The following is a 139,378-nucleotide window of genomic DNA, read 5'->3' as shown; positions in this document are numbered from 1 at the left end:
TCACCTCCTCTGAGAAGACTTCCTTGACTGCTCCAAGACTAGATGAGTTCCTCCCACTCCCTAGCCCAAAGCAGCCTCTATTTTATTATAGCACTTGTCACAATTGTAATTAAACAATTATTTGTGTAATTAGTTGTTTAACATCTCATCTCCTCTTGCATGCTGTAGCTCTCTGAACTCAGTGCCTGTGAAGATCTTCTTTAAAAACTTTGTATTGAAATAGACATTCCGAAAACCGCACACATAGAAATATGCAGCTTGATAAATTTTCACAAATGGAACACACCATGTAACCAGTACCCAGACCATCATGACGCTAAACATTTTCTGTACCCAGGAGTCCCTGCATGTCTCATCCAGCTATGGCTGTCTTTTTTCACCCTTATATTCTTAGTACTCAGCAGAGAGCTTGGCATCATTAAGCTCTCAACATTTTTGAATGAATTAGTTGGTGATGCTTAATTCTCCTGCGAAGAATTAGACATGGAACCTGATCTCAGCTCTAGCTCCAGTTCATTGTGACCTTGAGGAGGCCCTTCTGCTTTCTGGGTCTCAGTTTGCTTGCTTATAAAATGGGTGGGTTGGGGGGATGGAAGGAGGTTGGATAATAATCCCTTTGGGACTTTTCCAGATATGGCATTTGAGGCAGAATTAACCCCTCAGTTTCTGACAATACATTGTCAGGGATGATTTTGGTTTCATGCTTGAAAATGAGGGCCTGGAAGGATTAGAAACTTGATCCAGATGGAGCATCAGGAGCCTGGGCCTAGGAGTCAGAAGAGCTAGGTCTGAATCCCAGCCTGGCCTCTGGGTGACCCTTGGCAATTCCTTCCCGTCCCTGGGTCTCCTTGGTTTCTTCACTTAAAATGAAGAGTCGGTTGGCCTCCAAAGCTTGACAAATGGTGATGCTGGCCCCAGGCCTCTGAGCACCAAGTTTCAGTTCCAGGAGCACAGGAAACTGGCTCCAGGCTCCTCCCTTGCCAGGCACCATGGGGGGAGAGGAAAGCACACAATGTGATAACCACCCTAGCGAAGGGAACGCGCAATCTGGCCGGGGGACCCAGTGTTCAGCCAGGAACCAAATGGAAAATGGGCTGATGGTCCAAGTGATTCTCTCTATGTGTGGGGCTGGAGGGGAGGAGTTGGAGTGTTCCCAGTAGGGGTAGGAGACCTGGGAGTGGCGGTAAGGGAAGACAGAGATGGCTTCTTGGGGGAGAAGCCTTTGGAAATTGGCAGGGCAGCCCAGGGTGCTTCCCAGAGATGGGAGGAGGCAGGAAGGAGGAAATTGGGTCCAGGTGACCACAGAGCAGCAACTTGGCCAGGGAGTGGGAGAGGCGGGAGCTTGGGCAGCCACCCCACAGCTGAGTCTCGAAGGGGAAGGCGGGGGCGGGGGCGGGGGGCTGTTGCCTCTGCCTCGGCCCTGGGAACGCACCATCTTCTCAGGCCGCAGGCTGCAAAGGAGAGCATGGCTGTGAGCTCAGGCTAGAGGGGTGTCTTTTGGAGCTATCCCCCAGGGCCCTGCCCAGCTATCCTAGAGCTGCATAAAAAGCAGAGTCCAGCTCCTTCCACAGGGCCCTCCCTTCAGCTTGGATCTCATTTCTGCCTCTTCCTGGCTTTACAACCAGGGGGCACTCAGAGCATCTTCCCTGAAGCCCGTTTCTCAGATAGATGACTGAGGCAGAGTGATTGGGAGCCAAGTTAAGGCACTGAGTTCTGCCTCTGCAAATGGTAATAGGCAGCAGAGCCTAGAGTTAAGAGCTTGATTGCCAGGGTTCAGCTCCCAGCTCTGCCGCTTGTGGGCTATGTGACCTGAGGCAAATCCCTTAACCCTTCCGTGCCTCTGATTCCTCATCTGTAAAGTGGAATGATCATATTACTTAAAGCATAGGGTTGTTGTGAGGATTAAATGAGGCAGTGGGTATAAAGCATTTAGATATAAATCACTGCCACCTCCAAGGCAGCAAAACGAACAGACTTTGGAGTCGCTCCTCTGGTCCAAGCCTCAGTTTTTTCATCTCTAAAATGGTGTTAATAATGCCTGCCTTTCAGGTCATATGTGAATATTAGTCAGGATGAGCCGACCCCTAAGAAGAGTACGCTGGAAGCCTCTCTCTCATATCCCCTCCCTGCCTCACCATCAGCCTGTTCAAACTCTGTTCATCGGTCCCCAGCAAACAGCTGCTCCGTGGCCAGCTCAAAGGCCTAGGAATCTACCCTGGCAGTGGGGTTTGGTCTAGGCTAGGGCCATTCAGGCTCTGGGACCTAGTTCAAGGGCTTCGGGGATCTGGGTACCCAGAGGTGGTCTTGAGGGGGTGGAGGTGGGCTTCAGGTGGGCATGGCCTCTTGACCTCTCTCTGACTCCTCATTCGGTGAGGGAAGGAGCCAGTAGAGGAGGCTGAAAGTAGACCCTCTGAAATGTGGGGGTTCCTACTTCCCTGGTTGCCTGGGCCTAAAGATCAAACTAATTAAGAAGAAATGACAAAGCCTGTAGTGGTCCCTTGGGAAATAGTAAGACTCGCTGCTATCCGTTATCTTCACAACAGCCCTGCAAAGCAGGCACTATTGAGCCCATTTTGAAGATGAAGAAACTGAGGCTCAGAGAGGTAAAGTCACCTGGGGGTCACAGAACTATATCTAGGGGCACAGCTGAGATTCAAAGCTGGATCCGTCTGATCCCAAAGGGGCTGCCAGCCAAAGGATAGGAATCCCAAGGTCACCAGCACCTTGGTGACCAGCTGGGGCTGGACCAGGGGCCAGATTTAGAATGGGCATGGTGTGGCCCCAGGATGATGACCAGATCCACTTAGGATAAAACTGTTTGATTTACCCTCAGAAACCTGTCTGTGAGCCCATTCACCACCCTCTAGTAGCATTCTTTTTTTCTTGGCCATGTTGGGTCTTAGTTGCAGCACGTGGGATCTTTTGTTGCCACACGGGGTACTCTTTAGTTGTGGCCAATCTCTAGATGTGGCACATCCCGCAGCATGTGGTATCTCAGTTCCCCGACTAGGGATCAAACCCAGGTCCACTGCATTGCAAGGTGGTTCTTAACCACTGGACCACCAGGAAAGAGCCAGTAGTAGCTGTCTTACTAAAGTTATTTATTCTGTCTACAGACATTTGCACACCTCTTCCATACATAGAGCCATATGCTCGGCCCTGGGGACCCTGGATGAATCAGACTTGGAGATTGCCGTCTAAGTCCTGCTAGTCTGCAAGGAAAGACAGAGGCATGGCTAGAAACCTTACTAGGGCAAGGTGGACTAAGGAGTAAGCACTGAACTGTGGCCCCCAGCTTCCTGGGTTTGAGCCTCAGCTCTCTCTCTCTTATTACCTTTAGAAATGGGGCAAGTCACCTAACTTTTCCAAGCCTCAGTTTCTTGTGTGTAAAATGGAGATGATAAGATATTTTCTTTTAAGATATCCATGAGGATGAAATAATATCATGAACATGAAATGCTTACATATATAAAGTCTAGCATATAGAAGGACTTCCCTGATGGCTCAGCTGGTAAAGAATCTGCCTGCGTGTGGGAGACCTGGGTTCGATCCCTAGGTTGGGAAGATCCCCTGGAGAAGGGAATGGCTCCCCACTCCAGTATTCTGACCTGGAGAATTTCATGGACTGTATAGTCCCTGGGGTCATAAAGAGTCGGACACCAGTGAGTGACTTTCACTTTAGCATATAGAAAAAAGCATCCTATGACTATTAGCTGTCTGTAATTAAGTGGAATGGGGGTGGAGAGGAGAAATCTGTTTTTGTTGGGCAACAGGAATCAGGAGAGGCTTCTTGGAGGTGGGGACATCTGAGTTGGGCTCTGAAGGATGACTTCACCTGGAGAAGTGGGGGAAGGCAAGCCAGGGATAAGGCCCCAGAGACCAGGAGGATATGACCTGTTTGGGTGTGGCTGGGCAGAGTCAGCTGGGAGGAGTGATTGGAAATGAGGCTGGAAAGGCGGTTTCAAGGGCCTCCAGTGCCTTGCTGCCCGAGTTTGGACTTTAAAGGGCCGGGGACAGAGCAGGCCTTTAAGAGCTGGGAAGGGACATGATTGTGCCTATTTTAGGAAGATGATTCTAACTGTAGTGTGGATGGAGCATGAACCGGAAGGGGAGAGACTGGATGTCGGGGAGCGAATCTGAGCGTGTGCCCCGGGGGTTAAAGTCCCCCAGGGGCTCCCCCAGCAGCCTGCAGATCAGGCCCTGACCTCTTCCTTCCTGACTGCCCCCAGGCCCCCTCCTCTGCGTGGAATGTCTTCCCCCCTCCCTTCGTGGGCTAATTCCTTGTCCTCCCTCCGGTCTCCGTCTAGCCATGCTTCCTCCTGGAAGCCCTCCTGGGCACACCCCAGCCAGGCCTAGATTAGGTCTTCCTCCTCCTCTTGGGGACTCGTGACTAAACTCTGGCTGAGCGACCACCTGCTCAGGGACCACCAGGCCCAGCACATAGGGGGCGCTCAACCCTGAGCAGAGGAAAGACGGAACCTGTGAGTGAAGGGACAAGCCCGTTAGGGGGCAGGTGTGAGAGTCAAGTGAAAATGATGGGACCTGCGGTGCAGTGAGGAGCGAGAGGCATTGACAAGACGCACGATTGATGAGAAGTGAGCACAGGGTGAAAAAGAAACGGTTGGCGATAACTCAGAGGTTTCTCCCTCTGATAGCCTGCTGCCTTTCACCAAGAGAGGAAACATGGGTGGGGTTAGAAGTAGGGGAGGAGGGGCGGGCCAGGGCGGAAGATGGGCCCCCAGTGCTGGCTGCTCCCCGGAATGCCCTCCCCACTGCTGGGTCCCCATTAATGTCTGTGACTTGGGCGAAACGTTGCCTCCTCAGAGAGGCCACTGTGAGCCCCTCTAGGGAGGGTGGCCCCCTGTAGATTACTCTCTACCAGCATACCCGCTCCATGCCCTTCCAGCCCTCCACACAGCTGTCATTGGGTATCTACTGATTTGTATTTTGTTTGTAGTGCGTTTTTCTCAATAGATGGGAAGTTCCTCTGTCACCTTGTTGCATGGACCACGTTGTACCTGGCAGGCTTCCTGAAACACAGTAGGTGCTCAAAACAAGATGTTTTTTTTGGTACGAATAAGTGAAGGAAAGAAGGAAGGCAGGCCTTGAATGTCATAATAAGGAATTTGACTCTTGGTCTCCAAGAAATGGGGAGCCGTGTAAAGTTCTTAAGGGAGGCAATGTCAGGATTGTGTTTTAGGAAGCTTGCCCTGGGGGCAGTGTGGAAGATGGACTGGGGAGGGAGGGGGGAGGAACTGAGACAAAGACAGTACCCAGGCCCAGGCTTGGAAGCCCCCATGCCTGTGGGGGCCCCGGAGACCCTCCCCGTCCTTCCCCACCCCCGGCCAGGCCTGTTGTCTCTGAGCCCAGCGGCAGGCGGGTGGTGGGAAGAGCAGGGCTGGCAAAGCTGACACTCACTAATCACGGCCCTCACCCCAGAGCCGCACTGACTGTCTGGTCTCCATGGAGACAAGGCAACCTCCGGCCACTTGTTAATGGCAGCTCAACAAGGCTGCAGCAACGGGGGACGGGCCTGACCAGTGTGCCCCAGCCCGGCACCACCTGTCCCAGACTGGTCTGCCGCAGCACACCCCAGGGACGCCCGAGTTGGGGGACAAGACTGGAGGTCTGGTGGCTGGGAGGCCCCCCCACCCACCCTCCACAGCCCCACCTCCCTTGGCACTGCCAAGCAGGGAGAGGGCAGAGGCAGCCTTCTGCCCTGGCTGCCTCCTCCGCCAAGCTGCTGGGAAGCTGAGCTCATGCAGGTCACCCAGGCAGGGCCAAAGGGCTGCAGGGGGATGGTGAAGGGAGTATGTGGGGGGAACTGGCCTACATCCCACACAGGAGAGGAACGGACAGGGCGCTTCGCCTGCCCTGACAAACCTCTGCTGTGCTAGCCCGAGGCAGGGACCCGATCGGGAGCCATCTGTCCAGAACCTCTTCTCTACTTTGCTGTCACTACATCTGAAATCTGAAATGCCACCATTAGCAATTCACTCCTTCGGGAGGCTATGTGGCATAGCGCGCACACACACACACACACACACACAAACAAAAACAACTCTGGCTTTGCAGTCAGGCAGGCCAGGATGTAAGGCCTGGCTCCATCTTGCCACCTCTGAGCACTGACTTCCCCATCTGTAAAATGGGATAGTAATTGCACCCCACACAGACTCACATTGAAAGGCGCACATGTCTCCGGGCTTACTCTGATGTAACCTGGAAGGCTGAGCACAATACCTGTGAACCCTCCAACTCCTAGAGGCCTTTCTTCACTCCCACAGCTGAGCTGGGTGTCTCCTCCCTGGCCCCCAGGACTCATACCACAGCATTCACCCCACTCAGGTAACCATGTGTCCCACCTTTGTCCTCCCCACAGATTGCCCTGTTGGGCAGAGTAAGCAGCAGGAGTTTGTCCAGTAAACAAAGGAGGCCGGGGGGGGGGGGTGGTGGGGGGGCTCCCTCCACCTTTTGTCCTCCTCCCTCCACAGGGGGTGCTCAGCCCCTGGAGCACTGCTTGAGGGTCTCCTTCCCCCTTCCTCCCCCGCCACTCTCCTTCATACCTTTGTTTGTCCATCTGTCTGTCCACCCAGCCATCCTGCAAAGATGTGGGAGGGGGCCCAGCTGTGACCCCAGCAAGCAGGTGAGGCAGAGGCCAGATTCCTCGGGCCAGATACCTGAGGCCCCCCCACAGCTGCTGGACCTTGCCACAGCTGCCGCCCCCAGCCACTTTTCTCCTCCGTCACTCCCCAGGCAACATTCCAGGCTGAGAGGGCCCTTGGAAATCATCTAGTCCAATGCACTGCAGCCAGATGAAGAAACCAAGGCCCAGAGAGGACCGGGGCTTGCCCAAGAGCCCAGAGAAGCTCTGTTTCTGAGCTGACAATGTACCAATTATGTGGGCCTGTTTGGGAGGTGACTTTTGGCTCTCTTGGCCCTGCTGACAGCTGTGTTCCCAGTGGCAGCTGGAATGCTGGTGGGAGGCCTGTCTGGCCTTTGCACCCTGACTCCCCAGGGCAGAACCAGGTGGCTTTGGGAGGTGGGGGTGGGGGGTGCTCAGGGCTCCGTTGGGAGGGTAAGACGATGGGTGGGAGGGTAAGACGATGGGTGGGAGGGCCTCAGAGGGGCAGCCAGGATACCAGGGAGGGTGTGGGATGTCTGGAAGATAAAGGAGGCAACATCGATTTTAGAGACTAAATCAGAAGTCTTGAGCTGCTGTCCCGGCCCTGCCATATTCAGGGTGCATCATTTGACCTCCCTGAACCTTAGTTTTCTTATCTGGAAAATGCTGCTACCTTTGTAGAATGAAAACGTACTGTCAACGGTGACAGCAGTACAGAGGGGAGGGATTTTTAACTGCTGGACTGAAAAGCTAAGTGTCTGAAAGGGGAGGGACTAGCCCGAGGCCACGGAGTGAAGCCACCTCTCCCTCCCCTGAGTTCTCTGCCCTGCATTGGATACAAGGTTTGGGAGCTGGAAGAAGCATCCAGAGCAGACTGTTCACTCACTGAAGGAGGAGGAAACGGGATCAGAGAGGGGGAGCAAGTTCTCCAAGGTCACCCAGTGAGTCTGGGGCCAATGTAGGCCCAGAGCCCAGGCTGGGCACGAAGTCCCCCTGCCCAGCTGCCTTGCCTACTCATCCAGCCCCCTTGGCTTTTGTCTCCCCCAGTGAGTGGGCGCAGAACGGGCCCAGCTTCCTTCCTGCCGCCCTGCCCGCCGTCTGCCACGTTGGCAGCCGCCCGCAGCCTTCTCGCCCCTGCTGCTGTTGCTGCTGCTACGGCATCAGCCGAGACCAGCCCGCCGAGAGAGTTTGCCCAGAACAGCCAGGGCTGCCGGAGCTGGGGCTCGGCTGGCTGACTCTGCCAGACAGGAAGGAGCGAGCCAGCCGGCAGAGGGAGGGAACAAGGGCTGAGCCAGCCCCCAACCTTCCCAGTCCTTCCCCACCCTCACCAGCCAAGAAAGGGAGGCCAGGCGACTGGGGCTGTGGGCCTGGGGCTGGTGTGTCTGTGTGTGAGGTTTAGCTGGGTCTCTCCGTGGCTGCGAGCATGCTTGTGTGTGCAAGCGGTGGGGGGCATGTTGAGGGTGATTGGTGTGAGTCTGTGTTTGCCTCAGTGTGTACAGGTGATGCTGTGTGTGGTGAGTTTGTGCTGGTTTGTGAGGCACGGGGTGGGGGGTACCACTGCGTTGTTTGTGTAAGCACCAGGGAAGACAACAAGACGACAACTGTCAGTGACAAGGAATTGGTGTGTGCATAAAAGGCTCAGCATGCGTGTCTGAGTCTGTGTACTCACCTCGTGTCTGGGTGCGTTGGCCCCCTGTGAATTTGTTATTGTGTCCAAGAGGATAACGATGATACTGAGTCTGAGCTCCTCTGTGTTTGCCCAGGGGACAGTGACTGTGTGTGCACACTGGAGGGATGCTTGCAGCTGGGATTTGAGGCAGGTCCCAGGAAGACACTGTGGAACAGAGAAGGCTGGCCCAAATGTCCAGGGCGTGGGCACGGAGTGTCTCTCTGTGCCCGGCAGGCTTTGTAAGCGTGGTTATCTCTGGTCACGCAGAGGATGACCGTGTGTGACTGTTGATTGCTGGGCTGTGTGTGCAGAGAAGAGGCGGCCCGGGTGTTGTGTTCCTGGGGTTGCATCTGCAGGGGCCGCAGCAGCCGTGGTGGTGTGGCGGCTGTGCGGTGCAGGGAGACAATACGCTACGGGTTTGCACTTGTTTCTGTGCTCGGCAAGGCCCTGTGTGTGACTGTGTTTATGCGTGTTTGTGAGCACCGCGTGCTGGAAACGGCGTGCTTCGGGGTCTGTGGTAAGCTGAGTGTAGGAAGGGGGGAGCACATGGCTGTGTTTGTACTTGTCTGTGAGCCCGGGGTCAGATGCGCTCCATGTGCTACCTCCTGTGTGCACAGGTGGCCGCTGTGTCCAACCGTGTCTTTGTGTGTTTCGGGTCGTCTGAATGTGCACAGGAGGAGGACATGGGGGGGATGGTTTGAGTGCATGCCTGTGCAGGCCCCTTTAACGTGGCAAGTCGAAGAAATGTCGGCCTTCTTGGCAGCAAATCTGGGCTTGGTTCCACTGGGGGTGTCTGCAGAGAGGGGCTCTTAGAAGGGACGTGCTTGAGCGAGAGAGACAGGAAGGGAAAGGGGGGCCAGCCCCAGCTCGGGGTTTCCAGGAGGGAAAGCCAGACATTGGAACTTGTCAACGCTACCTCCCTCCCCGCCCCCAGCTCTCCTCCTGGCGCCTGAAGGCTGCTGGCAGCTGGACAGACAGACAGACAGTGCACACATAGACTGGCTCACCGGCACAGAGCCCGAATGTGAGCCCCTAAATACACAAACCTGGAAAGCCTAAGGTCCAGAGAGGGTGAAACACATGGCTCAGGCTTAGAGGAGCACATGTGTTTATAGGTACTAGGGGGCAGGGGGTGCTGTTGGCTTCAGGTGCTTCAACCCAGGGGAGAGCCCAGCCTAGAAGGGGGAGGAGGCTGCAGGGGTGGGGCAGCCCCTGAGGAGGGGCCTCTTATTACTCTAATCGGACTCCCAAGGCTCCCGGGCCCCCTCCCTGTTATGTTATACAACTGCTGCAGAGTCTTTGAGAATTTTGGTTGCCTCAGAAATCACCAACTGCAGCTCTCTCTTTGTTAGAAGCAGAAGAGTGACCCAGGGAGGGGCAGCAACTGCTCCAGGGTAACACAGCAGAGTCAGAACTGAAACCCAGGGCTGCCGCTCTGCCTAGTATGTCTGCTGTGCGCAGGGGCGCACAGGGGCCAGTCCATCCTATCCTAGCCTTCCCGTGACCCACTGAGCTGTTTCTCCCTCCTAGTTCTTCAGGATACGATAATGACCTCTGGCTTTTGCTTTGGTTTTTTTGTCCCAAGTGATGTGTCTGTCTGCTAGTTAGTCCGTCTGTTTATCACAAGGGCGCCAATACCCTCTGGGGCAGCAGAACCTGGAAGAGAAAAGGAGAGTTTGGTTCTGGGCCAAGGGCTACTGGGATGGGGAGATGGAGAAAGAGAAAGAAAGGAACTCAAGAAGAGATGGAAGGGACTTCCCTAGTGGTCCACTGGCTAAGACTCTGTGCTTTCAATGCAGGGGTCCTGGGTTCGATCCCTGGTTAGGGAACTAGATCCCACATGCCCTAAGAGCTGGTGCAACCAAATAAATATCTTTTTGAAAAAAAGGAGGAAGAGAGGGAGGTGGGGAGGAGAGCAAAGTGGGGAGGGGCCTGGTGGCAGATCTGAGAAGCTTAAACTCTCCTGGCTCCACCTCCAGCCTGGGCACTAAGGGCAGACTCTGAGCTCCAAGGGAGTCTTGCCCCTTGCTGGGTTTCTCTAAAGCCTGGACTCAACCCCCCAAACCCTGGGGTCCGTAGGGTTGGAATTTGGGGGCAGAATTCCAGGCGCACGTGTGGTGTGCAGTGACTAGACTCACCTTAAGAGAAAACGGGGTGGGTGTGAACCTGGGTGTGTGGCCTCTTTGGAGCTTGGGAGTTAGGTGTGTATGCGACGTTGTGAGTGTGATAAGACACTGCATGTACACCTGTGAACACAGGCACACAGGCTTGGACTTCCTTGGGTAGGGGAAGGATTGTGGGAATGGGTACATGTGTGTGTGCTATAGGCAGGAAGAGGAATTTTATTTACCCTGAGGTTGTGTGCATGTGTGTGTGTGTGCATTCAAGTATATGGAGGAGGCTGTGTGACCTTGCATTTACATGCTGTTGTGGAGGCTGTATTCTGTGTACACTAAGTAAATTATATGGCTATGCACAGTGTGTGTGTGGCTGGCTTTGTGTGTGTGTATCGTGTTTGCGTATTTATATGTGAAGTGTATAATTGGAAATGAGTGCAGCTGTGTACATGTCCGTGATTGTTTAGAGGTACAAGATGGAGTGGTGTGTGTGTCTTGACTAAGGGTGGCGTGTGCAGTTGTGTATTTGTGGGACAATGACTGTGAGGGAGCTGTTCACATATGTGGTTGTACATTTTGGGGGATTGGGTTAAATGTGTGGTTCTTGAAACGGTACTTTGTCTATTTTTTATTTATGGTCAAACATTCCCCCACCAGAATGTAAACTCTGTGAGGCTGGAATTTTGGTCTGTTTTCTTCATGGTATCTTTTGTGTTTAGAATAGTGCCTAACACACAGTAGGCATTGAATCCTATTTCTCCACTAAATGATGAGCGAATGGGCGCATGCTGGGCTATGTGTGGGAAGTGTGTTGTATGTCTGAACTGTGTGTGCATGTGTCTGGGTGTGTGAACGGGTACATTTTGGTGTTGTCCAGGTGTGTGCAGTTTTAGGCTAAAGTGGCTTGTGAACCGAGTGTGTGTACAGGTGTGCATGTGTGTGTCTAGATCCACACATAACTTGTGTACCTGAAGCTGTGCCCCTTCGGTGAGTGTTGGGGGGATGTGTCTGTGTGCGTGCACAGTTGTGTGTGCATGTGCACGGGGGCGGGAAGACGCTGGCGGCTTCTCCCAGCCTTCAGCACTCACTCAGCTTCACCCCAGGTCGCCTGCTGCGAAATGTCAGTGGCAGAGAAGCTAAAAATATCCGCTCTCCTCCTCCTGCTCACTGCTTGGGCTGATGGGGCTGTGGGGCCCCAGCAGGCCCCTCGGGCCCTGGGGGGAGGAGGAACCGCTGGGCGAGGGGCGGGTGTGGGGTGAGATAAGGAGGCCCTCCTCAGCACACCCCCTCCTCCTTCCCTCTTGGGCTCCCAAACCAGGCCCCAGGCTCACCTCTGTCAGGAAGCCCTCCAGAACCTCCCGGGAGCTGCCACATGCTGGGCTGTGTGTGTCTGTGTCTGTAGTGTCCAGAGCTGCCTGGAAGGGAGATACGGGCTCCATCTGACCAGGGCTCCTGTGGGCAGGACCATGTCTCCTCTGTCAGTCCAGGCAGGGACTTGGGAGGGCAGAGCTGCCAACCGGGGGTTCTGGGGATGGGCTATATCTTTCCCCCTCAGCCTGGGTGGGGGGCTCCCGGGGAAGAAGCTGGTGGTGTTTCCTCCCTAGCGCTGAGGGTCAAGGGTACAGCCCAGGCTGTGTGGGTTCATCTGGAGCTGGTCCTGGAGCCACTAGGGCCCTCTGACCCCAAGGCACATCTGCTGCTACTCAGGGCTTGTGGGCAGGGAGGAGTCTCAGCTCAGCTCACACCCTAGGCCGGCATGTTTTGTGTGGGTGTGGGCGGGACATGTCAGGGCCCGTGGTTCTTCAGGGGACCTGTGTCCCATCACATGTTAGGCTCCTGGGTGTGTCTTCGCTTATGTCTGTGCTGTCAGCAACTGCCTGCCTTAAACCTTGTGGGCAAATCAATGAAAGTTTGGGGAGTTGGGTGTTCCCCCGTGTGAATGTTCCTCTGTATGTGAGGCTGGGTTTCTTTCATAATGCAGACCTGCACACCCTAGGCTGGAATGAACTGTGGTGGTGTGTTAGCTGCCGGTGTTACCACATGGAGAATTCGGCGCGGCGGTGTGTTGGAGTGTGTGTCTCTATCAGATGGTCAGTGCCTGTTTGTCTTCTGTACCAAGAGGTCCACGAGTGTGTCTGTATGTTGGGATGTCCGCCACCTGATGACTCTGTTTCCGTGTGTCTGTGTGTGTCTGCCTGGATGTCATTTTGTCTACGGGCACCTCTGTGCCAGTGTGTGTGCCTGATGTCAGCTTGATTTTGTGGGTCTGTTGTGGCCATGCGTTCCTGCAAATGCTGGAGTTGTCTGTGGGGGTTGAAATCTGTGCACAAACTGAGCACCCCTGTCCCTCAGTCCTTTTTCAGTCTTCCACCATTTCTGTGTTGAAGGCCTCGGGTTTTGTGCCATGTATATGTGTGCGTGTGTGTGTGTCTATCAGTTGTCCCCAGCCCCAGTGCCTCCAGCTCTGAGATCTGCCCTCCCATCCTCTCGCCCGTTGGACTTGAGGTGGGAGCTGAAGTAAAGAGGGCAGGCAGAAACCAGGCTTGGAGCCCACCACAGCCGGGAGCCGAGGCCAGGCTGCCACCAGGGCACTGCCTCAGCTTTCCTCCGAGCAAGCGGTAAGCCAGAGCCTCGGTTACATGTAAACACCAGCTGTGTCAAGACAGCGCAGCTTCTTCTAGGTCAACAGACAGCTGTGGGGTTGCTAGGCAACCGCCTGGCTCCCCCCCTCTATTAAGCCCCCACCTCCCACTGCCTCTACCTGCAAACCCTCTGCCGGCTCCCCCCACCCCGGGATACTGCCACGCCCCCTCCATGCCAATTAAAACAGCGGGGTTGAGAGGGTAGGGGGTCAAGGCTGAGTGAAAGGGGGGCTCTGGGACTGGGATTAAGGTGTGGGGAGGTGTAACCCTTCTGGTGCCGCTGTCCTCTGGCCCCCAGTCCTCAGCACACTCCTCCACTCTCCCCTCCTCCTCACCAGTCAGACAAGGGCAGGACTGGTAACTGATGCCCCCTGCCAGAACTGGAGAGATGCTGGAAGCAGATGGAAAGTGAGGGGTGCAGACCGTATTAGCGATTGGTCAACTCTCTTCCCCCTCCCCGTCAAGCCTGGGGAAGACTGGCTGGAGGACCCTCTGGCAACGAAAGGGTTAAATTCCCCCTTTATTTCCACCCTCTCCCAGGATAGCCACCCCCTCCTAGCTACCCCCCCACCCCCGTTTCCAAGACAGCACCTGCGCTCCCAGCTGCCAATGCCCGTTTGGTGCCCGTGCCCAGGCCAGGCAGCCCCCGCAGCGCCGCAGGCCCTCGCCCCGCGCCGCCTTTCACCTGGCCTGGGCCTCATCTGGGGGTCCCGCAGCGCCCCTCCTCCCATCCCCGGGCCTCCAGACCGCCCCAGGCCCCAGGCCGGCGGGGTGTATTGGCTCTCGGAGTAGGGTGCGCGGGCCTAGCCGCGGGGCCAGGGCGACTCTGGCTGAGCGGGAGGAAGGAGTGGGCGGAGGGAGCGGGCCGGGCAGGGGGCAGCGCCCGTGGCCGCCCCATTAGTATGCGGTCGCGCTCTGTGCTCCATGGCAACCGCTCCCCCCGCGCAGCGCCGGCCAGGCCGCCCCGGGCGCAGCGCGCACCTCTCCTCCCACAGGTGGCGGCGCGCGCGGACCGGGCACGCTCGCGCGGGCACGCACAGGCGGGGCGCCTGGGGGCGTCCGGGGGCGAGCCGTGGGCGCCAGGTGCGCTGGGCCGCCGGGTCCCCGCGCCTGCCGTCTGTGGGCGTGTCCCTAGGTGATCCAGAGTGAGCCCCGGGGTTGGGGGTGGGTAGTGTACCTGAGGATGATCTGCTTGTGCCTGGGTGTGTCCCTCAGCGCGCCTGTTGTGCCTCTGTATCTGGTTGTCCTTGAGGGTATTTGCCTGTCTGTGCTCATTTGCCTTCTTACTCCTGATTGTGGCTCTGAGTGTGACTGCCCCAGCGTAACTGTGTGCCTGTGCCTTTGTGTATCTGTGTTTCAGCGTGTGGTCGTGTCTGCCCTCTTTGTGCCTGTGCGCCTGTATGTTCCTTAAGGGGTGTGTGTGTGTGTGTGTGTGTGTGTGTCTGTGTGTATGCCCATGGCCCTGGGTTTTCCTCTGGAAGAATGCCATATGCCTGTGACTGTATATCCGGGTGTGCCTAGATGAGTATTTGTCATTGTGTACGTGTGATTTCTTTGCACGTGACCCTCGGTGTTTGGCATCCTTGTGTGTGGTGGGGCGCAGCTGTGTGTTGAATTGTGTACCTGTGTGTATGTCCTCCAGAACCTACTTCTCCATGTATGTTGTCGTGTGTTCCTGTAAGCGCCCTGAGTTTGTGTCCTGGAGTGTGGCTGTGTGTCCAGGAGCTCCTGGCTCTGTGCCCTTCTCAACTTCACTCCCTGCTGCCTGAATGAGCCGACACCTGCTCCCTGAGCACTGGGCCCCCTCCTCCCACCTGGCAAGGACAAGGAAGGACACGGAGACAGAGGCAGACATAGAGGCAGAGACAGAGAGACTTGGAAGAGGACACAGAGAGCCAAGCAGGCTGCAGAGGTGGTGACCCAGAGTCATGTGATCAGCCTCAGAGCCCAAAACCCAGAAGAGAGAAACAGAGATCCAAGATTCAGACATTAGAGAGACCCAGAGTCACACAGAGACCCAGAGCACCAAGTCCGGAACTGCTGAAACAGACCAGAGATCAAGGATGTGGCTCCCCAGCCTCCCTCCCTCTCTCCCTCCCTTCCTCCCACTCTCGAGTTTCCAGCCCCAGCTGTGCTTCCTCCACACACCCAAAGCAGAATTCTCCTGGCCCTGGGAGTTTGTGCCCTAGGACTGGAACCCAGCCTCCTCCTCGCAGCAGCTGGCTGTGTGTGTGTGCGTACATGTGTGCGTGTGCACATGCAGGCCAGTGCTCCAGTGTGCATGTGCTAACATCTGTGTGCTATTCTTGGCCGGTGCCTACAATTGCACTCAGCCCTCCCAGGGCCATGGGCATACACACTTGACATAAACACACACACACATTAAGGAACATACAGGCGCACAGGCACCAAGAGGGCAGATACAACCACATGCTGAAACACAGATACACAAAGGTACAGGCACACACACACCTCCCCCCTCACACACACACACACTGTTGTCCGCATTTTCACTGGCCCAGATCATGTACACCTTTATACACATGCCACACAGTCAGCCACACTCACTCACACCCGGAAACATGCCCTCAGTCCCCCTCTCTCTACACATCTGTACACAGGGCCAGGAGATCCTCCGTGCATACAGCAAGTGTCACCTTCTCAAGTTCCCCCAGGCTGCCATTCACCCTTCAGCAACCCCTGAGGGGTTCCCAACCCGTCACCCACAGGGAAAGACGTAAGGACAAATCTGTCAATTCCATCAGACCATACACACAAAGACAGGAACCCCATCTGTCTTGTTCACTGTTGTATCCCCGGGTGCCTGGGACGGTGCCTGGAATCTTGTAGATGCTTAAGAAACATTGGTTGAATGAATGTGTTCACATAGTGTCTCTAACAGTCACTGAGAGAACCCATGGTAATTTACAACCAGTCATTCAGTAAAAAACACTGACGGGTACCCTAGTGTACACACAAAGCCTTTTATGCACACCTAGGACAACATGTTAAATATAGGTGTGTGCACACAGGTGGCTCCTTATGTGCAAACATTCAGCACAACAGCTAGATTCAAGGTTCTCAACTTTGGCTGCACATTAGAACCACCTGGGGAGCTTTTAAAAATCCCCATGCCCAGGCCCCACCCAGGCCAACAGATAAAATCTCTCTGGGGTGAGAACCACTGATCTAGATGAATGGACTCGAAAATGTTGACGTAAGGATTATTACCAAGAATGGGGGTAGTGTGGGTTTTCACTTTGAACAGTATAGTGAGGCAGACTCCTGAAGGAGATTGCTTGGGTTTCAACCCTGGTATCCTCATTGAGATGTCTTTGTAAATGACCTCTCTGTACCTGAGTTTCCTGTCTGTAAAATGGGGATGATAATCACTACAATAAAGCCTCATGGGATTGTCATGGGGACAAAATGAGTTTATAGATCTAGTTTAGAACAGTAACTAGTACATAATGTTATGTAATTATTTCTTGATCTTACTTCTGTCATTTAAAATTTTAATCATAGAATGGATGAATTTGGGGATTAATTTTATAAGCAAGACTTTTTTTCCCTTTGTTAGGAAAAAGCAATGGTTCAGAGCCAGACTCTGGGTCAACCTACTTCTGCCACCTCCTGTGGGATCTTGGGACAGGTTACTTTGTTTCTCTGAACCTGTCTTCCCATCTGTAAATGAGCTGAGTATTTTTTTCTACCTCAAAGACTGTCCTGAGGAGTAAAAAACCTCAGGGAGGGGCTTAATAAACAGTGGCAAAATCCAAATACCTAGGAGCCAAGTTGCCTTAATGTATTGTGGGATCAGGTGTGGGACGGTGGCTGTGAAGGGCCAAACTTCTGAGCAGGGTCTCTGCTCCCCTTCCTTCAGAGGCCGGAGGGCCCAAGGGCCAAGAGAATCTTCCATCCCAAGGGCTGTGCCCTTGGCCCTGGCAGCTCCCCCTGAGTCTGCTGTCCAAATACACCTCCGGCCCCGCCCTCCTCAGCCCGGACTAAGCCACAGACCCTAGACTGGGACCCCTCCCCTTCCTGGGCTCCAGGAGCCTCCTTTTCACCTTTCAAGGAGCCCCTGTACTCCTCACCCAGCCTCCCGCCCATCCCGGAAACCACAAGGCCTTCTCTGGGTTCCATCCCTCTCTGGGCGCCCCTCTCTTTTCAGTGAAACCTCACCCTTTCTACAGAGCCCTCTTCGAGTTACAGAGCCCCCTTGCTGGGCTATAATTACCTCCCTCAACTCCCATTTCCTTCCTGGGTCAGCCCTCCCCACCCCCACCCCAATTCCTAGGCACACCACGGTTCTGTGTCCTTCTTCCTCTCTCCCTGAGCCCTAACAATGCCTTCCACAGAATCATCATGTTACCCCCTTCCCCCAGGGCACCCCCACCAACCCCCAGCCCTCAGCCCCTGTCACCGGGGCCCCACCCTCTACCCAGCCTGCCCCACCTGGACAGCCTCCCTAGGTCTCCTCTGCTTCCTCAGCAGCCGATGAACGTACTCATTTTCTCCCTGCAGGCGACTCTTGGGGCTGAAAACAAACATCGCAAGGCCTCCCCCGCTGGTCCCTTTGAGGCCACCCACCCCTTCCAACCAGCTTGCCCCCGCCCCCCGGCCCCCAGCCCTGGGGTGACTTCGTGAAAGCCTTCTTTCCTCCCCAAACAGACAAGTGTCTACTCCACCTGGATCTAGCCACATGTGGCTTCCATCCCCTGGCTCTCTCTCCTTTGGGAACTCCCTGGGTTCTTCTGCCTCGCACCCTGGTTTCGGCCTCCAGGAAACCCTCGCCAGGTCTCACCACCCCTGCCAGTCCCACCCCACTGCAGCCTGATGCCTGGGCCCTCACTGCAGGAGGGGGAGTCTTGGGACTGCAAAGGAGGGAGGCTTGGTGGGAGAAATGAACCTTTACATCCACCACAGAGACTGAGGTTTTAGGGGCTGTTACTTGCCCCTGTCTGAACCCTCCGGCGTCTTCTTTCAGATAGGGATGCCCAGAAGTTGGGGGGTTTATCTTCTCTCAGATGGAGGGCTCCTCTGACTATCCCAATGCCTGGGCCATGCTGCTTGGGTGGGGAGGAGGGCAGGTAGTACGGAGCTGTCCCTTGGGGGTCACCTTGAGCCTCAGCAGGGAGGGACACAAACATAAACTGGGGCTATGGGAAAAGCTGCCTGCTCAGGACCAGGCAGCCCAATGTGGGCATTATTTGGTCAAGGGCAGCCAAGAGCTCGTCAAGGTCAGGGGGTGGGACACAGCTCGCCTTGCCAGGTCCACCAGAAATAGGCTCAGGATTAGTTTTCTTTTTCCAAAGTTTACAGAAGCTGGGAGGAAATTCAAACCTGGCATTTGGGGTTCAGGGTGGAAAGACAGGGGAAGGCAGAAATATTGGGGTCACTGGCCTAGTCAAACCCTGCAGTTTGCATAGGCAGGTGAAGGTGTGTTGGGGCAAAAAAGTAGGGAAGAGGGGGTGCTGGAGACAAAGAAGACCCAGGCCCTGGGGTAAACAGGAGACACATAAACAGGATATTCCAGTCCTTGTGGGAAAAGGGGGTGAACCACAAGGGTTCTTGCCCTTAGGATGGACTGAGTATCTCAAAGACAAGTATCCTGAACCGGAATATAACTGGGGGGCCCAAAGGCTGGGGGGACACAGGACAAATGAAGGGGCTAGAGTCAGAGACCCAGGGCTGAGAATGGAGTGAGGGGGTCGAGAAGCACGGGGGGACCCAAGACCTGATTTATAACGGGGGTTCCTCAGGGAGAGGAAACCTAGGACTTGGTGGAGAAAAGGGGTCTCAAATCAGGGGAGACCCAGGACCTAAATCAAAATGAAGCTCTAAAAGGCAGACTCCCTGGCCCTGGGACAGAATGCATCAGGACCTAGGAAACTGTGGGGCTAAGACTGAGGAGCCCAGAGGCAGGGGAGACCCAAGGCCTGGTGTGCAAAGAGAGGGGCCCAGATGCAAGTGACACTGATCTCAGGCAGAAGGAAGAACTCTGAGGGAGGGAACGTGGCAGAGATATTTCAAGTTCTCCGGGCACCCGGTGGATGGTGATGACCCCCAGCTGTCACCCCTTCCATTCTATCCACCCTCATTCATCCCCTTTCACAAGACACGAGGTTGTTTTTTTGTGTTTTTTTTTTTGTTTTTTTTTTTTTGCTTTTTTTCATTTCTTTTTAATACAAACTTGGATCTTTGGGTGTGTCCTGCCAACAGAAAACAACAACAACAGAAGAGAAAACCCAAAAGAGTGAAAAATAAGAAAGAAAGAAAGAAAAAAAAAAAAAAAGCTCCCGCAAGAGGTTCTTCTCCCTCCCCCCCACCATGCGAATTTGCACACCACGGGACCACAGCAGGTTTACAGAATGCAATATACAATCCACGATTTATAATAAAACAGTATATACAATAAATAGGATATTGTTCATTTTTGTCAAACGACCTGTAGATAAATTTCTCAGTGCATACTTGCAGGGGCTCTGGACACCGTGAGGCCCCGCTCGCAACCTCTTGCACACTCGCGCGCGCTCTCTCTCTTTTTTTTGTCTTTTTCTAAAACTGTGTTTTGTTTTTTTAAGTTTTGTACATTTTTAAAAAGTATTTACAATTGCTGGTTTTGTGCAGAAAGGGCTCACCTTCGGCTTCTGCGTGGAGGAGATGGGCAGGGAGGGGCGGGAGCAGGGGGCAGGGCTGCAGGGGGTGTGGGGGGGGCGGCGGGAGGCAGAGGGGCAGGCAGAGGAGGACGATGTGGACACTGGGAGGGGTCTTGGCGTTGGTTTTCTGAAAGCTGCAAAGAAACACAAGAGAAGAGGCAGAAGTCAGTGGCAGGGACAGACCCTGAGCTCTAGGAACAGGGAGTCTAAGAGCAGGACCCCCCACCCAGTTCACCCAGAAGTGAACTGCCTTGTTCCTCCTCCCAGAAAATTACAAACGGCTCCGCTCATGAAACTCTGGCCTGCTTCTGGCCTGCTCTGAGCTCAATTTCCCCACTGGTAAAATAGGTGTGTCCCCAAGGCCCACGCCACTGAGGGATAAAGGATGGGCTGGATAAGAAGGTGGAGTTTCAGGCAGAGCAACCTGTTAAGAACTTGAGCTCCTGAGTCAGACACAGCTGAGCTCAAATGCTAGCACCTCCATTTCACAGGTCTATGACCTTGGGCAAGTCAGTGGATCTCTGCGGGCCTCAGTTTACTCATCTGTAAAAAGGGGATAACAGAACTATCCTGTGTATTTGCTGGGAAGATTCAGTGGTTTGAGGCAGATTACAGCTGGTCCATAAATGCATCATAAGTGATACTAATTAGCACGAGTCATTATCCTCTTGGGGCTTGGGCCAGCTAGGCTCTCCAAGTCTCAATTTCCTAATGTAACAGTAAGTTTAGTAATTCCTCCTACTGAGGCTGTTCTGAGGAATGACATAATGGGAAGACAAGGCCCTAGAACAGCACAGGTGTGAACTGCGGCTTTAATTTTTTCCAAATCCAACCTTCTCCCCATTCCCTACCATTGCCATTCTGTTCCTTACAGAGGTGAGGTGATGAGGAAGTCTGTCGGAATAAAGGAAAAAAGAAGACAACACAATAGCATCTGTGCCGTCCGCAGCCCCTGCCTTCCGGAAGCTCAGAAACTCCCCCGGTCCCTACAATCATCAGACACTAGAGATATGAAGTCACCTACTTCCCTAGATAGTCCTAATTATGTTTGCAGGGCTCTGGGGACCTGATTTCCTATCCAGACCCCCAGCTTTGCTGGGGTGAGCAGGAAGATGTCCAGTGGGAAAGAGGTGATATTCTCAAGACCTCTAGTTACTATCCTGGCTCTTTTGGGGCTCCATCTTCTCAGAGCCCTAAAATTCACATCTCCTATACTTGGTAAGTGACCATGCCACTGAAAATGGGCAGGCATGGGAGGTGCTAGAACCACCTTCTGAGACTCCTCAGGGAGCCATCCACCCTCTTCCCCCCAACCCCCCCAAAGAACCAGCGGCCACTGAAAGCCTTTCCTCTCTTGTCCTCTTTCTTGGCTTCCCTTTCCAATGGGGCCACATTTAAATTCTGCTCAGCCCCGACTGCTGTCTGCTGGGCAGTCAGCCCCGGGGAAGACTTTTGTCCTGAGGCTGGACTTGCCAGGACTCCCCTCAAGGGCCAGGGGAGCCAGGTGGACCCCTGAGAGGCGGAACAGAATCCCATCCTGGTGCAGCAGCCCAGGTGGCTTGCAGAGGCGTGAGTGGGAGGGCAGGAGCTGTATCTTTGTTAGGCTGTCAGGTCTCCTGCTGGTGGGAGGAGGATGGAAAATTAGCCGTAGGGGTAAGAGGTGTGCTTGTTAAGGTGACAGCTGTATCACAACTGGGGTGGTGGGGACCTGGGGTGCAGCTGGGGTGGGTGCCAGTTCTCCAGTTAGGGGAGTGATAAACAGGTGGGGGGGGCACAGGTTCTGTTGGAGGGCTGGGGGCATCTATCTGTAAGACAGCTTTACTGCAGTTGAAGAACAGCTGCCAAGCTAAGGAATGGCTGTTGGGGTGATATATATGGTGTATTGGGGTGACAAGTGAGGGGGAGATTCAGGACGAGCAGCTCCAAACCACTTAACAAGCAAACTGTACCGAACCCCAGCCTCCCCTGCTTCCCCTAAGGGCCCCAGGGCAGGCTGGGAGCCTCTGCACAAATCCCTGTCGCCCCCGCCCCCCTCCAGCCCTTAGCCACTGCCAGTGACCCTCTCCAAGCCAGGTCTCCATGGTGATCTCAGCCCAGCAGGCAGCTCCTGCCAGAACCATTCCCGTGGTGCCGGCGGCCAGGCAGCGGGGAGGCTTTCTCACCCTCTGCTAAGCCACCGCTGTCTCACCTTCCTCCTCCCGCCACCCTCCCCAGCTTTCATGACTTGGCCAGAATCTGGGGGATGGTGGGGGGTGGGGGATGGGGAGAGAATCAAAACCAGAGGCTCCTGAGCCAGGAAGACAGAGTGCTGTGGCCATGTAGAACCCTGACCTTACTAGGTGCAACTCGCCCCAGCCCAGAACCAATGCTGCTGGGCCAAGCAGCCCAGTGCTGGGCACTGGGGACAAAGCAGAGAGGAAGACGGATCTGGTTCCTGCTCAGGAGGGGCTCACAGAGCAGAGAAGGAAGCAAAGCAGACCCCCAAACCAGGGGATCACAAGGCAGGGAGATGGGGGTATGGCAAGAAAAGCCCTGTGGGGCTCAGGGAACACACTTTACCCAGCTTTGGTGGGAAAGACTGACTCTTCCAACTCACTGCTGAGCAGGGCGCCCAGCACACGCTGGGGTCAGTGGTATACAGGGACTGAATGACATAGCTGTGACCAGTCTACGTCCGATGGGGGAGTCAAGGTCCAGCTCAGGTCTTGCACACCTCCAGACGCCTCCTCAGACCACCCTGTTACCATAGCTACTGGGGCACTTGTCATTCCCTTCCGAGCTCCTCCTGGGCATCCCGGATGCCAGCACGTGGCTAGCGCCCCAGGACACCGGCCGTTGTTCACAAGACTTAACCTTTTAGTACCTCCATAATGAAGGGCTGCAGAGCTATATTCCACAGAGCCTAGTGCTCCAGCAGCTTTACCTGGTCTGTGGGGCCAGGTCTCTCAGTGGCCTCTGCCTGTCAGTGGGGGCTAGCACTGGGGACACCAAGGGAGAGCTGAGTTGAGCAGGAATTTAAAATGCTGAAGACCACGGATAAACCAGGTTGTCCAAAGAGAGCTGCTCTCCCTGGCAAAAGGAGCACAAGTTTGTGCATTCACTCAAGCAAACCAGCGGAGAGGTAGTCTAAAATATAGCCCCACCTTCAAGTCTCTACCCTCCAGAAAAGGGGGTCTCAACATCCAATAGGACAGTGGAACAGAAGGCAAAGAGTGCGTGAGAATTTGAGAGACCGATTTGCTGTGTGACCTAGGTCAAGTCCTTGCCCTCTCTGGGCTTCAGTTTCTATGCAAAATAAGGGGGTTGAACAGGGAATGGGGGAAGATCTTTAGACACTGAGATAATGTGCCAAAGACAAGGGGTCAGAGACAAACCACAGCTGCCCAAAGGTGATCCATCCCTTGAGGTTTTTCAGGCAGTCAGGCCTGCGAGTCCTTTAAATGTGGCAAGTAGACTGCTAACCTGAGACCCAGAACACACCTGGCAGATGGGGATACTCTCAGGTAGGCGGGACCCAGACAGACATCTATGAGGGATAAAGCTTCCAACTGGGGGTGGGTAGGCTGTGGCGTGGGTGGGTGTGGCTGTCCCTGCCCCAGAGTTTTTCAAAATCCACCCACCAGTGACCAGAGGCATTCCTTAAACTCCAGTTCTGCCAGTCATTCCCTCTTTAGGGACCCTCCCTTGCTTACCCCACTACTGGGCACACGGAGGGATGCCTGTGAGACCAAGCAGGGTTTACACCCATGGCTGCCCACCCAACCTGTGGGACCTTGTGTGTATCTCTCACCTCTCGGAGCCTCACACTCCTTATCTCCTTACTCCTGGGAGGAGGCTACACATGTCCCCCTAACACCCATCTCTCTCTTCCCAACGGGAGATGCCTGTGTCAGGACAGGTGCCACCCACAGGTAATGTGTTGGGCATGCAACTGAATGGAAGCTGAGAAGTGGCAAGAACATGGACCTGGGTGATCCCAATGGTCCTTTCTGGCTCTTCGTTTCTGTGATTTTCTGCCTGGGTGGCTGGCTGAGTCCCTCTTCCTCTCTATAAACTTGGAATGGGCTGCACTGGGAGAACTCCAGGAGCCATGAGAGTTGGAACTGGTTTCATTTCCACACCCCACCCTTGCTCCATCCTTGGGAGCGTATCTGGTAACGGCAGGGTTGAGAGAAACCAGCTCATGTCCGTTCCCCGATGCCTAACCCGTTCTCTCACAGTTCTCCCTGGTCTACATGCCCTTCTTTGACTCAAGGAGGGGGGAACCCTGACCCCTGAAATGTCCCAGGCACGATGAGACGCTGAGGGGACAGTGCACAGAAATGAGTAACCCGCCTAAAGGAGCTGATGGCGCAGTGAGGAAGTCATTCCCAGGAAGAGCTGTCACAGCTGCATAAAGGGCTGCAGATTAATTGCGCCTGGGAAGGATCCTGGAACGCTTCTTGGAGGCGGCAGTGTCTGAGTGAAAGATAGGACCTGACAGGTGGGAGATGGATGGTGGCTAGGAAAGGGCGGCCCAGGCCAGGGAACAGCCAACGCAAAGGCGCAGGCACGCTGGGGAGGGGCCTGGAAAGCTCTCTCCAGACCCCACAGCCTAGGGCTGGGAAGGGAGGCTGTGCGAGCAGGAAGTCGGGGCTGAAGAAGCGGCCTCGAATGCCTAGAACACCAGGATAGGAGGCTGAAGGGCTGAGGATGCAATCAGAAGGTGTTACGCAATGAAGCCACAAGAGCAGATATGTCTGAATCAATTCATCCAGTAAATATTCGGGAGTGGGGAGCTGTCCAGACACAGCATCCCACAAAGCTGAAGGATATCTGGCAGCCACAACAGGGGTATGGGCCCCGGGGGAGGGGAGTGGGAGGACAGATATTGGGGCAGAGACCTGCCAGGTGCTGGCTGGGCTGACCCAAGGTTATAGCTTCCGACGCCTTGAGTTTGTTCAAGACCCATTTTGCTTCCCCGCCCCCCACCGGAAGCTCTTCCTGCCAGTCCTGCCCCTGGTTCAAGAGGGTGGTCTCTGGTACTCTGGTGGGAGTGTCTCAGTCCCTCCCTTGGTGAGTGATGCCCACATGGATGCTTGTAATGAACACCCGCTTAAAGGCTGCAAACTCCATGAGGGCAGGACACTGCTCATCTTGTTCAGTGGCTCCTTTAGTACCACATGCAATGGCTGGCTCAGGCTAAGTGGTTCATTTGTGTGGGCTGAACCCAGAATTAACCTACTTTCTCCTGCCCTCCGGCACCAACGGAGGGCACCATGGTAGCCAAAGTTAGATGACAAAGTGACAAGGAAATCTTTTTTTCAGATGATCTGGACTGAGACAGAGAACTGGTGTGGGTAACTATGTGGAGAGTTTCCAGCCGACCTGGATCACGCAGCAGTCTGGGGCCTGTTGCCCATCAGGCTTTAGGTCCACTGGGGTGGTCCGCTGGGGTGGGACCTGTGACTCACCTTGACTCTGGACACCCCCCAGGGAAGACTCAGCCCCACTGTTAAGGCATGTAACCAGGTGGCATTTCCCAGTTTCCCAAACCCAAAGGCCCCAAACTTACACTAGAATACAAGCTCCTTCCAGGAAGGAAGCGGGGAAAGCAGGTGAAGGAGGGCTGGCTACAAGAGTCCTGAGCTTGGAAAAAAGGGTCAGAGGTGTGTGACTCATGCAGACTGCAAGGAGGTATGTTATTCACTCATCTACCAACCACTGATTACGTGCTTCCTGCGTGCCAGGGACTGGGCTAAGTGCTTCACGGGTAATCTCATTTAATTCTCACAAGAGAAGCAGTGAGGTGACATGATTCACCAGGTCACATGGCTAGGAAGGGATGGAATCGGGCTCTGCACAGAGGCCTGTCTGCACCCACAGGCCAGTTCCCAGCCACCACCCTCCAGCCTCCCTGGGTTCTTCCGGGTCCACAGAGATGCGGGGAGATGGGAAAGGAGGGGCCTGAGAGGGCACGCTCACGGAGAGATTACATTTCCAGGAAATAAGGGCTCAGAACAAGAAGGCCTGGCCTGAAAATGGCTGCAGGAGAGGCGAGAGACAGGCTGGGAGAGAGGAGAGCACCAGACAATAGGGAGAGGAGCCCGGGCAAGCCTGCCTGACCCGAGGTGTGGGCCTCTTGCTCAGGGCCAGAGGCAAGATCAGGTGACCTCTTGAGGTTTCAAGACAGGGAGAGACAAAGCCCAGAGCGGCCAGGGCCTGGCCCAGGTCTGGGCATGCCTGCTGACCCTGGCTGGCTGGTGGCCTTGGAAGCTGCTTCCTGCCCCAGCTGGTATAACCTTGGAGGACCTGTGACATTTCTCTTGGCCTCAGGTCCAGACCCAAGAGGGAATGGGGAGGAGAGGGGGACTCGAGATCCCTGAACACCTTGGAGGGGCCCTTCCCACCCTTGCAGACTGTCCCCAGAGTCTAGAAGGGGCTGATCTTCAGCTGTGAGGGCCCAAGGCGGAGCCAGTCTGTCTGGCTCTGCGTTCCATCTAAGGGACTAGAGAAGATGTTTGCCGGCCCGGGCGCCCCCCGCCCCCCTCCCCCTCTGTCAGCTCAGCTCCCAGACAGTCAGGGCCCACATTCCCTGCTCTGGTTCCTCCCAGCTTTCTTCTAACTCACATCGGGATGTGACCTGCCCCTGCCCGCAGTTTCCTCTGCCTGGAACCGCCCTTCCCCAGTCTCTTGCATGTCCACATCTTGCCTATCCTTCAAGGTTGAGCTCAGATGCAGCTTCTTTCACAGAACCTCAAAATCCATTTAAAATGTCAGACCCAGACAGAGCTGTGGGGATCATCCAACCACTCCGTCATCTTGTGGGTGGGGGAACAGAGGCGCAGGGGACCAGCAAGGCAGAGTATCCAGGATCCATGAGGGTGGGGTGCTGGGTTCAAATTCCGACTCTGATGTTTCCTACCCGTGGATTCCCTGGGCAACCTTTGGAGCTGCACCTGCATTCCTAGAGATTTGAATCGCTGATGGAAGAGGCAAGTACCCCGACCCCTCAGGCTGCTGTGAAGGGCCAGTGAGGCTGTGTTGTACAAATGGCCCAGCATGAATACATATCCCTTTTCTTACCAAAGGGACAGAGAGGTGACTTCGGGGCCGTGGCCCACCTTCCTGGCGCACAAGGTTTGCTTTTCCCTACCATCTCACGCCCAGACGCTTGAGGCTCTTTGTGGGCTTGGGTTAGCTTCCACGGGCCCTCGAGGACAGGGGCCGTGCCTGGCATCGGGACAGGCATCAGAGGGTAGGTGGGGGTGATGCTCAAGATGTGAGGTTGAGCTCAGTGACTGCTCCCGCACCCGGCCCTGGGTCAAAAGGGCTCGCTGCCTTGCTGGTGAATGAGTGTGTCACTGTCCTTGTTTAAGCCCTCTGTTGACAATGACACTCCCTGTTAACGAGCGCCACTCCCTCTGTTAACTCTTCTTCCTCACCGCTCTCCTTCCCTGCATCCCCAACACTTCCTCACTCCCCACAATGCTTTTCATCAGTCCTTGGCACTGGGAGCAGGGGCTGCCTGAGATGAGGGAGTATATGCCATCCTGGATGAAGAAGGGGGGACAGCCTTCCCGCCATCACGGTCCAAGCCAGCACATTGCTCACCTGAGCTACTGCAGCTGGTCTCCCTCCTTCAACACCTGCCTGCTCCGCCACCGCCCACGGTACCCCAGCTCAGAACCCTTCAATGGTTTCCCATTTGTCTTGGAACAAACTTCAAACTCCTTCCAATGGCTGCATGATCTGGCCCTGCCTCCTCACCCCGTCATTAGTGTTACTGTTTTCCCATCAGGTCGTCAAAGCTGAGCTGCTTTTGGCCTCCAGGCCGTTCCCTCTGCCCCGCTCCCTATCTAGCTGACGCCCCCTCATCTTTCAGACATCAGCCTCAGCACTTGGCCAGCTGGCTGCAGACCTTTACAGCCTCCTACCTTTTCTTCTCTTGCATGGTCCTTCCTATGGCCACAATTACCAAATGTTTTGTGTTCTTGTTTCCCGTCTTTCCCTCTAAACTGGAAGCCCCCTGAGGACCAGGGGCTCACCGTGGTGTTCACTGCTGTGTCCCCAGTGCCTGACAGGCAGTGGGTGTTGGACGGATGTCTCTGGAACGACTGAGTGCCTCGGTCTGAGGACTAGCACTGCCAACTCCCAGCCCTGAGTGGGGAGCGGGCCAGAATGTGGGGCTGGATGGCGTCCCAGTTCCTCCTGCGTTCAGGCCTCGCTGGGTGGTTCCATTATGTATCTCACTGAGCCATGACCTGCCCAAACACCCAGCCCCCACACTGGTTTATTTTCCCACCCAGAGCCCGCGAGGAAAGGTTTTCAGATTATTTCACATTTTCTGGATTATCCACGAGACATCTTCCCTCCAGTGAGAAGGATCAAAAGTTTGGCATTTTAAACCCTAAGCAGCTTCTCCCTGGCCTGCTTCAGATCTGTGGCTCTGCCGCTTGCAATGAGGTGCATGGGGAATGGAAGGCCATTTTAATCTTGGTTTGGCTTCATTACGAGGAAAAATATGCTGCCCCCAAGAAAGTCTGGTCCATTCTCTATGCCATGCAGAGTTTCAAGAACCCAAGAGAACACCAAAATCAATTTCCTTGAACAGATGGGGAAACAGAGGTTGGGGGGCATGGGGAGAAGGAGGGGCAAAACCTTGGTCAAGGGCACATAGCAAGTCGGCCAATTGAGGAATGGTCTTTCCCCAGGCCTCCTGGCTCCCACGTGCTGCCCTTTGCCATCTCCATGCACCAAGGGAGCCGAGGTCAGGCGGAGAGGGGGTAATAAGTTTCCACTGACATGACTTCAGGACCCTGAGTCACCTTGGCCTCGAATGGCCTTCCGCGAGCAGGGATGGGGCTTTCCAGAAGCCCTGTCATTCCTTCTCCAGGAAAAGACATTCCCAGGAGGTTGCAGCAGTCACAGAGGTGTGGGGTGGGTGAGAGGCTCAGACAGACCCCCAGCCCACTCCATCGCTATGCATGCACCATGTCCAGGTCAACGAAGGGCCACTAATGGCTACATTTCTGGAGCAGGCTGTTCATCAAGAAAATGATTCCTTCAACTCTGTCCCCTTAGACCATTTTGGGGGCATTTCCCCCTCTTTTATTTTCCTTTTTTTGAACAAAAAATCTTAAAGAATACTGAAGGAGGTGACAGTACCTGATAAAACAATATCGAAATACCTAACAATACTTAACTGAATTCTTAAGGAATGAATCTGGTTTCAGGAAAGGGCCTGGGATTTTTTAGGTAGGCGACATCCTACGTGGGGACAGACCCACTGGCTGGAGGTTCCCAGACAATGAAATCCCAATACCCCTGTGGAATAATAGCCTTTGGGGTACCCTGTGAGGCCAGAAAAGGACATCCTAGCCACACCCTCAGCCTGGCCTTTGTCAGACTGCATCTTGAATTAAATGAAGTTCCCAGGGAGACAAGGAAGCCGGCAGTATCAGTATCCTGGATGGGCCTGTGTGGGTAATTATCCAACCTGCTTCTTCCTTCATCTGTCTCATGCAGAGTGATGCAAACACCCTCCCTTACAAGAGGTCAAGTGATGAGTGCGTGCTGGGACTCAGGTGGTCCCTGCTCAGGACCGAGCATGGCTAAGGGGAACAGACACCTGATGAACCAAACCAGATGGCCCCACCCAGTCTACGGTCCTCCAGCCATTTAAAAAATGGGTCCCCGGAATGTCTAAGCCCCATGCTGGGTTCCCCACCCAAGCACTCACCTCCTCCCCAAGACTGTTGCCAACAACTAACGCCAGACTCCCTGAATCCCAACTCCCTGTTCGGTTGTCGGGTCCCCAGTCTTGCCCTCAAGTCCTTCTGGCTTGCGGCCATCCTTCTGTCCCCTGCCCAAGCTCTAATGTCTTCACGCCTCCCCAGCCCCAGCCCCCAGGCTTCTTCTGCCCACTGCACCCACATCCTCAGACTCACCCAGGAACAAAACCTCGAGGTCCAGTCGGCACTTCAGTTGGCACTACAGGGAGGTGACGGTGAATGTGTCCTCAGGGTGAGGTTCCGCCATAGGCCCCAGGAAGCCGCTCTTGGGGCCCCCACCCAGGCCGGGATGCGCCTGCGGCATAAAGCCTGGATACCTGTAGGCAGTATCCTGCAGGGGCAGCAGCGAGTCCCTCGGCACGGGGGACAGGGTCAAGTCACTAAGAAGTGGGCAGCCATAGCCAGCAGCGGCTGCAGCAGGGCCACGGGGTGGGCCGGGCGGCCGGGCCATCTCCAACGGCTCCTTGTCGGCCTTGGGTGTGGCCGGTGGGCTAGCCAGGTGTGGGGCACTGAGGCACGCGGCCTCCGTCCTGCCCAGGAAGTCAGCTAGCAGCCCCGAACCCACCTTGCCTTCGTAGGGTGGGCTGCGGGCAGCTGAGCCTGGTGGGTACCAATACGCAGTACCCTTGCAGCTGGGGGAGTCGTAGTGAGGCTGGCCCAGGGGCAGGTCCCGGCAGCTCAGGTGGGCCTGAGCTGCAGCCGCGTGGCCCAGGCTGGCCCCCTGGAGCCCATGCTTGAGGGGCTCACAGGCAGCCAGCTTTGTGGGCGGCGGCCGCAGCTCTTCCTTGAAGCCCAGGGTGGGTGAGCAGGTAGGCGAGTACGCCTTCTGCAGGCCTGCGTCAAACACCGTGGGCGGGTGGGCCAGCGGTGGGAAATGCTTGCCATCCAGCTCAGGGGCCCCCAGGCTAGGCGAGTCGCAGTGGAAGCCTTGGCCGAAGGTGCCATCGGACGGCGTGGATGGGTTCATGGAGTAGGGTCCCATGAAGTCACAGGGGTCTCGCTCACCCACGCTGAAGGCCCTCGATTGGGAGGGCAGCGGGGACATGCTGCTGTCCCCGCTGTAGTAGTCCAGGCCAAGGTCTGGGCTGTCCTGGAACAGGGGGTTGACGGGCTGCGGCTTGGGGATGAACTTGGCTTTGGCCGCCGCCCCACCCCGCTCCTTCTTGGCCGAGCAGGCGCCACCGCCCCGGCCACCCCGAGGCTGCCGGGGCCCAGTGCTCCGTTTGGACGGGTAGCCCGAGGCAGTGCCCGAGGCGGACGACGGGAAGCCCAGATGCGAGGCCTCGAAAAGGTCCACCTTCTTCCGCCGTCCACGGCCCGGCTTGGAGCTGCTCTGGAAGAGGACGCTCTGGTTCCAGTTGTAACCGGGGGCGGACGAGGCCTCGTTCCAGTCCATCATCAGTTTCTCCAGGCTGGACAGGCTCGACTGGCCCTCGCTGCTCGAGGCCTCGCTGTTGGCACGCCGGAAACCGCCGCCGACCGGCTGATTGAACTGGGTGCTGTCGGAGGAGGATTCGGAGAAAGTCTCGGACACGGCCGTCTGTTGCTTCACCTTCTGCGGGGTGTAGTTGGAGATGTCCAGGATCACGTTGGGCTCGCTGACGTGGCAGTCGAAGCCGGGATTGTAGAGCTGACTGAAGGCCTCCGAGGCCCAGTCCAGGCCTCCGTAGCCCTGCCGGAAAGGCCACTGAGAAGCCCCCGCAAACTGCCGACAGTTCTCAGGCGAGGGCTGGAAGGACGAGGACGACGAGGAGGCGGCAGAGGTGGCAGAGGCCGTGGTGCCCTTGGGCACCATGTAGCCACCGGGCGAGACTGTGCTGGCCCGGCTGTCACAGCGCAGAGGTGTGGGGGCTGAACCAGAGAAGGGGGCCCCCTCGGAGCTGTTGAAGAAGGAGGCCTTGCTTGGTGGCAGGCAGGGGCCACCGGTGGGCGGTGGGGCGTAGCCGGCGCTGTGGGCGCTGCTGGGTGAGGCAGGTAGGCTGTTGCCGCTGCCGTAGGCAAAGCTGCAGTCCTTGCTGTTAGCGCAGTCCTGGCCCGTGAAGGGCTTAGCCGGGGCAAATACGCTTTGTCCGGCCCCATAGCCGCCGTACTGTGGGGGGTAGGTGTTGGTGGGCGGGTGGGTGGTAGGTGAGCGGGCCACAGCGGAAGGCGGGGGCGCCAGCTTGGGGAAGGTCTCTGCAGCCCGGCATTCTGAAGTAGCCGGGGTGAGCCCATAGCTCGCTGCCCGGCTGGGTGGGAAAGTCTGGCGAGCGGGCAGCACCGGCTGGAAGGAGGGCTCAGCCCCAGCCCCGCTGCTGCCCACGGCCACTGGGCTGGCCTTGGCTCCCCGGCTGGGGAAGGTGGCCAGGCCCCGCTGGGCAGGCAGGGCGCTGGTGGGGGGCCCTGCGTAGGTGCCTGATGCCTTCCGGGACTCGGGCCGAGAGGCCGAGAGGGCAAAGTCCAAGAGGTCGGAGGAGTCGTCGGAATCAAGCAGGGAGCGGAAATAGCCGGTGAAGAGGTTTTGGCGCTCCTGGCTGAGCTCGGCCTGGCCCGCGGGCGCGGCCGCGCTGTAGTAGCTGCCACGGCCTGAAGCCCCGCTCTCTAGCCCAGTGGAGGCAAAGGCCCGGGCCTCGGTCCCCTGGAACCCACAGTTTCGGCCAGTCTGCCCACCTGGGTGCCCGTGGTGAGGGGCCCAGCCGCCACCCTTGTCCCCGGCCCACTCAGTGCCCGCCTCCCCAAAGCCAGGGCCGCTGGGCACCTGCTCCGGGAACAGAGTCCCGTTCTTCCGGGACCGCCTCTTGCGTTTGGGCTTCCCAGTCACGGCGTCCACCTCCCCCCGGCCTCGCTTGCGCGGGTGCCCCAGCTCAGTGAGGCCGGGGCCCCCGACCCCCGCGGCTGCCACAGCCACCACCTTCTTCTTCTTGCCGATGCCCTCAAAGAAGTCACTGAAGGAGCACCGAGCGGCCTTGGCTGCATGGCCCCCTCCCCGGCCACCGAAGCCGCCCGCTTTGCCACCTCGCCGGCGAAAGCCCTGCACGCGATGCAGGAAGTGGGAGATGCTCTGGGTGTCGGGCGCCTGGTGCACGGACTCGGGTTCGCTGGGCGTCCAGCAGCGGGGTGGGGAGCACCGCCCAGCACACTGGCTCTGGCGGTTCAGGAAGGCGAGCTTGGCGAGGACGTCTGAGTACTCGGCCTTGCTGTCGTTGGCGTCCGCTGCGTAGGACGGCTGGGGGGACGCCAGCTTCTGCTTCCGCCGCCGGCGCTTCTTCACCTCTGGCATAGCCATGCTGGCTGTTGCCACGGTGGCCGCCTCGGCCGCCACCACCACCGGCTCCTTGGGCTTGCCGGGGCCCAGCAGTAGGTTCTTGGGAGGGCGGCCGCGCTTCCGCTTGAGAATGATGGGCATCTCGCCCGGTGGGAAGACCACCACCACGTTGCGGCCGTTGTTCTTCATCTTCAGCAGCGGGGTGGGCTCCGCGGACACGCGCAGGCCCAGCTCCTTGCCCTCCACGCTCAGGCTGCTGCTCAGAGACGACACCTTGTATGTGGTCTTGTTCCGCCGTCCCAGGGACACGGGGATCTTGGCCATCTTCACCACCATGCGCCGGACACCCCGGCACTTGCCTTTGCGGGGAGGGACCACCGGGGTCTGGGAGGCTTCGGGCTCCAGCTCCGGGACGGGGACTGGCCCAGGCAGGGCAGGAGGCAGTGGCGGTGGGGGTGGCTCCGCCAGGGCGGCAACCAGCCCGGTGGGCATAGGCAGGGGCAGCAGGCGGCCCTCGGGGCCGGCGTCTGCCTTGCGTCCCCGTCCGGCTTTCCGTCGGCGACACAGGATCTTTGGCCTATCAGTGCGCCGCAAGGCGTATTTGGGGTGACCCTCAGGCCCTGGAGGGCCATGGGGTGAGCATAAGTCCAGGCGCAAGGGCTCGGCCAGTGGGCAGGGTCCCAGGGGCTGCTGGGGCTCCAGGCGGCGGCCGGGGACGTCAAGCAACTTGGGTAGGGGGTCAAGTGCCTGGGGGTCAAGCAGCTGCGACTCCAGGGAGTCGGGCAGGGTGTCCAGAGCCTGTAGCGCCAGGCTTGGCAACCCCAGAGGATCAGCCAGGGGCTGCAGAGGCGGCAGCTCCAAAGCTTCCCCGAGCGGCTCTAGAGCCTGTGGGTCCAAGAAGCGGGGTTGGGGGTCCAAGAGCTGAGGCTCGGGCTCAGGCGACGGTGGCTCGAGGGCCTGGGCCTCCAGCAGCTGGGCCTCGGGGCAAGTGAGGGAGGCCAGCTCACTAAGGATGTCGGCGTCAGCGAGTTCTGAGTAATCGGGCCCGTCGGGCTCAGGCTCCGGTGGCAGACCGGTGGCCGCGGCCGTGGCTCCGGGACTGTGGCCTTGGCCGGGCTGGGGGCTGTCCCGAGGCTCAGGCTCAGGCTCGTACAGAGGGTGGCTGGGCCTCTCGGACTTGGCGTGGGGGGTGGCCCGCTCCTCCGGGCTGCGGATGCTGTTGGCCAGGCTGGGCGAGGAGAAGAAGCTGTACTGCAGGTCCCCGGGGGGCGGGGCGGGGGGGCGGCTGAGCCGGAGTCCACCACAGTCCAGGTGCACGCCGCTGTGCTGCAGGTCCTGGGAGAGCCGGGTCAGGTCCTTCATGATGTCGATCAGCTGGACCACTGGACGCAGGGTCGCCCGCCCGTTGTCCCAGCGCCTTCGGGAGCTGCTGCTGCTGTCTCCCGCAGGTGTGGGGCAGCGGGCCTGGGAGACAGGACGGGCCGCCCTTGGGGGCAGCGGGTCGTCCCCCTTGGCAAGGACTGGTGGGCGCCGGGTGCTGGGGTCCCGGCGTGGGGGTGGGCGCGGGTTCTCGGAGAAGGTGTGGGCGAAGGCCTTGTCGGGTGGGCTGGCAGGGGGCCGGGCGGGAAGCAAGGGCCGGGGGGTGGGGGGGCCGCCGGGGTAGTACTTGGGCTCCCGGAGGTAGTCAGGAGAGCTGCACACGGCACTGGAAGTCACCACCAGGCCCTGGGGCTTCACACGCATCCTGACCTTGTCCTCCGAGGGCCGCCGGGCGGGGCCGGGACTGACATGAGGGTGCGAGAAGCCGGGACCAGGACCTGCTGGGCGGAACAGGCAGCAGGTCCCTCCTTGAACACCCAAGCCCCCCTCAGTTTCCCATATCCCCTGTGGCCCCCTGCACCCCTCTCCTGAGTCCCCTCCCAAAGCCCAATACCTCTGGTGGCCCTCAGCATTTCCTAAGTCACCACGAGCACCGTGTACCCCCATGGGCCCCAGTTCCACTTCCTAATAGTGCACCCACTTTTGTCTAGACCCGGGCTAAGGACTGGGGGAGAATAATTCACCTGCTTTTGAGAGGGACGCTCATGAATGGGGTGGAGCAACCACTCCAGATCAAATTTAAGGAGGGGGCCGGGCCCGTCTGAGGGCCTGGAGGTCCTGTCAAGGACACGGCCTCTTCCTTCTTGCCCCACCCCTGAGGCGAACCCTGGTCACTCACCCTCGGCTCTGCCGCCTGGGCTGTCACACTGGAGATGTCTGTGGGTAACAAGACAGACAAGAGGCCATCTCAGTGGTCTGGGAGCCATAGCCCAACCGCTGCCCACCTGCCCACGGGGCCCCGTCTCCACCCCCACCCCAAGCCCAGCTCCCCAGGAACTCTGGCTGACCTGGAAGAGAGAGGGCCCCCGTGCCTGGGGGCTCTGCCAGTCGCTGGCTGTCAGCTGGGGGTGTTGTGAAGCAACTTTGGCCTGAGCCCAGGCCTCGGGGCGTGGACAGCGCCTGGAAAGGACCATCGCAGCTCAGGTTTAGTGAGCACCTACTGGGCGCCAGGCACTGGGCTGGAAGCTGTCCAGGCATCGTCTCATTTAATTCTTCATATCAATCCTGTGAGGTAGGGGCTATTAATAACCCCATTTTGCGGATGAGGAAACGGAGGCTCAGAGATGAAGTAACATATTCATTCATTCATATACTCAGTATTTGTGAAGTGTCTACTGTGCACGAACACTGGGTAGACAAACACTGATGAGACAATCATAAGTGACGTAACTATTAGTGGAGTAAGAGCAGCAGAGAAAAACTGAAGAGCGCCTGAGGTCTGAGGTCCAACAATCATAAGAGGAGTCAACAACAACAAAAGTTCATGCCCTGGGTGCATTACACGGATCATCTTATCTAACCCCCCCTGCAAACCTGAAATCAATACGATCATCACCCCCACTTTTACAGTCGAGGAAGCCATCCATTGGAAGGTGGTAAGCACCATGAAGGCAAGGATTTCCACCCTGCTGTCAAGTGTATCCCCCACCACGGCCCATAAATGTGCTTCAGAAAATATCTACTGAACAAATAAATGAATGAGGCACACAAAACAATCAGCCTTTCTCCATAAGGCTCTCTCTCATTCTTCTCCAGACCCCAAAGTGGGACCCAGGTAGGATGTGGAAGGAGGGAGGGAGATTAAGAATGTGAAAAGGGACATTCTCTGCTCCCCTGCCACCTCTAGCCTCGGCTTGGCCCTGCCACGTACTTTCAAAGCCCCCTTTATTTCACCTTCACAGTAGTTATCAGGACTGCAGTCAATTACTTGTGTGACTGGCTGTTCAGTGTGTCTTCTCCCGGAGTGTGGGCTCTCAGGGGCAAGGACCAAGTCTCTCTTGTCTACTGTTGTATCCCCTGGCCCCAGGGCCTGGGCTATGGATGCTACGTAAACATTTACTGAGCAACTCCCTGAGCTGGACAGGCTGAGTTGGGATTTAGATCCAGGCAGGTCTGACTCCCAAAGGAGCCAGGGGACTCAGGGCCCTGGCTGACCCCCAGGAGCTGGTTTGGGGGAGCAGGAAGCTGAATAGGCCTTGATCACTGGGAGGATCACTTTGTACTCCACAGGAAGACAGCAGAGCTGACTTGGGGACAGGGAGGTGTGGGCGGGGCCACTTGTCCACTCCCCTCTGGTGGGCAACAACAAGCCACCTACAAAGCACCTCCACCTATATGACCCACTGCATCTTCAGTGAACTGGGAGACGTGGATTATTACCTCCATGTTACAGAGGAAGCAGGTTCAGAGCAGTTGTATAACTTGTCTGAAGTCACATAGCTGCTAAGTGGCAAGATTTCTAATTCTGCCAAGTCCAAAGCCTCCTTCCACTCCCAGCTCTTGCAATGCTTCTCCGGACACTCCTGAAAGTGCTTCTTCTAGAGCTGCGGTCTAAATTAAGGCTGGGAGGAACCTTAAAATCACCTAACCCTTGGGCTTCTAAACCCTGGGCCTGGGGAGCTGTGTAACCTTCCAGATATCCAGACCCTAGTCCAGGGAGTCTGACTCATAAACCTGAAGGGACATCTGGGAATCTGGTGTTGTTTTTTTTTTTGGAGGCACTGTGCAGCCTGTGGGATCTTGGCTCCCCAACTAGGGATCGAACCTGTGCCCTGTGTGGTGGAAGCACCGAGTCTTAACCACTGGACCACCCTAGAGAAGGGGGAGGCTGGGTAGTACTCCAGTATTCTGGCCTGGAGAATTCCATGGACTACATCCATAGGGCTGCAAAGAGTCAGACACGACTGAGTAACTTTCACTTCACTTCACTTCACCAGGGAAGGCCCTGGGAATCTGCATTTTTAATCAGCTCCCCCCAGTGGGTACACTGTTCCAGTGTCACCTCATGCCCCTCCCATTTTTCAGACAAGGAAACTAAGACCGGAAGAGGGAAACAGACTTTGCCCAAGACCACAAGATAGCATGGGGAGGGGTGGCCCCCAGTGTGTTGCTCATCCAAGCAGAACACCCCCATGTCTCTTAAGGTCCCAGGCCGCAGCTGCTCCTCACTGTCCCATTTACTAGATCGCTTCGGGTTCTGTTCTCTCTCATGCCCGCCTGCAGACTGTGGTCAGGCCCCTTCTAGGCCAGGCCCTCTCTGCTTGAAGAATCTCACAGCCGCTCTTGAGGGAAGAACCGTGAGTAAGACACTCACGAAGGAGGGAAGGGGCTCAGACTCTGGAATCTCCAGGTCCTATTTCCAACAGCATGGCTGACCCGTGGATCCCGCTGCCCTCTTGGAGATGCCAACCACAAGCCACCGCCCCTCTCTCGCTGAGGGTGGGGCTCACCAACCCTCCCTACTCTGGAGACCTCCCACTGGGGGCCTGAGGGTGTGACCTTGGCAGAAGAGACAAACCGCCTCTCCAGCGGCTGCTTCTGTTCCACCCACCCGTGAAGACCTCTGGGCGCGCAGTCCTGCCAGACCTCCTGACTGTCCGCGGCCTCCAGGATCTGAGGGAAGCAACTGGCTCCCCTCCCCACCACACCCAGGCAGACGTTTTCTTGGACCCCCTCCCAAGGGTACCACCTATCCCCAAGTCTGTGAACAAAGTGGCAAAGGGTCCTCTGTCCGTCGTCTGTCTGCTTCTGGGTCAGTGTGTCTCGAGCCTGCCTGTGGGGACACCCGCCGGCTGGGAGGGGGGCTGGGGGCCCCAACCTGCTGCGCACAGTGCCGGGAAGGGCCAGCCCACATCCTTGAGTCCCCAGCCCCACCCTCCCCCGCTGCGGCTCTGACCACCCCACCCCTTCCCCAGCCAGCCTCCCCCTCCCCCACCCGCAGCCTCCCCAGGGGAGCCAGGCTGCCAGCCCCAGCTCTCACTTCCGGCCTCATGACCCTCTCTCCAGCCTCCTCCCCACCCCCACCCCGCACCCCGCACACACCATTTCCCTCCCAGCCCGGACTGAAGGCCCAGAGATGTCCTCAAATGGAAAACTCAGCCTCAAAGGGGGCTATCACTGCAGCGCTGAAACCTCCCCTCAATCACCTCCCTTGGGAGGGACCTTTATTTCCCAGGATCTGCCCCCGCTCAGGAACTATGCATCACCCTCCCCTCTCAATTTCCTTCTCTTCAGCCCCCTCCCACCCACCCCTGAAGATCTCCTTCCAACCTGACTCTGGACCAGAATTGTTACCAAAAAAATAACGATTATGAAAATAAGAACGGGCAGCTATCACTTATTTGGCATGTAAATGGAGGCTCAGAGAGGTTAAGAAAAGCCCTTAAGGACAAACAGCCATGACAGGGAAGAGTGTCTGCACTTGAGTTTGCTGAGCTCCTCTGAACCAAACTTCTCCACTGTCCAGAAAGTCAGCCCTCCCCTGCGGCTTCCTTGAACTGTCCTGGTCCCAACAACCAGTTCTAATTTTTGACTTCTGAATCTACTCCCTCCTCTCAGTTTCTTCACCCCTCCCACCTAGGTCATTCAATGCACTACCCTCCCTCGCCACTAGGTGTCCCCTTAGAGCCACTGATGCCCCCAAGGGGAGCAAGCCCCGCCCCGCCCCCTGGAATCATCAGGGCCACCCCCCCAATAGCACAGCACACCCCACCCCACCCTGCCCCCAGCCACACAGAGCTCCTTTGTGCAGCCCTTGCCCACCCCCTTCCTGCCCGGAGCAGGGCACCTGGCAAGCAGGTCTACCCTAGACCCGCCCCCTGCCAGCCCCCTGCCCTGGGTGCCAGGTGTGTGGGCACCACCGCCAGCTCTGGCTGAACCCGAGGGTCACCCTGCCGGGCGGCCCTCCCTTCCTCTCTCCGAGGTCACCCAGGGACTGTGCTTCCCGCCTGCTCCGCCCCCATCCCCTCCTGCCCTTGGCCCTTCCAGACTCCTGTCCTTGTCTTTCCTTCTGTCTCCCGGAGGACACCCCTCCTCCAGCCCCACCAGGCCCTCCCCACAGCCTCACCACCGCCCACCTCCTTCCCCTGAGAGCTCCTTGTTCCGCCCCCCCACCCCTCCCCACCCAGGTCTGAAAAACTCCTCCTCCTGGAAAGTTGCTGCTGGAAAGGAAGTGACTTCAGCAGTTTGGCCACAAGGCTGGGCACTGCTGAGCCCAGCTCAGCTGAAGCCTTGCCCAGCCCACCTCCAAAGCACAAATGGAGCCACGTGCACACACATCCCCCAGTGTGTGCAGCCACTGAACACACGCTTCCCTGGTGACACACGGAAGAACCTCTGTGTACATGATCCACCCCACCCAGTGTGTACTCGTGTTATCACCCGGGTGTATTCAGAGTCTTGTCTGCACACCTCTCCAGTGTACACTAGCACCCTGCCCAGGAACACCACCCAGCATGGCACACACAACACTCTAGCCTCCCCACACCTGCACAGGACACACCCTGAGTCCTGCACACTCACTCCCATGTACCATGTATGCAGCCTGTGAATGTCTCCCAGCCCAGTCCACCTAGACTTTTATGTACAGCAACCTGCACACCTCAGGACAGAGTCCTACACACGCCTACTTGCACACAAGCTGGAGTACTTGCACACTAGATGCCCTGTACATTTACAATTGGGTACACCCAGCTCTGACATCCCCACCCTGACAATCCCGGGAGACTCCACCCCTCCAGACCTCAGGCCCCAGGAATGCTCTTTTGGAAGCTGGGTGGGGTCCCCAGGCAGGCTGGGCTCTAGGGAGCTTCCTGGAGCCTGAGGCTTCATGTGTCAGTTCGGGGAGTTGCCTCTGCAGGGCAGGGCCGCTCCACCTGGCCTCTGCTGCTCTCTAGCCTGCCTGGGTGGGCTCATCTGGGCCCAGGCTAGGGAGATGGTTCCTGCCCCCGCCCCTGCCCCATCTCATCCCAGGAGGGCAGCCCAGCGTACCTCAACTCCCCAGGTCCTCTCAGCTTCCACAGACTCTAGGAGAGAGGGGTCCTGGGGGGTCATCATCACACAGCAGGCATTCTGGTTTCTACCTCTGCCCTGGGTTCTGGTCACTGGGACAACCCCTTTCACTGCCCAGTTCTCTCAGGTCATCCAGGTGCAGGTCCCCCGACTAGGAGGCAGGACTTGGGGGAACTGGCTGTATATCCATGGACCTTGCCTTTCTGGATAATGGGGAGTCTGAGTAAGTGTGGTTACAGTATTTTGATACTAAAGGGCCTCTTTTTGGCCTAAGCTGGGAGGGGAGGGATCCCTGATAGGATTGAGAAGGAAGTACCCCTGATCCCCACTTCCTGGGGTGGCCAGCAGACCCAGCTTCTCTGTACACTGTTACCTGAGCAAGCTGTGCAGATAGGCCCAGCTCAGCAGCCAAGGCCTGTCTTCGCCAGTGATTCCAGGGTGGTCTCTTCGGCAGCCTGAGAATCGCCCCGAACCCGGGGCCCTCTGCACACACTTAGCTGGGCAGGCTCTGGTGTCCAGGCCAATGGGTAGACAGGTAGGCAAGCTCCCATCTGTGAAAACAAAAACAGCAGCCCAGACATAAGCATGGATACAGGATGAACCAGACAGAGGGACCAGGGGGCCATCCTAGGTGAGTCTAGACGTACACAGAAATTGGCTCCAACCTCATTTCACTGGGGACTACGAACTATGTCTTGAATCCCCAGGCAGTATCTCTGCATGGGCAGATATGTATGCATGAACAAGAACACATACACTATGGTGAAAAGAACCTGGTCTTGGGAGTCACAATGGTCCTTGGCTCAACTTTCATCACCTGTGGGATCTCAGGCAAGTCAGTTAACCTCTCTGGCTCTCAGTTTCCTAATCTATAAAATAGGGAGAGTTTATGAACGGGGAGAAGTGCTCTAGGGAAACTATAAATGCTAAGAGCACTTACAATGCAGGTGTAAGAGTTACTGTTCAAAGTGATGGTGACTGCAGATCTTCACGAGGGGTGTATATGCAGCTGGCATTTACCCTTCTCCATCCAAGACTGGTTCTCTCTCTTATTTTCTTTAATAACTAGGGCCCTCCTCACCCCCTCTGCTTCCTGCCCATTTGTATACCTCCCTGAGGTTTGTACTTGAGCCCCGAGGGGTCTGGGAACCAGGCCTCATGGACTGCTTATAGGTTTTGGTTGCCTGGGAATGTGTGTGTGTACATGCGTGTTCAAGAGATCCTGTACATCTGTGAGCATTCAGCTGTCTGGGCAAACACACCTGTGTGTGGCTTCCTGGGTCTACTTAGCCTTCTGTATGTTTCTCTGTGTATTTTTGTATGTCTATGCAAGTATATGTGTGTTTAAGAGTGCCCATGTATAGGACTGTCTGTGTGCGTGTGTGAGAGCTGCTATTTACTAGAGTTGGTGTCTTCATGTGTGTATCTGGGTCTGTTCAGTTCTCTGTGTGTGTCCAGCTGAGCCTATGTTCGCACACCTATGGGGACACACAGGTATATGTGCCTAATGTGTGACCAGTGTACCCAGCTGTGATTGAGGCATGTGTGCCCGTGTGTACACACTCTGCATCTGGCCGTGTCAGGAGCTGAACTGACTTCTGCCCATCTCTGGATGTGTGTGCATTGGGGTGGGGAGGGGAGTGGACCCTCTACTGTCCCCACAGGTTTCCAATCTCGAGGCCAGTGACTGGGGGCACTGGTGTCACTGGATCAGTGCCGTCTCCCTCCTTCCCTCTGCCCTTCTCTGGGTTTTCAGGCTCGTGGTGCGACTGGTCACAGTGTCCCTGTGGCTCTGTTTCACCGCGGGTCAGTGTGTGCTCGACTGTGACCCTGCGCGTGCGTGGTGTAAGACCTCATCACTGTGCACCTGTGGATGTCAGTGGGCCCTTGTGCCATGTCATCGTATGTCTGTGTCAGTGTCAACATGTGAGTCTGTGTGCCATGGTGTGCCTGTCAGCACAGTGGTGCTTCAGTGCTCGTGTGATACCTTTATGTAACTTGTCAGTGCGTGTGTGCGCGTGTGTATGTGAGACTCTTTGTGATAGTGTGTGTCTGTGTCACTGTGTTTGTATGCCTGCTTCCCTCCTCCCTCCCTATCTCCTGCTCTCATGCTCTCTCTCTCTCTGTAGGAGCCAGACAACTCCCCAAGCCTGGATTAGGGACAATTTATCCACAGGCAGAGAAGGAGAATTTCAACCTGCCAGAGCCTCCCTCCTCTGATCCATCCCCCCTCCCCCCATGGTTGGGTGGGCACAGAAATGCAGCCCGGCAGCTCCCAAGCCCTCGGGGAGCCCCCACCTCTGCGGTTCCCCAGAGGCCCAGACGGGTGGAAAAGATGGAAATCTGGGTGGCCCCAGAGCCCTCCAGTGGGGGTGGCTTGGCGGCCCCCCATCCAGGCCCCTGGAGCTCAGCTCATCTTGGCCCTGTTCTCCTACATATGGTGCTGGTGGTTGGGGGGGAGTCTGCATGAGGTCTGCCTGGCCCTGGGGGCTGGGGCGACCTGAGGAGTGAAGCTGCTCCCAGCCCCTCCCCAACCTGATATTCCCCAACTGATAACGGCCAGCTCGCCCGCCCCTTTAGATGGAAATGACTGGGGAACTTGTGACTGTGCCCACATGGGCTGGAAGGCAGGGGACAGTGTGGTGGGGGGAATGCGGCAAGGGGCGGGGTGGGAGCAGGGGCTGAGCTGGGACTAAGGCTCCCTTCACGGTGCTCCAGGCGCAAGGCAGCATCACATGTTTCCCATTAGCTGCTCTGGCCTCCTTGTTCAGGGGGTGTTGGCTGGGGGAGATTTGTTCTGGTTGCAGACACCAGCCGAGACCACACAAGAGAGAGAGAGGAAAAGACAGAGAGAGAGAGAGAGGGAGAGGAAAAGACACAGGGAGAGAAAGACTCAACAGAGTCGCACAGGGAGAGAGACAGGAGAAGCAGAGACAAGGACACACAAACCCCAAAGCAGAGACAGGACTGGGTGATGCTGGGCGAGGCTTAGAGTGGGGGACAGGGCCAGCAACTGCTAAGGAGACCAGGGTGGAGAGAGTCTGGTCAGGGGCTGAGGAGCGTGTCAGCGAGGAGGCGCAGGGTACTAGTCAGGCCTGGAAGGACCGAGGGGGAGAGGGTGGGGTGGGGGGCGCTGGGGCTGCAAGCCTGATGGAGGGGAGACTCAGGGGGAACCTGATGCAGGGTCAGGGAGGGCAGAGGCGATGGGTGGGCAGGGGGAGTGGCCGCCCTGGAGCAGCCGGGCGGGGGCGGCCAGCGAGCCCTGGAGCCTCCCGCCTCCTGACCCTGGAGCCTGGGAGAGATAACAGGCCCGAATAGTGCTGACTTGCGGTTCAGAAATCCAATATCCTCCGCGGCGCACTAATCGACTACCTGAGCTCCTGGCCCGCGCCGAGCTGCCCCGATTAATCCTGCGGCTCCACAGCCTTAATTAGTTTAACAGTTTCAGGGGCAGGAGAGGCGAGGCACAGGGTCCCCCAGACTCGTGGGGACACAAGCCCCTCCATGCCAGCCCTGCCTGGTGCCCTGCCTACCAGGTCGCACCTGCCCCAGCCCACATCATCTGAAAAACAGCAAATTTCTTCCTCCCAGGGAACAGTCCCAAGGGCCGGCACCTGGGTCACAAGTTAGGTCTTGGGGAGCCCAGACCCTCCTGCCCTGCACCCCTGCCCCGATCCCATCTTGTCCCTGTGCCCATGGTCTGCGTGCTGGCTCTGGCCTGCTTCTTGAGGCCCTGCCAACTGACAGCCCCACGCCACTGGGCAACATGTCGTCTCCTTAGGGTCGAGAGACAAGCTCCCAAGTTCCTGAGAGACCCCCACCAGCACGAGATAATCACACGTCACTCCCTACACTGGCATGAGATGGGCACATGGTGACATCGCACACACACACCCAACAGTCAGAGAGACAGGCGGATGAGTGGGTGACTACCCTCCTAACAGGATGGGCTAAGCACAGAACCTGTCACTTCTTCCAAAGCCTGAGATGGGCACACCTGGTAACTCCAGACAGTCTGAGACAGAAACACAGTCGTCACACTCCAGAGGGTGGGACCGACATACAACTAGGACCCCAACAGGGTGCAAAATGCAGAGACCCTCTCTCTCACTCACACACACACACCTCACTTTCCAGGTGTGACAAAGGTACAGCCCCCTCCCCAACACATCGAGTATAGGCCAGGGACACAACCTTCCCCGTGAGTCCTCCCCGTCCAGATTGCCGGGTGGGTAAAGGACATGTCACCCCGGGCTGCTCTGGACAGGTGACAGCCCACCGGCCCCTCCCCCATCACTGCCAGCCTGGTGGTGCCTCCTCTGCCTGCAGAGGCGTCACAGCTCACAGGGCATGAATGTCACCCCAGCACTGCCAGCGCCGGGCACAGCCACACGTTGCCCCAGTGACAAACACCGCTGGCCCCAGGAGGTGGAGGCGCACAGGGCTCTGGGCGTGACCTTGGTCCCTGGACACCAGGAGGGGCGGCGCCATGGCCTCTCTCCTGGGTAATCCGGGGCCAGGAAGATGAGTACCGGGAAGAAGGCAGGCCGCCTGGGCACGGACAACCTGAAAATGCCACCTTCCCAAGCAGCGCTCCCCCCCCCCCCATTTCTAACAGAACGTAGTTGCTTTGGGGGGAACAGAATGCAGAGGCCAACGAGGTTGTCCTGACCCTAAGGCCTGAGGAGCAGGTCCTAACAGGACTTCTCGGAGGCTGTGGAGTCAGGTGGGGTAGGGGTGGCTGTCACCACACCCTCGGGGGCCCAGGATGGACAGGGTGGGATGATCGCTTCAGACACCCACTGCGGCCAGAGGAGCCCCACTTTCTTACCAAGGCCCCCTCTCCAATTCAGGCCACAGAGCCTGACAAGGAGGCCAAAGTCCAGGGGCATGACTCACCCAGGGAACAGGCCCAGCCTGCTGGCCAGAAAGTGAGGAGGACAAGAGCCAAGAGGCCTGGGTTCAAGTCTGAGCTCCTCCCAGGGCAAGCGGAGTGACCTTGGAGCAGAGGCTCAGTCTCTTTGGCTCTGGGGAGGGGGAAGAGGCAGCAACCCGGGAGGTGCTGAGGAGGAAGGACATGGCGGCTCATCCCCCTGGCCCACTGCTTGCTTCCTCACCAGGAACCTCGGCTTTCTGGAGCTCAGTTGCCTCAACTGGAGAGCAGAGAGGTTTCCCTGACCAGGGGTCGAACGCACGCCCCCTGCGTTAGAAGTGCAGTCTTAGCCACCAGGGAAGTCCTGAAATGGGAGCTTCTTATTGAAGAGGGGAAGATAAGACTAGGAAAGGGCAGGAGGCTTGCCCAAACCACAGGGCAAGTTAGTATCAGCTGAATCCAGCCTCTGCCTCCAGGCTTCCCGCCTGAAGCTGTTTCTGTAGGACTGCTTGGAGGGAGAGTGAGAGTGTGTGTGTGTGTGTGTGTGTGTGTTAGTGTGTGTGTCAGGGTACTGTTGCTTACAGAGCTGCCCTCCTGTCCAATGAAGATCAAGAAAATGGACAGGAATTTGTCATATAGCTTGACCTTTACCCTAAAACCCACATGGTCCACCTTCAGACTTCAGACCAGAAGGCTAGCTCTAAGGGAGGGAGGCAGCCTGCACCCCAGCCCCCATGAGTGGCGCCAGCACCTGGTGCTTGCAAGGACTGGGAGGGTCTTGGGATGTCAGCATCCAGGGCCCTGTTGTTGTACAGGAGCCCAGAGAGGGACAGGCCTAGACTGAGGTCACACAGCACGACAGCAGCAGTGTCCAGTGTCCTGGCCAGGGACAGCCTCAGAGCAGAGTTCTCTAGCCCCTGGGGTGGCTGGAGCTGGGGGCCCTGAGGGACTGAGCAAAACGTGGCGACAGATGGCCTGCCGAGGCAGCGGCGATCTGGGCGGCTGGCAGGCATGCTCGCTCCCGCGCAGGGAAGCGGCTAATTTTAGCTGAGGCCTCGATGCCAGCTTTGTTCCCCCCACCCACCCGCCGAGGGGGCCCGGCATGCCTTGCGTGCAACCCGCCTCCCCCAGGCACCCCTACTCCCCCGCCTGGCCCCTTGGTGAGTAGTGCCCAGACCCAGGGGTCCTAGAACTGTCTGTCCGCCCAGGTCTCATCACACCCAGAGGCAAGGGCTAGGCCCTGGAGGCCTGGCACCGCCATCCCAGGGTCTGTTTCCCATGACTCCAAGCTCATTCCAAAGAGGGGGTGTGAGGAGGAGGGCCTGACAGCAAGGGCTGCCAGTCGTGGGTCGGAGGGGAGAGGGGGTATTGTCCTCCACCAGACACTTAAGGAGACAGGGCCCTTATTCCACCCCAGCCCTGAGCCAAACCAATTCTGTGCTGAAGTCCCCCTCCAGCACAGAAGTATTGGTGAGCAAGGGCGGCGGAAGTCACTCCACCCTTTCCCTGTTCTTTATAACCCTGATTTTGCTCCAGGAACTCAAAGCACTTTAGAGGAGTCAGAGATAGAGCAAGGGGAGTATACCCTCTGTACCAGAGGGGAAACTGAGGCACAGTCTGAGGCAGCCATCGTTGTATGAGGGGGAGAAACATATCCCAGGAATCAGGGAAGGAGGCCTAAACATGCTTTTCGTGGAGTTCCTAGAGCCAGGGGGCTTCTTGGGCCAGTTCAGCCCCTAACAACTACCGTCTGCCCTTACCTAGGCTGGGTGAAGGTAAACTAGATGATGGAGCCCGTCCTCTGAAGGGAAGAGAGGCCTGGTAATCTTGGTTCCTTGTGCCCCATGCCCTGCTGATTCTTTGCCCTTAGAACCTCCCCATCTCATCTCAGGTTCAACTACATGTGCCCAATGAACACCAGGATTATCTTGAAAGAGGACTCCTTTGGGGTGACTCTGGAGAGACCCCTACCATCCCAGGAGCCATAAGGGGAATGACCCCTCATGACTAGGAAACAGAGAAAGAAGACTGGAAAGAAATCTATGAATTCAGAAGGAGAGAGTCGGAAGAGAGACAAAGGAGAAACCAAGGCAGAGAATCGGATTCAGGAAGAGAGAGGCGGAAACAGGAAGCATGCTGGGGGGCAAGAGAAACAGGGCAGAATGAGGTTAAGAAGACAGAGATGGGGAGAGAAAAAGACAGAGAAAAGCTCGAGGAAGGAAAAGAGCCAGAAAGAGACAGGAAGTCTTCCCTTCAGGGAGAGAAGGATAGATGAGGAAGAAAAAGACAAAGAGACAAAGAGACAGAGAGACAAGCAGAACGAGGCAGAGACAAAGACAGAGAGAGAGAGCAAGACACCTGCAGAGGGGAAGGAGATGGAGAAGGGGCTGCCACAGACGGGGCAAGGCACAGGGGACTGAAGACACCACAGGGAGCTGGAGACAGAGGGACTAACTGACACACCCAAAGACCACCGGAGACAGAGGGAGCGGGGGAGAGGCACTCAGAGACTGGGAAGGGAGGAAGGGGGAGACACAAAGTGATAAAGTGTGTGTGTGGGGTGGGGTGGGGGCAGCAGGAGTAGACAGAGGCAAGGAAGGAGGGGGTGTGAAGAGGAGGAGGGGGAGATGTCGTCGCCAGAGCTGGGGGGGACAGCGGACAGAAATGGAATGTGAGTCTGGGCATGAGGCTCACAGATGCGTCGGCTCCGGTTTCAGCTGGGGCAGTTGGTTGCTGGGGTGGGGGGAATGGTGGGGGGGGGGAGGAGGAGAGCTCACAAGGGGGGGCCTGTTGCCATGGCTGCGGGCACTGCAGGGGCACAGTCTGCTGGCACTTGGAGGTCTGGGCATGGTAGGGGGCTGACTGGGGGGAAAAACAGGGGGAGGGTGATGAAGAAGGCTGGCCCCTGCCCTGGGGGCTCTACCAGGAAGAAAGTTTCCAGACAGAGGATGGGAGATGTTGGGAACGGAGGAAAGCTCTGGGCTCTGCTCCACTCCATGGGGGGCACACCATGCTCTGGGTTGCCTGTGGGCATCCCTGGTTTCCCACCTGTGCCTCGGGCTGGCCCTTGGGGATCCTCTTTCTTGTCCCCTCCAGTCTAGCTGAAGATCCCACATGCTGCCGCTGCTGCTTCTGCTTGCAGGGGAGCAGCAAGATTGTGAATTCAGGATCTGTAATCCTAACGCAGAGCCCAGGCCTACCGGGCTCCAGTTGCCAAGGCGACGGAGGGTCAGAGGGCAGCGCGGGGCGCCCGCTCCTCCAAGTCAGAATCCCAATTGTTAAAGCCCAAGAATAAACAGCTGAAGCGGCCGTGGGGGGGCCGGGAGGGGGGCTGAGGTCTGCATCGGCTCAGTGTGGTGTTGTCAAGCGAGATGTCACTAATTGTCTGAAGGAACGGGCTGAGGCAGCTCTTAACTGCTTCTGTACCACCGGAGACACCTTGGCTGCCTGGCCCCATCCCCCGGGCCTCCCAGCATTCCACCAGGCCAGCCTGGTGGTGGGGGGGCGGGGGGAGGGAGTGCTGGCCCAGCACAAACCCTGCCTCCCTTGCACTGAATCCCTACATACCTTGGCTCCCAACCCTCCTCGTGGCTCAACTTGGAACCTCCCACCTGCAAACTAAATGCCTTATGTCCCCAGAACCAGTACCCCCAATTACTGGAACCATACTACTCCTTACAGCCCAGAGGTAACACTTTGGCCTACAAAAGCCCTCCCAGCTCCTCCATCACTGCTTCTTCCTCATCCTCTCAAGAGCAAGAGATTCTGGTTCAAGGTGCGTGAATTGCAGAGGAAAACAGATTTCGGGTTCCTCTGATCTTTGGTGGGGGGGTGGGGGGAGAAGCCCTCCTACGGGGAGAGAGGAGGATTATGCCATTCTTCTTTGCAATTCCCTACTCTTAGTCACACACCAGAACTAAAGGCCTGAATGGAGCCTGTATACCTCATTTCTAGCTTTGATTCTTCTACCTATTTGCTGTGGGACTTCTGCCAGGATACTTTCCCTCCATGAGCCTGTCTCTTCATTTATTATCCATCCTAAACATTCAGTAGTGCCTATTCTGAGCCATGCCATGTCTGGAACCACTTCCCAGAGGAACTTCCAATCCAGTGGGTGCGAAAGGCTCATAATACAAGGTGGAAAGCAATCAGAGATCTATCAGGTAAGATATTTCATGAAAGACCCGTAAAGGCCTGGTACACAGTAAATGGTTCAGTGGACAGCTGCTGGTGTTAGTAGCAGTCAGTACTGGTATGACTGAGGGTCGCTAAAAGGGTGTAGGTAATAAGAAAAAAGATTGGTGGGGGGTGGGGGAGAGGTCGGTTCTGGAAGGCTTCCTGCAGAAAGTGGTACCTGGTAGGATTTGGACAGGTGGGCAAGAAAGTTGAGTGCTCCAGGAAGAAAGGAGGTCTTGTGAGGTTCTTCAGAGAGAGCAGCTCGGTTCGCTCTCAGGGTCGTGTGCTCAGCCCCGCCCAAGGCAGGAAGGGCGAGGCCTTTCAATGGTCTCCCCGCCCCGTGGGCCGGCCCTGCCGCCTCCTCCACCCACGGCGCCTCCAGATCTCAGAGCGCGGAGCCGGGAAGGGGCGGGCCGCCCGTGGGCATGGCTCCCAGAGATTGGTAGCACCTGGGTGACGTCACGCAGGCGGGGCCAGGACTCCAGGCACGCCCCCTGCCCCAGACCACTCCCCGCCCCCCCGCCCCCTCCAGCTCCAGGCCCGAAGCATGGGTCCCCCGGGAGGGGGCGCTCAGGCAGCCTCTCAGCCCCCTTAGGTGGCGGGCGCGGCTGGGGCGCTGTCCCGTGGGCTGAGAGCCGGGCGCAGAAACAGGGGATCCCCCAGAGAGGGCCCAACCCGCCCCGGGGTTGGGCTTGTACAAAAGGCAACTTGTTCTTTCTTGGGATGCCTGCGCCTTCTCCAACATACCTACAGCCACACTCCGGGGACAGGCTACACCCACACATGGCTGCACAAACCCGCCGGGGTAGGCAGCAGAGGGGGCTGTCGCCAGCCTCAGAGGTCGGTTGTTAAGAAGAACCTTGCCCCAACCACCCCTTGCTACAGACTAAACATCATTTACCTCACCCCATCCAACCCCAAGTGACCTGGATACTCCCACAGCCTCACGCAGAGCCCTTGGGGACACTGATTGGGGACACTAACCCCGTCACAGTCTCGTAACTCTCCTCTTCCTCAGACCAGCTGTAGCTCACCAACTCCTGTGGAGCCTTGGGACACAATGAAGCCCATTAAGGGTTACTTTTTACTGAGCACTTGCTCTCTCCCAACCCTCACGATTGCCCTTTATGATGATCAGTCCCATTTTGTAGTTGGGGAAACTGAGGCTTAGGTTAAAAAGTTTGTCTGAGACAGAGATAAGGATTTGAACCCAGATCAGGCTTGACTTCAGAGTCCATGTTCTTCTGTGTATTATCTCTGTAACGACCCCATCACACACAGCAAAGCCATTTCAGAGTCAGGGTAATTCACCACCCCAAATGCATCGCAATGTCACTGTCTAGCAGCTGGCAGCTTCTCTCACTAATCAGTGTGTGTGTGTTGAGGGTGGGTAGTCTCCTAACTTTAAGCTTCCTCAATCCTCAGTGTTGGCCATCAGAGTCATAAATGGAACACAGAATGGGAGCAGGGCCACACCACGCTACCTCTAACCTTTCCAGCAAGCTCACCTCCACCTCCCCTGACCTTAGAATGACAAAGCACTGCCATACTGGCTGGGGCTCCAGGCCTGGAGCTCTCCCTGACCCCTTGGGCCAGGACCCTCCCCTACCCCTCATTGCCTGCTGAGAACAAGTCGAAACAAACTCTTCCTGGGGATGTCAAAGCACCTTTCCTAGGGGAGGCAGCTCTGTGATCCCCTGAGCAGGGCTAGGGAGAAGGATCGGGTTACTCCTTCCCCAGCTGTGCCTGGACTCCTTGGGGCTGACCTTTCACCTCATCCAGGCCAGGACCCAAAGGGGACTGGAGTCCAGCCCTCACCTCCTGTTAACCCTCTGCATTCTTCATCTTAAAATTCCAGAGCCCCCATGGGGTGGGGGTGGGGGGGGTCCTCAGGAAGTCCAGCAGGGCATGCCAACCTTTCTCCACCCTCCCATCCTGGGGTCTGGTTTCCCAGAGAGCTTTACAGAATGCTCCTCCCTGCCCCCTGCCCAAGCTGCCCTGCCCTGGCGGGATCAGATACCTCCGCCCAAGCAGCTGAAAATGACCTGGGCTATTTTCGCTCTGGGATCACGTTGCAAACTCCCCCTGGAGCTGGCAGCTTCCCACAGTCCCTCCAGACCACTGCCCCTCACTTCCTCATCCCTCACCCAGAACCACTGACCAACAGGACAGGAGGGCTGTTAGAGACCACTGGCCTAAGCCCCTCAGATAGGGAGACTGAGCCCATGGAGAGTCAGGCACAAGGTTGGGCAGAGAACCAGGCTGTCTGTGTCCCCGCCCAGGTCTCTTTCTACTGTCAAGCACAGCCTGCTCTGTACCCTAGATCTTAGAGCCTCCGACCCAGCCAAAAATCCAGCCGACCTCCTCCAAGCACCAGAAAGTCACAGTGGAGACTACCCACAAATCTCTGCGCCATCCTGCATGTGGGAAACTGCTTCCGCAACACACTTTTCTTTGTTTAGAGTTGGGACTGCATCTGTACCTGTGTCACAGTGATAGGGACCACGGGAATGTTCTGGGGGTGCAAACTAGGAGGAAAGACAGGGAGACAGTTCCAGAGGGACAGGAGGCTGATACAGGCTTCCAGAGGTTTACACTGCATAATCCTTCGAAGTTCCCAGCAGCCCCGTGCCCCACCTTCTCGGTACCCCAACTCCCCAAATTCTACACACCCAGCCCCCTCCAGGTCCCTACCTCTCCACCTCAAGCCTCATCCTCCTGGGCAGGAATGTGACTGGTCAGGTCTGAGTTGACCACATGAGTGGCTATAAGGCGACAGACCCCCCCTCCTCCTTTCCTCCCATCTCCCCAGCCTGGAGGGGAGCTTACATACCAAGGTGGGGGGAAGAACTGCTTTAACCCTTTGCAGCCAGGCTTTCAGGGTGAAAAAGAAGGGTCCTCCTCTATTTCCAGCGGTCCCTCCCCTACAAGTGCTGCCAGCCTGGGCAGTGTAGGCAGAACCTACTTCACCCAGGAGGTGGAATGGGGGTATTTGCCCTGCTAGTCCCTGTTAAGGAAACTTATCCTTTGCTACCCCAAGTGTTTAGTCTCATCTCCCATGACATTTAGAAAAACAGTCATGAACTGGAGGTGAGGGAAGAGAAGGAAAGGAGGTATCATGAACCCCAACCTCAGGAGCTCCTAGTCTGATGGGAGAAATACAACCTCGCCCTGGGGAGTCTGAGGGGGGAGACCAGGCACAGAGGCTGGGACAAAGAGCTGAGAGCAGAGAAGAGCACGGAGCTGCGCAGATGTGGGAGGAAGCCAGGGCAGGAGCAGAACAAGCCAGGTGGGGTCAGATCGGGCAGGCTTCCCGGAGGCCCCTCGGCCCACACCCCTCCCCCTAGGCTCTGGAATCTCGGGGGTCAGGGCTGAGGGACAACCCCGCCCCCTGCTCCCCTCGGGCTCAGGAATTCCACCAGCCAAGGGGGGGGTGGGGGCTGCTTCGGCCTGAGTCCAAGTTGGCTCTCACTGGACCGGGAACTACAGCTCCTCCTTGGCCCCCCACCCCCACCCAAGCCCCTGGGCTGGCCCCCGGCCCCCTCCCTCCCCCTCCCTGGCTGGCACGGTGTGTGCCAGGCACTGGCAGAAAACAAACCCGCCGGGGTGGGTTTGCAGGGAGCGGGGTAACCTTGACACAGTTGCGGCAGTCGCTAATGGCAGACACACACTCCGCCTGTTCTGGGGGGACTGTTGCCGTTGCTAGGAAACCAGCAGCCGCGTGAATGGAAATGGGTCAGTAAACCTGGGGAGAGATAGTGTGACACTCGAACCACTGCAGCTGCTCCAGCCCACACTGAAATCCCTCCTCTTCAATATTTATCACTCCCGCCTGGGCCCTCAGCTCCTGCCAGGCCCTGCACCAGCCTGGACCTCAGCATCCACCCCGTGCCCCCCACCCCACCCCCGCCAAGGCTCCACAGAGGAGGGGGAGAAAAGAGATGGTGGGGGCTGCTTATCCACTCCTTGGGGGTCCCCCCCCAGGAGGGATGGAACTGGCTCTGAAGGAGATTGAACAGGAAACAGAGTCTAATCCCCTGGCGGGGAAGGGGTTAAAAGGTCAATTCACGCCTGTTCCTGATTTAGGCACCGTGGTAAAATTACTGCGAGTGTGAGCGGGTTGTGACTGCCTGCTAGCCTACCTGCGGAGGGACTGATGAAGACAGACCACTCTCCCAGTGTGTAAGAGATGGAGGAGGAAGAGGCACCTAAAGCATGGCCAGGATGCTCCCACAGCCCGAGAACACCCTCCTAAACAGCCTGGCAATGTCCCCAAGATGGCTCAAGGCTTCCTAGCAGCCAGAACCGACGCCCCTCGTACAATCTGATAGCACCCCAAATGGACAAAAGCTGCCTAACGGCCTTATAATGCCATCCTGTACAGACACTCTGCGAAAACAGCCAGACTCTTGCTGATGAGTAAACCTTGACAACACCCTTACACAGATACCCCCACATCAGAATGTGACAACAGCAATTCCGAACAGTGCGGTTCAGCACAGCACCTATAAACAAGCTGACAATCCTGGGCACAGGCAAAACTGTGTCAGACTGTTGAATATTCCAACACTTCCCCGTGAGGCTGGAGCCTCCCCAACAGCCTGCCCTAACCTAAAGCCTGACTCTGTGGTTCATCTGGTTTATTTTCCTCCCTCCCATTGTCAGCCTCCTTGTCTTGCACACACCAGTAAACTGGCCCTGTGACCACTCTTCTGGACCGCCCCACAAGCTAACTGCCTCATGCACCGCGCCCCCCATTCCCTGGAGGCTGACTGGTCACTGACACACACATTCCCTTCCCCTAGAAGCAAGGAGTCTCACAGCCCCGCCTGACACCAGCTCTTGTTCTTAGGCACAGGCCTCTCTATTGACAGGGAATCAGCAGCACCACTTGGGTGATATGCCCCCCTCCACCCACCACAATCTCAGCCAGTATCCTTGGAGGGTGTGTCTTGGGGAGGGAGGCACTCCAGCTTTCTGGGGGGGTGGCCGGGTGGAATATACCTCAACAAGAATCTCCCAGCTGACTCGGTTCTGTGTGCTCCTATCTCCTAGGATACATCAGTCAACACAGGCTCCGAGCCTGTCAGAGCTGGAAGGTGCCTTAGGGAGTCACTAATCCAGCCTCCTCCCCTATGCAGGAGGAAACCGAGGCCCAGAGAGGGGAAGCAGCCTGCCCAAAGCCACACAGCCGTTCTTTTCTAGTCTCTGAGAGTCCTCTGTGATAATTGGGGTTGGGGGTAGAGGACACTCAGCCCAGAGTGAGATGGAACAGGATTAGCTGGGAGAGGGAGGGTCTGTAGTCCTGGAGAGCTTATGAGAACTGCCCTGCGGTGTTCTTCAGATACATGGGCCCCCGGCAGCCTCAAATCTGGGGTCCACATGGATTTGCTCGAATTTGTACTTGGTCAAAATGATCTGGTAAACATTCACCCCCAACCCACTTTCTATTCCAGGGCTCCAGAGAGCTCCCTCCCCAAATCAAAGGTTTTCACAGAGGCTGCTCTGTTCCCTATACCTCGCCTAGAATGTCTAGGGAATCCCTGCCTTTTTATTATTATTACTACTTTTTGGCAGTGGCACATGAGAGCTTAGTTCCCAGACCAGGATCGAACTTTCGCGCCCTGCAGTGGAAGGGCAAAGTCCAGAGCACTGGACCACCAGGGAAGTCCCTGCCTTTTGTTATTTAAATAGATCTCTGCCAGGGAGCCTTTGGGATGCTGCGAAAGAGATTTTCTGCAAGGTAATTTTTATTTCAACTCCACTTTGCAGAAAAGCAAAATGAGGTTCACAGAGGTGGTGTAGTTTGCTCAAGTTCACACAGACAACAAATGGAGCCTTGAGTTCCTTCCAGTACACAGGGAAGGCCCATCCAACAGGAAACAGGGAGAACTGGGGGGAGGAGGGGTAGGAGAGGGAAGGGTGGGAGTTGACACAGGCCCAGGCCCAACATCCTGGGCTGAGGGGGAGCCAACAAGCATTTGAATTTGAATCTGGGTATCTGGGTTCCACCCCCACCCACTCTAGCTGAGGTGGAGTGAAAGGTCAGCAAGAAGATGAGAGGGAGAGGAAAGCAGAATTCCATCAGCTTCCCAGCCAGCCTGGACCATACCCCAGGGAGCTGGGCCAGGGGCTGCCCCAACTTCTCAGGCCCAGAGCTCTCTGCCAGCCCCCGCCCCCACCCCCATCCCAACAGTAGAAGGAGAAGACCCCACCCCTTCCCTGGACCTCAGTTTCTCCATCCGTACTAGGAGCTAGCCTCTGGTGGTTTTGTCGCTAAGCCGTGTCCGATTCTTGCAATACCATGGACTACAGCCCGCCAGACTCCTCTTTCCATGGGATTTTCCAGGCAAGAATCCTGGAGTGGGTTGCCATTTCCTTCTCCAGGGGATCTTCCCCACCCAGGGATTGAACCCGAGTCTCCTGCATTACAGGCAGATTCTTTACCAATTGAGCTACCAGGGAATTCCCAGGTTAAAAAAAAAGAAAGCCTAGCAGGAAGGATTTCTAAAGGCCCTTCCAGCTTTAACAATGTGGTGACCATCCTGATTCTCAGTCTCCAGAGCAAATGTGTAAGTCTCTCCCCCAGACTGGAGCTGAGAATAACGGTAAGTGTGTGTTCAGTGAATAAATGAACACTCAATAGAACCAAGCTCCTTCCATCTTTCCCAGCCCAACTGAGAGGCACTACTTACCTTGCAAGGCCAAATTTCTCAGGGTTTTTGGAGAAGAGATTCAAACACTTTTGAAGGCTCTGAGTGGGGCTGGCTGTCTCATACACAGGTGCCCTTTATTTCCTGTCCTGACTGTATGCAGACCCTATGGGAATGGCTTTAAATATTGTGCAACTTTAGGCCCCACCACAAGGCCGTGGACTACCTTCTAATTCGTTTTTGTTTTGTTTATCTTTGTTGTGGCCTGCCTTCTACCATCCATTTCAAATGAGCAAAGGGACTAAGGAGTGAGGGGGCTTGCTCAAGGTCACTCAGCCAGGGAGCGGCAGAGAAGATATCAGAACTGTACCTTCGATCCCCTTGGCTTCTTTCACGCAGTGAGGGTTTGCTGGGTTGGGGCAGGACATGAAGTTGAACAGGGACCACTGGCAAGGGCGGGGGCGGGGTCCAACCCAGGAGGGGGAGGTGCCTGCTGAGTTGCCAAACGGTTCCTCGGCTTGCAGAGCACCAAACGGTACTGGAACTAGCGAAGTGGTGGGAAAGCATCCCTTCCCCTCCCCCACAAAGGGCAAGGTAGACCTCTTTCCCTCCCGCCAAACCAGCGTGCCAAGAGTGAGCCCTAAGGGGTCACTTACCTACTCCCCTGGATCTCAGGGCTCCTTGTAAAAGGAAGCCCTCCCGGGAGCCCTTTTCTGGACTCCCAGACCTGCAAGGTGCAGAGCCGGCCCCCCAAAGAAAGCTGCCGCAGCCGTCGAGAAAACTATCCAGGATTTTCCTGGCACTTCCGACCCCCACAGGGTCCGCAATTGCGAGGAATGGGGGTGGGGGTTTTTGTGAGCTGGCTGCCTCACCTCCCTCCTAGAAGCCCTCGGGGGGCCATGAGCTTGAGCAGGAGGCTCTGGTCTGCAGCCCCAGCGGTTCTCGGCCGAACGGTCCGCGGCTTTTCCCGCTGCCGCCTCTCCGGCTACCTGGCAGGCCTGCGCGGCCCCCAAGCCTTGCCACCCCCCGCCCCCCCATCCCTCCCAGATGAGGCCTGAGCTACTGACTCCTGGAGGAGGTGACGGGCCGAGAGGGAAACCAGGCGGCTGGGGGAGGGGCGCCGCCTGCACCTGGTCCCTCTAGGCCGCCCCGGCCGGGAGGGGGCGGGACTGGACCCCAGCCAGACCCCCCGAAAAAGCAGGGCGGGACACGGAGGCGGTGTGTGCAGCCCGTCTCGCCTGGTGCGCCGTGCGGAGGCGGGGCGGGAGATCTCTTACCCTCCCCACCCCACCCGCTATTACCCTCGCCGCGGGGGCGCCCCCTAGGGTCGGGCTGCAAGGCGCCCCTTCCCGAGCCGCGCGCTCAGCCCGCTCCCCCGGCCGGCCGCGCTCTCCAGCTGCAGGAAATTCCAGAAGCTCTCCATCATCCCGGCGCAGCGCGCAGCCCGGGCTGCCAAGGCTCCCCGAAGGAGAGCCACATGCCGGCCGGCCGCGCGGCCCGCCCTCGGCTCCCCCCGCCACACCCGCCCCACGCCGCCTCCAACCCGGCCGGGCAGCCACGTCGGGCCGGGCGGGGGGCCCGGCCGGCCGCCCCTTCCCGCGCCCCGGGCCCAGCGGAATGCGTGGCAGCCCCGGCCGGGGGCTATTTTCAGCGGGAAGGGGAGCGGCCCGGCCTCGGTGTTTTTTGGCTTTTTCCTGGCCCCCGGCCCGCCAGCCCGGGCCCTCGGCTGCCCGCGCAGTGGAGAGGGGGGTCACGTGGCGGGGGGAGGCTGGTGGAAAGGGAGGGCCGCCGCGATCCGGCTTGGGGCTCGGGCCCCGGCCCAGGCCCGGGAGGCGCCCGGCGGCGGTGCGGACCTGCGCTTCTCGGCCGAGGCAGAGCGGCGGGATTATTTATAGCGCGCCTGGCTCCGGCTGCGGCTCCACGGCGCCCGCTACCTGCACGCCCCTCCTCCGGTGAACACGGGCGGCCAGGGCACTCCCTCCCCAGCGACGGACTCAGGCCTTACTGGATGGCGCGGCTACGCACCAGTGGCCAATCACTGGCCTCGATTTCCTTACCTGCAAATTGGGGATGAGCCTTACCTGGCTTTACAAGAGGGGTTACGGAAATAAAGGTTTTGCTCGCCGTATGCCTCTCCTTGGCCAAAACGCCTTCTCTTTTGGGAGCCTCAGTTTTCTCGTTCATAAAATGAGGGAGTCCGAAAGAACTCTTAACAGAGGAAGAATCCCTTATATTTGAGTAACGCATTTTCACTACAACCTACTTGAGCTCATGGACTACCCAGGGGCAAGAACCAATACTGGGCACTTGCCCTGTATAATTTGCATGCAGTAAACTCATTTAATTAAAAAGTTCCCATAAAGGAGGTAATGTTCCTTTTTTGCTGATGAGGAAACTGAGGCTCTAAGTTAAGTGACCCGCCAAAAGTCACACAGTGGCAGGGGCCAGAATCAGAGTAACCAGTACTCCAGAGTCTGAGTAACCACTGAACTAGAATGCCCTGAGACAAGCAGGACAAACACTGTCCCCTTTTCATCGAAGGGTAAACTGAGGCTCAAAGCGATCTGCCCCAAGTTGCCTTTGCCCAGTTAGTGGCAGAGCTGAGCATCTAACACAGATTTCCAACTCCTAGTCTAATGCCCTGTGCAGCACTCTGAAGCTGTTCAACACTCTGAAGCTGTTCAGTTCCTGCCCTAGGGTAGCGAGTGGGGCCCTATGATGGGATCTAGAAATGGGCACAGAACTGTGTCCAGGGCCCTGAGGGATCACGCTCTGCTCCCAAGGGTCAGGCCCAGACTCCTAGGCCCCCAGGATTTACTAATCCACCAAATTCTAGACTTAGTTCAGCCTTCCCATGAGGGTGAAGACACGTGAGGGTGAGGAGAGATGACATGCAGGGGTAACAGCCTGGGAGAGGGCCTGGAGTTGCTTCCTGTCCCCCTCCACTACCCCTTAGCAAGGAAGCACAAAGGTTGGCAGGCCCCCTACTCCGCCCCGGAAACCTGGCAGTTTATTTCTGTCTCTGGGCCCCCTGTTTCCACAGAGTCAGTCCAGGAAGGCTGGCAGCAGCTGGCTTGGAGGGGTGGAGCTCTTGCTCCCTCAAGGGTCCAGCTGCTACCCTGCCCCACCCCCACCTGCCAGACCAGACAGGACTAGAGGTGACGCTGGGAGGAGGGAGGGAGAGCTGGAGGCCAGTTGGTCAGGACTCCAAGGGAGGGACACCACCAGCACCACCACCTCCTCCTCCCAATCCAGAGCCTAGATGCTGTCCCAGGATAAGCTAGTCTATACCCAGTTCAGGTCTGCTAAGAATATAACCTGTGACCAGCTCTATTTACTCCAGGTCATTCTGGCTCATCACTCCTTTGGACCCTGGTCCCAAAGAAAAGCCTGCTTCCAAACTGCCCGACGCTGGAAGAATATGCACCCAATGTGGTATAAACTAACTACTGGGCACTGGGAATGTGGCTAGTTGGAACTGGGATGTGCTGTAAGTATAAAATATACACTAGCTTTTGAAGTCTAAATATGAAAAAAAGAATATAAAATAGCACAATGATTTTTTACAATGGTTTTATGTTGAAATGATTACATTTTTGATATATTGGGTTATATAAGATATATGATTAACATTAATTCACTTCTTTCTTTTTACCTTATTTAATGTGGCTACTAGAAAATGCAGATTCATATGTGTCCCCTATTACATTTTTATTGGACAGGTCCTGTCCTAGATCATATGGTGTTCTGGCTTTGGACCAAGACTTTGCTTGCTCTAGATCAATATCTGTGTGGCTTTAGCTCATACACTTCCCCATGTTCAGACCACAGCCTTATGTGTGGGCCTAAATCTTACCACCCCACACCAGCCCTTCCCAGGTTTCTGTGAATCTGGCTCAGCCAGAGATTATGCCTTAGTCTGCTTGAAAGCACGGTCTAGTACATTTCTTGATCACCAGTTCTCAATATGTAGATCCAGCAAGAGAGTGGCTCTAGATCACCCAGTCTTGCTGCTTAGATTACTGTCTAGTCATGTTTGAGATCTAGCCATCTACAGGAAGAATAAGGTTCTAGACCAGGGGTTGGCAACTATGGCCCAAGGGCCAAATCTAGCTTGCTGTTTGTTTTTAGGATTCAAATTTGATTGGTTCAGAGCCATGCTCATTCATTTTATGCACTATGAATGCTTTCAAGGTACAGTGGCAGAACTGAGTAGTCATGACAGAGACCCAGTGGTCTATAAAGCCCAAAACTTTTACTATCAAACTATTTACAGAAAGTTTCCAATCCCTATTCGAGATGACCAGCAAGTCCCACCCACCATAAATCTAGATTCCAGCCTGAGATGATGGCCTGGTCTAATCCAGAAAACCTCCCCCTAGATGGTACTGCTGATCTGGTTCTAAACCAGAACCTAACACGCACCCATGCTGTTTGGGTTCCAGATTCCACTCTGATCTCAGGAGATGGGCCTCAGTACTCTTTTCTGGGTTGGAAAGGGTGTTCCCACTTACGAACTTTCCTAGAGAGATCAAGGCTCATTGGCCCTTGTCAATGGCCTTGGGAAGGGGGAGGGAGGGTAGATTCCAGAGACAGCACTGGAGGCTGAGTCAAGAGTCAGGGGTAAGCTCTTCCTGCCAAGGGGGCAGGACATAATCAAGCCAAGAAAACAGAATAGCCCCTCCCCTTCCCAACAGGCTCCAGAGCAGGTCACTTAGCTGAGGGTCATGTGGGACAGCTACCAACACCCTGGAAGCTAGACAAGGCACCTCCAAATGGAATCTTCCCCTACAGCCACCTGTGCCCATCATCTCAGGACTCCATGGTTTTACTCTTGCGCTACTTCTCCATGGCTTTCTTTGAAAATCCCCCCGCATCTACTCTCCTCTTGCCATTTCTCCTTACTCCATCCAAAAATCCTAGCCTTTAACCTAAGGAGCTAAGATTTCAAGCTCTAGAGCTGACACAGCCAAGCTTCAATTCCAGCTCTGACTTTGGGCAAGTCACTCCACCTCTCTAGGCCTCCTCAGCTTCCTCATCTGTTAACAATAAAATAATGGTACCTGCCTCATAGGGTTGTTGAGCAGACTTAACAGGATTATGATGTATATAGCACTTTGCCCAGCACCTGGCCCATAATAAACATGTAATGCTAGGGACTTCCCTGGCAGTCCAGTGGTTAGGATTTCATGCTTCCACTGCAGGGAGCCTGGGTTCGATTCCTGGTCAGGAAACTAAGATCTCACATGCCGTGGCATGCCCTCCCCCAAAAAGCATGTAATGCTAGTTGCTATTTTTTCTATTATTGATGATCTAGCTTGTTTCCATGAATGGTCTTTGACAAGTTTGTAAACCTCAAGCAAATTTTAACCAAAATGTGCTTTAGTATTTTTTCTGAAGAGGTCCATCATCTTCTCAAAATGGATTCTTAGCCCACAGGGTTAAAAAAAAGGAGGGAGGAGGGTGGGCGGCTTTAGTTCAATCAAAATAAGGAAAACAGGTACAGAGGGAAAAGGACTAGCCTTGGGTCCCTCAGAAAATGAGAGGCAAGGAGTACCCTGGTGGACTCGGTGTTTTCACTGCTAAGGGTCTGGGTTTGATCCCTGGTAGGGAAACTAAGATCCCTCAAGCAGCACACGGCAAGTCCAAGAAAAAAAAGTAAATGTGAGGCAGACCCAAGGCTAGCACCTAGAAGCAGGGTCTCCCAGGCCCCACTCTGTCTATTAGTCCAAGTGGTCTTTCTGGTCTGATTTCCTCATCACTTCTTGCCCAGTCAGCTATGGCAGTCCCCCAGAGGGGTCCTCACTTCCAAACACCTCCCCTGAATCTGCTCCACCTAGTGCTAGATTCTTCTTCCTCAAATCTCATTCTCATGACACCCGTGTCCCTGCTCCAAAAACTTTTAAGAGCTCCCCACCGCTGAGGACAACATCAAGGCCGAGGTCTCCATCCTGCTATTCAAGAGCTGGATGGCCAGCTCCGGCCCTGCAACCTCCTCACTGTTCTCTCTGGTCTGGTCAGCCCTCCCCCCTCCCCCATATTCTCCATACCACCCCCACACTCACTCAGTTCTGGACAGCTTCTGCCCCTCTGTTCAATCATGCAGTGTCTCAGGGCCAGCCTGCTGCTGCCCCCGCTCTGCCCTCAGGGTTGCCCCTGGGTCCGGCCACTTCGAACTCACTCTGATCAGGCCATGCCGAGGTATGCTGACCACAGCTCTGGCCCTGGAAGGAGGCCCCTGCTCCTCCTCCCCAGCTCCGCCCCACCCTGAGATGCTGACCCACCTTGGCCCCTGTCTATATCCACCCCCCGTCCCCCCCCACCCCAATTAACCTCTCCTCTAGACTTTTAGGAACAACACTCTTCTTGTCACAGGGAGTCATTAGGAGTCAGGCGCTGCAGCCTGTCCTCAGAGTCATGATTCCAAGGTCAGATTCTTTTCTTTGAGCCTCAACATTCTCATCTATAAAATGGGAACTGCAATACCTATACCTCGAGTGATTCTAATGAAGGATAAATGCCTCATAAACTGCAAGGCACTTTTTTCTGCTACAACCTGTTCTGCAAATAATGTTATAATATAGCCATACAATAATTCTACACAATAGCCTCCATTTATAAGTTTACTTCAAACTGCAACCACCCCGTAACCCTGGCAGTCCCCAAGCCCTTTCCATGTTTTGTTTTTCTCCTTGGCACGTATCGCCATCCAGCAAGCCATGTATTTCACTGGTTTTCGCGTCATTACCCTCTGAATATAAGCTCTTTGAGGCCAGCAATTTTTATCTACTTTGTTTTCTGCTGTGTGCCTAAGGGTGCACTTGGTAGCTGAGGAATAAATGAATGAATCAAGCACTTTCTACGTGCCCAGCACTGCACGAAGCCCCCCTCACAGATGGTCTTGTCTTAGGAGAGAGGTACCTCATTTTGAGAAGGAGACATCAAGCGACTTGCTTTGACCACACGGTAGGAAGTAGCCTGACTAGAATGTCCAGGACCTGCCCTCTTGATCACTGTGCTCTATTTCCTGTCCAGATGGGAGGTTATTTCTATTTCTACATTAGCTAGGCCTCTTGAATCTGTCACCCTCCCTATCTCCCTGGGGCTGTCACTCTCCCTGTGCCCGTGAGGCCTCCAGCCCTCCCAATCCTCTTTCTGACCTCCCTCAGCCATCTCCTGCAACTTCTCAGCCCTATGCCATGCTGCGTGCTGACCTCAGGGCCTTTGCTGATGTTGTGCGCTCTGCCAGGAAGGCACTGGCTTGCCATCTCTTTCAACTCGGCCTGTTTCTTAAGACCCACCTCTTCTGAGAAGCCTGGCAGCTAATCTTCCCTCACTCTCTTCCCTCAGTTGTTTACTGCTGGGAAAACCCACCGGAGAGGCAGATGCTGACTTGGTCCATTCCTCACTATCTGCCCAACCTGGAGGCTCTGCCCACGTCTGTCCCTTCCCTGGCCAGGTCTCTCCCTCCTTCCTCTCCTGGATCACGGCCCCCACCCCATGCCATCTCTCAATCAAGTTTAAAGCTTTGTAAATCAAGAGCCTGGCCTTTGAGTCTCTCAAACCCCAGCTCCACCTCCACTAGCTGTGTTTCTTTGAGCAGGTCACTGCGCGTCTCTGGACCTGTTTGCTACCTGCAAAAGGGGGATGACATGATCCCCTGTCTCATGAGCTGACCTGCCCAGCACATAGTAAGCACTCATCACCTATCAACTTGTGATCAGGATGTCGTGCCTCCTCATTTAGGCAAAGACCCTGAAAACCCTCAGCCTCCTTTTTCTCCTCCCTGAACAGTCCCCCGCCCTCTGAAAATGACTGATGAAGATAATAAGATCGCTAACGTGTATTGACTGTTTATTATTTGCAGTGAATAGAGATATGTCTGGCACCCAGCAGGTGCTCAATATTGCTTATTATTTGTTTATTTATTTATCTGGCCGCACCGGGTCTTAGTTGCGGCACACCGGATCTTCGATCTTTGTTGCGGCATGTGCGATCTCTAGCTGCAGCATGTGCGATCTAGTTCGCTGATAAGGTATCAAACCCAGGGCCCCCGCATTGGGAGTGAGGAGTCTTAGCCACTGGACCACCAGAGAAGTCCCCTCAATATTGCTTATTGAATAAATGAGTTAACTAGTTTAATCCTCAGAATACCCTTTGGCGGGGGGGGGGGGGGGGGGGGGGAGGGGGCACTATTATTATACCCATTTTACAGACAAGGAAATCGAGGCCCAGAGAGGGTAAGTGACTCGTCATGGTTGGGATTTACACCTAAGCAGTCTGACTCCAGAGCCGAGACCCTCACTGGCCTCCTCATCTTCACTATTCCCATCCTGATCTGCTCCAAGGCCAGCCCCAAGGGCAGGTCCCTTTCTTTCTCTGGGTGTTGAGCCTTCACATCTAGATGGGTGCTCACTGGGCTCCAGATTCAGAGCTCAAACCCTTCATATTTCGTCTCATTTGAGCCTCACAAAATGCTATGGAGTCAGTGCCATCATCATTTCCCCATGACAGGTGAGGAGACTGAGAGCGGAGGTCAAATAACTAAGGCCACACAGGATTCCAAGCCCAAACTCTTTCAATTGCATCGGATTTTATGCTGTTTCTCTCCCACTTTCTTACACAACTGTTGCTAACTGGTCACACATGCCTGCCTTGTTTTTCCAGTTAGTCAGACAGCAAGCTCTCTGAGGGCTCAGTTTGAGGCCAACACTTTCGTCAATGTCTCCGTGTCCCCCACCCCCTTCCATGGCCAGCACTGTGGCTGCAGGCCCACGCTCTACAGAGGCTTCCTAACTGCTGACCTGCGCCTCCCAGCCAGGCCCACTTGGACACTCTGCCAGCTTCCCCCACAAAGCAGCTGTTGATTTGTGGGCTCTTTCTGCCCTATGAGATTTGGGCTTGGTGAGTAAGGGGCTAGATCTCCCTTCAACTGAGACTAGAGGCTCCCCGAAGATGCCACATCTCCTAGGAATTCAAGGCTCCCATGTAGAGCATCAAGGGGAGTGGGATGGTTAGGGTGGCTCAAAACAAGGACTAATGGATCCCAGTGTTGCAAGTTCCAAGGCTGCTCCACCAGGTACTGGCTGTGTGACCTTGGACAAGTTACTTAACCTTTCTGAGCCTTACTTTTCTGATACGTGAAATAAAGATAATAATAATGCAGCTACCATGATGACTACATGAATATCTATTTATAAAGTTAGAAGAGTATCTGGGACACAGTAAGTGCAATGTGTTTGTTAAATAAGTAAAAGCAGACTTCCATCTAGCCACGGAAGGGTCACCCTGGTAAAGTACAGTGCAAGTGACAAAGCAAGCCCCAGTTCCAAACAGATAACCGAAGACACTGAGGGAAATGGAAACAGGTGGCAGAGACTTCACGCCTCGGGAAGCCCCTTGTGGCAGGGACCCACTCTCCTCCTCTCCCCACACCCTCAAGAGCCAGAGGACCCCATTTCCTGGCCTCTTCAGTCTTCGGGACCTAATCCTCCTACCCTAAGCCCCAAGCCACTTCCCCTCCCTTCCCTCTACCTATTAACTCTTTCTATACAGCCAGATTGATTATAGACAGAGTCCAGGCCCTGCTTTCCTTTGTTGCTGTGTGACCTTGGACAAGTTACCTAGCCTCTCTGAATCTCACTTCCTCCTCTCTATAGGGGATAATCCTCCCCTGGAAGTCTGTCCTAGAGATTAACTAATAACTGACATCACACCCATGGATGTGTTCACAGGTATCTGAACATGTGAGTGTCTCACAGGCCGGATCACACAGGATGGGCAAGCTGTTTGGCACCAAGGTGGTGAAGGGAGCTGCCATTTAAAACCGACCCACATTTTATACAGGTTTCCCCAACGGCCCGTAAGCACCACTTAGGTTGCAAGCCAAGTGCCCTGTCCTTTAGTCCACTACCTATGACATAAAAATACAGTTCTTGGGGGACAGGCAGGGGCTTCATGTTGGCCTCTCTTCATGAAGTTACGGCATCTGAGGCCCTGAGGCAGGCCTGAGGGGAGAGGAGGAAGAAGTAGGAGAGGCTACCAGTGAGGGGGAAGACGAGAGCCCCGCTTTGGATAACTGGGGAGAACGGAGAAGACCCCTGGAGTGAGGGACAGAGGGGCAGAGGGGCAGGCCCCCAAGGCTGTCCAGTGCCCCCACTGCCAACTTGGCAGCTGCCTGGCCCGGCCTTCCACCCTTCCGAAAAGGAAGAGGAGCCAGCGGCAGGCAGCAAGTTACGATAGACCATTACCCGCCGTTAATTAATTAAAATAAACAGCAAATTAAATACAGCAAAATTAAAATAGCACAGGAAATTAATTCTCTGCCAGCCCCACCTCACAGGTGAGATGCTTAAAGAGCCCCTTGCAGCCAGGATTCCGGGCGGCTGGGGGGTCACCAGGACTTGTCTTAGATCACAATTCCAGGCAACACCAAGTAACCATGAACCCAGCCACCCGGGGGCGTTCACTGGCTCCGCCACCCTGAGATTGGCCCCCTGGCTCCTGAATCTCAGGGGACTCTAAGCCCTGGGCCACATTCCTGAACCCAAGCTCTGCTCCTCTGTCAGTGGGCAAGAAGGGTTCTGATGCCCTCTGGGCCAGGGACTGAGCACTATGCCCTCCTGGGCACATGGCCCACATCTGCCGCCATACGGGTCAGGGCAGGAGGGAAGAGGGACCTTGGCCTTCTCTTCCGGGCTCCCTCTGGGGCTGGAGTTGGGTCCTGGTGGAGACCTCTCCCTTCTGTGCGGGGCTCCTGGCCCCTCATTTGGAGTGCCCAGAACCTCCTCCGGGGAACCCCTCGTTTTGCTCCTTTCTTTGGCAGAGAATGCTCAGGAAGGAAGCACTGCTGAGGCCCAGAATCCCATGTCTAGCAAAGCTGGCTGGACCAATCCCAGGACATGATACTGGAACTCCCTCCTAAACAAGACTAAACACTTCATCACACAGATGGGGAAACCGAGGTCAAAGAGGGCAAGGCATCTGTTCTCCGTCACCCATGGCTTCCTAGCAGAGCCTGGAGCTGAGTCTCTAATGGACACATTCCATGTCACCTCCAAAACATGGCATTTCTAGAGTGCAGCTCAGTCCTGTGCTGACCTCCCTCTTAGCCTGGCCACCACCGTCTTGCCTCCATAATCCCATCCCACGACCCCCCTTTCCTGTGTCCCACACAACAGCCGGATTAGACTCCTTGCCCTTGGGCTGTTGTTCACATGGCTCCTCCTCACTGAAGCTCCTTCTTACACCTCTGCCTGCCTAAGTTCAACCCAGCCTCTTTAGGGTCCGGCTCAGTGCCAGCTCCTCTGGGAGCCCCCAGAGCCCTCCTTCTTCTTTAACCTTCCAAGGTGCTCCACCCCTGCCCCACTCCCCACTCTCTGCTGTCCACGTGAGCTGTGGCTGTGGCGTGTGAGCTTCTTGAAGCCGCAGACCACCTCGCCTCTGGGCCCCAGCACTTGGCACGTACTCAGCACTCAGTAGGTGCGCAGTCTCCTCTTCATCTGATGCTCTGCCATGTCCTATTGCTAACTATTGTTTATTGAGCATCTACTACAAGCCCAGCCCCTGTCCTGTCCCATCCTCCCATGATGGACCCAGGGCACAGAGGTTGTGTGACTTCCCCGAGGTCACAGCTCTGAAGCTGGACCCCTACCACTGGGCCTTGCTCCCAGATGAGTCTCCTTTCCTTCCCACTCACCTCTTCTAGGTCAGACCACCGTCATCTCCGCACCCTGTCCTGTCACTGAAGACTTCCCATGACTCCGTGGGGCCACTGGACAAAACCCAAACCCTTGAGCATGGCCTCTGAGCTCTGTGACATCTGGCTTCTGCCCTCTTGGCAGCGGTTCCTCCAGTCTCTGAACATCACCTTGGTTTCCAGCCTACCATACCCTGATTCACTGGTAGGTCTGGCATATGCTGTTCCCTCTGCCTAGAACACCCACCGCCTGCTTCTCCTCCTGTGAATCCCTACTCATGTCTCAACATCGAAGATCAAGGGTTACCTTAACAATCGAGTCAGACGAGACAAGCAGCCAACAAACTGGCCACAAAACCGAGAGCTCAACGAGGGAAGGACCTCTGTCACCACAGTGTGCGTGTGTGTGCTCACGCTGCTCAGTCGTGTCTGACTCTTTGCGACCCTATGGACTGCAGCCCGCCAGGCTCCTCAATCCATGGATTCTCCAGGCAAGAATACTGGAGTGGGTTGCCACGCCCTCCTCCAAGGGGATCTTCCCGACCCAGGGATCGAACCCGCATCTCCTGCACTGCCAGCAGATTCTTGATCGCTGAGCCACCAGGGAAGCCCGTCTCCACAGTAGTCCCAAAGCTTAACCCATGATCAGCGCTGAATCAACATATGCTGAATGAAGTAAATGGACACTCCGTGTATTATTGTTGACTAAACAGAGAAATGACGGAAGAGCACAAGGCCCCAGGATGCGGGTCTGGAGGTGGAAGGGAAGAGCCTGAGGCCAGGGAGGACGTGATGGAGAACAGTGACAAACACTTCGGGGGCTGCTCTGCAGCGGAGCCACCCTCTTGGCAGAGGGAGTGTTTGTGAGAGACAGAGGAAGGCAAGTGATGGTGTGAGGGAGGCTCTGAAAGTGTGTGTGTGTGTGCACGCATGCATGTGAGAAAGTGGTGGGGATGTATGCGGGGGAGTGTGTGTGTGCGCGCTGCATTTGTGAAACAGCCTGTGAGCAGCGGCGAGGAAGGTTGTGCAGGGGCGCACGGACGCGGCTCATGGGTCTGGGAAGGAGAGCCTGTGCGTTATCCTTGTGCACAGGGGTCTGTGTGAGGGCTGGGGGTGTGGGCCATGAAGCTGTGGTGCTGGGGGTTGTGCATGCCTGTGGGGGCGGGGGGCAGTGACTGGGGAAGACAACCGGGGGGGGGGGGACACTTGAGGGGGTGTGAGTGAAAAACTGTCAGCGTGTGGGCGTGGAGGGCGTCGTGAGCGTGTGCAGAGGAGACGGTGTGCCCGAGAGCGTGCACAATGAGGTAAGGGACGTCAGGCTCTGCTGAGGGTGTGGCTGCCACGGCCTCGGCCACGGGCCCGGCGCCAGAGGTGGGGGCTGGCCCTGGGCCCAGGGTGGGCGGCGGGGGTAGGGGGGGGGCTCTGACTGAGCAGAAGATTCCTCAGAGTTCTCCCCCGAGCCACAGGCGCCAGCTGACCACGTCCCCAGGCAGGCAGGTTGAGCAGGAGGCCCAGCTGTGTGTGTGCCTCACATGTGTCCACAGCGAAACCTCTGGGCATGTATTTGTCTTTGTCTGTGTCCGGGTGTGCACGCCTGTGCTTGTGCGCGCGCTGCCGGCTGTGTGTCGCTGCCTGTCTTTGTCTCTGTCTGTATCTGGGCCTTTGTCTCAGTGTGTGTGGCTGTTGGTCTAGGCCTGCCCACAGGACTGTCTCTGGGGCGGTGTGTGCGTCTAGGTGTATCTGTGTCCGTGGAGCGCTGTGTGTCCTTGAGCTGTGCATGTCTCAGGAGGGCTGCCAGCATGCCCTGGCCCGCCTGTTTGCGCATCTGATGGGTGGCCTTGGTGTGAGTGAGAGAACTGTTGTGCTTTTGAGGCTGTGGGTCTAGACCGCGGGGTACCCCAGTGTGAGTGTGTGCTTGTGTTTCTGTTTGTGAGACTCTTGCCACGCGTGGTAGTGTGGAAATGCTCCTGTGTGCCTGTGGGATGTGTGTTTGTGAGACCAAGGATCTGTGTGTGTGCCTCTGTGTGTGGATGCGTGTGTTGGATGTGAGGGTGTGAGGGGTTTGTCACAGACTGGTGAGCAAGTTAATCTCAGACTCCGTGACACGTGGAATAAAATCACGCTCCCATAATGGGATCATTCGTCTTCCTGTCCAAGGAGAGAACCAACTCTTCGCCCTCCGCCCTGGGGGAGCCCGTGGGGCCAGGGCCAGGCTTAGGCCCCCGTCCAGACCCCCTTGTGGCCTCAGCACCCCACCCCCACCTCTCCTCTGCCACGCCAGGCCCATTCTGCCTCCAGAGTGCCCTGGTGCCCACTGCGGGCTGGGCTAGGCTCCAGGACATGTGATGGAGCCTTAGAGGCCTGTCCTGGGCCCCCCCAGCCCCACCCACTACTTAGGAGGGCCCTGCCCCAGATGGGAGGGGGGGGTGCAGGAAGGAATCTCTGGGCCCCTCCTCCTCCCGGAGGGGAGGGATGAGCTGCAGGCCTGGCCGGGATTTTCCATCTCTCAGCAACAAGATTCCTGGTGAGCAGGCTGCGGGGCTTGGCAGGGCGCCTGCTGGAGACCCGCCCTCACCCGCCAGGACGCCTGGGTCCCTAGGGCCAGGCAGCAGCGGGTTCCCTGGGGAGCTTGGAGGGCCCCAGAACTCGAGGCTACAGCTGTCCAGACCTATGGGAAAGCCAGACCCTTCCGGGCTCCAACCCCAACCATCAACAACGGCTCCCCGGCCCCCCAGGCACAGCGCCACCCTTCTCCTGGCGTCTCCCCAGCTGCAGCCTTTGCTTCAGAGGGCCCTTGCGGACCAGCCACCCAGCACCATCCACTCCCTGCCTGAGCCTCTGCACACGCCCAGCCTCGGTTCAAGACCTCACCTCTGGGGTCTGAGGGCTCCAAAGGCCAGGGCTGTGCTGCTGACCTCACTGGGGCTCCTGACAGGGCTATGTGTCCCGCAGCTGTGACGTCCCGCTTGATCTTAGCATTCCTTCCTGGCTGAGCAGTCAAGCACCAGGCAAGGATTTCAAACCCAAGGCTGGGGAAACTGAGGCAGTGGAGCCTTCTGCCCTGCCCGTCATCATGAAGCAGAGGCCACATCCAGGAGTCTAAGACACACAAGTTCTTAATTCTGCCCAACAACAGTGGTGGCAACTCATTCTTCCCCATAGGGAGTGTATTTGCATGATGGGGGAGGCATCTGTTGGAGGGAGAAGGGAATGAATGAGCCAGGTGGACTCCCTCAACCCCCAGCCTTGGACGAGCAGCCGGAGAGCAGGTTTGGTAAGAGATTAAGGTCGAGGAGAAGAGAACCGAGAAGCTCCAAGATTTATGAGCCTAATTCTTCTCCCTTAAATTCCCCTCCAAGCCCCCCAGCCCTAGCCTGGTCCCTCCAGGGTCATGCTGTGGCCCCAGGCCAATGTCAAGGCCCTAACCCATCCATCAGCTGTTGCCAGGGAGTTTCCACCCCAACGGGTCCCAAAAGGAGGGGGCTCAACTGACACGCAGGGCCCAGATTGATGGGGATGGGGCAAGGCCCTAAAGAAGCAGCCGACAGCCCCCTGCACCCTCCCAGGAGGTAAGGGCTCACAATTTCCAGGGAAGAAGCTAGGCTGGAGGGTGGGGCCCAGGAGGAGGTGACCTCCCAGCCCTGGCACCACACCCAGCCCCACCCTTCCAACAAGCCAAGAGACCTGGGATCCAGGGGGGGCCCTATAGTTCCCAGGATGTGTGGCCTTGGGCAGTTGCTGGTCCTCTCCAGACCTCAGCCTCCCCACCACATGACGCAGGAAGTGGTTCGGATCCCAGGTGTCTCCCCTTTAGCTCCGCTCCTCAGTGCTAAGACTTGACCTCTCTCCAGTCCAGGGCTGTCACCGAGAATCTGGGCCAGATGGGGTGAGGCCTCGTGGTTACCTGGAGGAGTCCCTGAAGGCACCCAACTCAGAGCTGAAGAGCCTGGTGATTCCCCCCACTCAACCATGCATCTGTTTTCCAGAAGAGTGAAACTGAGGCCCTGAGAGAGGCTTGGGGTCTGTACCAAGACCTGAGCTTTACTGGTGGGATGGTTAAGAGCATGTGCTCCGGGGTCAGAAAGACCTAGATTAAAATGCCAGCTGCAACAGACACTTGCTGTGTGAAGTCCCTTGCCTTCTCAGCCTCAGATTCCTCATCTGTAAAATGGGCAATAGTGCCCCCTCCTATGGGCTGTTGCGTTGAAATGAGAAAAAATGCACATAATGGGCTCGGCCAGTGTAGCAAATGCTTCGACAATGGTAGCTATCCTGACTGTGGGTAGTATTAACACAAAGCCAAGTGGCCAGGGGGGAAGACAAGGAGGGGTCCTGACCTGGCTCATCCTCCGGCCCAGGAGGGCCAGCCAAATTCCTCGAAGCCCCCCAGCCGTCTCCCCTATTCGTTAAAGGCCTCTCATTAGTGAGCCCGGGCACCTGCCCCTCCACACGTAATAAGCCTCATTAGTATCTTAGCCCCAAGCTCTGAGCCCAGAGTCTGCATGTGCACACGCATGCGGGTGGGGGGCTACAACAGGCCACCAGCCAGGAGGCAGCATCCCCGCCAACCACACCCCCTGCCTGTCATCAGCAGGGCCCGTCACCACCCAGCTTGTCACCTGCCTGCCTCGCACCCGCACCACCTGTCACCCACCCAGCTCGTCACCCACCCAGCCCATCACCTGCACCACCTGTCACCCGCCCTGCCTGTCACCGGAGCTGCCTGACAGGCATCTGGGTTGGGGGACAGGAGCTGGGGAGGAGAAGACCACAGGGGTGTGGAGCTGGGGGCCCCAGAGACCCTGTAGGACCCCCACTTCAGCTCGGCATCCTGCAGCATTGCCATGGCAACCTCTCAGCCGCAACCACTTTCCCAAACATCCCCCACCCCACACCCCCCCCACCAGGCCCTGCTCTTAGCTGAGCTGAGACTGAGAAGAGTCTTGAGTGACAGCAGAACAGGGCAGGAAGGAGGCGCTCATCAGCTGGCTGGCCTTGGCCATCCTGCCCTCCCTGGACTCGGTTACTCCATCTGCAAAATGGAGGGGCTGGGGACAGGGGAGGTTCCTGTATGGCCAGTCACTCCTTCCCAGCCTGGATGTGCTGAGCCAGTGGCCAGTCAACCTGTGAAGCCTCAGGGGGAGGTGGGCGGCGTACAAGAGGACAAGGGATTCTAGGTTCTTCCACACACCTTTGCCCCTGGTGCAGTCCAGAGAAGCTGGACCTCTGGCCCAAGCTCACACAGCCAAAGAAGAGGAGCAAGCTGCGAGGGAGAGGACCGCCAGCTGGAGCCGATGCCCCCAGGGGGTGACTCAAGGTGACTGGGGGGTGCTGAGTTGGCCCCCACCTCCAAGCTGCTTTATTTATAAAACCCAGCGCTCCAGGCCCAGCAACAGCTGCAGTGCTGCCCCTCCAGGGGGCACAGGCCGCAGCGGAAGGGAAAGGTGGTGCCTCCCCCAGGAGAGGGGCGCCCTGGGGTCCCAAGCTCCCTCCACCACTGGCCGGGGCAGGGGCTGAGGTGGGAAGGGGGCATCCGCCCCGTTCTTTCCTTCCCTGCCCCCCTCCTCTCCTCCAGGCAGGCGGCAATAGGATTACTTCTGCATGACTGCCTACTCCACAGGGTTCCTGAGACCCTCCTGCCTGCAGCAATCTTTAAAATTCCTCCAGCCCAGCCTCGCTCCCTTTCTCCCCACGGTAAAGGCTCCAGCTCCTACCGCAGTGTGCCTGCGGCCGCCACCACCAAGCCTGCTGGAGGCCCAGGTCCTTGGACCCATCCTCGGGGTGTAGCCTGGTGTCCCCTAGAAGCCTCTGAGACCCAGGCCCTGGCCCATCTCCTCTGGCCCCTGGTGCCCCTCCAGCCCCAAAGGGCGAGGCTCAAGCTGGGGTCGGGCCTGCCAGTGGCGCCAAGGCGGCTGGGGCACATATGCACAAACACACCTGGGGGGTTTTGACGTGCCTGCTCTCGTCCTCTGCTGCCAAAAACCCCGATGTCCCCACCTCTGTTCTAACTGCCCCCTCCCTACCTCACCAATTCCTTGCTACCCCTGGGGTGGGCAGACAGCTGGGCCAGGCCAGTGCCTGTGTCTCCCCAGGGCTTAAGAGGCAGGCAGGAGATCGATCCACTGAATTTTTTAAGGCTCTAATGGAGCCTGCATCCCAAGACTTGGGGCCTGGGACGCGGGCGATGTCTCAGGGACCCCTCCCTCGGCACTGCAGTTGCTTCCTCTTTCAGGTCTACTGGGTCAGCGCACCTTGCTAGGAGCCTTCCCCCAGCAAGAGAAGAGGCACGAGGGGCCCCTGGGGAAGAGGTGGGGTTGGGGGGCTGTGAGCAATACCCAGAACCCCCCCACCCCAATCTCCTCAGCCCTAATGCAGGCAGAAGCAGCTCAGCCTCTAAATCACTTCCCTCACGCTGCCCTCTGAGGCGGATTCTGTGCATCTGTAATTAGGGGGTGGAACAGATGGTGGAGATTCCGTTTAAAATCATGCATCTAGTAAAGTAACCTTCACTGTCGGATCTGACTCCCAGGGAGACCAAGCCCCAAGCCCGGATCTGGTAGTGGGGGGGCGGTGTTTGGGGAGGGGGTATCAGGTCAAGCCAGCACTTCCCCATCTTTTTCCCTGAAGTCCCAGGCCTGATGTCCCCCTTCAGGTGAGCCAAGGAGGAGGGGGATTTGGCAAGCACCTGACAAAGTGCAGGCTGGGGGTAAATCCCCCTGCCCAGCACCACGCCCCCACCCCACCCCCACCACCATACATGCCAGAGTCAGGGCAGGGCTGGGTACTCAGAGTTCTTGGCTGAGAGACCAGGATGACCAGGTGCCAAGAGCCCCCAAAGAGGCCTCAAAACCCCAAAGCCCAGGCCAGGGTGCCCAGAGCACAGGGTCTTGGGTGGGGCAGCTTTGAACCAGATGTACAGCCTCACTGTCCAGGAATGAAAGGCCTGGGGCAATGAGGCGGGGTGGAGATGCCTCCCCAGGCAGAGGAGGCACTAGGAAGTGGGGGAGGACTGGGCAGCAGAGAAGACAGCACAGAAGAGTGGGCCAGTGTGTGTGTGTGTGTGTGTGCACGCGCGCGCGTGCGCGAGCAAGGCTGAGGCTATCCAGAGGGGGTTTGGGGGGGGGGGCGGGTTGGGAAGAACAAGGGAAGCTGTGCTGGAATGTGCGCCAGTGGGAGTAAGGGCTGCAGGCTGAGGTGGGGGTGCAGGGGGTACAGGGCAGAGCTACTCTGAGGGGTGAATGGGTGCAGGGTTGTGATGGAGCTGGGGCTATGCGTGTGTGTGTACAAGTGCGGGACTGGTCTTTGGAGGGGGCTGGAGGCTGTCCCTGGGCCCTTGGACGGCAGAGCAAGGTGCTGAAGCTGGAGCTTGTTGGGGATGTACAGAGGACCGCTTGTTTGAGATGTTGTGGGATCTGGGGTGTGTGTATGTGTGTGTGTGTTGCACATGCATGCCTGGGAAGGTATGAGAAGCTGGGGGGACACTGCCTGTTTAAAGATACAGTAGAACTGAAGTCATATTTGTGTGTCTGGGGTGAATGGCGTGGCCACAGGAGGCGTTGCCATTTGAGTGGTTGTTGCGGCAGCCTGCGTGAGGCAGTGTGCGTGTCTGTGTCTGTGAGGGGTGGGAGCTGTGAGTTTGGAAAGGTGTAGGGAGCCGTACTGGGGTGTCTACGGACATGCTGGGCTCCAGCTGGGGGAAACATCGGGGCTGTAGGGAGAGTCCATGGGCATCTTGTTAGGTGTTGGGGCTCTGAGAGTCTGGGTGTGTGGGAGGTATTAGAGCTGGAGTAGGGTCCTGGGTGTACCTGGGGAGATGTTGGGGTTAGAGAGGGGAGTTGATGCGTTTGAGGATGTGGTAGAAGCCGTGTGTGTGTTGGGGTGTTTGGGGATATATTGGGGGTCATAAAAATCTGGGTTTTCAGTACTAGAGCTGTGACTATGTGTGTGTGGGGGTAGGCGTGTGGTGGTGGTGTGTTGGGGCTGAGTGCACGGAGCAGCAGATATGAGGAAGGTGTTGGAATGTGGAGAGGTTGTATGTCTGTGGAGAAGATGGGGCTGTGTGTTTGGGGGTGTTGCCACCGTGAGTGGGGAAGTAGCTGTATACTCAGGAGGCGTGAGGGGGCTGCAGTTGGGTCCCCCCGGCTGCCCCAACAGGTGGGGGGCTGCAGGGTGAGGTGGGGTACCCCTCTGAGGAGGTGAAGGCCAGAGTCCTGGCCTTTGCTCAGGGACCCACCTGGGGGCTGCCTGCTGCTGGAACCCCTCTGCTGGGGTGGGGGGGTGCCTGCCCGCCCTCAGACCCCTGTGTGGGGGTGTCGAGACCGGCTGTCCATCTGTCTCAGCCTGTGCCCGGCCAGGCCGGAGGAGCAGAGTCGCCTCCTCGCTCCCCAGGGTTGGGGGGGTGGCAGCAGATCCCAGCCCACCCATCTGCCTTCAGACGGTCGAGGCAGGAGCCTCCACAGAGCTGCCTGGAGGGCATCACTGTGTTTGAAGAGACAGGCTGGGGGCTGGGGGCTCTGCAGAGAAAACAGCTCTCACGGAGGTTCCTCTGAAAACCACGGACACCAGGAGGGAGGGCAGGGGAGGGTCTGTCTGTCTTTGGGTGCCTGTGTGGGTCAGCGCCCGACTGTGCGCCTTGGAGCCCCTTCTTCGCATGTGTTCATGGCGGCGGCCTTGCCTTGGAAAACAGCCCTCCCTCCAAGCCAGGCTCCATACTCACAGGCTCACACAGGCAGCTACCCCTCACACATGCACCCTGCCTACACTCCCGCACACATGGCCCCCACACCTCCACATCTGCAGAACAGTGCACCCTGGCACACGTGTACCTGCGCCCCAGGGTCCCAGTCCTTACACACGCGTGCCCATCACACCCCACCCCACGCTGCAAAGCCAGGTACGACCACACACACCTGTCACATATACATGCCTACACACATACATACCTGACAAGTAGCGATCACACCCACACCCACACGCCACACACCTCGGATCTCCCTGTCACACCCATAGCCCATCTCACATGCATTCAGTCTCTCACACACACCGTAACAGACACTCGCCATCCCTTACACCTGCATGTATGTACCCAGGTTTATACATGTGCACACATGCATGCACACACACTCTCACCAACTCTCAGCTCTTTCACACCAGCCAGCTGATCAGTGTTCAGGACAGGCCTTGTCACTTCCCAGGAGGGCTCCCACCAGCTCAGAGGGCCTCCACTCCACCCAGCCAAGTCAGAGTCGGGGGTAAACCCCCTCCCCTGCCCCCACAACACCATGGCTCCCTGGGAACCCTGATCTTCCCCTCCAGAAAGGGTCCTCTCTCTGCTGTGGGGTGACTGCTGCTGTTGTTTGAGTGTGACTGTATATGGGGATAGGAACAGGTCCTGAGAACCCACGATGAGTCCTGGGTGTCACTGCCCACGTGGGTAAAAAGCCCAGGGACAAGTTCACTGGGTTCTGTCTGTGAGATTCAAGAGGAGTGCGAGAGCCACAAAACATGTGTTTTTGAGTGTGTGTGATGCCAGGCCTGTGTGGACAGGTATGAGTACGGGGTGGGGGGTGCACTTGTATGAAAAGACACACACCCAGTGAGTGGGGAGGATTCTGGAATATTTCCTGAGACAAGAGGTATGTACATCTGTGAATAGGGGTCAGGGCCAGGAGAGGTGCCCTCTGAGACTCCCTGCCCTGACAAAGAGATCAACAGGGAGGGTCTCTGGGATCTGGCAAGTGTGTGTGTGTGTGTGTGTGTGTGCGCGCGCGTGTGTGTTTCTTTCTCTCTTCCTCTCTCTCCCTTCCTGACCTCTTTAGCAGCTGGAAACTGAGCTGGGGGTGGAAGGAATGGAGACTTGGCTGGCCTGGGGGTTTGGGGAGGGAAGCAGGAGAAAACACCTTCCAGATTCTCATCAAATCCTTGTTTGTGGTTTGCAGCCTCCAGCCTCTCTTTCTCTCCATCTGGGTTTCCCCTTCTCTCTTTATCTCTTCCTGCCTCTCACTCTCTCCCCGTATCTCTCCTTCTCCCCCCGTATCTCTCCTTCTCCCATCTCAGTCACCTTGTCTCCTTCCTTGGATCTCCCTGTCTCCAAGTCTCTTGTCTGTTTCTCTCTCCCCAGACCCTTCCATGTTTCTGACTCCTCTCTCCGCCAGCACCTCTGTCTGTCCGTCTCTCCCTGTCCTGGTCCATCTGTCTGTCTCTCTCCGCCTGCCTGTGCGTGGGTGTCTGTGTCCATCTGCTCCACCACCCATCTGTCTGGTTGTCTGTGCGAGTCCTTCGGAGGGTACCCGCTCGCTCACCAAGGCACCCTCCCCCAGGTCAGCAAAGGCCTCTCCTGGCTCAGAGGGTGGGGAGTGGGGTACAGAGCTGCAGCTTCTGGAAGCTTCAGTAGCAGCTGGGCTGAGCTGGGAGTTCGGGGCCAGCCAGCTGCAGAAGCGGTCCCTCCCCTGGGCTCCCAAGCCAAGGACCCCAGAGCAGAGAGGAGAGAAAGCAGGGCCTCTTGCAGCTGAGTCTGTGTGTGTGTATGTGTGTGTGTGTGTGTGTGTGTGTGTAAAGAGGAGGCAGGGGGCCTCACTTTGCCCTCATTTCACCATTTCCCCCCCAAAGCCAGGCCCTGGAGGAGAGGAAGCTTCTATGCCCACCTTCCTCATCCCCTCACCCATGCAAGAGACACTGGGGGATCCAGGAGGGAAGGGTTGGAGGATGCCAGGCCTTGGGTAAAGGAGGGGCTGGAGCTGCAGCTTCCTGTCAGCTGTGTGGAAGGGGGGCTCCTCCCCGCCTCGCCTCCCTTCCAGGCAGTCCCTGGGGACCCCTCCAGTTCTGGTCCTAGCTCCAGACACGACACGAGGGGCTGCACATGCAGTTCTCATCAGCTCCACAGGGGCCATTCCCACCTCCCTGCTGCCCTACAGCCTCTGACCCACAAGGATATGGCAGGCAAAGTTGGGGATGGGTGGGTGGAAATCACTCGAATGTCTCCCCCCTTCCCCAAATGGAGGTTGGTTCTGGACATGTAGAGATCATTGCCCTGTCGAGGCACTGGCCATCCTGAGAGACCCCAGGCAGTCCACCTACCACAGCCAGCCCAGCACCTCATACCCACATATACACACACGGCCCCCCCACCAGCACTTACAGCCCAACGCCCCCACTCTGTGGCCCAGCGACTCAAGTGGGCTTAATAGGAACCTGACCCCAGAGACCTGCCTCTACCCTGACTGGCAGCGGCCTCCAACAGGGTCTCCCGGCAGGAAGCCAGCAGCTGCAGGAGGTAGCCCTCAGACCCCTCTCAGGAGGCTCTGTTCCCCCTACTCCTCTGAGAAGAGCTGCTGTCCTGATCTCACGTTAGATGGGGAAACCGAGGAAGGGAAGGGGACGACACAGTCAGGAGCTTCTGAGACCCTGGGGTGGGGTCACAGATGACAAGAGGGACCTGCAGGGGCAGGACCTGGCTCCTTCCTGACCCGCCGTGGGCAGAGTCCATGTTGGCTGCACCCTCCACAGGGCGCAGAGCCCTGTGCAGCCCTGCCGCTGGGCTGGGGCCAGAGGCTGGCTCCCTCCCTCCAGAGCTCTCCTTGCCCCTGGCTGGGCCCCCTCCCTCTCTGCGCTTCGGAGCAGCCCTCCCTGCCCTCTCCCTCCCAGCTCTGGCTCTCTCATCCTCAGCTCTTGGAAGCCTGACTCACTGTTTCCCTCCTCTCTCCCCTCCCTCTCTCTCTCTCTCTCTCTCTCTCTCTCCCCTGGCAGGCAGCGGCGCCTCCCCCTCCCCTGGGGGGGCTCTGGCCACAAGGGTGCCCGCCTGCTCCTCTCCCCAGGCTCTGGCCCCCACCCCCGCGCACCCAGGAGGCCCCCCTGCAGCTGTTCCAACTCTAACTACAGAGAGGTGGAGGGAAAGAGCCTAGGTCCCAGATCTGGCTCTGCTGCCTGTGACCCCTGGCAAGCAGGGGCTGGGGGGTGCTCTCTAGACTGGGTTTCCTCCCGTCAAACAAGGAAGGGGGGATGTAGTTGCATGGCACCCTGGTGCCTCTAATGCTCCTGATGTTCCCTGCTTTTAAAATCCCAATGCCTCCTGGTGCAGAGCGCCCACAATCTGTGGGGCGCTGTACCTGCCTCCGGCCCCGCCCCCAGGTCCAAAGAAGAGCCAGGCTCCATCCACAGACATCTGGGCAAAGCAGTGGGGAGACCCTGCCCTGTGGGGCAGCAGCCTCAGTCTAGTGACCCTTGGAATCCCCCGGTCTCCCCGTTCTCCCTCCTCCTGTGGGAGTCCTCCCTTCTCCCCCTCCCACCTGTCTGTCCTCCTCCCTCTTCCCTGAGACATTTGCTTGTCTCGCCTCCAAACACAATCCTAGCAGCATTTGATCTTGGGCGAGAGGCTCTCAAGTGCCCGCTCATTTCGGGCTTTGAGGTGGGGAGTGGCACACACCTAGGCCTTCTAGGTCCCCTGGACGTGTCTCCTGGGGTTTGATCCTGGCTCTTCCTGACTGTTTTCTCTGCTCCCCCTCTCCCTGCTCCCCCTGTCACCATCTTTCCCTCTCTCCACCTCGCGTGTGACTGTCTGGGTCTCTTTCCTCCCCACCTCCCCCTACCCCAGCTCTCTCCCTGGGGGGCCCATCTGCTGACATTAACAACAATGTTGCCCTTGCTTCCCCCCCTCTTTCAGTTCCCAGCTCCACCCCCTCCCCGGCTCTGTCCCAAGAGACCCAGGGGACCCAGCAACTGAGCTGGGCTCCATCCCATAATAGTGAGTCTGCTTGACCTCACGAATCAGACCAGAAGCGCCTGGGCATCTGGTACAAAGGCGGCAGGGCACCCTGTGGTCTTGGGTGGCTGGCATGAGACACAGAGCTCTGTATTCCACAAACCAAAAAAAAAAAAAAAGTTGACCTGGGGTGGGGCAGAGCCGAGAAGAGGGGAAGTGGAGGGGATCAGGTTTGCCTGGAGGAAGCCCCTGTCCAATGAGGAACAGAAGCGACAGGAGGCAGTGGCTCCAGCCAGTGCTCCAGGCTGACCTGAAAACCAGCAATGTCCCTTGGGGGCTCTGCCGGTCCACAGCAGCAACCCCCCCCCCTTAAAAAAAGGGTCTTCTGCCAGAGACTGTCTACCCCTCAAGTCTCCAGCACAGGCACACCAAGCAGGTAAAGATCCCATTTCTTAATCTCCTTTAGAGTCCAAATCCATCCTCGCTACAGCACACCTCCACTTAGCTCAGCAGGGGGTTCCAGAAGCCTCCCAGCCAAAATCTAACCAGGTGGAATTGTGGAGGGGGGGAACAAATCCCTCAGCTCCCAAGCCGCCTCACCAAAGGCTCCATCGAAGGCTGGGGAGCAAGGAAAAAGAGTCTTGGAAACCACACACCTCCAAACTGAGAAGCACTGCTGTCCATCACGGCACCTGGGGGTGCAGGGGCTCCAGGCCCCCACGACCCTGTTTCAGACCCCCCAGCCCAGCAAACATAATAAACAGCAAGCTCTTTTTCTTTATGACACCAAATTCCTCCAAGCCCAACAGCTCCTTCCATCACTACCTCAGCCATAGATCACGTTAAAAACTCACAGAGGGCAACTTAAACACATCACATTTGTTTCTCTCTATATTATTTCAAAAGTAACGGCATTAAAAATGGATTTTACTACAGAAAATAAATATCAGCACGTGGGCCAGGAGCCCAGAAGGGGGGTGAGAGCCCACCAGGAGAACGTCCCCTGAGGGCTTGGGCACAGCTTAGGTGCTGACCAAGGAGGTGGCTGAGAGGACAGACTAGGGGGAGTGGGGTGGGGGGGGGATGCCTGGGGAGGGGGCAATGCCTCCCCACCTGGATACCTACCCCAATGCCAGACAGAGAGGGACAAGAATCACCAGTTTGAACTGGTGCCCACTGGCCCCCCCAAAGCTCATGCCCTCACTGATCTCTGCAACCTCTGGAGGGTGGGAGCTTTGGGGCAAGAAGTTCACTCGTCTCTGGGGGTTATTCCAACTATTGACACAGCAGAAGAGAAAAAAAAAAATGAATTCAACTTACTATCCAGTTTGATTTTCCATTACTATAAAAATAAATATACATCTGTTCAAAGGAGAGAGATGGCAAGCTGCAGGCACATGCCACCTGGGGGGGTCCCCCACAGCTCACCACCACAATCCAGCCTGCCCCCAACAGGCAGGGGGTGGGGTGGGGGTGGGGGGGGTGGACTGACTGGTAATCTTTCACTTACAGCCCCAGCTCACACAGCTACACACACCGGGCCACACGGAACAGGAACAAGCCAACAATAGAAACACCCCAAATGCTCCTGGCAGGACTCTGCCCAGGCCCGGGTACATGCACCCGCCCCGCCGGCGGCGGCGGCGGCGGCAGCAGCAGCAGCAGCAGCGGACAAAATGTGGCCACCCTGACCCAGAGGCAAAGCTTGTCCTCACACCCTGAGCTCTGCCCAGGGAGCTGGGGCCAAGTCCCGCCTGACACCAACTGGTCCGGCGGGAAACGCCTGCCCAGCCAGACAGGCATAGGCCCCCCAAGGGTCCCTCCTTGTGCTCAGGGACCAGGCTGGTGCAGGCTGGCCCTGCCTCCCAGGGTGACGCCTGGGCCCAAATTCAGCTGGCCCTGCCAGTCAGGCACTTGGTGCAGAACCCAGGGCACTAGGCTCAGCCCCTCCCAGCCCAGCCCCCGGGGCCCCCAAGCTAGCAGGGAGGGGGGACTCCCCGCCCCTCCACATCTGGCCCCGGCCCCCAGGGTCTGCGGTGGAGAATTCCCGCCCCCGCTGCTCTCCGTCTCCCTCCTCCCGCTCGGTGCCCGCTGCCCGCCTCGGGGACAGCCCCAGCGCCCGCCTCGGGCCAGCAAGGCCCACATCCTCCCTCCCTCGGCCGGCCCCTGCGCCTGGCAGTAGGCTGGGGGGTCAGGCTGCCGGGGAACCCCTCCGGCTCCCATCAGTCTTCATCCCCAGCCCCCAAACTCTCTGGGTTGCCGTCCCTTTTCCTGTAGAACAGGAAACAAGGTTATTTCCTAGACTCGGAGCCATCCCCCTGCCCCTCTGGCTCTGCCCGGGGACCAAGACCCAGCAGGGGAATGCGCCCGGAGCCAGAAAGCGGAGGGATTCAGCGATTCACCCCCAGCGACTGGCCCAGGGGGCTGACAGCTGTCACTCAGCACCCCAACCCCTGGGGAAGAGGGGGCCCCCGATTCAATCAGAGCCTCAGAGGAAACGCATTGATGGGCGATTATTTATTTATTTATGCAAAAGTGAGCCGACTTTGTTCGCCAGGTAACCGGGCACGCGGCCCAACCCCTCCGGCCCCGGCCGCCCCCAAATCCCTCCTCCGCCCCACACCCCCTCCGGGTCATTAGGTCCCCGCCCCTCAACTCCCAGAGCACAAGCGGAACCTTGGGATTTGGGGGCTGGAGGGGAGGGGCTCCTCCCCTCCGCAGTCTCCCCCTTTCCCAGCGCCGTTCCTAAAATCCAGCCTTGTTCTCCGCTCCCACGGTCCCCCCCCTTCACCCACCCCCCCACATTCTCAGCAAGCTGGAGAGCAAATTGCAGTTTTAAATCCAAAGACGGAGGGAGGGGGAAGGAGGAGGGGGCGCGCGGCAGCGCTGGGCGCGCACCTCGCCCCCGAGCCGGGGGAGCCGCGGGGCGGCCAGGAAACCCGAGAACCCCCCCCCCCCGCCCCCCCTTCTCGTCCACCTCCCCCTCCCCCTTCCCGGCGCTGCCTGCCAGGCTTCGAGCCGAGCCCAGCCGAGCCGCGGGCCCCGGTGGAAACAAAGACCGATCGCACCGCGGGCACCGCAGCCACGGGGTCCGGCGGACCGGACCGGGGCGCGCGGAGGGGGCGCGGGGCCCCCCCGGTGCGCTGCACAAAAGAGCCCGGCCGGCCGGTCCCCAGCGGGGGTCTAGGGCTGGGGAGGAGGCGCCACTCACCGGAGTGCTGGGCTGCCGGCTCCGTGGGTCCGAGCCAGGCGAGGGGCTTCGGGGGGCGTCTGTCTTCCGGCGGCGGCAGCGACGCGGGCGCCCGGCAGCTGGGGAGAGGAGTCGTGGAGGAGCCCTGAGCCGCCCGCCGTTGCTGACAGCATGGCTCGCGCCTCGGCTCACATTCTCCGCCGCTAACTCCGCTGGACCCGGCCCCCCAGCTCCCGCGGCGCCCCCCACCTCGATCACTCCTTCGCTCTCTCTGCGCCCCCCTTGCTCCCCCCCCACCACCACCACCGCGCACACACTCTCACAGCCCTGGACACCCCCGCCCCCACCCCCCCAATTGCAAACCTGGGAGGGAACGCGCCCCGCGTAGTCCTCCTCCTGCTCCTCCTCCTCCGCCCTCCTCCCTCCCGCTCTCTTCTGGCTGTCTGTCTGTCCCTCTGACTGTCTCAATCTCTCGCTCCCTCTGCCTTTCTCTGCTCTCAGAGCTGGGTGGGAAAAGGAAATGAGGACAGAAAGCAGACGCTGGCTTTGGGTGGTGGTAGCTGGATTCCCTCTCTCCCTCCCTCCCCCTCCTCCCCTCCCTCCTCCTGCCTTCTGCTCTCTCCGCGGCGAGCGGGGCTGAGCGCAGCCTGGCGGGTGGCTCGCGTTGCCCGCCCGCCCGCCTGTCTGTCTGTCTGGTCTGCCTCGCTCGCTCCCTCCCCTCGCCGTCTCTCGCCCTCGCCCTGCCTGCCTGCCTGCCTGCCTGCCTCTCTCCGTCTCCGCCGCCGCCGCCGCTGCCTCTGCGAGCTCGCCTTACCTTCGCCGCTCACCATCCGGAACCCCAGGGGGGAGCGCGCGCGCGGCTCGCCGGGACTTGTAGTCCCCGCCTCGGCCGCTCCGCGCGCGGGGCGGGCGGGGCGGCGCCGGCGGCTCCGACGGCGCGGCCGGGAGCCCGCGGGGGGCACCCAGCGCCCGACCCCCGAGGGCGAGCGTCCTTTTTTACAAAGGGGGATTGCATTCTTCCCTAAGGATCACCAACGTTCCCCACGTTCCTCGTCCTCCCGAGGGGGGTCTCTGGCCGGAGCGGAGGTTGCGGGTGGGAGTGAAGGGGCGGGGTCTGAGAATGTAAAGAGTAGAATGGGGGAATCGAGGGACTAGCTAAAAGGGCCTGAGACTTTCTGGGGGCGTCCCAATTAAATGTGAGAGGAAGCGGGAAGAGGAGACGGCCGGCTCCCTGAATCTGGAGGCGTTCTCCCTTCATTAGGTTTCCTATTGAGTAAAGCGCAAGGGTTGATGGAGAGAGGGCTGCTCCAGAAAACTCAAAGCCCGCCCGCACCTCCTCCTCCTCACTCAGGAACCCCAGTCTCAAATTCTGAGCTCTGGGTTTAGCCACCCCCACCAAAGACTAGTTTTTCTAGAAGTCCGAGGAAGACAAGAGCATGAAGTCCTGGATTCTCCACAGATCTCTCTCTCTCTCTCTCTCTCTCACAGACACACAAACACACACACACACACACAACCTTGCCTTCCTGAATTCGACTGAGCTTCCTGGTGTCAGGAAGCAGCATTCAGATTCAACAGTTCAGAGCTCCTGCTGGGCCCAGGGGGCTGGACTCAGCACTTTCACCTACCTCCTCTGCAGGTCACATCTGTTATCCAGCCCCTAGCTCTGGCCCCCTGCCTGGCCTATCCCCACAGATGGGAATGTGCACTGCCAGGGCCTGGTTACCAAGGAGAGGTCTCTGGACAGTGCAAGAAGGAGAACTGCTGCTGCTGCCACTTACTGAACACCGCAGGGCTCTTGAGTCCTGCGCTGGACCAGGGTCTGTTCGATTCCAAAGCTCACTGCTTAACCTCTGGATCAAGCAGGGAGCTGCGACTTCCCAACTCTCCATTTGACCTTCTCTCCCAGCGTCTGTGTGTCCTCCCTTGGCACTTAAATTCGACAAATGTTAACTGAGGTGTGCAGGGCTCACAGGGGACACGGAGATGAATAATGCATGGTGGCTGTCCTGTCCCTGGCATCTACCAGCACCGGCCCCACTGGTCCTGTGCTAGTCCCACTTCATCTGTGTGTCTGGCATTCCTTTGTCCAATGTCTGCTGGCTTTTTCTGTCTTGCCCTGTGTCTGAAGTCCCTTCAGCAGTGCCTTTGTCCTTGGCCCACCTGTTTCGGACTCTTCCTTTGGCCCTGCGGGGTGATACGAGGTGATGGCCAGCGTGTGACAAAAGGCAGGTGTTTTGCCAACGGCAGCTCCCTGTCACCACCTGCAAGCCCCTCCTCTAAGACAAAAAAAGGGGGGGATCTGGGGGACACTGTTGGCCCTTTGCAGGGACTGGGGGCACCACGGCCATGGGAGAGGTCTAGGGCTCTAAATAGTTCCATCTATTGATCTGGCATCATGGGGCTGCTGACCAGCCGCAGAAGCCCCCATTTGGGAGCAGCTTCTCCTTATAGGCAAGCCCTGGGTTCAAAGATTTATCAGTTGAATGGAGACCATTGTAGGATCAGATACTAACGAAAGCAATGGTTAAAGTTGTTAGGGGCCCTTTGCAGCTCCCAAGCCTGACCTAAAGTTATCACAAATAGATGAGGCTTTGGCATCCTGCCCCAGCTGGTCCCCCACCAGTGAGACTTTAGCATTGGGGAGGCTAGGAGAGGCCCAGGTTCCCTTTTCTTTTACACCTTCACAACATCCTTACCTATTAGGCTCTGCCCCAGGACATGAAGACCCCACCTAGGCTGAATCAAGTTTGAGGCAGGAACTGAGGGGCAATACAGGATGGCTTCTGGGAGATAGGGAGCCCCAGGTGGAGTGGGATGAAGAGGAGTTTGGGAAAGACACAGGAGGGGAGAGATTAGGTGATGAGGTACAGGGGCCAAGATTAGTAGGGCCCATGGCTCTATAAGTGAGAGGGGAATAGAAGTTAGGTAGGGTTGTCCATCCACACCCCTCCCACCCCAGGCTGCTTAAGCCGCCTCCTTCCCAGGGAGGTTGGGTGCTCTTAGCCCCCAAGGTGTTGGGCATTGCTGGAAACCAAGCACTACCGGGTTTCCCAGTCATTTGGGAACTGGTCTTTCTCTTGGAGTCTCTTTAAATTGTATTGTGGAGGGGGGAGGGGGGAGTCCTCCCCAAACTCAAGCAAAGTCTTCCTGTGGGTGGCTGCTGCCACCTAGTGTCCAATTGCTATATCTGTTTACCAGCCTAGTCTGGAGGGGTCTCCTTTCAGCTCAGTGGTGTCTGACTCTATGCAACCCCAAGGACTGCAGCAGGCCAGGCTTCCCTGTCCATCACACCAGGCTTCCCTGTCCATCACCAACTCCCAGAGTTTACTCAAACTCATGTCTACTGAGTCGGTGATGCCATCCAACCGTCTCATCCTCTGTCGTCCCCTTCTCCTGCCTTCAATCTTTCCCAACATCAGGGTCTTTTCAAATGAGTCAGTTCTTTGCATCAGGTGGCCAAAGTATTGGAGTTTCAGCTTCAGCGTCAGTCCTTTCAATGAATATTCAGGACTGATTTCCTTTAGGATGGACTGGGGGCTACCTGGTCTTTAAAAACAGCATCTGGAGTAGCCACAGGCTGGGCAGGGTAGCTGTAAACTCCCAGAGAAAGCAGACTTGAAGGAGAGGAAGAACCTAAATCATCCCTTTCTAGGTTCAGCTCACTGCAACCACTTTTGTCTCGATGTAAGCAGAAGGTGGTATGTAGCTAGACCTAGGAAATAGAAGTGAGAGTCCAGAGGGACTAAAAGTTGTGGGGCCTAAGGGTTTGGAGGGTATGTGGAATAGGAAGCAGGCAGACCTGGTTCTTTTTATTTTTCAGCTGTGCTGAGCAGTTTGCTGGATCTTGGTTCCCTTCCCAAAAAATTGAACCTGGACCCCCTGCCGTGGAAACGTGGAGTCCTAACCACTGGACAGCCAGGGAATTCTCCAGACCTGGTTCTGATTCGGCTTTTGCTTGAGTGTCCTTAACTCTCTGAGTCTCCATTTCCACATGTGTAAAACTGAGAGTAACCCCTTCTCTGTATTACAGGCAAGGCTGTTGAGAAGATTTACTGAACACATGGATATGAAAGCAGTTTGAAAAACTGGCACAGGCGTGCTGAGGGATTATTGAGCCATATAATAATAATAATAACAGTAACTGAGGTCACAGCAGCCTGGAGCCACATCCCTGGAGCTCCTGGAAAGGGCAGAGTGAAGTGAGCCTTGGGTAGGAATGGGCACCGCCCTCCCTGACTACAGAAGTTCTGGGGCTGGCCTCATTCTTGGAGCTATCCCCAGGAAAGGTCTGGATTGTTTCAGAGGAATTCAACCTAGTCCCCAGAAGGAGAAACTGAGGCCCAAAGAGGTGGTGGGCCTGTCCTGAACCACTGAGCTACAGATCCAGGAACAAGAGGCCCGTTGGACTGCAGCCATTGAGGCCTTGGTTTTCCCCTCCTCTGGATGGGAACAGCTCAGAGCTGGGGCCCCAGAGACCGTGGAAGCAGGAAGCTCTCCTTCACTGTGGTACAGTGGGAACCAAGGCCCCCAGGTCTCCATTATCCCTCCTCCTGTGCTGGCCTCCCCGTACTCGCCCCTCCCTGAAAGTCCTCCCACATTCCTCCAGGCAACAGGAAACCCCAGCTGCAGCCCAGACTTCAAACAGCTCCTCCCTCTGGGCAGGGGGTGTGGGAGGAGAGGCCAGAGGCCAGGGGGCAAAGGTCAGCTTTGTTCCTGCCGGAGGTGGTGAGGGACCGGGGGTGGGGGTGGGGCGGGGCAGGGTAGAGCCCTTGACAGCCACACAGTACATGCGGGTGAATTCCTGCGTCCATCAGTGTGCTCGGTCTCACTGTCAGCCTGTGACTGGGAGTGAATGCGTGTCCTCGGCTTCCTTCTGGTTCGAGGTCCTGAGTTCTGGGTTTGCGTGTATGTCAGTGTGTGTGTTTGTCTGGGTGCTCAGCCTGGGGTCCCACTGACAAGTCTGTAGGTGTCCTCATCTGTGCTCTACGTCTGGTTCACAGGCTTGCCCAGAGCTCTGTGTCCTCCTATGAGTGTGACCTGGTGTGATTCTTTGTGTCCAAGAAGGGTGTTCCTCTCCCACCTCTTCCCACCTGGCCTTCCTCCGTGTGGGTCACCAGTGGGTTCCTTTTGGAAGGTGAATCTGACTCTCTTACTCCCCTGCTCAGAACTCTTCAGTGACTTCCTGTGACCCAAGGTTTGGAATCCTAGCTTGAGGACACAGCAGACAACCCCTGCCGACTTCGCCATCTTCATCTTTAGCCACAGATCCCCCTCAAAATTTTCACTCCAATCACAGCTACTTAATTTTAACTCTCCTCACAGTCCCATTTCCTGCCTCTGAGCTACTCAATTCTATCAAGTATGGATGCCCCTCTCTTGCTTTTATCAAGCAAACTTTTATTCCTTTTTCAAGTCTCCAGTAACACCTCCTGTGAGAAGACATCCCCCTGCCCAACTGGGTTAGGACCCTCTCCTGATCTCCAACATCTGCTTTGCCTGTGCCCTTCACACTCACCACCAGTAAACTGTGAGCTTTCTGAGAGCATAAACTGTACCGAATGACTGTCTCTCCCATCCTGAGGATGGGAAGGTTCTGAAGGTTTCTTCTATCCCAGAAAGTTTCCTGCAGTGTTGGATGTAGTGCCCAGAATGGCCGCTAGAGAGAGTACAGACATCACTGCAAGACCGTCCAGGGGTGGGTGGGTGGGTGGGTGTATGTATCTCCCGGAGTGGGAGGGAGACTTTGATATGGTACCTGGGAGAGAACTCCTGGAGTGGATAGTGGGTCCACCCAGCTCAGTACCGGAGCAGTGGAATCCAGAATAGACTCATCCCAATATGTCCTAGGCCACCCAGACTTTTTCTCTCTGACTCTTCTCAACTCAGGGATCATAACCCTTGTTTTCCTGACCCCCCAGTATCTTTTATCTCTGGCCTTCCAACCTCCTTCTTCCATGCCTCATCCTTTGCCTCAACCCTCCCATATATAATTATTTGTACTTGCCTGACTTGACCTTGCTCTACAATACCTCTGGACCTTTGCACAAGCTATTCCCTCAGTGGGAGATGATCTCACCCTCTGGCTGCTTCATCAGGCAGACTTTTCTTTCACTTCCTCCAAGAAGTCTCCCTTGGCCTCCAGACTGACCTTGCCCCTAAGTGTTGTAATTGTTTACTGTTCTGCCTCCTGGTCAGGACCAGCCTACAGGAGACATCAGTAGATGTGTATAAAATTAATAAATGAGTCGGCTCTTTTATGAAAACAGTCCAGCACATGTGGGGCTACCCCCACCCCCAATCTGCAGTATGTCCTCCCTGGGCTTGACTCTGGGTTAGTATCACACTTTCCCATGCTGTTCCATCAAATAAGGGAATGAAACACAGAGGGATGCCCGAGACTCTGAAGTCACACAAATCTGGGTTCAAATCCTGACTCTTATCATCCGGCTGAGTGACCTTGAGCAAGCGTTGTGGCCTTTCAGAGTCTTTGTTTCCACTTTGGTAAAACGGGAAAAATCCTACTTCTGCACTGCCTCGTGGTGAGGCTCGAATTAGATGATGCATGTGAAACACCCAGCATTAGTCAATTAGGTGTCCTCCTCCCCCACCATGAACTTGGAAATAAAATTGCCCTCTGAGTCTTAAGCCAGTAAAATCATGCATCGCAGAGGAGAAGAGCCAGGTGGGGGAGTGAATGAGGCGAGAGATGGTTTTGTAAATGACTGAAGAGTTTTGTGAACGGTGGAAACCGCAATCAAGGTGACCCGCCTGTAATCTCAGGGAGGCAGGGCGAGGATGTGATTGAAATTGAGAAAACAGAGGCCTAATCAATTGCATTGTGCTCTATCTGACGGGAACAGAAGAATGCACAGAAAAGGGGGTGCAAGGGAGAATTCATTCGGCTGCATCAGAGGGAGGGACGGGGAACCAGTAGACAGAGGGATTCCAGGCTCAGGCAGCTCTGGTCTCCGCTGAGGAGTCACAGGGACCTGGGGGACTCCAGGTGGCTCACTGCCCTGCTGGGCCATCATCTAAACTAAATGGATATCCAGGTACCAGGCAGAGTCCCTTGGGGGCAGACAGGAATAGTCTGGTCCCAAGAAAAGACTCTAGAGACTAAGAGCACTGATTTTGGAGTCAGAGGACTTGGTTCAAACCCCTGCTCTGCCATTTATGTCCTATAGTCTACTTCACTGTGCCTCGGTTTTCTTATTGGTAAAATCAAGATATAATAGCTATTTCCTCATAAGACTTTCCGAGGATTAAATGGCAGCATGCATGTATAGGATGCCTTACATAGAGTGAATGATCTGTAAACGGTAGTGACAAAGACAGCTAACATGTAGTGTGCATTTTATTGCCATTTCACAGAAGAAGAAACTGAGGCTTGGAGCGATTAATAGCTTGCACAACATGACACAGTTAGCAAGTGGTAGAGGCCAGATTCACAACATTACACGACAGTTCCAGAGCTGTGCTCTTACTATGTGCTTACTCCATGGCAAGTGGAAACACTGGGCCTCTGATTTAAACATCAGGTTCTTGTGAATTCGGTTGGCCAGAAACCATGGCCTTCTGGAAGCCTTGGCCCCTGAGACTTGGAGTATGCAAAGCGAAGGCTCCCAGCGCTGTGACCACTTCTCTAAGTAGTCATTTGGCTTTTCTGCATCTTATTGCTCTGGTTCAGCCATCCCTAGCAGAGGGCTGAGCGCAGGGAAAACTCCATCTGCACTGGCCACCTTATTCTGTTTCCTTTAGGTCACTCAACTTGGGGAGTTTCCAGGGAATCCTTCTACCAATATTTAGAGACAGAAGCATCCCCTAAACATCCACTGGGGCAGACAGGATCCTTTCCCAAAACCCAGAGGTAGCAAGGTCTGATAGACAGATCACGGGCCTTGGTTCAGATCCCAGCTCTGTCATATATATGTGTGACCTTGGTACATCAGGTAATCCCTGGGCCTTAGTTTCCTCGCCTGTAAATGGGGGTGCTAATCATGGAACCAGATTCAGGACTCGATTAAATGAAAAGATAACCGTAAACACATCTGGCATTCGGTTGACATTTAATAAATGAGTTATTACTATTACTACTATTTCTCCCCAGCCTGACTGTGAACTCCTTCAGGACAGGGACAGATCTTGTTCAGGTCTGTGTTCCCAGGCTCCTGCCTAGCAAAGGGCCCTTCACAGAGCCAATACTTAGTCATTGTTTGCCAAGCATAGCTGTAATTCCCAGCTCCCAGAGTCTTTCCCCTGGCTATTCTTTTAGTAAGTTAAGGGTCAACACTTGTTGATGGGAGAGGGGGGAATCCTTATTCCCTGTTCTTGTTTCTACCCAGAGTCACATCAGCTGCAGGAGTTTCTCAAAGGGGAACCCAGGGGGTAGGACAAGTCTTCACTGCACAGGTACATGTCAGGATGTTAAGTACCCCACTCCCTGTCCATTACATGCCAGCAGGAGCCCCCCCCCCCCCATCACTGTGACTAACAGAACTGCCTCCAAACCTCTCCAAAAGCCCCTTGGGGGCAGAGTTGTCCCAAGTGAAATCCAAGGAGCTAGACTCTCAGGCCTCTGCCCACCCAGCCCTACCCCTGTCCCTTCTGGGGAGCTGCAGAGGATCCACTGTGGTCCTCCCCCCGACCTCAGTGGAGGAGGCCTGAGGTTCTGCTGAGGTGCCTGTGATGAACAGTAAATCTGCTGAAATCAAGACTTAGTGAAACCACTGCATGCAGACTGAAAGCCACATCAGTAATGAAGGGGATATTTTGATTTCCAGTTACTTGATTCTATATCCATCTCTCAGTTCATCCTGAGCTCATACGAGGATGAGATTCAGGACTTTGGGGTGTCCTAGAACACACCTTGGGTGCCCTGTGATTAGCAGGCATTAGGGCTATCTCTAACCTCCTCCTCCTTCCAGCAGCCAAAGCAGGCCCACTCACCTCCCACTGACCACCATCCCTCCCACAGGAAAAGATTTTCATGGCTCAACGATTCATATGGTCACTCTTCTTATTTACAAAATCAGTAAACACACACATGATTCAGAGAGGTGATGAGCCCTCAGCAACCCTCTCCTTCGCCCTGGGCTTGGACCCCAGTCGTGTACTACAGCATCCACCCAGCGGGAAAGGGGTCCGACAGAGACTTTCCCTGTGTTTGTAAATTACAGACATGAGAGAATTGAGTAGGTGAATTCTGGGGGTCTGGACCAGGGTGGGTTGACAGGTAGGAAACCAGGGACAGGAGCTAAGTGAGGGAGAGGATATACAATTTTATAAATAACTAGAAAAAATCTCAGCATTTCCTTTTTGGGGGGAAGGGGCACAGGCAGGAAAGCTAGAGGCATGTAGGGGCTTAAGTGGGAAGAGGAGAGATAGAGCTTGGGGCCAGAGTGGGTGAGGGATGATCTCTGAGCCTCGATTTGCCCCATCTTTAAAATGAACAGGTTGCCCTAGATGAACCCAAAGCAACTTGCTTGCTCTGACATGCTAGGACTCTATAGGGTTCTAGGCCTGGGAACCTAGAAATAGGAACCTGGGAATAGGAAGGGCTTGGCGGGCACCCCCAGAGAGGTGGTTGATGCCCAATCAGGCTATGTGTCATCCCCAGGCTGGTATTGGGGTTCTGTGGAGGTGAAATAGTCCTCAAGGAAGGACTGCAGGTACTCGAAGGTGGGTCTCTCCTCTGGGTCCAGACGCCAGGTTTGTTCCATGACCTCGTACAGGGATGCTGGGCAGCCTGGGGGGCACGGCATGTGGTAGCCATGCTCCACTTGTTCCAACACTTCACGGTTATTCATGCCTGGAAGGTAGGGCTCTGTCAGTCAGAGGGCCTAGCCCCTCCTGAAGAAGCAACTAGGAAGAAGCTCTTCCCATGACCACCTTTCCACCTCCCCGTCCCCCAGCAAACCTGGGTAGGGGACTCGGCCCTTGGTGATGAGTTCAGTGAGCAGGATCCCAAAGGACCACACATCTGACTTGATAGTGAATCTGCAAAAGAGGGCAGCCTCAGGGGCTGTCCACTTGATGGGGAACTTGGTCCCTAGAGAGATTGAGGGAGAAGAGAAAGTTAATGAGGAAATCCCTGGGAATAGCTGGATTAAGAGAATGGCATCTTTGGGAACGGGAACCCTAAGCACAGAGGTCTCTGGGCATAACAGGAAAGACCTGGTATCTAGCCAGAACTTGCTAAGAGTCTAGTATAGTGCTGGGCACTTTGCAAACATTGTAATAATTCTCATCATGATTATAGCTCACACCTGTATAGCCTCTACCATGTGCCAGGCACTGTTTTAAGCAATTTACATGCATTAACTCATTTTAACCTTCAGGAAAACCCTGTGAGTTTTATTACTATTTTTTTTTTTTTACTATTATTATCCTTATTGTACAGAAGAAGAAAAGGTGGCACTAAGTAGTTAATAACTTGCCCAAATCATACAACTTCCAAGTGGCTAAGATTCAGACCCAGGCATTCTGGCTACAGCGTTTTTGCTATTACACTCTATGGTCTTTCACTTGAGATTTATAGAGGTGCCTGGCACATAGGAGGTGCTTGATAAATATCTATTGTCTGAGTATTTTCACTGGGATTGTTCACTGAGAATTCCATTATGAGAAAAGACAGCTCCCAGAGAGGTTAAGTGACTTGCCCAAGGCCACATGGCTGGTAAGTGGAGGAGCTGGGTTTGAACCCAGAGTTGCCTTTTATATTATATCGGAGTAGGAGCTACCATCTATGGGGTCACACAGAGTCGGACACGACTGAAGTGACTTAGCGTAGCGTAGGAGTGTCCTGGATGGTCTGGGAGGAGGCGGGGCCCCGTGGTAGCCCCTTGGTGCACTGGGGAGCTCTCGGAAGGAGGGGTGAGGCAGGCACCTTGCTGGGGGTTGTACTCATCATCTTCGATGAGTCGGGCCAGCCCGAAATCAGCGATCTTGCACACCAGCCGCTCCCCGACGAGGATGTTGGCTGCCCTGAGGTCACGGTGAATATAGTTCATGCGCTCCATGTAGGCCATGCCCTCAGCAACCTGGGGGCGAAGGTACAGAGAGATGAGGACACCGTATTTGTGTAAGCGATCATTTGAAAAATCCTATGTTTCAGACTGGGGCCCAAAGAGAGGGGCAGGGTCCTGCCTCAGGTTGCACAGATGGTCCAGGCGTTGGGGCTGCAACTCCCAGGAGCAGGCTAGGTGCTGGAGGGCCCAGGGGTTTGTGGAAGATAATAGGAGGGGCTCCGAGAGATAAAGGTGGCTGTTCCAGTTTACCTGTGCCGCCATGTCCACCAGATGGGGCAGCTTCAAAACATGACCCTCCTGGCCCTTGAGGAACTCCAGCAGGCTACCTGGGGAGAAGAACTCGGAAAATCAGGAGCAAGAAGGAGAGGGTGGGATGATTTGAGAGAATACTATCCAAATATATGTATTACCATATATGCAAAAGAGATAACCAGTGCCAGTTTGATGTGGGAAGCAGGGCACCCAAAGCTGGTGCTCTGCGACGACCTGAAGGGATACAGCTGGGGAGGGAGGCGGGAGGGACCTTCAGGGTGGGGGGGACACATGTATCCCTATGGCCGATTCATACTGATGCATGGCAAAAACCATCACAGTATTGTAAAGTAATTATCCTCCAATTAAAACAAGTTAATTAAAAAAAAAGAAGAAGAAAAGCAGCCGTTAAGACCCTACTCCCAGCCTTGGGCCTGCCTTCTCTCGCTTGGCCCCGCCCCCTGCTCCCAGTCCTCTCACCCTAGATCCGTGTCCCCCCAACCCCACACACACACCCACTCGGGATCCCGCCAAGTGCCTCAACCCCTCACGGATTTCGCCCAGACTCTGTTCCCACCGAGAACCCTACTCTGCCCACATGTCTTGGACTGCCCCACGAGGCTCTGCCCCCAGGCACAGACCCCGCCCCATCTAACTTGGCCCCACCCAAACTTCCAGTGTTTTTTTTCTCATTCCGGGGCCCCTCACTCGAACTCTGCCCATCGTTCCTCCTCCCTTCACAAATCGCCACCCCGGTTCCTCCCCCAGATACACCCACCTAAAACTGGGACTCCCCCTGAAAACCCCGCCTTCCCAGACCCCGCCTCCTGACCCCGCCCCTCACCATGGCACATGAACTCGGTCACTATGTAGATGGGCTCCTCTGACACCACCGCGTACAGCTGCACCAGCTTGTCGTGGCGCAGCAGCTTCATGATCTGCGCCTCTGCCAGGAAGGCCTTCGGGGACATGGTGCCCGGCTTTAGCGTCTTCACCGCCACCTTGGTGCTGCCGTTCCACGTGCCTGTCGCGTGGGAAGGCTTGTCTGGACCAGCTTCCTGCCGCCCCCAGCCCTCGCCCTGGCCTCCACACACCCACCCCCACCCACACCCCCTCCTCCGCTCTCGGGACCTCCGTACCCAGCCACACATCCCCGAAGCAGCCGGTGCCCAGTCGGCGCTCCAGCGTGATGGAGCCGCGGCTGATTTCCCAGGCGTCCTTGGCCAGGCCCAGCGTCTGCGGCTTCATGGTGGTGCAGGCCGCCGTGAGCAGATGGCACAGCCCATCGTTCACCTCTGGGCAGTGGGGCATTGGGAAGTTGAAGGTCAAAGTCTGGCCAGGATGCTCCACGTATTCCTCATCCCCACCCCAGCCTCCAAGACCAGTTATAAGGCACTAGGGCAGCTGAGGGTCACAGGCCAGGGCAGAAGGCAACCCAGCCCACTGAGTAGGTGAACACGTTGGTGGCCAGGGAAGGAGGTGACACTGGAGGGAGAGATGATTCCTGTAAGGATTGACGGCCTTCCCGTAAGAGGTGGCCTCCAGCTGGGCCTCCAAGGATAAGATGGGATTCTGACAGGTGGAAATGGACTTGGGAATTCCAGACAAAGGTGTGGACACGAAGCCTTCGCCCTTCCACACAGCTATGCTTGGCCTAACCAACCAAAGCAAAAACCAGTGTGGGATGCTAACCTTCTCCTCCACCCTAGAGCCCATCCTCCAAGTCAGGTCCATACAGTCTCCTACTCAGCTCAGACATTAGGGGGGGCGCTCTCCAGCCATGCAGAGCTTCACGCCTCAGTTTCCTCTGGAAACTTACAGAGCAGGATCCTGGGCCAGGCGTCCAGACACCTGGGTTCTAGTTCCGGTCCAGGCACGATTGCTTTGGGAGCCCCTTCCCTTCCCTGGGCACCTCAGTCTCAGCCAATTGGTTCAGGAATCTCAAATGCACGCCAGCCTGAAGGGCTGCCCTCACCAAGGTAGTGCTGCACCAGCTCCTGCACGGAGTCAAACTGGGCCCTCGTGGTGATGTAGTAGCCACCGGTGTCCAGCTTGCGGATCTTGTAATGCTTCACATGATCGCCTCTGGTCTGGTCCCAATCCCGGACGGACAGGGAGTAGGCGCCTGTGGGCAAGGGTCACCTTTGGGTCTGCTTTCCTCCTCACCAGCCCCAGTCTGGGAGCCTGGGGAAGCCCAAAAGGCTGGGGACTCTGAAGTTGGATGGCCACACCTCTTGAACCCAGTCCCCGTCTTAGCTCAGTCCCTCCAACCTTGTCCCAGTCTTGGCCCTGACCCAAGCCCCACCCCACTGCTCTTGAAAGTGAAGTGAAAGTGAAAGTTGCTCAGTCGTGTCCGACTCTTTGTAACTCCATGGACTATACAGGAATTCTCCAGGCCAGAATATAGGAGTGGGTAGCCTTTCCCTTCTCCAGGGGATCTTCCCAACCCAGGGATCGAACCCAGGTCTCCCGCATTGCGGGCAGATTCTTTACGAGTTGAGCCACAAGGGAAGCCCACTGCTCTTGGCCCCACCCAAATGGCTAGGCTGCCCCCACTGGGTGGGCGGTGGCAGAGCCCTCACCTTTGGTGGTCTCGCTCTCTCTAATGAGAAAGGCCCCGCGGGAGTTCCCTGGGGAGAGCAGCTGCCTCTCGGCGTCCTTCCTCCCGATCTTTCCGAAGTACCACCTGTTGGGAAAGGCCAGCAAGAGTCAGATACACCTGGCTCAACCCCCAACTCAGCCTCCCGGGAAAAGTCACCTCACTAGCCAAGATTCGATTTCCTTACCCATGAAAAGGGGATCACACACTCGCTTTGCAGCCTGACAAGGAGGATCACAGAGCAGGGACATACAGCATGCCTGGCACACAGGAGGTGCCCAGTGAAGCTTAGGCTTCTCCTCTTCACTCTCCAGGTTTCTCTCTTATTTATTTATTTGGCTGCAAGGGATCTTCCTTTCACTGTGAGGGCTTCTCCCTAGTTGGGGCTCACAGAATCTAGAGGGCAGGCTCAGGAGTTGTGTGCATGGGCTTAGTTGCCCCCATGGCACATGGGATCTCAGCTCCAGACCAGGGGTCAAACCCCTGTCCCCTGCATTGGAAGGTGGATTCTTAATCACTGGGCCACTAGGGAAATCACCTCTCTGAGTTTCTCTTGAATTAAAATTGCTAGACTTCATCAGGGGGTCACTACAGCTCCTTCCATAGGCTCATTTACAGATGAGGAACTTGAGGTTCAGAGAGGGGAACTGACCTGCCCACAAGGCTAGCTGATGAGCTCTATCTAAAACCTTTGCCTCCCACCCTACTTCTTTACCCACCAACCCACGCAGTCACTCAGATTCCTCTCTCCACATACTCCTCAAACACTTTCCTCATTTGGCATCCAGAACAACACTCTTTTCTGCTACTCTTCTTTTTTGTACCCCCTTGGCCACAGAGCATGACTTGCAGGATCTTAGTTCCCTGCCCCAGGGATTGAACCCAGGCCAAGGCAGTGAAAGCACTAAATCCTAAGTACTGGACCACCAGGGAAGTCCCCCTTTCCCTCTTTTGGACTGCTCCTGCCCAGTTCTGACTGCTGCTTTCCCTCCACTCTCTAAAGCCTGGATGTTGTTCTAAGTCTCAACTTCAACTCAGATCTCAAGCATTCCTGCTGTCTCTTGGATATACTTCCTGGGACTGAGCTGTAGCCTTGAACCAATGGTGAGACTACAAAGGGAGGAGACCCAAAGTGACCATAGGTGCCACAGAAGACTCAGGTGTCATTTGATCACTAAATTGGCTTGTGATCACCTTGGGCTGAATTAAAAGGAGCACAGTTTTCAAATTAAGGGAGGTGGTGGTCTCAGTGAACTCTGGGACTGTCAAGCCACACCTGGTTACTAGGCACAGTCTGGGGAACAAGGAAAGGCATTGGCGAGTAGTGTCCAGGAGGGCAGGCAGGGTGGGGAAAGGAGAAGCTGTGTAGACAGATCACATTCTCAAGTGTTTTCAACGCTCTGCCCCTCCTCACACCTTGACATTAGCTACTTCTTTAATCATTGACATTAACAAGAACAGCACCTGTTCTGTGTCAGGCTCTGCTGTCTTACATGTATGTATTCATTTCATTCTTATAACAACATTGTGAAATAAGTACTGTTATTAACCCCCATTAGACAAATGAGGAAATTGAAATACCTAGTGGTTAAGCAACTTACCCAGCTACACGGCTCTTAAGCTGTGCTGCCAGAATAGGAACCCAAGCTATCTGCTCTAGGGCCTGCACTCTTAACCACGACAGCGCTCTTAACCACGATGCTGCCCAGAGCGCCTCTCAGAGCTGCACAACACTGCCTCTGAGATGTGGACCCCCAGACCTCTCACCTGCCTCATCACCTCCTCTCCTCCAAGAAGCCTCCTATCACCCTCTCCAGATGAAGGCCTCCTGCCATTTGAGCTCTGGAGCCCGTCCACTGGCCTCTGCTCAGGGACACCTCTCCCCCACCGACCAGCCCCCATCTGCCTCCTCTCCATCCCACCAGCCCCTACATGTGGCCCCACTTCTTCTTTCCCCAAAGGAAACCATTCTAAGTTCTATCTTACCACCAACGTTCTGCTGTATCTCTCACCTTCCTTCACTTGAAAAAGCCCTTCACACTTGGGTCTCTGCTTCCTCACCTCCCACTCCCTCCCAGGCTCTGCTGTCTGGCCTCCACCCTCACTTCACGCGGAGGGATGTCTCACCAAGGTCAACCCTGTTGCCAATTCCAGTGGCAGCTTCTGACATTCCCTCTCTTGTTTCCTGAAACCTCCCCGCTGCCTTCTTGGTTGTTCTGACTTGGCCTGGCCTGGTCTGCCAACAGCTCCTTCTCCCTCACGCCCGGCTTTTTCCAGAGTTGGGTCCTAGGACCAGTCTCTTTCATTTTCTTCCTTCACACCTCTGTGCAGCTCTGATGATTCTTTCTTCTCTGAAGAGTCCTGAATTTCCACCCCAGCCCAGGCGTGACCTCTGCAAAAGCCACAGCCAACAAACTAAGGAATCTCAGTGCTAGTTAGAAAAGGATGCCCCTTTCTGGGCTAATGCAGGCACATGCCTTAGCATGGGCTGGGCAGCTCTCATGCAAAGCATACCCAATCTAACTGCTGACCTAATTGTGGGTGTTCCTCTCCATGAATTCAACCTCACAAGCCCCTTCTCATGTATCTGTACCTGTTCCTGGGTTCCCCACTTTAGCAAACAGCACCTACTTGGCTCCATAAGAAGCCTGTGGGTCACTTTGGATCCTTCTCACTTCCCACAGCCCAGCAGCAAATCAGTCACCAAGTCCTGGAGACTCCCACTCTGAGGTCTCTCCAATCTCTACTTTTCCTATATATGGATGTATATGTGAAGCTAGATTAAAAAGTGTTTGTGAACCTCAGTTTCCTCATCCTTAAAATGGGATAATAATAGTGTCCACAGAGAATTAAATGAATCAAGGTATGTAAAGTACCCGTCACAGTATCTCAATTTCATCAGGGTATTAAAAAATGATATTTCTCTGATTGCTTAACAGAATTAATTCTAAGTAATGTCTCCTTCTATGTGTTTAGCACTTCCCAGTGTTTTAAAAAGCTCATACACAGTTGTTATCGCTGAGAGAATATATATCTATATATGGCTTCCCTAGTGGTTCAGTTGGTAAAGAATCTGCCTGCAATGCAGGAGACCCGAGTTCAGTCCCTGGGTTGAAGGAAAGGGCAACCCACTCCAGTACTCTTGCCTGGAGAATTCCATGGACAGAGGAGCCGGGCAGGCTACAGTCCAAGGGATCGCCAACAGCTGGACACGACTATGCGACTATGCGACTTTCACTTTCATAAATAAATAACGTTTAGCAAATGTAGCCAGACTAACTGGGTTCAAATACCAGCTCCATGTACTTACTAGCCATGTGAACTTGGGCAAGATATTTAATTTCTCTCTGCCTCAGTTTCCTCATTTGTAAACCAGTATAGTATTAGTTTCTGACTTTGTTAATACACAGAAAGCACTCTGAATAATGCTCAGAACATGGTACGTGCTGGATAATATTACCTACTATTAGTATCATCTCTCTTATCTTTTCATATCCTCACAGTGACCTTACTGGATTATAGATAAGGAGACAGGCTCAGAGTGTAGCTGCGACTTGCTCAAGAGCGGCCTTGAATCTGGACTCCAGAGCCCTGCCCTTAAGGCTGGCGTCCCCCCCACCTTACTCACTCTTCAGCCTGGATGGAGTCCACAGGGGCCACGTAGTTGCTGGGAATGTAGCCAGTGTGTCCGGAGCTGAGGGACCGAGCCTCCCACCAGTCACCCTCGCTGGAGACACACAACAGAGGGTTTCGTTGGCAACCTAGCCCCTGGGGCACCATGGGGCCAGGCAGGGTCACATCAAAGATCAGGCGAACACTGGCCCTGCCAACCCCTCACCCGGAACACACCACCCCCAGGGCTTTTGCCTGTTTTGCCCCCAGCCACTGCAGCTGCCCTGGGAGCTTTTCCCCGCAGAAGGAGTATGTGTGGGGACATCTGGGCCTCCTGGCTTTTTTTTCTGGCACCTCAGCTGGGCTGGGGTTTGGGCAGGCAGTGAACAGCTAACTAGGTCACTTCCCCATTAAAAACCCCTCCATTGGCTACATTTCCCTCTTGATAAAATCCAGACTCCTCAAGATGGCTTAAAAAGCCCTGCGGACTCTGTTCCCACCCAGTCCTCCAGGGTCTGTTCCGCACTTCAGACTTTATGACCCTCCTAATCTGAACCACTTGGTGGTTTCCAGAAGTCATCATTTAGTTTCATTCTAACTCTCTTCCTTTTTTGTCACCTCTTCTTTCAATGTCTCTTTGTTTTTCTAGTCTCAGCTTAGAAATCTTCTCCTCCAGAAAGCCTGCCCTGATCACTGCTACCCTAGAGGCCGTGGTTGGTGTTCTTCCCGTGCCCATAGTTCCTCAGGCTTCCCCTACATAGTAGCAGTTACCCAGACATTGTTATTGTCATGTCTCCTTCTCCAGTTAGACTGGCATTTCCTCAGGACAAGGACCAGTAAGATTCCTCTCTGGGTCCTGAGCTGGGGAGGCCTGATCACTTACGTGTTGTTCAGGATGTGGAACTTCTCGCCCTTGGTGAAGGTGAGATCGTCCTCCGTTCGGGCCTCATAGTCATAAAGGGCGATGAACATGGTCACCCCAATCCCTGCAGAGTCAGGGTTACTCATCAGGGGGCCCCCAGAAGCTGCACCCCCAGAGCCCTGTTCCTCAGACAGGCACTCTGCCTCCCCACTGCGGCAGTGCCCTGGAGCTCAAAGGTCTTTGGAATCCAGTGGATTTCTGATTTGGACCCCATGGATTCAGGACACACACCATCGAGCTCATCCCTCCTCCCTTGGGGGCTCTCTGCGAGTCCCTTCTGCTCTTCTCGACCAAGCAGACATCCCACTGGTAACTGTCTTCAGAGTCCTTTTGTCAGACGGGAAACAGAGCTCTGTCTGCCCCTCAGATGGGAGTTTCTGAGGGTTAGGGCTGGACGGGCTCCCTCAGACTGTGCGCTAAAAGCAGGGCTGTGTCTCCTAAGTCATCCTGGAGGTTCCCAAGGACAAGGCCAAGTCTCTTCTCCCCCGAGGTCCTGTGAGGGTCCAGTCAGTGCTTGCCTCCAGCCCTCTGGCCTCACCTGAGATGCCCCGGATGGTGCCTGCATCAAGGAAGGCAGGGCTGGCGGGCTGAGGGGAGAAGCTGTTGTAGTTGGGGATGTGGGAGAAGGAAGATGCAGGCCGGCTCTGAGTAGGGTCGGGGCCATAGCGGTCTGCAGCCCCATAGTTCCTGAAGTCCCCTTCTAGGCCACCATCCTCCTTGGCCCCCGGCTCCAACTTCTTGCAGAACACACAGCCCATGCCAGGTGCCCTGCTATAGAAGGGGTGCATGCTTCACTCAGGGGTCCATGTGAGACATGCCACCCTAGGCACACCTGCACGCCACTGACATACAGCGTGCAGAGGCGTGCAGCTGCCTCACTCAGGCTTGGGGGGAGGAAGTCCTCCCTAAGTGAGGGATAAAGGGGGGCAGGGTCACCATTCTGTCCACCCCTGCAGCTGCTTTAGTGTTTCTGGAGAGTATATATCTCCTCCACAGGACTGGTTTTCTGTTTCGAGATGTTTCTGTGTTTATTTATATGTTTTTGCCTCCTATTGCTTGAGTGTGGTGGGTTTCTATAACCCCCCTCAGAGTGCTTGCGTGTGTGTGTGTGTGTGTGTGTCTTTCATGTGTCTCTTAGTATTTGTGAGTTTGCTTGTGGGTGCATGTCTTTGTGTGTGTCTAGGCAGCTCTTTGTGAATGTCTGTGTCTGTGTGTATGTGAGTGTGTGGACGTTCTTGTATGAAACGACTCTGTGTGCTCATGTCTGTTGGAATGTGTCCATATGCATGCGTTTCTGTGTCAGCATGTATGTGTGTGTCTCTGTGTTTGCAGGTGTGTGTGAGTGAGTGCGTCTGTGTGTTATGACCATGCATGTAGCCCTGTGTGGGAGTATTTGTGCCTGCCTGCATGTGTGTATCTGTGTGTGCAGGTCTGCGTCAGTCCGTGTGGGTATGTGCATGTGCAAGTGCGCATGTCTGCGTGTCGATGCGTGTTTGTGTGTGAGTGTGTGTGAGGGCTGTATGCCTGCACCTGGAGAGTCCCTGCAGAGGGGGATCAAGGCCATTTCCTGTCGTGGGTCCAGCCTCTGGCCTTTCAAGCTGCCTCACTCTCGCTCCCCCATCTGTTACCTAGCAACAGGGCCCTTGTAGGAGGAAGGGGCTGTGAGGAATTGTGGGGCCCAGAAAGGCCACCGCCACCCCATTTCCTGACCCGGGGAGCCCTCAGCCCCCACTCACCCCTCAGGCCCCTACTCCTGCGTCAGTGGGGCTGCGGCATGGTCCTTGGGAAGGGCTTGAGACCTGAGGGCGGGACAGAGGACACAGAAGATGAAGTCCCTGCCAGGCTTCTGGCGGCCAGATGCCCACACCCGTCCTCTCCAGGGAAGCCAGGGGCCTGGGCTCTGCCCCGACAGGACTCCTCCTTCCTTTTCCTCCTGGCCTCCATGGCTCACTTAAAGACCTCACACAAGACCCACCACCCACACCAGCCCTCTCACACTCATCTCCACCTGACACATCAACACATGAGCAGCACGCACGGCAGCACAGTCACCCGCAACACTCACAGCGCACCCCTGCGTGAGTGGGCTCGGCAGCACCAGCACACAGCAGCACAACTAACGCACACGAGCCCAAGCTCCGGTGCACAGTAGCGCACACACACGCCCGTGCACACAGGTTGCCTGCTCAGGCTAACAGACTCGTACACTCACGTATGCATGTCTCTGGGTTAGACCCAGGTCTCTAACAGGATTTCTGTCAGCCCTGTTCAGTTCCCCCTAGGCCTCTGGTCACTGTCTCCTAAAACCAAGCCCTCCCTCTGATCTCTGCCTTGGCACCCCTCCTGGTCTGGGCAAACCCCAACAACCCCAGGACTACATTGAATAGCTGAGGGAAGGTGGACACCTACCTCCAGAGCTTGTTCCACACCACGGAAAGGCCCAGGTCAGAAGTCAGGACCACCAGGTCCCTTGGGGAGCCCCCAAGGGAGCCAACGCTTTCCCCGGTAGCTGTGTCTTCTGAGTGACAGGGCAAGCAGGTCATTGAGCAAGGGTTCTCCACGCCCTGCCAGAAACTCTGCCATTGCAACACTCAGAGAGGAACTGCCGGGGAAAGGGCTCGACTTCCTCAGATGTGAGCTCTGCTGCTGCTGCTGCTAAGTCACTTCAGTCGTGTCTGACTCTGTGCTACCCCATAGACAGCAGCCCACCAGGGTCCGCCATCCCTGGGATTCTCCAGGCAGGAACACTGGAGTGTGTTGCCATTTCCTTCTCCAATGCATGAAAGTGAAGTCGCTCAGTCATGTCCTACTCTTAGCGACCCCATGGACTGCAGCCTACCAGGCTCCTCCGTCCATGGGATTTTCCAGGCAAGAGTACTGGAGTGGGGTGCCATTGCCTTCTCCGGATGTGAGCTCTAGGGTGGGGCTAACCCAGTGTGCCTTCATTTCTCCCAGAGGACCCTCAGGACAGGTGTCCCGCCTTGCCTTTCTCGACTCCTGAGTTCGGTTCCCTTTATAGATATCCTCCTTCTTCTCTCTGTGGGTCCTGCCCCAGCTGTCCAGCCAGCACCACTCACCTCTTCCAGGCAGCCTTCCTGGATCCACTGGATCTAGCTGCTTGGCTGATGGCTCTGTCACATCAGTGCCTTGTGATCCCCACTTTAGACCCACCAGCCTGTCTCATGCTCCGCTGCAACCGTTCTCCCGTGTATGTGTAGGGGGTGACACCCATGTGGTGAACTATGAGGCGGGCTGTGGTTTGAGCTCCAAAATAGCCCCTGTTCACCAAGCCATTGTGGAGGTCTTCACCTCAGGACCTCAGGACCCCTCCCCTGGGGTGAAGCCACTGTCTGAAGGGCTCCAAGGTGCTACGGGGCTGGTTAGGCTCAGGGAGAGAATAGACGCAGACGTGGAGGAGGGGCATTTTGAGCCAAGGGAGGGGATTTCAGGCACTCAGGGGACAGATGGGGGTAAGAGGAAAACACAACCTACAGGGTGAGAATGGAGGTCTTCTCACAGGAAGACACACGCACATCTCAGATGGCACAGAGCCCTCCCAACACATTCTCAGACACCCCCGCCACCTCAGCTACACAACAGTGCCTCACATGGACTCTCTGAGCTCCTCTGTACAGATTCACAGACATAGACATCTATGAACAGACACATACCTTCAGCCTTCACCCATCTACACACACACACACACACACAGAGCCTCTCCCATTATAGCCTTCCTTTGTGTCAGCCACTGCATTAAACACTTTATACATATTACCTCATTTTATCCTCACGACAACTCTACGAGGTTAAGAATTATTATTAATGCAAAGGCACCCGAGGCACAGAGTGGTTTAGAAACTAGCCCAAGGCCGCACAGATGAGGTATCCTGGCCCTTGGTTCCAGGATCTGAACCACTTCTCTCCACTGCCTGGTCACAGACACAGAGGATTCCAGCCATTCTTCAAGCACACACAGGTGTATTGAGCCTCCACCAGGAAACCTAGAGATATAAGTAGTCCTCCCCTCCCCCAGTCACAGACCCACACAGAGCTCCTCTCGATAAGAGTTTCAAACTTATACGTTTCCACTTAGACATGATGCCGCCACTTACAACAATACACAGGTTCATGTTACCCCCATCTTTAAAAGTCAGCCTAAGGGGATCCCCAAATTCTGCAAGCCTGGAATGGGGAGGGGGTTCAGAGACCCTCCAAGAAAGAGGCAGAGGGAGAGCCCTGGCAAGGCTGACGGTGTGGGCAGAGGGGGCAGGGGTGAGGGTATGCTGGTATACTGACTCTTAAAAGAAATGGGAATAAAAGGCCCAGATTTGTAGCATTTGCTGATTTCCATGGTGTAAATATTCCCACCATGGCCGATTTCAAGTTACTGAAGTGACTTGCTGAACGCTGGGCTGGAAAGAGATTTGCAGAATCAGCTCCCCAGGGCCGGTACTAGGTAGCTGGCTCCAGCACACCACTGCCGGAAAGAAACAAAGAGACAAACAGAGACTGAACTGAGAGGCAGCGAGACAGACGGACAGAGACTGAGAAAGAGAGGGGTAGAGACAGAGAGAACTAAAGAGACAAAGACAGAAAAAAGAGAAAGGGAACACGGAGGGTCCTCTCTGCTCAGCATCTGCATGAAAACAGCCCCCAGGAATTTTTGTCCTCGGCTAGCTCTCATCTCGGCTACAAGCCACCAATGCCTAGGAGCATAATTTGACTTCCTAGAAGTCTGGGGAAGCGGGTGGGAAGGCAAATAGCTATTAGTTTTAAAACGTTAAAGTATTAAACACCTACTCTGTGCCTGGGGCTTCCCTAGTGGCTCAGACAATAAAGAATCCACCTGCAATTTGGGAGACCTGGGTTCCATCCCTGGGTTGGGAAGATTCCCCTGGAGAAGGGAATGGCCGCCCACTACAGTATTCTGGCCTGGACAATTCCATGGACAGAGGAGCCTGGCAGACTACAGTCCATGAGACTGTAAAGAGTCGGACATGACTGAGTGACTTTCACTTCTCTTCACTTCACTTCACTCTGTGCCTGGCACAGTGCCAAGCAAGTCCCATGATTGATTTCATTTAGTGACCCTATGAGGTAGGTTTTATTATTACCCTTATTTTACAGATAATGAAACCGAGTCACAAAAGTGTTAAATAACTTCCCAAAGACTACCTACACAGCGAATAAAGGGAAGCTAAAACACAACCCCAATCAATTTGGCTCCAAAGTCCATCATAAGCACTGCTGTATTTTGAAGTCCCTGTGAAAGCAATACAGTTATGTACCTTCATGAGCCCCCACAGAGTGCCAAGCCCTGTGCTACACACCCTGAATCCTCATTACAGCCCAGTGAAGGGGAAGTGACCTGCCCAGGGTCTCTCAGCAACCATTGATTTTCAATAGCCCTTAGAATCTGAATCCAAGTCTCTTTTCTCAGGGCTGATATAGGTTGCCTGCTTACAAAGGGAGTGGCTCAGAGACCCGCCACAAGCATTCTGGTCACTGCAGGGACTTGAATCTGTTAATAAAAAGGCCTCTTGAACATTCGGTTGACAGGAGTTGGCTTCTAAAGTCTGATCTGGGTCAAGATCAGGTTGTGGATGTCAGAACTGAGGTCCAATCCTGGACCATGGTGTTCCCACCTTCAGCATCTCTCCCTCTGTGTGGCCCTCCCAAGTTTTGGGGCCTTGACTGAATGACATCAGCCTTCTGAGCATCTGTTTTTGCATCTGTATCTTCTGTGCAGTTGTTGGGAAGGCTCTTGGCCAGTGTGGTTAAGGGAGGCTGAGAACCACAAGCAGCAAAGCTAGAAGGGCCCCCAGGGAAGATTTATCAGTCTACCTCTCTCTTGTGTGGAGAGGGGAAGTGAGTTGCTGGAGGTCAAACAGCCAGACCTGGGATTCAAAGCCAGGACTATTAATTCAAGTACAGAGTTCTGTTCCCAGCTGTGCTCTCCAAAGCCTGAGCAGGGGGGGTCACGCTCTCCTTGATCGGTGAATGTCATATTTCCTACCCAGTCCCCAGACAACTGATCATACCACCTCTGCCATATATATGGCAGCTGGCCATAAGGCGGAGAACCTGCCCCCCTCCCACCCCTCCTCCTGGACATAGGAGCCCCAGATGCACCGATCCTTTCTTTGGTCTATACTTGCCAACACTACATCAGGGCTTTGATGTAGACACAGGATGTCCTGTTCCCCCCTGACTTCTGCTAAGTATCTGTGGGATCTGGAGACTGGTTTCGGCTCAAATTCTACCCGACTTGAGACATTGGGCACCCGACTTGAGACATTGGGCAGGTTGCCTCACTTCTCGCTGAGCTGCAGTTTCTTCGCCTAGAAAATAGGAATCAAATCTCTGCCTCCTGGGGTTGCTCCTGAGCCTCAATTGCGGTCAAGCCCCTGAAAGCACCGGCGCGCACTGTAGTTGCTCCTCGAACTTTCACTTCTGGTCCCTCCCCTTGAGGAAGCCCCCTCCAGGGCCAAGGGAGGAGAAGTGACAAGGCAGAGAAGAAAGAGAAGTGCTCAGGGTGAGGTGGGAGGGCTGAGCCGGCCCAGCCGCCTGGGGGATTTCACCAAAAGGGAACTGGGACTGAACAGGGGCAGGAAACCACCATCCAGCAAGAGTTCCGGCTTCTCCTCAGGGCTTCAGGCTGGCCCAGTGGGCAGGCCCAAGTCTCAGGCTCGCCGCACCCCATCCTCACCAAGGCCTGGCCCTCTGATGAAGGCTTCCATTCCTCACTGAGACCTTCCACCCCTCCCTGGCTTCAGTGCCCTTCCTGAGCCTCCATCTCCCTCACTGAAGCCTTCATCTCTCATAGAACCTCCAACCACCTCACATCACTCAGGCCTTATCACCCCCACCCCTAACACCCAGGGGCTAAGAAGACACAGCAGGCTCTGATTCTATCACTTTGGTAAGGCCAGTGTGTGGGGGTGAGGGAAGGGCCACACTGGCTTTCCCCTCCACAGGGTCCTCACCGTGTCAGCTGAATTTTCTCCACTTCTTGTGGGTAAAAGTGTTTTCTCATCGGTTGCTGAAAACCTACCCACTAGCCTCTAAAATAGAGATCTTGAGGGACTTGAGATTCTTGGGGGATGGAAAGCCATGAGTTGGTCCAGGGGGAGCTGAGGGAGTAGGAGTCTGAATTTCACAGTACGCCCAGACAGGAAGTCCCCTTCCCCAGGTCTGGTCAGAGGCCAGCCTGGTTGACTCTGTGCAGGAAGGGCTCTGGGTCCTCTTTCCCCAGCCCTGAGGTCCCCCTACCCATCCTGCCGAGGTCTGGCCACTTCCTTTGCCACATCAGCCCCAGGTGGCTGCAGAGAACACCCAAACACCCACACACATGCTCACACGCTCAAGCTCATTCACTCAAAGCCCAAACCATACTCACAAACACTCTCCACCCTCACTCACAGCTTCACACCCACTGGAAAGCAAGAACCAGCCACACAGCCCAGGAAACCCATATGTTCTTTCACCACTGCCCCCCTGGCTCCCCTCTCCTCTCCAGAGGGCAACGGAATTTGGTAGGGATGAGGAGGGAATGTAGGCTTCAGTTCTGTCTACATCCTTCACCACATCAGGGACAGGATGCCCGGCTTCTGGGTCCCTACTGCTGACCTGTCATTCACTCCCAAACCTCCATCTTCCCATCTGAGAAGTGGGAACAGAGCCTCGCTCTCCCACCACCACACTCACAGACGGAAGGATATCAAAAGACTCAGGGATCACTGGTTTCAATAAAATGAAGTTTCAGGACTTCCCTGGTAGTCCAGAGGTTAAGACTCCACGCTTCCAATGCAGGAGGCATGGGTTTGATCCTTGGTTGGGGAACTAAGATCCCACGAGCTGCGCAGCATGACCAAACATTTTTTTTTAATAAAACAATTAAAAAAAAGAAAATGAAGTTTCAATAAAATGCATATTCTTGAACTTTGCATTATTTGGAATTGAGAAGAGCAAAACTTGCTGACAAACCAGTGTTTATACCATAAACACACACAAAATCACCAAAAATAAATAAATAAATAAATAAGGGGGAGGGTCAAGGACAGTCTCAAACTGGCTGACTTTCCCAGTTTGGGGCCTCAACAGACCCACAAATATTTATTTTATAAGAAGTCACCTGTGTTTTGGTCCCTGGAGGCCCTGTTAGGCTTTGTGGTCCAGCTCTATTAAACTGAAGAGGCTAGCCCCCAGGACACCGGATGGGGTGGGGAGTGGGGGTGGGGGAAACTGCTTAGTGCACCCGAGTCCCACGACTGGGGATAAGCTGGGGGATGGAAGCTGGGTAGGGGCAGGGATAATTTCCTACATAATGCAAATGAGGAAGTTAAGGCCCAGAGAGGCCCCATAATTTGCCTAAAGTCACACAGCAATCAAGGTTCCAGTCTGGCTAAGACCTTGAAATTGCAGATCCCCCACCTTCCCGATCCTTGAACACTTGTACATCCTCACCTTACTCCTCTGCCCCGCAGCTCGCCCCGAACTAAGGACTCAAAATGGGGGCGGGGGAGGAGACCACAGAGGGTAGCGCGGGCGTTGAGCCCCGAGGCAGCCCAGCGCTGGGCTCGGTCCCTCCGCCCTCTTGTTACCATGGAGACAGCCCCTCCCGGCAATCGCGGTCAAAGGCAGGATTTCCGTCGGGGCGGCCAGCAATTCCCGGATCCCGAGGAACGTGGACCGAGATCGCCGCTGCGGGCGGGGAGGGGGCACCCAGAGAGGCCCATCCCTGCCGAGGGCGGGGACTTCCCCAGGAAACCAGGACCCACGCCTCCTGCGCGTTGCAGGAGTCCCCTCGCCAGCAGGGACCCGCCCACCTGTGCGGGGCTGGAGCGTCTAGGGGGGCGCTTGTGACAGCCTCCCCTCCCCTCCCGGCCGCTGGCCTCACCCCACCTCTGACTTCTGCCGATTCTGGATAGAGGGACTTCCTGGACCCTCGGGATTGCGACCCACATTCCGCGTCCTCCAGAAACGGTTTTCCTTGACTCCTTTCTGGCAGACCCCCTCCCCACCCACCTAAAAGTCGTTCCTCTCTTCCAGACCCCTCAGCTTCTCCCCAGATTCTCACTTTCAAGGTCCCTTTTAGTTTCTCAACCCAGACCCTTTTGGGGATCCCCTCAGTCTCCCTCTTCCGACTCAGCCCCTTCCCAGCTTCGTCTTTGCAGGTTCCCACCAGATCTTTTTTGGGGGGTCCTTTTAGTCTACTTTGCCCGCCTTCCCTCAGCCCTCTCCCCAAATTGTATCAGTTTTTCACTTTCCAGGGTTCCTCCGTTTTCCTTCTTATGTCCTTTTCGGGGTGAGGACTCTTTGGCCTTCAACTCCCTCAGCTCTCCTCCCCAAGTTTAGGGCTTCCTCTCCGCACCCTACGTCCCCCTTTCTTCCCAGCCACGACGGGACTGGGGGCGGGGCACCGCCGGCCCTTCCAGCTCCCCCGACGGCTCCTACCTGGTCCCAGGCGAGACCGCTTCTGACTGACCCCGGGGCTAGCCGGCCGGGGATCCCAGCAGCCACGAGTGCCGACAGGGGTGGGGGCGAGCAAACGGGGGTGCTGCCCTCCTCTGACCGCGGCCCCCTCTGGTCAGGGAGGAGGAAGCCGCCTCGGATTTCTCGGACTTCTCTTATTGCAGCCGCGGCAGCGCGCGCGGTGGCGGTGGCGACGGGGAGAATTTGCAGTCACGCCCCAGCCCCAAGCCAGCTGCCCGGCGGCAGCGGGGAGGGGCCCTCACATCCCAGGCCCTCCCGCCCCCGCTTCCCACCTCCCCCGAGTTACCGCTGCTCAGCTTTCCCAGGCCTCCCCCCCGACCCCCGACCCCACCCCGGCTCCTCTCCCCAGACCTGAACCCTTAGCACAGACTTCCCGGAGACCCCCTTCAAAGGGGCAGGCTCCTCACACCCAGAAGCACCTGCTCATTTAGAATTATTGCATTTGAGGTTAAGAGGGGGCATTTCTCCACCACTGCTCTGCTCTCTGGCCTTTGCAACTGAGAAAACTGGAGGACCACACCAGGACAGGCCTTAACCCAAGTTCTCACAGCCAGTTGACCCAAGGCTGCTGTTATCAGAGCCACTTGGTCTCCAGTCACCATGCTCTGCCATCCTTGGAGACTGGGCACTGGAGAGGTTCTAGGACAGCAAGGAGCAGCAGAAGACCCTTCTTTGCTTTTCAAAGGAATCAGTCATCCTGCTACACTGAGCAAACAAGAAGGTGTCAGCCTCCCTCGACCCCCCAACTTTTAGAAAAACTAAGTATAGCAATTTCTATCACAATAGTTCTAGCCTTTCCAACTAGTAGGGTTTGATGCCCCTCCCCTCAACCTGGGGTTCAGCTTTCAACCAGGACCACAAGAATCTCTTGTCAGGGGAGGATGAGATGTGTGTGGGAGGGCTGTTTGGTGAAGTATGTGTGTTGGGATATGGTGGGGAGGCCTGGAGGGGGCGTAAGCACAGATGTGTGAATGTGTGGTTGTAGGCAATGAACACGATGACTGCAATTTTGGAATCAACAAAGGGACGCATTATGTAGGCATGTGTGTTTCTGTGTGTGAGCAGGGATGCCTGTGAATGCCTGTGCACATGTGTGTGCTCAGGTGTGTCTCAATATGATTGCGGGGCAGCAGAGAACAGTAGGGTAGAGGTAAGAATGCCTTACTTATTGGAGGAAGAATGGGGAGGAAGGCACAGGAGAGGAGCTGGAGGTGCAGGGACTTGTGGAGGGTGGCTTCACCTTGGCTGGACACTGTCACCTCCTGGACACCATCAAGTACTTCCTGCCTGACCATTGTCCCACCTGTTCAATTAACAAACATATTTATCATTGCTGGTCAGGTGTCAGGCTTAGGGACCATAGACATGAAGGCACTGGTCCCTTCCCCTGGGGACCACCCTCCTTCCCCCCCCACCCCCGCCAATCTATCAGGCTCTGTCATTCTTCAAGGTCTGGCTTCTCATCTCCAGCAGAACACTCAGCATCATTTGCTTGGTGACCACTGGTTCCTGGGGTGTGGGGTGTGGGATATGTTTTTCTCAAGGGCAAGGACTGTGTCTGGCTCTTGGCAAGGCCCCTGGAGTCCGGGCAAGGTTTGGCACAGAGAGGCAGGTTCTCTGAGTACAGGAGTGCATGAGACAATCAAGAAGAAAAGGAACTAGCAGGCAAACAAATGAAAGTCCAATGAAAAAATAAATGAATGTAAGAATTAAAGAACAAATGAAAATATCGAAGAATCAATGACTGACTATCCAAATGAATGGAAGAACAGAACTGTTGCTTTTAAAATACAGATCAGACCACATAAGTTCCTTGCTTAAAACACTAATGGCAAAAAATCAAACAAACTAAAAAACCCAACTCAAATGGCTTACTTCCCATTCTGCTTAGAATAACAAAAATACAATTCAATAATAGCGAAAAATAACTAAATCCAAACCCTTTTCGTGGCTTCGGAAGAGTCGTGGCCCCTACCCACCTCTTAAGTTCCTTTTGGGCCCTCTTCCTCTTCAGCCACACTGCAATCTTTTTCAGTTCCTAGAATACATTGACTTTTTGCCTCAAGATCTTCTCATATGCAGTTTCCTCTTCCTAGAACACTCTTTCCCTTGTTTTTCACAGCACTGGGTCCTTTCTATCCTTTACCTGAAGTGCCTCTTCAGAGAAGCCTTCCCTGACCACGTCATCTAAGGAGGTTCCTTTATTCTTGCCCTTAGCACCGAGTTTGTCTCCTTCATGGCAGTTGTCAGAATCTAGAACAGAGTAGTTCTCAGTTCATTGTTGGTTGACTTGGCTCTCTCTTGACCAGATCTGGGCTCTGACCTCAAGAGATACCTGGCTTCACCCAGGACAGAGATAAGCCGATTCTATGACTCTCCTTCATCCATTCAGAATATCCTGGTGATGAGGAATATGGACTCTCTGGGCCCAGACTGCCTGGTCTGTAGATGAGCTCTGCCTCTTTCTAGCTCCATGACTTTGGACAAATTATTTTAGCTTTCTGTGCTTCTGTTTCTTCATCGGTAAAATGGGGGAGTCTACCTTACAGGAGTCTCGGGAGAAATCAATGTGCTCATACATAGTAAGTGACTTGTACATATGTACTTGTGACCTGTACATAGTAAGTGCTGTATAAAGTGTTTGCTATCATTCTTTCATTCAGCCAATCAAACTCAACTTTCCCTGTCACTAGCCCGTGCCAGGCTGGGTGGTGGAGGCTCGAACAGGAGTCAGGTCCAGTCCTCGCCCTCCGTGTGGCACTTTGCTCCCCACGATGGGCGCAGGACAAAGAGGCCATACGAGGGGCCTGTTGAACACCCTCTCTCACTGTCATTAGTGGTTGTAGTTCCCACGCTTGCATGTTCCTTTAAATAAATTCTGAAAACTGATATCAAAACTAAAAACCAAGGGCCAGCAAGTAGCTGAGCACTCCTATCCAGTTCCCATCCAGCCATCACTCTTGCTCTCGCTTCTGTTTTCAACCATATTGGATTCTGTGGTCAGTTGTGGTGGTGCCCCTTTGCCATGCCCCTCACCCTCCAGGGTGCTTGCCTGGAAAGCCCCAGACCTGCAGCAATCAAACTATCTACCTTTTCTGGGTGTGGAGGAGAAAAGCACCTGCCAGACAGACAAGGTGACAGCTCCCAGATTCCAAGAACACTAATGAGGCCCCGCGGGCTTCCCGGGTGGTACTTGTGGTAAAGAACCTGCGGGCCCATGCCAGTGACATAAGAGATGTGGGTTCAGTCCTTGAGTCAGGAAGATCTCCTGGAGGAGGGCATAGCAACCCACTCCAGTATTCTTGCCTGGAGAATTCAGAGGAATTCTGATTTCTGGACAGAAGAGCCTGGCGGGCTACAGTCCACAGGGTCGCATAGAGTCAGACATGACTGAAGCGACTTAGCATGCTTGCAACCAAGCTCAGCAATCCTCCGGCATATTTCTTAGTAAGTTGGCCTTGTACATCCACCCAGAGGGCCAGTTCACATCGTTTCTTCTGTCCTCCCCTTCCTTCCTCCACTTGCAGTCCACATCCTCACACCTTTTTAGGACTTCACACCTTCTGTGACCTCCTCTCTTGCACCATGTCTCTCCCTCTCCAAAGAATTAACCTCTCAGCATACAAACAGAAGTTCCCACCAAAAAAAACACACAAAAACCTCCAAACTTTCCCTTAGAAAATGTAGCATTTATCCTGCCTTTCTTTGGAGAGGCTGCTGTTCATTGCTACTTGAAGGAAAGCTTTTCTTTGTAGAAAAATGTCACCTAATATACTGTGAAGAAAGCTGAGCACCGAAGAATTGATGCTTTTGAACTGTGGCGTTGGAGAAGACTCTTGAGAGTTCCTTGGACTGCAAGGAGATCCAACCAGTCCATTCTAAAGGAGATCAGCCCTGGGTGTTCTTTGGAAGGAATGATGCTAAAACTGAAACTCCAGTAGTACTTTGGCCACCTCATGCGAAGAGTTGGCTCATTGGAAAAGAGTCTGATGCTGGGAGGGATTGGGGGCAGGAGGAGAAGGGGACGACAGAGGATGAGATGGCTGGATGGCATCACCGACTCGATGGATGTGAGTCTGAGTGAACTCCAGGAGTTGGTGATGGACAGGGAGGCCTGGCATGCTGCAATTCATGGGGTTGCAAAGAGTCGGACACGACTGAGCGACTGAACTGAACTGAAGTGAATATACTAGAAGGAATGTGAGAACTAGAAAAACTCCATCTTGTAGCCTCAACTGATAATTGATTTAGGCAAGAACTCTCAGTGATGTTGCATTAGTCACCTCGGTCTGCCATACCAAAGCCATAGATTGTGTGGCTCCAACAACAAGCATTTATTTATCATGGTTCTGGAAGCTAGCAGTTCCAGATCAACGTGGGTTTCTGGTAAGAACTCTCTTCCTGGCTTGCAGATGGCCACCGTCTCTACGTGTCCTCACCTGGCAGAGAGAGAAGGCACTCTCCACTGTCTCTTCTTATAAGGATACGCTTTGGATTAGAGCCCCACCCTTATGGCTTTGATTATAAGAATGCATGCTCAGTATCTGACTCTTTGCGACCCACCAGGCTCCTCTGTCCATGGGATTCTCCAGGCAAGAATACTAGAGTGGGTTGCCATTTCCTCCTCCAGGGGATCTTCCCAACCCAGGGGTCGAACCCATGTCTCCTGTGTCTCTTACATTGGCAAGTGGATTCTTTACCACTGTGCCACCTGGGAAGCCCCTTATGGCTTATTTAAGCTTAATTATTTCCATAAGGGCCCTATCTTCAAAGATAGTTACATTGGGGTTCTGGCTTTGACTTATGAATTTAAATGGAGGCCACAGTTCAGTGCATCGAAGGTACCAAAAACACCAGGTAAAGGGATTTCTTTTGAATTTTTAAAAAATTATTATTTTTTTTGGCTGTGCTGGGTCTTCATAGCTGCATGTGGGCTTTCTCCAGTTGGAGAGAGTAAGGTCTACTCTAGTTGGAGGTGTTCGGGCATCTGGTTGTGGTGGCTTCTCTTGTCTTGGAGCATGGGGTCTAAGGTATGTGGGCTTCAGTAGTTGCAGTGCACGGGGCTTAGTTGCTCTGCAGCATGTGGGACAGGGATTGAACCCGTGTCCTCTGCATTGCCAGGCAGATTCCTAACCACTTGACCACCGCGGAAGTCCCTAGGTGAAAGGTTGTAAAGAGCACAATGTTTATGTGCTGCAGAAGGAGTCTTGCACAGCTGACTGGGCTTTGGCAAAGAGGCTCTCTCTTTTCAATGGAGAGATTTAGTGGACATCCCGTAACTCACCCGTAACTCGTGTAAGTTGGCCCTTGTGCCTCCTCCTTCGATAACTGTTAGACAATCACCATCATTATGAAGAATTCTTGTTACAGATGCTTAACCTAAATCCAATCAGGGCTTAGCAAACCATGGGTCAAAGATGGTCTCTGCCTGTTTTTGTGCAGCCCATGAACTGTGAATGGTTTTTACATTAAAAAAAATTATTTATTTTTTTGGTTGTGCTGGGTCTTCATTGCTACATCCAGCTTTTTTCTAGTTGCGGCGAGCGGGGGCTCCTCTTTATTGCTGTGCTCTGGCTTCTCACTGCAGCGGTGTCCCTTGTTGACGAGCACAGGCTCTGAGGCATGGGGGCTTCAGTAGTTGTGGTATGTGGGCTTAGTTGCCCTGCAGCTTGTGGGATCTTCCCAGACCAGGGATCGAACCGGTGTCCCCTGCATTGCAAGCAGATTCTTAACCACTGGACTACCAGGGAAGTCCCAATTTTTACATTTTTAAATGGTTCCCCCCAAATCAAAGAATAATATTGCGTGACATACGAAAACTACATTAAATCTCAGTTTCAACATCCTTAAATAACGTTGCATTGCGACGTAGCCATGCTCCATTTGTGTGCTGTGTACATGCTACAATGGCGGTGCTGAATGCTTGCGACAGAGACTGCATGCGCCGCTGCTGCTGCTGCTGCTGAGTCGCTTCAGTCGTGTCCGACTGTGCGACCCCATAGACGGCAGCCCACCAGGCTCCCCCGTCCCTGGGATTCTCCAGGCAAGAACACTGGAGTGGGTTGCCATTTCCTTCTCCAATGCATGAAAGTGAAAAGTGAAAGTGAAGTCGCTCAGTCGTGTCCGACCCTCAGCGACCCCATGGACTGCAGCCTACCAGGCTCCTCCGCCCATGGGATTTTCCAGGCAAGAGTACTGGGGTGGGGTGCCATTGCCTTTCTCTGGTATGCGCTGCAAAGCCCCAAATATTTACTTTCTGCTCCTTTCCAGAAAATGTTTGCCAATCTGCGCTCTCCACCTAACTTCCACTTACAAGTGATACCGGATTTAGAGGAAGAGGATAAACAACACTAGAGGGAACCTTCACATTCAGCTATAATGTGGAACATTCTGGAAGACCACTGACCTGGTCATTTTAAAAACTTGTCTTTTTTTTTTTAAAGGCAAGATGGGGGTCACTGTGTTACATGAAAAGAGACCAAAGAGACAACATCATTGCCAAATGTAGCATATAAAACTTGGCTAGAGATTTCTTGGGAAAAACACAGCTATCATGGTGTGTATTGGTCAACGTGTTTTCCTCTCTCCCTCCTAGGCTTTTGGCTCCACTAGGGCAGGGGTTTTGTCCCTAGATCTTCCCAGCATATCAATAGTTCCCAGCACATCAATAGATAGACGCTGGTTGAAAATAAGAATGAAAGGAATGTCCCTGGTGGTGCAATGGATAGGAATCTGCCTGCTAATGCAGGAGACACAGCTTTGATCCCTCGTCTGGGAAGATCCCACATGCCTCGGAGTACTACGCCCCTGTGCTACAACTATTGAACTCTCGGTCTAGAGCCCATGGACCATAACTACTGCTGAGCTAGTGGCTGCAACTGTTGAAGCCCACGTGCCCTAAAGCCCATACTCTGCAACAAGAGAAGCCACTGCAGTGAGAAAGCCTGTACACTGCAACGAAGAGTAGACCCCACTTACTGCATCTAGGCAAAGCAACAAAGACCCAGCGCAGCCACAAATAAAAATAAGTTGAATAAAGGAAGGAATGAACCTTGCTTGAGGGAGAAGGATGACTCCTCAGAGGAGGGAGTGTCTGGTGGGTCCTCAAGGAGAAGGAGGAGTTGGCTCACCGGTGAGAACTTTGATCGAGCCGCTCCCCTACCCCAGCGGCTCTGGGCTGATGCTCCTGGAAACCCAGACAACAGAATTCTGACCAGCGGTGCAGCCTCGGGCGGCCGAGTTTCAGTTCAGGAGCAGGAAGAACCACGTTCTCAGAATAGCTCAGCAGCAGAATGGTTGGTCTCAGGAGGCACCTGGGTGAGCCACAGAGGGCATCCTCATGGACTGTCCTCGTGTATGGGTAGGGGATGGACCCCCTGGTGATACACATGAGACCGATTGCCAACCCTTGGCCCAGAGGTCCCCCTGACAGGCAGCCTTTCTCTCCTCTTTTCTTACCCAGGCTCAGTCTTCTAGGCAGGCAGTATTTTTTTTCCCCTTCTCTGGCCATTGAGCACTTCTGGTCTGTACTGTGCTAAGTCGCTTCAGTCCTATCCAACTCTTTGCAACCCTATGGACTGTAGCCAGGCTCCTCTGTCCATGGGATTTCCCAGGCAAGAATCCTGGAGTGGGTAGCCAAGCCTGCCAGGCTCTTCTGTTCATGGGATTCTCCAGGCAAGAATACTGGAGTGGGTTGCCATCCCTCCTCCAGGGGATCTTCCCGACCCAGGGATCGAACCCATATCTCTTATGTCTCCTGCATTGGCAGGCAGCTTCTTTACCACTAGCACCACCTGGGAAGGAGGGCTATTGGCATGCTCTGTCTTTTACAGTGGAGAAGGCAATGGCAACCCACTCCAGTACACAACAAGTTTTCACCTGGGTAAGAGGCAGGGCCCCTCATGGGCTGTGTGACCTCGAACAAGTGTCTACCCACCTCTGGGCCTCTGTTTCCTGATCTGTACAAGGACAGGGTGGGACAAGATGCCCTATGAGGGCTATTCAATCTCCAGATGTCGGGCTTGGAGTCTAGTCTTCTTGTCTTGTATGGACCAGGGACTCTCAGAGGACAGAAGTGGTCCTGGCTCCAGGAACAGACCTGGTTCATGGAGGGCAGTGGGGTGTGGTGCTGCTCTGACCTCTTCTTTGTCAAAGGCAGGATGGACCAAAGTTTAGGCCCCATAAATTACTGTGTTGTCTTAGACAATGACTTAACAACTCTAAGCTTTAGTTCTACATCAGTAAAACCAGAACTCCTCATCTCCCAGGATGAGGAGTAAAGGATATGATGCCTTTGAAAGTACCTTGTACATAGCAGGCGTACAACAGGCTGTTAGGAGCCAGGGAGGGATGTCTGAACTGGAGTTTTGGCATCTCTCCTCCACCACTCTATGCTTGACCTTCTTCATGCTCATAAACTGGTCGGTGCAGGGAGAAATAATAAATATATTATGTCTATGTCTGATGCAGATCTGGTACATAGTAGGCACTCAATAAATATTTATTAAATGAAAGATTCATTCTCTACTAGTTCACTTGAGCCTTGAAGCAAACTGGTACAGGGCAAGATAAGGGTTATTATCTGGAGACTCTCCTGGTGGTCCAGTGGTTAAGAATCTGCCTTCCAGGGACTTCTGTGGTGGTCCAGTGGCTAAGACTGTGCTTGCAATGCGGGGGGCCCGAGTTCGATCCCTGGCCATGGGACTAGATCCCACATGCTCTAAGACCCATCACAACCAAATAAATAAATAAATATTAAAAAAAAAAAAACAAAACGAATCTACCTTTCAGTGCAGAGGACGCAGTTTAATTCCTGGCCAGGGAACTAGGATCCCATATGCCATGGAGCTACTGAGCCCTAGTGCCACACCTAAGACCCAATGCAGCCAAATAACTAAATATTTTTTTAAAAGGGATTATTACCTGTTCCAAAGGCTCAGCCACTGAAGCTCAAAGAAGGTAAGTGATCTACCTAAAGTAACACAACAGAGCTGGGTTTGGAACCTAGTTCCTTCCATTTGCTAACCCATAATGAATAGCCCCTTCCATGGAGCCACCTTGTGGTCAGGGACTTGCTAGATTCTGGCTACATTCACATAAGGGTGACCCAGTGGGTGACACTTAGATAAGCACAGAAAAGGGCCGGTGGCCCCCAAACCTTCCTCATGGGCCCCATTCTGCTCCCTGGTTGGGGGGCCACAGTGGGTCACTGTGTTTTTTGAACAGAGGTAACTTGGCCTTGGCCCATCTGCCTTATTATCTTAGACCTATGGAGCCACAGGACAGGTGTCTCAGAGCAGCACAAGGGGGAAACCGGCCAGGTGCTAGGGCTGAATGAACCTGTAGGGTTACCCTGGGTGGCTGACCCAGGCAGGGAGCTCCTGACCAGTCAACCAGGCAGGTCAACAGTGTACCGTCCCCCAGACCCTGGGTGCCCCTAACCTTTGGGGACTACAATCATGTTTGGTCAGTGGGGCTCTTAACTTGGGCAGAGTGGAGGGAAGATTTCTAGAAGGAGAGTCTGTTTGGCTGGAGGACTGTGAGGAAGCTGGTGGGAGCCTCCTCCCAGAAGGGATACTGACACTGTGCGCTACGCTGACGTCCAACAGCCATATGAGGCCCAGGAGGGCATCGGAACCAGCAGACTGAGTGCCAGAGCAAGAACTACCTCGCTGTGTGTCCTAGGAAGGCCTGGGAGTCCATCTTTGGGGCCAGGCAGAACATTCCAGAGGTTTTGGGCTGTAGAGTGGGCTTGGAGTGTTACTGAAGGGGCTGGAAGATCTTCACGGGGGATGGAGATTATAATGAGAGTTAGGACTAGAGTACTCTAGTGGGGTGAGGAGTATTAAGGACGTTGGCATATTGCAGACAGAAAACAAGAGTGCTGAACTTGGAGCACACATTTAAAGTTGAGCTGCAGTTTAAAAGTGGAGTGCAGTTTCAATGCAAGGGCCGGAGTACTCCAGAGACGACTGGAATATTGTCTGATGCGCAGTGGGTGAGCTACAGGACTTCACCAAGGGCTGGGTTATTTCAGAAGATGCTAGATCAGGGGTCCCCAACCTCTAGGATCTAAAGCCTGATGATCTGAGGATCGAGCTGATGTCATAGAAATACTATGAAATAATTACAGAAATAATCATAGAAATAAAGTGCATAGTAAGTGTAATATGCTTGAATCACTCTGAAACCATCCTCCCACCCCTGGTCTGTGGAAAAATCGTCTTCCGTGAAACCAGTTCCTGGTGCCAAAAAGGTCGGGGACCTCTGTGCTAGAGTATTATGGGGAGTGAGGAGGATCTACAGTATTTTAGAGAGAAGCTGGAATGTTAGAGAGAAGGCTGAAGTCTTCTGGGGGACCCTGGATTATTTCAGAGGGATCAGGAGTCCTTCAGAGGCAGCTGAAGTCTTTTCATGGGGTGGACTGGGATATTTCAGAGGTGAGTGAGAATAGTGGTGGAGATGGTGTATGGCCTTGGAGGCTGCCAGAGAACTCCTTCAGTCCTGAGTCTGCAGTCCAACGATTCTGGAGTCCCTGGAAGTCCAGTCTCATGCTCTCTCCTGCCCCTCAGAGCTGGTTATCGAACTCCAGTTCAGCCACACGCAGTCCCTCAGTATGGCCTCCGAGGTGATGCTGGTGACCAGGGCCTTGGGGTCCAATATCCAATGTTGCCTCCATGTCGGTGGCACCAAGAAGAAGCCAGTCCTTATGTAGCATCCCACTGGCACCCTGGAGCTTCTAGATAAGGATCAGGTTAACTTGGCCGTCCCTCTGCCTCTGGGCAGGACTCCTTTCCTTTCCTCAGCAACCCTTTCTCAAGTATGGGACTCCTGGTTGAAGTGGGGAGCGTTGCTGAGTATAGACCCTTGCTTTCAAGGGTGTTTCTGCAGTCTACCTGCAGCCCCTCCTGATTTATGGGGGGCTTGTTTATTTCCTGAATATAGGAGCCCTCCTGGGATGGGGGAGGTTACTCTGCCCCAGTGCTCCCTGGTATTTTCTGCAGCCTGTGAGACCCGAGGCCCTTGGGGGCCAGGGTGCTAAGTGAGGCGGTGACAATGGGCGGTGGGCGGAAGAGAGTGGGCCAGTATGGGTGGCTCAGGCCCTCGGGGTACAATTCCTGTTTGCTCCACCATGCGTAGCTTTAGCAACCTACTGGGCTGTCACTTGACAAGTACCAGCTAGACCGTGCCAACAGACGTCCACACAACACGCTCACCTCCCAACAGGTTGTGGCCCCAGCAGGTCACTCAACATAGAGCAGAGGGTCAGACACCTCCCCTGCACCCACCCCCTGCTAGAGTGCCACTGCTTCTATCTCCTGTGTGCACACCACAGCCACACACACGCTGTGCAACGAGGTGGCACAATGCTATGGTTTCCGTGTCAGGCCTGGAGCTGGGATCTCCCCTTTTGCCTTGGGCTGTGTGTACATCAGACTGGAGACCATCCCTATATGGCCGCAGGCTGAGGCTCCCTGGGAATGGAGAGACCCTGGGAGTGGGTATGCCCCCAGAAGTCCTCCGATCTTCATCAGTATGGGAGGAAGGAACACCAACAATGTCTCAATTCAGCCAGGTTAGCCCACAGGCCTGAAATCCCTACCAGACAAGGGGAAGAAGGGAGGGAGAGGGCAAAGAAGGAAGGGGGCGGGAATCCTCTTTTATTGAGCACCTACTGTGTGCCAGGCCCTGTTCTAGACATTCTACCTGCATTATCTCCATACAAAGTAGAGTCATTCTTCCAGTTAATAAGGTTAGAGGCCAGAGAGCTCCAGAGACTTATCCACGGTCACACAACTAGTGAATGAGTGGACAAGCTGGGGTCTGACCCAGGGTCTGCTTGAACTGATTCACACTGCCTTCTCTCCATAACCCTGACACTGGCCTCTAGACAAATCCTGACTTCTCGATTTACTGACCAAGTGACCTTGAACAAGCTGCTTAAACTCCTTAAACCTCCTCATCTGTAAAATGGGTATATTAATAAAATCTGCTTTGTGATGAAGTGAAATGATGCATGTGAGGTGCCTGTTGGGTTACTGTGCACAGTAAATGTACAGAAAGGTCAATCTCATTGTTCCTATTTTACAGATGGGGAAACTGAGGCCCGAGGAGGCTGAATTACTTGTCCAAGAATATAGAGACTTGGTGACTATTGTCCCTCGGTATCTGCTGGGGATTGGTTCCAGAACCAATGAGAAAACTGGAGCACAGAGAGGCTGGCTAAATAACTTGCCCAAGACGACACAGCTTCTAAGTAGCTATATTACCACTACAGCTTCAAGGGTTGCTAGAAGAAATTATCAAAAATGGGGTAGCTTAAAACAATAGAAATCTATTCTCTCACAATTCTGGAGGCTAAAAGTCCAAAACTGAGGGGTCAGCAAGGTTCAGTCCTTCTTGGAGGCTCGGGGGAGAATTTGTTCCAAGCCTCTCATCTCCTTGTTTCAGGTGGTTGCCAGCAATTCTCAGAATTCTTTGGCTTGTAGATGCATCACTCCAGTCTCTGCCTCTGTCTTCATATGTGTGTTGCCTGTCTCTGTGCCCAAATTTTCTTCTTCTTATAAGAATACCGTTCTTATACCTACATACTGAATGTAGGAATGACCTTGTCTTACCTTGATTACATCTGCAAACAAGACCTTATTTCCAAATAAGGTCACATTCATTCCCAGGTTCCAGATGGACATCAATCTTGGTGGGACACTACTGAACCCAGCCTGGCACCCAAAAGTACATTTGCACTCAGGCAGTCTGGCTTCTGAGCCTGTGCTGTTAATCACTGGTTATACTGCCTCTCAGTAAGATTATGACTATACAGTCAGCATTTGAACAACATGGGTTTGAGATGTGTGAGTCCACTTATACATAGATTTTTTTCCCCAATAAATATGGTACCTGGACAAACTCCAGCTGTAGAATGGGTATATTAAGATCTGTAGGAGACTTCAAGGGATTTCATTTTATAGATCTTTATATTAATTGTGTGGGGGAAAGTTTGTGTTTGATTAGAGGTCCCAGTATCTGGAATCAAAAGAACTGAAGTTTGAATCCTGATTCTATCTGAACTGTTCCCACTTCCTGCTTTTTTTTTTTTCTTTCAAATATTTATTTTTTATTTATTTGGCTGTATAGAGTCTTAGTTGTGGCAGGTGGGATCTAGTTCCCTGACCAGGGATCGAACCTAGCACCCCTGTATTGGGAGCACAGAGTCTTCGCCACTGGACCACTAGGGAATTCCCCACTTCCTGCTTTTGTGTGAGTCATTTATCAATTCCTTCGTTTTTGAGGCAGACATAGCAGTACACAGATTTTTGACTGTGCAGGGATTCAGAGCTCGTAACCCTGAATTGTTAGAGGGTCAGCTGTATATATAATTCTCCCTCTTTTTCCTACAAAAGGTGGAATATCATATATGCTGCTCTGCACCTTGCTTTTTTAAATTAACATATATTTTAAAAATTTATTTGTTATTTGACTGTGTCGGGTCTTAGTTGTGACATGCGGGATCTAGTTCCCTGACCAGCCTTGGGAGCATGGAGTCTTAGCCATTGACCACCAGGGAAGTATCTGTACCTTGCTTTTAAAACTTACTATCCCTTACAGATATCCTTTCCCTGTCAGGATGCATGGATCTCCCTTATTCTCTCTCATAGTTAAATAGTATCTCATTTTATGAATGGATTGTACTCTGCCTAACCCAGCACTTACTAACAGACAGTTGAGTTGTTTCCAGTCTATTGCTATTGCAAACAGCGCTGCCGAGAATAATCGTGTCCATACATCATCTCTCACTTCTGCAAGTATATCCAAAGGATAAATTCCCAGAAGTAGAATATCTGGATGCATTTGTAATTTTGATAGATTTTGCCAAAATGCCCTTTTGGGGACTTGTACCAATTTATATTTGCAGGTGTGAGAGTATGGTTTCCTTACAGAAAGGCCCACAGAGTATATTATTAAACTTATGGATTTTTCACCAGATGGATAAGACATGGTATCCCACCATGTTTCTCCTGATTTTCGTTTTTTTAACTGTGTTTGATCTTCTTTCCATATGTTTAAAAGCCATTTGTATTTACTTTTCTGCAAACTGTCAATTCATATCTTTGCCTATTTCTACTAGATTGTTGATCCTTTTAGTGGCCTTCCAGGAATTCTTTATAAATTAGAGAGATGACCCTTTGTCTGTGATCTGAGATGTGAATCTTTTCCTCTATTTTGTCATTCATCTTATGACTTCATTTATGCGATTTTTTTATTTATATGATTTTTTTCCATGCAAAAGTTTTTTATTTTTATATAGTTGACTTTGTCAATCTTTTCTAATGACATTTTGGTTTTTGAGTTGTCAGTTAGACTTTTCCCACTATGAGATTACAGATTCTCTCCTGTTTTCCTTTAGTGCTTTTATTTTAATTTTTTAACATTTAAAACTTTGACCCCTTTGGAGCTTATCCTAATGCTCTAATGTGAGGTAGAGATCTCATTTTCTCTCCATTGGCTACCTAGCTGTCCCAACACTATTTATTAGAGAGTCCATTCTTCACTTTGAGATGCCACTTTCATCAAGTACTAAATTCTTCTGTACAGTTGGGTCTATTTCTGGACATTCTAGTCCAGCCCATTCCTTTGTCTCTTCCTGCACCAAAAGCAAGTTGTTTTAATTACTGAGGATTTAAACATTATTATCTATAGTAGTATAGTGAGTGTTGCCTTTCTTTTTTTATAGTTTCCTGATACTCTTTCCTCTCCCTCCCCCATTTTTTTTTTTTTTCCTGAGGGGTGAGGAACTGTAGGAGATTTCATGGGACTTACACTCTTGTAAGTAGGGGAACACACAATAAGCAAATAATTATCTGTCACTTGATAATGCCAAGAAAACATCAATAAAGCATAAAAAAGGACAGAAGGCAAGTAGGAAGTAGTATTCAGTATTTCAAGGAAGTCCTTGAATGAGTTGGAGACACCTGAGTGAAGGGAGGAGGTCACCTGGATATCTGGGGAAGACATTCCAGCGACACCAAGGGCAAATGCAAAGGCTTGAGGCAGGAGCATGCCTGGCATGTTGAAAAACAGCAAGGCAGCCCATGCAGCTGGAATGGAGCTCTCAGAGGGGAGAGTGAGAGGCAATGAGGTAGCTCAGGCAGGCCGTCCAGGTCACAGCAAGGACGCTGGCTTTTCTTCTGGGCTGGGGAGCCTTGGGAGGGGGTTGAGCGGAAGAGTGACATGTTCTGACCTCCCTTTTATCAGGATGGCTCAAGCTGCCGAGTAGAGAGCAGACTGCACCGCTGACGGCAGAACCGGGGAGGGCAATAGCACTGGGGATGGGTGAATGAATTATAACTCGGTTTCCTTGTCAGTCTCCTCCTTTGCAAGCATTGGCAATGAGCTTATTCAGTGACGGATGCACAGAGTAGGCATGGATAAACAATGGGGGGGGGTGGGGAGAAGGGAGAGAGGATAACAGGAGGAGGCAGGAGAGGCAGGGTTCCCCTGGGGAACGGCTCTGCAAAGGCCAGAGAACCGAGAGTGAGTCGAAGTGATGAGAGAGCCGGTTCCTCAGCAGAGATGGAGGCCAAGAGGGGCTGAAGCTGGGGAAGCTATGCCCCCTCCCCTCACCTGCTGCCTGCCCCACCCAAGGTCTGTGACTTCCATCAAGGACCAGGTTATATGCAGTTTATGCTGGTGTTTTGCCATCACAGGGACCATGAAGAGGAGGCCATGCTCTCTGAGAGGGTACAAGGGTGTTTTAATTATTGAGGATTTAAATATTATTATCTATAGTAGTAGGAGACCTGGGAGAGAGAAGGGCAGTTTTCCTGAAGACTGGCACACAGAGACCCCGGGGAGGGATAATACTCCCCCTTTACAAATGATAAACAGAGGCTCCAAGAAAGGAAACCACTGAAGGTCATGCAGGAAATAACTGGCCCAGTCTAGTTTAAGGGACTTGATGGTTACCAGAATGCTCCTTGGCCACTGCCTAATTTTAGCCTGGGTCCCTCCGTGGTTTTGGGGAGTGACCAAGTACAGAAGGAAGAAGGGGCGACTCCTGGCATACAGTCAGCTCTTAGCTGGCTGCCGAGGCCCCAGTGTGGGTGGGATCCAGCTGGATCCAGGAGCCGAGGACCCTCAGGACCTCATGATGCTTCTGGTAGCAGGGTCAGTAGACAAGAGGCACCAAGCTGAGAGGTAGAAGAAAGAGGCTGGGCTTTCAAGTCTACCCTGGCTTGGCCACTATCTCATTTGTGCGACCTTAGATAAAGAGCATCCAACCAGAAACCCCAACCCATTTATCTGTAAAATGGGAACAGCATCTCCCGCCTTACAGGGCGGGCATGGAGTCTGACGGAGGCAATAGGAATCAGTGCTACTCCTCGTCCAGCTCTTTGGGGTCTGAGTTTGGGGTGGGGGTTTGGGGAAGAGATGAAGCGTGTCCAGAAGAGTTGGGAGGTGGCGGTGGTGTGTAGGGCTGTGTTTCTGGGACTTTCCTCGCTGAGGTCAGAGGCCCGAAATAGTGGCGCTTCGGCGAGCGCGTAGGGGTCTGGTCACCAGCTCTCTGCCCCGCCCTCTGCGGGGAGCGGTCCAGCCGCAACGCTGGCCCCCTGCGCTGTCCCATCTCCCGGCAGAAGGGCGAGAGACTGGCCAAAGGCTCAGCGCTACGTGAACGTGCCCCAGGGGACCCCGATGAGCCGAGGCCGCCGCAGCTGCAGACGGCGTCGCCGAGCTCCCTCGGCTCAGCTCCCACAGCTTCCACGCCGACGGCAGTGGCGGTGAGAGCCGCGGCCGGGGCGCCCGCCAATCAGGAGGCAGAGGCCGACTCCGGGCACGCCCCGTGACGTCACTCATCCGGCCCTGGAAGTCCCGCCCAGTGGCCGGGCCTGGGAAAAGCCTCGAAGGGCCAGTGGGTGGGGCTTGTCGAAGGGTGAAAATAACTGCCTTGTAAATCGCGCATGTAGCTATAGCTACCCTGAGAAATATACAAGCAGGTGAATCGTTTTCTAAGTTTTAAAATGTATTTATTCACTCAGTCACTCATCCACCCATTCATCGGTTTGTGCATCCAGCTGTCCATCTTAACTGTCCGCTCAGCCAAAGCTTTGGGGCGTCTCTTGTGTGCCAGGCGCTGAGCTGGGTGCTGGTGAACGCTCAAGTCTAGTAAGCAAGTCTGACAGTAACAAATGTTTACACCCATCATGCTTTTATTACAACCGTGATCAATTCTAGCAACATACGGAACCGGCTGCCGGAATAAAGGAGTGTTGAATTTAGATTGGGGGCTCGGGTCTCTGGAGAAGTTACCTTCCAGCTGACTCCTGAAGCAATAAAAGTGTTCCAAGCAGAGGAAAGAGCTTGTGGAAAGGCATTGAACTTGGCAGGCTCTTGCAGGGTTCTGGGAAGGGAAAAGAGGCCAGTATGGCTGGAAAAGAGTTGGGGGAGGGGAAGCACAGTGAGATAAGACTCTGGAGATTTGGGGGAGCAGATTATTAAAGACCTCAAGGGCCAAAATAAAGAAGTAGAACTTTATTCTAAGTGTGATGGGCAGCTACTGGTTGGGTTTTTTGGGGGAGTGTCACTTGATCTCCTTTGTTTTCAGATCTTCTTGGCCCTGTGTGGAGAATAAATAAGAGTGAACAGAAGGATCAAGAGTGGACACAGGGTAACCTCTTAGAAGGACTTTTTGGGTTCCCTCTAGGCCTGAGGGTAGTGACCTGGATGCTGAGAGGAGGGCCATGTGGGTGGAGACGGGTGAACAGACTCAAGAAATAATTAGAAAATAGATCTACAGGTTGCCTGGTTGCTCAGTTGAATGGGGTTGGATGGGTGAGGCAGAAGGAGATGAAAATTAAATCCCTTGGTTGGGCAGTTACTTATAGAGTCCCCTCTGGAGGCCAGGCACTGTCCTAGTGCGGCTGACTGGGTTCAAGTCCTGGCCTGTCACTTGCCAGCTGTTTTCCTTGGGGAAGTGACTTGGCATCTTTCTACCTTCATTTCTTTTCTGTGAAATGAGGATCCTAATAACATCTAAGGAGATTGTGGTAAGGATTAAATGAGGTGATATAAGTAAAACCTTGGATCTGGGTGTTTGGGACTAGGTTCTGAGATTCCTTAGACTTGAATTTGGGGCTGGGTGTTTGGGTCTGCTTCTTGAAGCAACCAAGGCTCCATTCTTTAATTTTTTTAAAAAAGGATGCTCTCTTTTTAAAACTTTATTTTTAAAAAATTTATTTATTTTTGGCAGTGTGGAGTCTTTGTTGCGGCATGCAGGGTTTCTCTAATTGCGGTGAGCTGAGGCTGCTCTCTAACTGCGATATGTAGGTCTCTCTTTGCGGTGGCTTCTTCTGTTGCGGAGCACGGGCTGTAAAATGCAGGCTCAGTGGTTGTGGCCCAGTTGCCCCAAGGGATGTGCAATCTTCCCAGACCAGGAATCAAACCAATGTCTCCTGCATTGGCTGATAGATTCTGAACCACTGAACCACCAAGGACGTCCGAGTCTCCATTTCTTTACTGGCCTTTTACAGAAAATTAAAACAGGATGACATGCTAGCCCAGTGGTTCCCACACTTGTCTGTCTGCACATAAAAATCACCCAGAGATTTTTTCTTAACTTCCAAAACCCAGGCTACACCCCAGACTAGTTAAATAACAATTTTTGTGGGTAAGACACATATCAGTATGTTTTGATCCCTCCAGGTAATTCCAGCTGTAGATAAGTTTGGGAACTGCTGTGGTAGCGAGAAAAAAGGAGGCTCCTTTAAAGTGTGGTCAAGGAGGGCTTCTCAGAGTAGGTGATGTTGGAGTGGAGACCCCAGAGTAAAGAAGGCTATCATTGGAAGGTCGGTGAGGGTAGGGGGGCCCCTTTGGTCAAATGTCTAGCCTAGGTTCCTACATACCTGGAGGTGACTTTGGGCCTGTTTCTTTGAGCCATCAAGACCCCATTTCTTTACTGATCTGGTACAAATGAGCCTCCCCTAGTCTGACCTCCCTGTGGCTTCACAGAACCTGGAAAAGGTGTGAGCTTGCCTGTCAGTCCTGTCCGTTTCATGGAAACCACAGAGGGAAAGGAAATAGAAGGTTGCTCTGGGCCTCTTCATAGGGTCTTCCTAGGGCCTTCCTCTCCCCCTGAGCCAGGAAGTCCATGCTCCCTAACCTTCTGCCCCTCCCCCACAACCGGCTAGCTTAAAGGAAGTGGCTCTTTAGTTCTTCACAGGAAGCCACAGGCCTCCTCTGCCTCTACTCCCTCCAGCTACTGCTGACCCAAGCCCTCTCCTGTCCCAGGTCCCCTTCAAGGCTGGGTCCGGAGATGCCCTGTTCCAGGAATCACCATCTCCCGCCCAGACAAGAAGGGTCTGTGTGGAGTGCTCCTCTCATTGCCTTTAAATCCCGCATGACTCAGGTCTGGGAGCACAGGCTGTGAGCCTGGAAGTGAAACCTGGTCACAGGGTGTCCTGATTGCTGTGGTCAGTTTGGAAATCCCAGCATTTCAGGATCGAGGGCCTAGAAGGAGAGGAGAGGGCAGCCCTGCAGGCATCCTCAGAGTTGACCACTCCTGTGAGCTTCAGGAGCTCCTGCCGCAGAGCCGGCGCAGAGCCTGGATCATTTTAGTCTCTAGCATCCTTGGTGGGGCTGGCCCCAGGGAGAGCTGTTGATCACAGTGGATCTGCGGGAGGATGAGTCAGGCTGAGGCGGCTTTCAGGCTGAGACGGCACTGCCACCTGGTGGTCATACTCGTGCATAGCACAATGGGATTGTGGGAAGCCTGCCTGGAGAGGGAGTGAGTGGACTTTCAAGGGTCTTAGGGGCCAGGGGGCTCCTTAAAGAATAAAATAAATCTCTAGATAAAGGGATTTTTATCAAAGAGCAAGACACCTCTAACTTGAGCACTTTGGAAAGACATTCTAGGTCTAGATGAGAGTCCAGCTCTCCCCTTCCTCTGTTTTATAGACTAGGATCTTGAGGTCCAGAGAGAAATGATGTCAGAGGACCTTAACGTTGTTTTCCATCAAGTCAGCCACGCAGATGGGATCTATTTTTGGATTTGTCTTAGGGTGCGGTCCCAGAGTGAGGAACGGCTCTGCTAGTTTCTAGCCACCCTTCTTTGTGACCAAATAGGCATCTCTCAGCACCATCACCCACCTTAGTCACCGAAGTTGGCACCACAAGGTGGCTTTTGGCCGCTTCCAAAAATGAAACCTCAGAGGGCTGGGACCTGACAGACATAGGGGATTCAGAAGTCTGTGCTTCAGGCTCAGCAGTTTTAGAGCAGGAAGTGCCCAGAGACACTGATGTCCAACCTCCCCTTGTTTTAAAAATGAGGAAGCTGGGACTCAAGGAAGGTAAGTAACTTTCCTTGAGTGGGGCAAGGTGAGTGCCCCATTCTGGAGCTGCACCAGGATTTGGTGCTGTGTCTTTCTGAAGACCATTGCCAAGGAGGAGTCCAAAGGTGATTAGCGTCTCCTGACTTGTTGCACTAGCGAATTCTGGGTTTACGTTCATCATTCTGTCTCATACTTTATAGACAAGATGGTTGTGGTCCATGAAAGTTGACAAGGGCCAGGATGGGTGAAAGGAGATGGGGGTGAGGAGATGGTGACAGGGAAGGAGAAAGGGGGGGTCATGAATATTCTGAGGGGCTTCTAATTTGTATGCAGGGGGCTCCAAGTAGGTAGGAACTGGATCTCTTCCACTGCGGTGTCCTTAATATTTGGCACAGTGCCAGACACAGAGTGAGTGCCCAGTAAATGCTGTGGAATGAAAGTCATGAGTTATCCTGCACTGGCCCAAAGGGATCCGGTGATAAGCAGAGGATCGCCTTAAAGACGGGTCATTGCCAGTGTCAATCAGCTTGAGAACTGCTGAGGCCTCAGATCTAAAATCTGGGGCCAGAGTCGTCCACCTCTCTCTGGCCTTAAATGCTGTTCAGGACAATATGATATCTAAGGACGGTGTATGCCCCTGGGGGCAGGATGCCCACACTTAGGAAAAAAGAAGATCTAGGGCTGTGAGCACTAGAAAGTAAACCCAGGCTTCAAAGTTAGATTATCTAATTCTTGGTTTTATTTGGCTGTTTCCTCTTTGCTTTATGCAAGTCCCTAGTCATAATAATAATGGACATTTACTGAGTGTTTAGCATTTGTCAGGCATCATGCTAAACTCTGTTCATGGTTTCATCTAATCTCATAAGAAACGGCAATCCACTCCAGTATTCTTGCCTGGAGAATCCCATGGACAGAGGAGCCTGGTGGGCAACTGTTCATGGGGTCACAAAGAGTAGACACGACTGAGCAACTAACATAGAGAGACTATTATTGTTCTCGGTTTACAGGGAAGGGAAGTGCAGCACAGGGCAGTGAAGGAACTTGTGCAGGGCACGAAGCATGGCAGGAGAGGGCAGGCAGCTCTGAACCCAGGTCTGTGGGACTCCAGAGGGACACCCCGAACCACTCTGCTCCACTGCTTCATGGAAAACTCAGCCTCACCCGTGCTAGAGAATACTGAGCAAAAGTTAGGGGCCTGTGTTTGCCTGACCACAGCATTAAAGGGGGTTGAGGCCTGCATGGCAGTGACAGCGGGTATTATCAAGGGCTCCCCAGGAAAAGAACAAGCGGTCCAGCCCCTGCCTCCCATGAAGCTTAGGTGAGGTGAAGGGACAGGTGGATGGAAGGAGACTGGCCTCAAGTTCAATTCTACGCACATATATTGAGCACCTGCTGTATGCCAGACACTGGGGAGGCGAGATGAGTGAGATGCAGTGCCCGCTGTGAAGGGGCTGAGGGAACACACTTCCGTCTCTGGGATATCAACTCTGTGGACAAACTGGGGTGCAATTAGCACGCCTGGGGGAGTGTGATGCCTGAGACGTGGGCAGAAGTCCACCGAGGTGGGGCTCAGCTGATGCCCTGTGGTGACTCTCAGGGCAGGGCACTCAGCTCAGCTTCCGCTCCTGGAACAAACTGTGGAGGTCTATGTGTTTGAGGTGCCGGTGGGGCCTCCAGCACCTGTGCCCCTCTTTCACAAACCCAGCTTCTCTGGGGCCCTGAGGCGAGCCAGCTGAGGCCAACTGTTTGCCACCCGCAGGGCAGCATCCGACCGGGAGACAGGACGAGCATGATATAGCCTCTTAGCCTCCTCTGCATGTCAGCAATCCAAGGAGAAATTCTGGGTTAGAAGTGGGGTGGGGTGGGGGAGGCCTGAGAACAGCTGGCTGGGCCCTTTAGTGACCGGCGTTTGTGGTTCACACATGGCCACTTCCCCGGGGGTGCGGATCTCTCTAGAAGGCTGGTCTGGAATCGCGGCTGGCACGCCCACTCAGGCCGGAACCAGAGCTCGAGTCTGTCTCTCTGTGCATTAGTGCCAGAACCACTCCGAGCTTTACTGAAGAGTGGTTTCCGGGGCCTCTTTGCCCTTCTCCCCCGCACTGAGGTCCTGGCACTCTGGTTCCCTGGACAGGCCTCCCGAACCTCAGATCTTCCCAAGGGCTGGGCCTCCCCTTCCCCCTCAGAAGGCGTGTGGGCTCCAGCTGCAAACTCCCCACCCTGTCCCCAGAGCTCTCTAAAGGAAGGGAGGCCTCGCTGACCACCCCCACCCCTCAAAAGCTGCTCTTAAACCGTTTCCCCATGACAAAGGTCTGGCCTTATCTGAGGGAGACCCGTCTAGCGCTTCTTTGGGGACTAGAGATCTGGCTTCTCCATCTCTACCTGATCAGGGACGTAGCTGGAAGCTTCGCTCACTGAGAACAGATCTGCCTCCCCAGGCACCCTGTGAAATGGAGCCTGGGCGCCCAGGCTGTGACAGGGGTAGCAGGAAGGCTCTGCCAGGAAGGAGTCCCGGAGGACGAGGTATGTCTGAGGTGGGTTGTGAGCTTCAGAAGGATGTCCTAGGCCGAGAGACCAGAACGCACCAAGGCTCAGAGGCAAAACCAGCTGGTTGTGCTCCAGGAGCTGTGATGGGCTCTGGGGAGGGAAATGGGGGTGGGGTGTGTGGATGAGGCAGACCAGAGCCAGATCTTGTTGGGCTTCTCATAGCAACCACGACTCACAGCAGGACTGAGTGTTTTCTGAGAGACGTTTATTCTGTGTGTGTGTGTTTTTTTTTACCTCAGTCATTGCCAAGTGTGACAGAGGAAGCTCTGGACTGCAGCTGGAAAAGGAAGACAAGGAGGAAGGCGGGGCTTCCAGGCAGGGGCTGGCTACGTCTTCTCCTCTCGCTCTTTCCGTCTGCTTTCGACTTGCTTGTGGACAGTATAGCCCAGAAAGGCCCCGATCTTGGCCATGAGGGCACTGCCACCGCTAGCGCCTGTAATGCAAATGACAGCCGGGTCCCTTGGAGCCCAGGCACCAGGCCCGGGAATCCAAATGTCGGGAAACAACGGGTCAAGTGTACCCTTTTTATTTCCAGCTAGAGGAACAGAGGCCCAGAGGGGACAGGACTTCTGCAAAGGGACTCCCATCGCCACCCTCCCAACTTGCCATCTCAAATCTGAGATGAAAATGACAAAAATAAGAGCGCATTCTCTTCATGTCTGCAGTGGACACGCTGGGCTATTAGTAATGCTAACCGCCTCCTTGGTGGAGGCCTCAGTGGGTGCTGGTGGTTTGCAAGTGAGATATGTCAAGCCTCCCCCGCCACGTGTGACAGGACAACCTGTCCCAGCCCTGTGACATGTGAGAGGACGGCCATCTCACAGCACAGCACTGCTGCTGGGCTTGCCCACACCCTTCCTCTCCCACCGCTGGGGGTGTGGCTCAGGCTGTCTTCCCGCTGCCCCCGCCGAGAAGGGCCCTGTCTTCTTGGGCCGCTTCTTTGGGCTTTTGTCATCCAGAACTTAGGGAAGATGGAGGGGAAGGCAGAGGGGCAGTCTGTCAGGGGTGGTTTTTCTGAAGGATGTGGGAGGACTCAGAGAGAGGGGGAGAGGGAAAAAGAAAAGACAGGGCTGGGTGGGGAGACAGAGAGAGAAGTGAAAGCACGTTTTCCAGAAGCACCACTCTGTGCTCTGTATCTGTCCCCGTCATGATGCTCAAGAAATGCAAGACCAGGCTGAGCATGAGATTGAATTGGGTCACTTCTCCTCGGTTCGTTGCCACTCTGATTTTCTGGGATGGATGAGATTCATAAAGTGTTAAACTGAGGATGCTTATCCTGGTTAACGGGGAAACTGAGACTTGTGACTTGGCCAGAGCATCAGTGAGGCCTCTGGCGTTACAGGCTGAAAGCAAGAAGGCCTACTGACTGGGCTTGAATACTGGCGGTGGTACTAACTATATGGGAGAATTTGAGTCAATTCCTTAATCTCCAGGTGGGTGCCTCAGTTTCCCCACGGTGTGTAGAGCCGAGTTAGGCTGTGGAAAGGGCTCAGGACAGTAAAGGACGCCCCTGGCCTGGGCGTTCCCTCCTCCAGGAACCCCGCCAGGACTCACCCAGGCTCTGCAGCGTGGCCACCAGCCCCCCGGCCGGCACTCCACCTCCGTTCGCCACGGCCGACCAGCTCATCAGTGAGGAGGCCAACGAGTTGGCGGCGATGCCGGTGCTCGCGAAGCCCAGCATGGGCAGTGCCGCGGCCATGAGTCCTGGAGGAAGAGGAGGGCGGTGGGTGAGGGACGCCGGCTGCAGGGCCCGCCCGCATCTTCCCGCGCTCCCCACCCTGCAGACCTACCGCCTCCGACGGCCATGTAGGTCACCATGCCCCAGAAGCTCGAGTCGCTGTTTTCCTCTGAGTATCTTTTTTCGTCTGGAAGGAGAATGGACAAAGCCCAGTGGGGAGCAAGTTCCCTTATTCTGTGCCAGAAGCTCCAGACCACCGGACAGGTAGGACCACCATCCTCCCATTTTGGAGCTCCTCAGTGAAGGATAGCGGCTTTTCCCAGGTCGTCGGGCCTGGCACAGAACTGGCTTGAATACATTTCGAGAGAATGGACCAACGGACAGAGAAGGGATTAGAACCTGGGACTCTGGCTACAGGGAGCCCCCCACCCCCACCCCACGCTGTCCATTGGAATAGCTCCTCTCATTCAGAGGCATGCCTGGGTCTCTAAACGAGGGATCCTGAAACTCTCCGCTTCTTTATCCTTAGGTGCCCCAAGATCCTTACCTTCCTCCTCGCAGCAGCCGCAGGTGTAGAGTAGCAGGTAGCATAGGAAGAGCGATACTGCCTTCTGCCGCATGGTGGCGCAGCTCAAGGCTTTGTCACCATATCTGGGTTAGGGGCAGAGAAAAGAGACGGTCCCCTTATTGGAACCACGCCCGTTCGGTGGCAGTTCCCTTTCGATTCGAGGATGAGTCCACAAAAAGCAGCAAGATGCTCTCAACTGAGCCCAGGACCCCCTCTAAGGAGCCGCAGGCTTTTCGTTTCCTCGCTGCACCAGCGGCGCTGATGTTTCTGCCACTCTATTGGTCGTGAGAATTACAGGAGAGAATCCCCTTCTGGTTCTATGCCTGGCATGTACTTCACCAGAAGTCAGCTAGTATCCTTACTGTGGTTTTTGTAATTGGCTTTTTTCTGGATGTGTGACCTTAAGCAGGATACCTGGGACTTCTTTGAGCCTCAGTTTCTTTAACCCTAAAGTGGGGGTGTTAATAGAGCCTATTTTAGGGGGTGGCTGTGGGTTTTTGCAACTGTGGACCCCTGGATCCCTAGCATTTAGAACAGTACCTGTCACATAGGATTTTCTAAACAATGGTTGTTGATAGATTTATTCTTCCAATGCATTGAATATGTACAGGCACCAAATACTGCCTCAGATTAACTTCATTTTTCAGAAAGCAGAAAGGGGTAAAGGAACTTGCCCAAGGTCACACCCAAATCCTGCAGCCTAGACACACACTCAAGACTGTCAGAAGCCAAAACCTATGCTCTTTCCATTATACCACAAAATAGAAACACAGTTCCCTGCCCCCACCACAGTTTACCTTTAATGTGATCTTTGTCCATTCAATGCGTTTTCCTTGAAATAAAAACAAACAAGCAGAAATCCCCCCAAACTTCCCCTGGACTGAGCACTTACTCAGCGCTTTATGACACAAGGTTAATTATACCTATAACAACCTCATGAAGTAGGTACCATTGTTCTCAACCACATGTTATAAATAAGCAAACTGAAGCTCAGAAAAGGGATACTTCCGAACCTACCCAGCTAGGAAGAAGCAGAGTCAAGATTTAAAGCCACAGTTAACTGATGCCACACCCACACTTTGAACATCTGCTTCCAATCACTTCATCTATCCTCAAAGATAAACTCACCATCACATTAGAGCCTATAATAAAGGGGTTTCAGAAATCATCCAGTCCTTTGGGCAGGTGAAGTAGCTTGATCCTCATGTTTACAGAACTGAAGCCCAGAGAAATGAAGTGACAGGGTTAAGGCCATAGACCGCTGACATGGCCCCTATAAGCTAAATCTCATGACTCTTTGGGTTTTGCAACCCAAGCCCCTAAAAGCCCACCAACCCATCCCTCCAGACCAGTCTTAGTCCAAGGCACTCAGGAATGTAGCCTCCCTGAGGAATGGGCATTCTAGCTGTTATGGAATGAGGCTCCCAGGCAGGCAGCCTGGCAGAGGTTGGCAGCTTGACACCCACACCTTATAGCTTCTGGGTTTACCTTGGAGGAGAGCAGAGAAAGAATCTTCCTGCCTGGATGGAGCCTGCTGCTAGAAGGGAGCAGCAGTGAGGTAACAGTCCTCAGGCTGGTTTTTTATAGCCCTTTCAGATTGCCTCTAAGTGGCCAATCAGCATCAGAGTTTCTAGTTTCAGTTTCCTGTTTCAGTTTCTCGCGCCCTGCAGCATCTTTTCTCCTCCCTTCCAGTTCTGCTCAGGGACAGCATCTCTGCTGAGCTGCTGCTGCTGCCAAGTTGCTTCAGTCGTGTCCGACTCTGTGTGACCCCATGGACTGCAGCCTACCAGGCTTCTCCGTCCATGGGATTCTCCAGGCAAGAACACTGGAGTGGGTTGCCATTTCCTTCTCCAATGCATGAAAGTGGAAAGTGAAAGTGAAGTCACTCAGTCGTGTCTGACTCTTAGCGACCCCATGGACTGCAGCCTACCAGGCTCCTCCATCCATGGGATTTTCCAGGCAACAGTACTGGAGTGGGGTGCCATTGCCTTCTCCCTCTGCTGAGCTGCCTAGTAGCTAAAAGATGTAATTCAAGCTGGAGACTTTCTGAACAGCTCAAAGTATTCAAAGCAGGTCAAACTAGACTGGGATCCACAGTCCTACTGGGCTTAGAGAAGCCAGACCACCAGTTCCTCCTAAGGCAGAAAGTCTCTCACAACTTAATTGAATTAATAATAATGCCTACCATTTATTGAAGAGCTTCCCTGGTGGCTCAGAGGTAAAGAATCCACCTGCAATGCAGGAGACTCGGGTTTGATCCCTGGGTCGGGAAGATTGCCTGGAGAAGGAAATCACAACCCACTCCACTATTCTGGGAATACTGGGAAATCCCATGGACAGAGGAGACTGGTGGGCTACAGTCCATGGGATCACAAAGGAGTCAAATATGACTTGCATGCGTGTGTGCTCAGTCGCTTCAGTTGTTTCCGATTCTTTGAGACCCCACGGACAGTAGTCCACCAGGTTCCTCAGTCTATGGAATTCTCCAGACAAGGATACTGGAGTGGGTTACCATGCCCTCCTCCAGGGGATCTTCTGACCCAGGGATTGAACTCACATATCCTGCATCTCCTGGATTGCAAGCAGATTCTTTACTACTGAGTCACTGGGGAAGACCCAGACACGACTTAGTGACTAAACAAGTCATATATTGAGCACTTGCTGCACACAAGGTCTAGGAAAGATATCCAATCTCACAACAGTCTTGAGAAGTACTGTCACTATTTATAATCATGTTTTGCAGATGAGATTAAAGCTTGTGGAAATGAAATCATTCCATTGTTCTCTCAACCTGGCTGCTTCTGGCTGATGGGTATATAGTGAAGCCCATGTTCATGAGGCCATTGTCTCAGATCCTTTGCCATAAAATGGGTCTTCCTGCCCTGGGTATTGGATTGAGCATTCTTTCAACCTTTGGATGGTGATGATTGAAGAACTAGAATGCAACCCATATTT

At 54.9% G+C, this 139,378-nt stretch overlaps 3 protein-coding genes across 19 annotated transcripts; all 3 read right to left on the bottom strand.

Moving 5' to 3' along the window:
• Positions 1 to 19,171: 19,171 nt before the first annotated feature.
• Positions 19,172 to 84,257, bottom strand: AHDC1 (AT-hook DNA binding motif containing 1). Of its 5 annotated transcripts, none has more exons than XM_044938073.2 (7): positions 84,217 to 84,257; positions 83,424 to 83,521; positions 40,489 to 40,666; positions 35,114 to 35,225; positions 34,945 to 34,982; positions 29,639 to 34,543; positions 19,172 to 19,843 (listed from the first exon to the last, which is right to left on the bottom strand). In XM_044938073.2, the coding sequence occupies exon 6, from the start codon at positions 34,467 to 34,469 to the stop codon at positions 29,682 to 29,684; it is 4,788 nt and encodes a 1,595-aa protein (XP_044794008.1). In that variant the 5' UTR covers positions 34,470 to 34,543; positions 34,945 to 34,982; positions 35,114 to 35,225; positions 40,489 to 40,666; positions 83,424 to 83,521; positions 84,217 to 84,257; the 3' UTR covers positions 19,172 to 19,843; positions 29,639 to 29,681. The 5 variants fall into 5 exon arrangements, with proteins under 5 accessions (XP_044794008.1, XP_044794010.1, XP_044794009.1 ...); XM_044938075.2 differs by lacking the exon at positions 84,217 to 84,257 and adding an exon at positions 83,766 to 84,205 and having other exon boundaries at positions 35,114 to 35,344; XM_044938074.2 differs by lacking the exon at positions 84,217 to 84,257 and adding an exon at positions 83,766 to 84,205 and having other exon boundaries at positions 35,114 to 35,330.
• Positions 84,258 to 92,403: 8,146 nt separating this feature from the next.
• On the bottom strand, positions 92,404 to 111,471 carry FGR (FGR proto-oncogene, Src family tyrosine kinase). Of its 11 annotated transcripts, none has more exons than XM_006049675.4 (13): positions 111,274 to 111,471; positions 103,554 to 103,616; positions 102,356 to 102,585; positions 101,779 to 101,881; positions 100,912 to 101,010; positions 97,267 to 97,370; positions 96,660 to 96,809; positions 95,824 to 95,979; positions 95,529 to 95,708; positions 94,682 to 94,758; positions 94,291 to 94,444; positions 93,322 to 93,453; positions 92,404 to 93,213 (listed from the first exon to the last, which is right to left on the bottom strand). In XM_006049675.4, exons 3-13 carry the CDS (start codon positions 102,573 to 102,575, stop codon positions 93,005 to 93,007), a joined length of 1,584 nt encoding a protein of 527 aa, XP_006049737.1. In that variant the 5' UTR covers positions 102,576 to 102,585; positions 103,554 to 103,616; positions 111,274 to 111,471; the 3' UTR covers positions 92,404 to 93,004. The 11 variants fall into 11 exon arrangements, with proteins under 11 accessions (XP_006049737.1, XP_006049734.1, XP_006049738.1 ...); XM_006049672.4 differs by having other exon boundaries at positions 102,356 to 102,588; positions 111,274 to 111,470; XM_006049676.4 differs by lacking the exon at positions 111,274 to 111,471 and adding an exon at positions 104,895 to 106,638.
• A 22,890-nt stretch (positions 111,472 to 134,361) lies between these two features.
• Positions 134,362 to 138,067, bottom strand: IFI6 (interferon alpha inducible protein 6). Of its 3 annotated transcripts, XM_025278631.2 has the most exons (6): positions 137,912 to 137,961; positions 137,552 to 137,639; positions 136,403 to 136,506; positions 135,968 to 136,042; positions 135,732 to 135,881; positions 134,362 to 134,610 (listed from the first exon to the last, which is right to left on the bottom strand). In XM_025278631.2, exons 3-6 carry the CDS (start codon positions 136,473 to 136,475, stop codon positions 134,504 to 134,506), a joined length of 405 nt encoding a protein of 134 aa, XP_025134416.1. In that variant the 5' UTR covers positions 136,476 to 136,506; positions 137,552 to 137,639; positions 137,912 to 137,961; the 3' UTR covers positions 134,362 to 134,503. The 3 variants fall into 3 exon arrangements, with proteins under 3 accessions (XP_025134416.1, XP_006049732.1, XP_025134415.1); XM_006049670.3 differs by lacking the exon at positions 137,552 to 137,639 and having other exon boundaries at positions 137,912 to 138,067; XM_025278630.2 differs by lacking the exons at positions 137,552 to 137,639; positions 137,912 to 137,961 and having other exon boundaries at positions 136,403 to 136,558.
• Positions 138,068 to 139,378: the final 1,311 nt, after the last annotated feature.

This window comes from Bubalus bubalis, chromosome 2, assembly GCF_019923935.1.
Source record: "Bubalus bubalis isolate 160015118507 breed Murrah chromosome 2, NDDB_SH_1, whole genome shotgun sequence".
NCBI classification, from domain to species: domain Eukaryota; kingdom Metazoa; phylum Chordata; class Mammalia; order Artiodactyla; family Bovidae; genus Bubalus; species Bubalus bubalis.
This window is presented reverse-complemented; position numbering and strand designations above follow the sequence as displayed.

Coding starts and splice junctions, on each gene's coding strand:
- AHDC1 (XM_044938073.2), bottom strand. CDS start 34,469: ATGCGTGTGAAGCCCCAGGGCCTGGTGGTGACTTCCAGTGCCGTGTGC.
- FGR (XM_006049675.4), bottom strand. CDS start 102,575: ATGGGCTGTGTGTTCTGCAAGAAGTTGGAGCCGGGGGCCAAGGAGGAT. Junction 97,371..100,911: donor GACTCCATCCAGGCTGAAGA/GTGAGTAAGGTG, acceptor CTTTCCCAACAG/GTGGTACTTCGGAAAGATCG. Junction 96,810..97,266: donor AGAGAGCGAGACCACCAAAG/GTGAGGGCTCTG, acceptor CCTTGCCCACAG/GCGCCTACTCCCTGTCCGTC.
- IFI6 (XM_006049670.3), bottom strand. CDS start 136,475: ATGCGGCAGAAGGCAGTATCGCTCTTCCTATGCTACCTGCTACTCTAC. Junction 135,882..135,967: donor CTACATGGCCGTCGGAGGCG/GTAGGTCTGCAG, acceptor CTCTTCCTCCAG/GACTCATGGCCGCGGCACTG. Junction 134,611..135,731: donor GGCCACGCTGCAGAGCCTGG/GTGAGTCCTGGC, acceptor TTTGCATTACAG/GCGCTAGCGGTGGCAGTGCC.